This window comes from Capricornis sumatraensis, chromosome 12, assembly GCF_032405125.1.
Source record: "Capricornis sumatraensis isolate serow.1 chromosome 12, serow.2, whole genome shotgun sequence".
NCBI classification, from domain to species: Eukaryota; Metazoa; Chordata; class Mammalia; order Artiodactyla; family Bovidae; genus Capricornis; species Capricornis sumatraensis.
The window spans coordinates 94,869,047-95,008,396 of record NC_091080.1 but is presented as its reverse complement, the minus strand read 5'-3'; the positions used below and the strand labels follow the sequence as shown (position 1 = coordinate 95,008,396).

General features: G+C 59.0%; 3 protein-coding genes across 3 annotated transcripts; 1 reads left to right on the top strand and 2 right to left on the bottom strand.

Moving 5' to 3' along the window:
• The first annotated feature begins 50,977 nt into the window (after window positions 1-50,977).
• Window positions 50,978-82,516, top strand: GAS6 (growth arrest specific 6). The gene is made up of 15 exons (XM_068984385.1): window positions 50,978-51,050; window positions 51,227-51,393; window positions 65,019-65,043; window positions 66,269-66,331; window positions 68,378-68,500; window positions 69,192-69,314; window positions 72,887-73,009; window positions 74,153-74,274; window positions 74,357-74,475; window positions 74,719-74,908; window positions 76,616-76,780; window positions 77,838-78,006; window positions 80,109-80,281; window positions 81,203-81,431; window positions 82,144-82,516. Exons 1-15 carry the CDS (start codon window positions 50,978-50,980, stop codon window positions 82,293-82,295), a joined length of 2,016 nt encoding a protein of 671 aa, XP_068840486.1. The 3' UTR covers window positions 82,296-82,516.
• Window positions 82,517-89,964: 7,448 nt separating this feature from the next.
• On the bottom strand, window positions 89,965-112,021 carry TMEM255B (transmembrane protein 255B). The gene is made up of 10 exons (XM_068984383.1): window positions 111,967-112,021; window positions 110,847-110,849; window positions 105,595-105,734; window positions 102,612-102,674; window positions 96,626-96,715; window positions 96,175-96,255; window positions 94,966-95,051; window positions 94,377-94,536; window positions 92,772-92,915; window positions 89,965-90,246 (listed from the first exon to the last, which is right to left on the bottom strand). The coding sequence occupies exons 1-10, from the start codon at window positions 112,019-112,021 to the stop codon at window positions 89,965-89,967; spliced, it is 1,104 nt and encodes a 367-aa protein (XP_068840484.1).
• Window positions 112,022-121,021: 9,000 nt separating this feature from the next.
• On the bottom strand, window positions 121,022-133,362 carry GRK1 (G protein-coupled receptor kinase 1). The gene is made up of 7 exons (XM_068984731.1): window positions 132,673-133,362; window positions 128,645-128,772; window positions 127,199-127,356; window positions 126,444-126,527; window positions 124,001-124,125; window positions 122,394-122,595; window positions 121,022-121,320 (listed from the first exon to the last, which is right to left on the bottom strand). Exons 1-7 carry the CDS (start codon window positions 133,360-133,362, stop codon window positions 121,022-121,024), a joined length of 1,686 nt encoding a protein of 561 aa, XP_068840832.1.
• Between the last annotated feature and the right edge of the window lie 5,988 nt (window positions 133,363-139,350).

Below are 139,350 nucleotides of genomic sequence, written 5' to 3'. Positions count from 1 at the left end.
CAGTTACGTTATGCTCCTGAAATGACTAATTATCATGATGGAGGAGAAGCCCAGGGCTGGGGAGGAACGACATGAAGGAGTCCTCTGTGGGGATGTAAGTTTCACGTCCTGAACACGGCTTCAGGGTCCACACGTCGTGGGATCCCTGCACGAGACACCCCAAAGGAGCGCGCAACCCTGCCAAGGCCGGCGGCCCCGTGAGCCCCTTAGTCTCGCAGCTGTGCGGGCTGTGCTAGCCGGTCTGGTTAACGGTGCTGACTGTCCTAAATAGCCTAGTAACCGCGTTGACTAGTCTATTTAATGGTGTTGCCTCTGCTAACTAGTCCAGTTAACGGTGCTAACTGGTATAGTTACTGGTGTTACCTGTACTAACTAGTATAGTTAACAGTGTTAACTACATAAAGCTCCTGGTTTTGAACATTTACTCTTGTCAAGTAAGCTCCCACCACCTGCAGACACCCAGCAGCGGGTATGTGGGACCTCTCGGCACCACTGCGCAACTTCTTATGAAGTGGCAATTCATTCAAAAGACAAAACTAGACACATCAATACTTAGAAATAAATCTGACAAAAGGTATACACAAGACCCATAGGCTTAGAGTGTAAAAACATTGCTGAGAGAAATTAAATAAGACCCAAATAAATAAAGAAACATTGAGGGCATGGAGTGGAAGACTCTGTATTGTCAGAATCATCAGGAGGCCAGTCTCCCCAAGTCACCCTGCAGAGTCAGCGCAGTCCCAGTCAAACCCCTGAAATGTTTTAGTAGAAATGAGCATTCAAGCTAATTCTAAAGTCTGCATAGACATGCACAGGACTCACCCAGAGCAAGCATGAAAGCGACCAAGGATGGAGGATTTCTACGGCATGATTCCAAGATCGCTTCACGTAATGCTGATCAAGAGTGATATATCATGGCTATAACAGACCAACAGAGGAACTGGAAAGAGCAGATTCCATAAACAGACCTGCTCAGGTGCAGTCAGCTGGCTTGACAAAGGTGCTGATGCAATTCAGGGGGGACAAATACTCTCTCCAGAAATGACTCTGGGTCACCTGGATGTTCATCTGCGATAAAACAAAGAAAGTCCCTTAAAACTCTTGCCTCGTTCCAAAAAATTCAATACAAAAATTCACATGAAATTAACAAGTTTCCTAGAGGGGATGGCGGGGCGGAAGGGAGGCGGATGGGATGCGGACGGGGAGGCGGACGGCGGGGAGGACGGCGGGGAGGACGGCGGGGAGGACGAGACGTGGACGGGGAGGCGGACAGGGAGGCGGACAGGGAGGCGGACGGCGGGGAAGACGGCGGGGAGGACGGAACGTGGACGGGGAGGCGGACGGGGAGGCGGACGGCGGGGAGGACGGCGGGGAGGACGAGACGTGGACGGGGAGGCGGACAGGGAGGCGGACAGGGAGGCGGACGGGGAGGCGGACGGCGGGACGGCAGGGGGCGGACGGCAGGGAGGACGAGACGCGGACAGCGAGGTGGAGAAGCAGAAGGGCCTGCCTGCCCTCAGGAAGGAAAGCAGGTCTCCTCCGGGCACTCACGAAGTGACTCTTTAGGAGATGACATTCCTTTCCCAATCCTGTAAGGAGTTGCAACGACCCACCACTCGCCTTGCTGGACGATGTGAATCGTTAATACGTGACTTTGACGCAAGACCCTTTGTCTCACTTATCTAGCTGTACTTTGACCTCTGAGGGGCAGAATGTCCTCAGAGATTCTGAAAGACTGTCTGCTGAGTTATAGTCCTCAGGTTGGCTCAGATAAAATTTTCCACCTCTTTTTTAGATTGACCACTGATTAGGGGAGCAGGGCCTGCAGGCCAGGGCCCCAAGCATCTCTGCGGTCCGGGAGAACTGAACGTCTCTCTTGGCTGAGACGCTGCTGCTGGCCCTGCCTGCTGGAGCCCCTCCACCCAACTAGTGTGGCCAGGGCTTAGATTCTTCTGATCTTGGCCCAAACCCCAGCCTCCCAAGGTAGGGCTCTGGACGTCTCCCTAATCAAACACAGCCATCTCCTTGGCCTCGGGCCCTTTTCCTTCCTGGACAGAACAGTGGGGCACGGTGACCCAGGGGCGTGACAGTCAGCACCAGCACCAGAGGTCCCAGAGCAAAGTGGACCTGGGACCCTCGAGGGGCAGCTGGGCGTTGGGGCTCCCAAGGAAGGCAGGAGTGGAGCTCATAACCACATCCTGGGGTCATGACCCTTGGGGGTGCACAGGCCGCCTGTGTCCGTCACAGGCGAGGAGGCCCAGAGCCTGCCCGGTCCCCCTGGCCTCCGCCCCCTGGTCCCCCTCCTCCTGGGGACTCGGCTCCAGGCTCCGCCCTCAGCTCCAGCCTCTGTTCTCACTCAGCGGGACCCCCACCCCCAGATGGACGGCACCCTGGCCCAGGCCACTCCCCCTGCCTGATGACCCCCCCCCCCGGCTCAGTCCCTTGAACAAGCCCATGGAAGCCCCCCCACAGGTCAGGGATGTGACCTTCCTCCCTGCGGCCTGCCCGGGATGCCGTTCCATGAGGCCTTCCGGCTGGGAAGACGAGACACATGGTCAGCGAGTAAGAGGATACACAGAAATTCCACTTTTACTCCGACTGCTGGGCCACATTTGGAGCGAGGCTTTCACAATAGCTGGAGGAACGCAGTGCCTCCTGTTCCGGGGCCTCTAGGGTCTTGTGGGTTCTACCGCAGTCAGACATCCTTTTACCAGGAAGAGGGGGTCTGTGTGGACATGCCAGGGGCCGCCCAGGCCAGGGGTCAGTCTCCAGGATGCTCGCTGGGGACCCGGCCTGGGATGCTGACAAAGCTGGGCTTGGAAGTGGCCGCGTGTTGGGCGTGGAAGGCCGCTGCCCACCAGAAATGAGGACAGAGGGCCGAGGGCTGGTGCCCAGGTCTGCTTGGCTGGGGTCAGCATGTGGTGGTGAGCTTGGCCTCAGGGACTGGAAACTCTGGCAAACACAGACGTGACTGAATCTCCTTAGTCATCCCATGGTCGCTGCAGTCTCGCTGGAGCAGGGACAGCCACCGGGCAGGAGTGCTCCCCCAACGAGTGCTCCCCAATGAGTGCTCCCCAGTGAGTGCTCCCCAGTGAGTGCTCCCAGCATGAGTGCTCCCCAGTGAGTGCTCCCCAGCATGAGTGCTCCCTCCCAATGAGTGCTCCCCGGTACGAATGTGCCCCCAACAAGCGGGCGACCACCCTGCACAGGAGGGCCACCTGTGGCGGGATGGAGGGCTTCTTCCAAGCTGGATTGCTGGGGGTGGAGTAGGAGGGGGTCTGGGAGAGAATGCCCAGCCCTTGTCCTGGAGCTTAAGTCCAGATTCAAGAAACCCAACCCTGAGAAGGGAAGGGAAAGGAAGGGAAGGGTGCAGGCAGGTGGGGCGGAGGGACTGGGGTCTGGAGAAAGCTGGTGGTTTCCTGCCGAGCCTCTGGTCGGCCAGAGCCCTTGCCCCACCCTTCGGCCTGCATGGCAGGCTGCCCGTGATGCCTCTGAGGCCCACTCAAGGACTCAGGGCCCCCTTCTTGAGTGAAGCCCCGGGGACGGTTGCCCCACAGGTGCAGAGAGTGCAGCAGTCACCAGCCACGACGGCCAGGTGAAGCAGAGTGAGCTCTGACCTTGCTCTGACCGTGTCCCAGGAGGCCGGAGGCTCAGAGGCAACTCCTGGGGAGAATCCACGTGCTCTTCAGACTCGTAGGAGCAGATTCCACAGGCAGCGTCTGCAAGAGCCTCAGCCTCTGGGCCGATCTGGTCCCCAAAGACCCTGACATGGCAGCAAAACAAGAGCGAGGGCCAAACCGGATTTTATCTGTTAACTGAAAACCTCAGTAACTGCCACAGTGAGAGGATGGGCTTGCTCAGAAATACAACCCTTTCTTTTATGTGTATTTTACTGATGTAAAATGTACCTAGCACACAATTAACTACTTTAAAGTGTATCAGTTCAGTTCAGTTCAGTCGCTCAGTCGTGTCCGACTCTTTGCGACCCCATGAATCGCAGCACACCAGGCCTCCCTGTCCATCACCAACTCCCAGAGTTCACTCAGACTCATGTCCATCGAGTCAGTGATGCCACTCAGCCATCTCATCCTCTGTCATCCCCTTCTCCTCCTGCCCCAAATCCCTCCCAGCATCAAAGTCTTTCCCAATGAGTCAACTCTTCTTATGAGGTGGCCAGAGTATTGGAGTTTCAGCTTTACCATCAGTCCTTCCAGTGAACACCCAGGGCTGGTCTCCTCTAGGCTGGACTGGCTGGGCCTCCTTGCCATCAGTCCATAATCCAGTGACCACCCAGGGCTGGTCTCCTCTAGGCTGGACTGGCTGGGCCTCCTTGCCATCAGTCCATAATCCAGTGACCACCCAGGGCTGGTCTCCTCTGGGCTGGACTGGCTGGGCCTCCTTGCCTTCAGTCCATAATCCAGTGACCACCCAGGGCTGGTCTCCTCTGGGCTGGACTGGCTGGGCCTCCTTGCCTTCAGTCCATAATCCAGTGACCACCCAGGGCTGGTCTCCTCTAGGCTGGACTGGCTGGGCCTCCTTGCCTTCAGTCCATAATCCAGTGACCACCCAGGGCTGGTCTCCTCTAGGCTGGACTGGCTGGGCCTCCTTGCCATCAGTCCATAATCCAGTGACCACCCAGGGCTGGTCTCCTCTAGGCTGGACTGGCTGGGCCTCCTTGCCGTCAGTCCATAATCCAGTGACCACCCAGGGCTGGTCTCCTCTAGGCTGGACTGGCTGGGCCTCCTTGCCGTCAGTCCATAATCCAGTGACCACCCAGGGCTGGTCTCCTCTAGGCTGGACTGGCTGGGCCTCCTTGCCGTCAGTCCATAATCCAGTGACCACCCAGGGCTGGTCTCCTCTAGGCTGGACTGGCTGGGCCTCCTTGCCTTCAGTCCCTAATCCAGTGAACACCCAGGGCTGGTCTCCTCTAGGCTGGACTGGCTGGGCCTCCTTGCCGTCAGTCCATCATCCAGTGACCACCCAGGGCTGGTCTCCTCTAGGCTGGACTGGCTGGGCCTCCTTGCCATCAGTCCATCATCCAGTGAGCACCCAGGGCTGGTCTCCTCTAGGCTGGACTGGCTGGGCCTCCTTGCCATCAGTCCATCATCCAGTGAGCACCCAGGGCTGGTCTCCTCTAGGCTGGACTGGCTGGGCCTCCTTGCCGTCAGTCCATAATCCAGTGACCATCCAGGGCTGGTCTCCTCTAGGCTGGACTGGCTGGGCCTCCTTGCCGTCAGTCCATAATCCAGTGAACACCCAGGGCTGGTCTCCTCTAGGCTGGACTGGCTGGGCCTCCTTGCCATCAGTCCATAATCCAGTGAACCCCCAAGGCTGGTCTCCTCTAGGCTGGACTGGCTGGGCCTCCTTGCCGTCAGTCCATAATCCAGTGACCACCCAGGGCTGGTCTCCTCTAGGCTGGACTGGCTGGGCCTCCTTGCCGTCAGTCCATAATCCAGTGAACACCCAGGGCTGGTCTCCCCTAGGCTGGACTGGCTGGGCCTCCTTGCCATCAGTCCATAATCCAGTGACCACCCAGGGCTGGTCTCCTCTAGGCTGGACTGGCTGGGCCTCCTTGCCGTCCATAATCCAGTGAACACCCAGGGCTGGTCTCCTCTAGGCTGGACTGGCTGGGCCTCCTTGCCGTCAGTCCATAATCCAGTGACCACCCAGGGCTGGTCTCCTCTAGGCTGGACTGGCTGGGCCTCCTTGCCGTCAGTCCATAATCCAGTGAACACCCAGGGCTGGTCTCCTCTAGGCTGGACTGGCTGGGCCTCCTTGCCTTCAGTCCATAATCCAGTGAACACCCAGGGCTGGTCTCCTCTAGGCTGGACTGGCTGGGCCTCCTTGCCGTCAGTCCATAATCCAGTGAACACCCAGGGCTGGTCTCCTCTAGGCTGGACTGGCTGGGCCTCCTTGCCTTCAGTCCATAATCCAGTGAACACCCAGGGCTGGTCTCCTCTAGGCTGGACTGGCTGGGCCTCCTTGCCTTCAGTCCATAATCCAGTGGCATTTGGTGCATTTTCGATGTCTATAGCCATACTTCTCTCCACTTCTCTCTAGTTCTAAAAATTTTTCAAAATGTTCACCCCAGAAAAATATCCCCAAACCATTAAGTAACCCCTGCGCCTCCCACTTGCCAGCCCCAGGGACCACCTGGCTGCATCCATCTCTAAGGTCTTTCCGTCTCTGGACGTTTCATGTAAAAGGAAGCTTTCGCCTTGTGACATTCGTGTCTAAGTCCTCTCACTGAGCCTAATGTTCTCAGGGTTCACACAGCGGCACTGCTTGCATGTCCAGTGGAAACTGCTCTCTGAGTTTTGAGTCTGACCTTCTCTGGGCTGGCGATGGTGGGCTCTTGATGCTGGGCAGGGGCGGATGCCCCATTTCCCCGAGGTCACAAGGGCAAATGGCCCGCACACTTGCAGTCACCCTGTACAGACGGCCACTCTGATTTTCACTTTCAGTACAGTGTTCAATAAATCATGTGAACTCTTCAACACTTTGTCATGAAATAGACTTTAGTGTCCTGAGCACGTTTGAGGTGTATTAAATGCATTTTTGACTTGAATATTTTCATTCACGTAGGTTTACTGGGACACAGTCCCCACTGTACGTCAAGGAACAGCTGTCTAAACACACACGCGCTGCATTCCTTTATCCATCCATCTAATGAGAAGCATTTAAAAGGTTTTCATGTGTTGGGTGTTTTAAATATGTTTCAATGAACATGGGGTTTCTTTTGAAACAGTTTTACTTTTTCAGCGTAGGTGTTTGCAGCTAATGAATTTCCCTCTGAGCACTATCACTGCTGCGCCCCTTAAGCTCAGATATATTGTGTTTCCCTTTCCATTCTTGTCTAAGCATTTCCTTTCCAATACTTTGGCCACCTGATGCAAAAAGCTGACTCCTTGGAAAAGACCCTGATGCTGGGAAAGGTTGAGGGCAGGAGGAGAAGGGGATGACAGAGGATGAGATGGTTGAATAGCATCACTGACTCAGTGGACATGAGTTTGGGAAACTCCAGGAGATAACGAAGGACAGGGAAGCCTGGCATGCTGCAGTCCATGGGGTTGCAAACGGTCCGACATGACTGAGTGCCTGAGCAACAGGTATCTCCTCAGAGGGATTTCCAGTTTCCCTCATGGCTTCTTCTTCGATGCATTGACTGTTCATGTTATTTACTTTCTATGTGTTTGCAAATATTCCTGTTTCCTTCTATTGTTGATTTACAGTTTCATTCCATTGTGACCAGAGAAGGTAGTGTGTATGAGTTCAATGTTTTAAAATGTCCTGAGAATCGTCTTGGGGCTTGACAAGTGTCTCTCCTGGGGACCGTCTCACCTGCGGCCTGTGTCTCCTGGGGACCGTCTCACGTGCGGCCTGTGTCTCCTGGGGACCGTCTCACGTGCGGCCTGTGTCTCTCCTGGGGACCGTCTCACCTGCGGCCTGTGTCTCCTGGGGACTGTCTCACGTGCGGCCTGTGTCTCTCCTGGGGACCGTCTCACGTGCAGCCTGTGTCTCCTGGGGACCGTCTCACCTACGGCCTGTGTCTCCTGGGGACCGTCTCACGTGCGGCCTGTGTGTCTCCTGGGGACCGTCTCACCTGCGGCCTGTGTCTCCTGGGGACCGTCTCACCTGCGGCCTGTGTCTCCTGGGGACCGTCTCACCTGCGGCCTGTGTCTCTCCTGGGGACCGTCTCACCTGCGGCCTGTGTCTCCTGGGGACCGTCTCACCTGCGGCCTGTGTCTCTCCTGGGGACCGTCTCACCTGCGGCCTGTGTCTCCTGGGGACCGTCTCACCTGCGGCCTGTGTCTCCTGGGGACCGTCTCACGTGCGGCCTGTGTCTCTCCTGGGGACCGTCTCACGTACGGCCTGTGTCTCTCCTGGGGACCGTCTCACCTGCGGCCTGTGTCTCCTGGGGACCGTCTCACGTGCGGCCTGTGTCTCTCCTGGGGACCGTCTCACGTGCGGCCTGTGTGTCTCCTGGGGACCGTCTCTGGTGCGGCCTGTGTCTCTCCTGGGGACCGTCTCACCTGCGGCCTGTGTCTCCTGGGGACCGTCTCACCTGCGGCCTGTGTCTCCTGGGGACCGTCTAACGTGCAGCCTGTGTCTCCTGGGGACCGTCTCACGTGCGGCCTGTCTCTCCTGGTTCTCTGAGGGCGCCTGTGGTCTGGTCCAGCTGGTTGAAAGTGTGGTCAATGTCCTCTGTTTCTTTCTTGGCCCTCTTTCCAGTGTTCCTTCTATTATTGAAAGGGAATAATACTCTTCATCTCTTTAACAAATGTTTGTTCATCAAACAGTTATCAATTCAGTGAATGAATTCACAGTCAGTCCCATGTATGGTCAGTGCGACATTCAGAGAGCAACTATTGACTCATCTACGTGACAATGCCTGTTGTCCACAATATATTCCGCAGGAAACACAAAAACAGATGGCCTGCGGCTCAGGCCAGCCAGTAGAGATGACCTGCCTGCTGGCAGCCTTACCACAAGGCACAAGGTCCTAAGGGTTGTGAGATGCGCCGGTGACCAGCACTGCAAGTTTAAGGATCTTTCGAACCCAACAAGGGATCCCTATCGGGAGCAGATTCAGCTGAGAACTGGCCCTGAGCCGACGGCGGACAGTCTACACGGACGTCAAGGACGGGCCCACACTGGCGACGGAGGGCAGCTGTGCAGCTGAAGGGAAGCCCAGGGGACAGGGAGCTTTGCCGAGGCCTGCGGCTCCCCTCTGTTCCCGGGTTAGTCCCACCTCCCAGAGGAGAGGGCAAGAACACGCAGAAGGAGCCAGAAGCGCTGCCGCTTGCTCGGGGCTTGAGGCACCAGCGCCGCGGTCAGGCCGGTCCCTGCTGGCGGCGGCCTCTCCACCGACGCAGAGCCCGCCCCGCCTCTCCCTGGACAGCCGGCTGCTGCCTCCTCGGTTCCCGATCAGAGGCGCCGGGGCGGACCCGGGCCCACCTTGGTGCCCCCAGCCCGGCCCAGCTGCGGCAGGGCAGTGGCCCCAGCCTCCCGGCCCGGCGCCTCCGGCACAGCAGGCGGCGGCCCCGCGGATGGAGCCGCGCTCGGGGTGAAGGGCGGGTGTGACCACCGGGCCGCTCAGGGTCCGGGTGTGTGGCTCACGACAGCAGTGCAGCCACGGGAACAAAGGGCCCAGTGTCCCGAGGGAATTAGGAGGCCTAATCCTGCCACATCCACCTGAGAATTAGCCCTTCGTTGCTCACAGGGGTGGCCACACGGGGCCGTGAAAGAAGCCGCTTGTTCCCGCACGCTAGTAACTCGCCTCCGGAGAACCCAGCTACCAACCCTCAGAGCAAGTTTGATAAGATGTTCCGAACCTGACTGCATAACATAGGCTGAAATTACATAACTGTTTCCAGACAAATCTTAAGAAAAGCCTCCAAGCCCGTTTTAAGAGCTCTAGAAGGAAATTTGCTGGGCACAGCTCTGTGTATGAAGGCCACTCAGAGCAGCTCAAACACGAGCCCAGAGCAGTCTCCGCGGGTGCTGGGCACAGCACCCAGGCGCGGGACGGCGCCTGCCCTCGCTGACGTCCCGGGCCAGGGGCCGGCAGGACCAGCCGTGGGAAGTGACGCAGGGCCTCATCCAGAGGCGAGCGAGAGCAAGCGCGCAAGCAGCTCCGAGTGAGCTTCCCGGCCCTGCTGCGTTTTGCGCTGGGCGGTGCCGTGTGTACAAGACTATTCTAGCTAAAAACGTGATGAGATCGTTGCGCTTTCCTGGTGGCTCAAGCAGTGAAGTAGTGCCTGTCGCGTGAGAGACCCAGCTTTGATCCCTGGGTTGAGAAGATCCCCTGGAGAAGGAAATGGCAGCCCACTCCAGTGTTCTTGCCAGGAGAATCCCACGGACAGGGGAGCCCGGTGGGCTAGTCCATGGGGCCGCGAGGAGCCTGACACCAGTGAATAACTAATGCACTAATGAGATAGTGAGACTACAAAAGATGATGTGACACCTCCCCGTCCCCCGCCAGTGGCGTTCTCACCGAGAAGGTAGGTCTTGCTCCAGCCTGGCAAGCCTGCACTGAGGGGAGGGTGCTGGGTCATCCCTGATCACAAAGGGCTGACATGAAAAATTCCGGGGGCGCACACAGCAGCCTGTGCAGGGAGGACCAGGTCCTACAGAGGAAGCCCACGATGAGCTCGGGATTGTTGCCTGCGACCCTGGAAATGCACAAGAAGCGGGCACTGCTCTACTTCCGGTCAACGGTTTAAATCGAGGACTCGGGGCCAGTAACTGAGGGGCAGCGTGTGGCAGGAGACGCTGGGACAGTGGGCCTCCTTCCCACTCTGGGAAGGCAAGCCGGCAAGATGTGAGGAGGGATGTGGAAACTCAGCGCCTCTCGACACATCAAACCCCATAAGGGAGTGACAAGAGGGCAAACGATAGAGCTGCACGTTTGCAGACAGAGAACCACCCAGCGTCTAGCGACAGGTAGTTCAAGGCTCATTTTATGGCTCGTTATCACTGACGACTGGCAACATGTGCATCTGTAAAGGTATGTGCAAAACACCTTATCTGGAGAAAGTCGGAACACTAGTGTACGAGCAAGACTGAAATTGTGTAGATGTGCGTGCATATGTGGTTGTGCGAGAAACAAGGAGCTCCCAAAATAGGTGACTGCCAAGTCGCTTCAGGCATGTCCAACTCTGTGTGACCCCATAGACGGCAGCCCACCAGGCTCCCCTGTCCCCGAGATTCTCCAGGCTTCTAACCACAAGGCCTCCCTGCCCTGGCCTCTCTGCAGCAGAGTCACACCCAAAACAGGGGAGGGACAGGCGGGTGAACGAGGTGGACAGGTGAGTGGACAGAGTGGACAGGGGGCAGACAGGAGCGGACAGGTGAGTGGACAGAGTGGACAATCAGGTGGACAGGTGGGTGGTTGGTGGTGGACAGCTAGGTGGATGGCAGGGGCAAGGGTGGATGAGGTGGACAGCTGGGTGGACAGAGTGGACAGCTGGGTGGACAGAGTGGACAGGTGGGTGGACAGGAGTGGATGGGTAGTGGACGGGGTGGACAGGTGGGTGGACAGCTGGGTGGACAGAGTGGACAGCTGGGTGGACAGGAGTGGATGGGTAGTGGTCGGGGTGGACAGCTGGGTGGACAGCTGGGTGGACAGAGTGGACAGCTGGGTGGACAGAGTGGACAGCTGGGTGGACAGAGTGGACAGGTGGGTGGACAGGAGTGGATGGGTAGTGGACGGGGTGGACAGCTGGGTGGACAGCTGGGTGCACAGAGTGGACAGGTGGGTGGACAGGAGTGGATGGGTAGTGGACGGGGTGGACAGCTGGGTGGACAGCTGGGTGGACAGAGTGGACAGGTGGGTGGACAGGAGTGGATGGGTAGTGGACGGGGTGGACAGGTGGGTGGACAGCTGGGTGGACAGCTGGGTGGACAGAGTGGACAGCTGGGTGGACAGAGTGGACAGGTGGGTGGACAGGAGTGGATGGGTAGTGGACGGGGTGGACAGCTGGGTGCGCAGAGTGCTGCCTGCGGGCAGAGGCCCCTGCTCCTTCCTCCGTCTCCCTCGGATCCCGTGCCTGCATCAGCCCCATCTCCCCTGCAGGAGGGAGAAACCCAGCACCCTGCTACCATCGAGTGGTTGGTCAGTACGTAGCAGTGGGTGAAATTCCACACTCACTCAATAAAGACAGTGACAAAACGTCAAGTGAATTCGCCAGTCCAGGCTGATCCTCTCTTGGTGAACTCCATTTGCAGGCTGGCTGACCACTGGCCCCGAGAGGTGGTGGTCACACAAAAGCGGCCACCCAGGGACCTTAACAGACAGCGAGTGCGGAGCAGGCAGTCCCAGCCGGGCTGCGGAGGAGGCAGGGCCAGGCTCCTCCATGAGGCTTCCTGGAGGAGGTGGCTGAGAGAGTTGCGGGGAGACTCACATTGCATTTGGGGTATTTTTCCTTTAAAGCAGTAACAACTAAAGGAGAAAATCTCTCATGTCCTCCCTTTAAAGTTTAATCAGATGAAGCCTTTACTAAGCTGCGGCTGCACAGCTCCACTCTTTGGAGTGGGGCGGGGTGGGGGGGGGCGCAGCGACGAAGGGGAGCAAAGGAGAAGCAGGGGACAGGGGACCCTGTGGGGACGGGGCTGCCCCACAGTGAGCAAAAGTGCAGGCCTCCAGTCTGCTCACCTGGGGCCAGAGGGGGTGCAGGGCGAACGCAGTAACACCACTTCCAGGCGGGAGGGCACCGGCTCGGCCGCCGTCGGGCAGAGGGTCAGTCAGCTCAGTCGCTCGGTCGCGTAGGACTCTGCGACCCCGTGAACCGCAGCATGCCAGGCCTCCCTGTCCATCACCAACTCCCGGAGTTCACCCAAACTCATGTCCACTGAGTCGGTGATGCCATCCAGCCATCTCATCCTCTGCCATCCCCTTCTCCTCCTGCCCCTAATCCCTCCCAGCATCAGAGTCTTTTCCAGTGAGTCAGCTGTTCACGTCAGGAGGCCAGACTACTGGAGTTTCAGCCTCAGCATCAGTCCTTCCAATGAATACTCAGGACTGGTTTCCTGTAGGATGGCCTGGTTGGATCTCCTTGCTGCCCCAGGGACTCTCAGGAGTCTTCTGCAACAGGCACAGGGTCAGCCTCAGTCAAGGCCTGGACACAGACGCTTACCAGCTGTGCGGTTTCCGTCTGGTCGCCCACCCACTACTGAGGGCTGCTTGCAGCTTGGCCAGAGACCCCAGGCCTCCCCAGGACAGGTGGAAAGGGCTTCTCTGACTTATAGGGTCAGCTCCCAGGCCCAAGTTTAAACCAAGGCGGAGCCGAGATTGCTGCAGAGGCTCTAAGATGAACCAGATGCAGTTTCAAACACTCGGCCTCAGCAGCGCTAGAAATATTTGGGACGATCTCTGAAACTTATCAAGCACTTGCTGTGAGCCAGGAACTAAATAAACACATTCCACACGCTGCTCTGCTGGGCCACAACGCCCCTGCAGAGCTCAGGAGGCCAGGGTGCATCCTCTGCCTGCCTTCGTCATGAAAGGTGAGCTGACAAGGACCCTGCAGAGCTCAGGAGGTCCGGGCGCGTCCTCCAAGCCACGGCCAGAGTGGGTGCTGACCCGGGGGCCTTGGGGGCCACCGTCTCTCAGGGCTCAGAGATGACCCTCTAGGAGGAGAAGGAGCGAGCTCAGGGTGGCCCTCGAAGGTCCGTGCGAGGGTTAATGACAAGGCAGCCCAGCCTGAACCAGCAGCTGCCGGTGGGAGTGCCCATCCGCGTGACAGGCAGTGGGCCGGACCGCACACGCCTCTGAGCTACGCGCTGAGGCCCTGGGCAGCTGGGCCTCCAGGTCTGGGCAAAAGCCAGTCTGCTTCAGCCTGGGGCCAAGAACTTCCTTCCACACGCTTTCCTAGGACGGGCTTCTGCAGAGCTTCTGTCCTCAGGACACTCTGGGTGGAAGGTTCTCCCCGCTGTGATTTCGGGACCCTCCTGTGTTCAGAGCCCATTTCCTGCCTGAATCCGAGCTGTGTCGACTGGGCCCTCTCCCCGCCCTGCTGGGCCCCAGGGCCATGCCGGTGGTCACACTCCCAGTAACGGCCAAGGCGGCTTCCGCAGAGAAGGTCGGCAGCTGCTGCGCTGGCCTGAGCTGCTTCCTCGGGGAGAACCTCCTCGGGACCACCCACGGGTGACGCCCACACTCACTTGTCCCCCAGGTGGCGGGACGATGCCCACCAGCCCATGCTGCCCCTCCAATCTCGCATCTTGCTGGCTCCCTTTCCTTCTCCTCCTCTTTCACCCCACGTGCTGGGGCATCACGTCCACGTCGCCATCTGGTTCCTGGGGCAGCGGGGTGGGAGACGGAACCAGGGTCAGCCTTGGCCACCACGCCTCTAGAGGCAACAGATGGAGCGGCCGTGTCCCCTGCCCTCAAGTCGGAGCGCGGCAGCCTCTCGATCCCTGTCTCAGGAACAGCACGGCCCTCAGGCCATCGTGCTCACTCAGTGAGTGAGACTCCCCCGGGGCCTCAGCGGGCCAAGAGTCCTCCTGCGACGCAGCAGACACAGGTGACGGATCCCTGGGTCGGGAAGATCCCCCGGAGAAGGAAATGGCAGCCCACTCCAGTATTCTTACCTGGAGAATCCCAGGGACAGAGGAGCCTGGCAGGCTGCAGTCCGTGGGGTCGCAAGAGTCAGACACGATTGAGCGGCCACGCGCGGAGTGACGGTTGAGACGTTTTTTGGTGACTGCGTCCAGAGGAGGAGGAAGCAACCCCCGGATTCGGAACCTCCATCTGCACGGTCCGCCAGGCTCAGGCGGCCTCAGGCATGCCTGTCCTGAAGTCCTCCCCTGGGGACACAATCCTGCCGCCTGCCTGGCTCTGCCCTCCAGAGACGTTCCGAGCGTGACCGACGCGGCTGTGAGCTCTGCTGCGCAGTGTCCAGGTTTCACAAGCACTGTCTCTGCACCGTCAGGAGGGTGTTGAGAGAGCCGGCCGTGCGGCATCGCCACCCCTCCAGTACCTGCTTCGGAGCTCCAGGTGGAATGAACCTCAGCACACGCCCGAACCTTCCGGATGGTGGCCCCCCACCCACATCTACCCACCGACGGCCCCCACAGCCTTCCGTCTCGTGGGGTTTAACCTCCTAGGAAACCGCTGTCTATGATTTGGAACCACAACTGCAGAGGAAAGTCACAGAAACACAGCAGGATTCTCTAATTTGCTTGCCAAGAACACGCTTCTTCTAAGATCCTCTTGTAGTTCACGGGCCAAAATGTCAACATCCGTCCGAACAGCCTGAGAAGGACAGACTGGTGGGGACTTGCAGCCGTCGCTCTGCGCGGGCAGCTTTGTGGCACTCTGAACCGGGCAAGGACTGAGAGTGTGATTAGGGCACAGGACCCGCTCTGAGCCGAGATGCTCTGAGCTGTGCTTTCACGGGAGCGGGGCCTCTGATCACGGGAGGGCTCAGGCAGACGGCTCCCGAGATGCAGCCACAATGCGGACCTGACTTCTAATCAGCCAGGAAGTCCCTGCCCGCAGCGCACGCGCAGGCGCTCCAGACGCCGCTAGCACCGCTGGGCGCCGGGACCGAAGGCCAGCCCACTCGCGAGGGTCACGCGGGCGGCCGCCCCTGCCGCCCCTGCCGCCCCTGCCGCCTCCAGCCTTCCCTCCGGCTCCCTCAGCCACCGCAGGACATTCTTTCCAACTTCAGCGTCCGCTCGAGCCGAGCACGAGTCCTCCTTCCACTGAACACGCCCCGTGGAACCAGGCACAGGCACGTGAGAGGGATTAAGACATGCTGCGCTTACGCCGTGGGTCCGCAGGGGGCGCCTTTGGCCCTCTGTGCGCCAGGAGTCCCAGGCTGGCGGGAAGGAAGGCGGACCTGCTGTCTCACCCGCCCGCCGCCCGTGGCCACGTCCCTGCCGGGCAGAGCAGGGCCCGAGGCTTCTCGCCGCCTCCGCTGGCTGGGGCCACAGAGCGCAGCACTGAGGCCTGGGCCGGAGCAGCCTGGCCCCGCGGCTCCTGCGCCCAGCCCTCCTCAGGACACAAGCTCAGGTGAGGCCATCGTGGAAGTTTCCCCGTCTGTGCACGCGCCCCGAGGGGACACACGCGGGTCGTCGGGTGCCTGTCGCCTCCGCCACTGTGTGTGTCCTGGTCGTCCCAGGAACAGCCTGAGTCTGAGAAATGAAGCCACGTAGAGAGACTGCCTTCTGAACCTGAGCAGACATCAGGGGACCGACTGCCACCCCAGGGCTGGCTGGCAGCCTGTCTGCGTCCAGGGAAGCAGGGACAGTGTGCTGGGCGGGTAGCTGTGGTCCCGTGACGACCCAGTCCCCCCGAATGCCCGCCTGATCCTGGCGCCGGTGGCTGGGCCGGACTCAACCCGTCCTCCCGGCGTCTGACCATGCTCCCTGGGTCCTGAGACCTGCTCCCTGGGGCCCATTGAGACGGCTCCCAACTGGCATTCAGACTAGCTGGGCAGATGGCTCTCCTGGAAGGAGGGACTGAAATAAGAAAAACCCGAATGGACTGGCTCAGAAAAATGGAGGAGACAGAGGGAAGAATCAGTGACTGGAAAGCTGAGCCGATAAGAACCACCAAGTCTGAGCAACAGAGAGAAATCAGACCGAAAACCAAACCTCTCAGAATGCTAGGGACTGCAGGGCCACGGCTTCACCTCGCAGGGTCCTGGAGGAGACGGGCGTGAAGACAGAGCTGGAAGTGCTAAAGAAAACACACATAAGGACAGGGACAGCTGCGATTCTGCAAGAGGCCTTAAACCCACAGAATTAAGCTGGAAAAAAGAGCTCCAAGAAGGGGAAATCCACACCAAAAAAACAGCAAAGTCAAACTTCCGAAAGCTGGGGACAAAATGAAATGATGTTTTACACATTTAAATCAACAAGTTCAGAAAACCACTCACATTACAACATTGTCTCATGAGAAAGCAAGAAAGCCTAAAGGACAGAGCCTGGCATTTTCAGACGCTAAAGGAAGGGTCGGCCTCGAGGCCTGTATCCGCAACAACGGCTTCAGGTTGAGGGGAAGTCAGACCATCTCAGCTGAAGGGAAGCTAAGAAGACACGATGCAGAAATCCTTCATAAGCATTAGCAGAGTCCAGCAACACGCGGGACACATTACGCCAGGAATAACTGAAGTTCACTCTGGGGATGTGAAGCTGTTTCAGTGTTTTTAAATCACCCAGTGCAGTTCACTGTATTAACGGACCAAGGAAGAAAAACTACATGGTCCTATCGGCAGGGGACACACACAGAAAACCATCTGACAAAAATCGGCTCCTATTCATGCATGCTAAGACAAGCACCAGGAGAAACATCATGAATTGGGCAGGGTGGCATGAGTCAAGCCCAACATAAAAAAATCAACTGTCTTTATGTCTTACTAGAAATACACCCACAGGTATATGGCCAAGTCATTTCAACAAAGGTGCCAAGATAGCTCATTGAAGACAGGAATGCCTTTCAGCAACTGTTGCTACGACAGCTGGATATTCACGTGGAGAAAAACAAAATCAGCATTGACCCTTACCACACTGCACGCAAAAACTAACTCAAAATGGATCTTAGCCCCAAATGTTAAATGAAAACCTATGCAGGATTTCCAGGAGGAAAACGCGAAGTTTGGATTTTCACAAAGATCGCTTTGGACCCTAAATGCACGGGCCATGAGAGAAACTTGATAAACTGGGCTTCACCAAAACTCCAACACCTGCGCCTTTGGAAAAGCAACACTGAGGAAGTGAAAAGGAAGTAGATCAGAAAAGGAATGTTTGTTTTTTCCTCTACCCTGGGAAGGCATTGATGTGATTTAGCAGCACTATCTGATGAAAAAACGTTGACAACGGAAATAAAAGGAAACACCCTTAGCATGTTTTTGCCTTTTACTTCGGTGGGAAAGTCTCTTGAACATGTGCTACTTGCCAGGTTTATTCTCCTCTCTTGGCTGCACGTCTGAACTCATAAATCCTCTCCGCGAAGATAAGCCTGCCTCTACCTGGAAGCTGCCCAGATGTTTCTGCCCAACACATTTCAACATTTCTTTAGACTTAGAGATAAGCAAGGAGAAGGGGGTGGGGAGGAAAGTCTCACCGCGTCGTCGGGCTAACTGCCCAGGGCAAACCCTTCCGCTGGGGTGGGTGGGTGGAAGGAGGTGGGGAGAGGTGGAGACCCCCAGGCAGAGAGGGGTAACGTGCAGGGTGGACCCAGACAGGGGTCCCAGACCCTGAGCCCAGCTGGTCCTGGAGACCACTCTGGGCTTGTGCTGAGTGAGCTCACACTGAGGGGCTTACTACTGAACATCCAATCCACAGGGCACCGAGCCCAGGTCAGGCTCCCAGACTGTGGCGCGTGCGTACTAAAGCAGCTCAGATTTCAAGTCCAGGACAGGAGATGACTGTGGACTTGGAGGGGTTCCTGACGGGAGATGAAGCAGGGACAGAGCGGGATCTCCGGGTGAAGCACACTTTCCTGGTGCCATCAGGGCCCTGGCCGGAAGCCTCTCTGTGTCCACTGTGCTCAGCGGTCTAGAAGTCCCACCTGGTGCAGTAAGACCAAAACAGAAATAAATAAGAGCTGGGACACCAGAAGACGAAGGGAGGGGTGGAGAAAGGAAACAAAGCTGTCATCACTTCCATGTGGCTTCTCTAAGAATGTCTGATCACGGTTTCACACACACTGTCGGGGCCCTGGGAGGCGGGTCTGACCACTAACATTGTACAGACAAGGAGCCGAGGCTTTCAGGAGGTAATGAGCAGCGTTGGGAAAGCTGAACACCCACATGCAGAAGAATGAGGCTGGACCCCTGTCATAACACCAACGTTAACTCAAACTGGATAAAAACTGTAGAACTCCTAGAAAAAAACACAGAGGGACAGCTAGACGCCGGTCGTGGCAAAGGTCTGGGATTTGATACCTAAAGCGCAAGTGACAAAAGCGAAAGTAAATCAGGTTACATCAAAGTAAAAACTTCTACGCGGCAGAGGAGCCCACCAGCAGAACAGAAAGGCAGCCTACAGTGCAGGGGGAGTGCTTGCGAGTCACACATTTGGTAAGGGATATTGCCGTAAGGAACTCATACAACTCAACAGCAAGGCAAATAATTTGATTTAAAAATGGGCAAAGGACCTAAATATACATTGTCCAATGGTCAACAGGCCGTGGAAAGATGCTCAGCACCATTAATCACCAGTGAAACGCAAGTCAAAACCACAGAGAGATAGCTCCTCACACTGTCAGAGTGGTTATCGTGAAAAAGGCAAGTAGCAAGTGCTGGTGAGGGTGTGGAGAAAGGGAAGCCTCCTGCATTGTTGCTGGGAATGCCACTGACAAGACATGGAAACAGCTTAGGTATCTGCCGACAGGTGAGCATCACATCACGGCTGTGAGTGCTATACGCTGTAACGTACACACATACGCATGTTTATCACATACACCACATTTGATTCACCCATGATTATCGTAAGTACACACACGTGTATATTGGATGATTAGGCACGTGTGAACTGGATGATCATTCAGTCACATCCACATGGACAGCAGCCGTCCAGGCTCCTCTCTCCACGGAATTCTCCAGGCAAAAGCACTGGAGTGGGTTCCCATTCTCTCCTCCAGGGGATCTTCCCAACCCAGGGATTGGACCTGGGTCTCCATTGCAGGCAGACTGTTTATCATCTGAGGACGACTGATACTGAAGCTCCATTACTTTGGCCACCTGATGCGAAGAGCTGATTCATTGGAAAAGCCCCTGATGCTGGGAAGGATTGAGGGTGGGAGGACAAGGGGGTAACAGAGGATGAGACGGTTGGACGGCATCACTGACTCAATGGACATGAGTTTGAGCAAGCTCCGGGAGCTGGTGGTGGACAGGGAGGCCTGGCGTGCTGCCGTCCATGGGGTCGCAGAGAGTCGGATACGACAGTGCCTGAACAGCAAACTGGGTAACAGTTATGCAGCCGTGAAGAAGAAGCAAATTCTGCCATTTTCTACAGCATGGATAAAACCTGAGACCATGAGACCACTATGCCAAGTAAAATAAGTCAGAGAAGGGAAAACACAGTATGATCTCACCTGTATGTGCGGTTCTCAAGCATCCGGCTCGCAGAAACGGAGAGTGGAGCGGCTTCCCCACAGGGGCTGGGCTTTCAGGAGATGTTGGTCACGGGATACGAGCTTTCCGTTTTAAGATGGATACGTTCCGAGGGTCTGATGGGCAGCCCGCAGCAGCACCCGCAGTTAACAACACTGTGCTGAGTATGTGAAGTCTGCTGAGAGCAGATGGTAAATGTTCCTAGCACATCTGGAACGATGTGCTCGCTCTGTGCGGCGGCGCAGACCTCCCAGAGCTGACCTTCGTGGGGATCATTTTACGGCAGATGCACGCCTTGAATCACCAAGCTGTACACCTTAAACTTACACACTGCTGTTGATCTCGACAAAGCTCGGGGGCAAAAGGCCTGAGTCCAGCAAAGGGTGTGTTAGGAATGTAAACACAGGTCTGGCTGATTCCAGAATCAGAGCTTCAGGTCAAGAAACTTTCCCGAACACCCAAAGGAATGGGCTCACAATTAGCAAAACAAACATGAAGTGGCAAGGATGGGCGATAAAATGACTGTAAAACCCAACAGCCTTCCCAGACGCTAGACAGAACCAGTTAGCCAGGGATGGTGAGGGCAGAGGATCCATTTAAAATAGCAACACAGCCTATTAAACCTCAGGGTGAATTAGGTCCAGGAGCGTGACAAATCCTACGCTGAGGAAACAAGAGACTTGCCAGGGAGAGACTCGAGCGGCGAGAGATGCGGACGCAGTACCGGACGCGGGGCCGGAGACGGGGAACGGCAGGCCCCAGCGCCAAGAGAAAAGACGCCTGAGACCAGGAGCGCCCGCGGCGCGCACGTGTGCGGAGCGGGTGGAACGCGGGCTCCACCGCGGGGCGTGAGGCGGAGCGCGTCGGAGGGACGCCGCGTGCTCTCGGCGCCCTTTCGTTGGTCGAAATGTTCGGTCTGATAAGTGAAAAGCGTGGGGGAAGCGGGGAGCCGTGATGGTGCTAGCCCACCGCAAAGGCTCCGTTTTGGCCGAATGGGCACCGCAGCTCACGCGTGCCCGGGCTTCTGTGCCTGACGTGGAGCCTGCAGTGAACGGGTGCCCAGTTGTAGCTGCCCATGGTCTGGTACCAGCCAGACCGGTTCTCATTTCCACTTCGGAAATACCATGAAGCCTTTAGGATAATATTTCAGAGGCGTTTTTAGGAAACTTGAAAAGTGCTAACATTATTGCGAAGTAGAAAAAGCATGTGGCAGAATCAAGTGGATAGCCCAAACACTTTTTTTGCGAAATGTATATGTTCATATGGGGTTTCCTGGGTGGCTCAGTGGTAAAGAATCCCCCTGCCAATGCAGGAGACGCAGGTTTGAGTCCTGGATTGGGAAGATCCCCTCAATAGGAAATGGTAACCCACCTGTCTTCTTGCCTGGAAAATCCCACGGACAGAGGAGCCTAGCGGGCTGCAGTCCGTGGGGTCACGGAGTTGGACATGCCTGAGCGCGCACACAAGGGTCGGTGGGTGCATATGTTGGTGTGACACGCATAGTCAGGCATCTAAATATGTGTTAAGACACCAAGTATGCGTGAAAGCCTCAACAGTGGTGATCTCTCAATGATTTTATTCCCTTATTTGTATTTTTCTTGTGTTTTTCAAATGGTGTGCAGTGCTCATGAATTTGGATGGCATCACTGACTCAATGGACCTGAGTTTGAGCAAATTTTGGGAGACAGTGAAGGACAGGGAATCCAGCCGTGTTGGAGTCCATGCGGTCACAAAGATTCGGATACGACTTAGCGACTGAACAACATTCCCTGTATCAGATGTGCCCATCAGAACCCTATTACTGCAAACGCGTACTTGGGATAAGAGATTACCTACTAGAGCCAGCTTTCCTTCCCAAGATTTTCATTGGGACTTGCCTGTATTTTCCTGATCGATGATTTTCCCACCAAAATGAGGAGGATGACACCAGCGTGGCGGTACTGCAGCGGGGTTTCTGTCCGGGGGGCGGGGGCAGGGGCAGGGGATTTCCTCTGTGACTGCCCTCGGCCACGCACCCCGCTCTTCTCGTTCTGTCCTACCTCCCCTTTCCAGAGGAAGGCAGTGACCCGTCTCCTCCCGTCTCAGTGTGGAGGAAGTCTAGCGGGAGTTTGAGATGGTCTGTAGATGGATACGTTTTATTTTAAAAGTTGCTAATTATTTCAGTGTATCGTAGAAAAAACATGCAGCAAGTACCACGAAGCTGACTTTATAGATATATTTTCAGGTGGCACGGGATGTATTTAAAATTCTAATCTATTAAAGGTGCATGAAGTAAATACTGAAAGTATTATTATTTTTTAGATATGGCAGATACTCAGATATGGCAAAACTTTGGAATTAGCATGCAAAAGGCTGAAATCTGAGAAACACTTCTGTGCGAACTAACGCTTGGGCTCAGGCTATAAATACCGCTGTGCTGCATCCGCGTTTTCACTGCTCGTGAAGATCTTGAAACACCTTTGCACGCCGCCTTCTATGTTTGCGCCACTTGCCCTGAGACAGAATGAAACCCACCTCAGCAACATGAGTGGGTTCCAGGGAATCCAAACAGGCAGACCGTGGACTACGTTTCTGTGAGGTTGAATGACCAGGGCAAGCTGGGACAAGCCTCTGGCTACACCTGACCAGATGCCAGCTCCTGGTAATGGTCCATCTGGCTCTGGCTTCATATCTAAGTGGACGGCTCTTGTGGTTACTGGGACTTCTAGTCAGAAATTCCTTTTCCAAAGAGGTTGGGCTGGGAGGAGCTGGGCACCCGAGTGAGTGGAGCTCTGAGGGCAGAAGTGGGGAAGGTGAGGGCCCGGGAGGGTCTGACAGGGAGAAGCGAGAGCGATGCCCCAGACGTGTCCCTTTGAGGCTCCAGCCGGGGACATACAGCGGAGAGGGACCCGCGGCGGAGAGGGACCCACGGCGGAGAGGGACGCACTGGAAGTGCTTACTTGATATCCCCCAAGCATTTTCGATTCAGAAGTCTGGCGGGGGGGCGGTGAGGGCTCAGACAGCCCCTCTCATTTCCTCATGGGCGTTTCTATGATCCTTTCTCCTTTCTTCGAATATAAAATTTGACGAATAGGTGCCTGGGGTTGCAGATGGGGGTGGAGTCTTCCCTTCAACATTGCTTTTGGGCAAGGTTGGCTATAGTATCCTTGCCAAGGTTTACTTTCGGAAAGTTTCTGGAACTAGCTTCTGAGTCGGTTTCCACATTGCTGGTAAGGGCTTGAAAGTCATGTGTGGGCTGCCACGTGGATCTGACTGCTTATTAACTATCTGGTCTTGTGCAAGACACCCAGTTGCTGGATGCCTCCGTCTCCTTATTTGTACACTTGATACGAGACGCCTCTCCCGGAGGCTTGCTGTGGGCTTAAACAAGACAGCACGCGCATCACATCCTGTCAGTTCAGCTCAGTCGCATCCGACTCTCTGCAACCCCATGGACTGCAGCACACCAGGCTCCCTGTGCTTCACCAACTCCCGGAGCTCACCCAAACTCATGTCCATTGAGTCGGGGATGCCATCCAACCATCTCATCCTCTGTCATCCCCTTCTCCTCCTGCCCCCAATCCTTCCCGGCATCAGTGTCTTTTCCAGTGAGTCAGCTCTTCACATCAGGTGGCCAGAATATTGGAGTTTCAGCTTCAGCATCAGTCCTTCAGATGAACATCCGGGACTGATCTCCTTTAGAATGGACTGGTTGGATCTCCTTGCAGTCCAAGGGACTCTCAAGAGTCTTCTCCAACACCACAGTTCAAAAGCATCCGTTCTTCTGCGCTCAGGTTTCTTTATAGTCCCACTCTCACATCCATACACTGGAGAAACCATAGCCTTGACCAGATGGACCTTTGTCAGCAAAGTGACGTGACAGCACGTGACAGCACCCTGTAGACAGCAGCTGTTGCCGCGACCATTTTGTTATTCTGGCTCCTCCACCGCGACTGCCCTCAAATCTACGGGTGAAAACCTCCAGATTCTACCGGCTCCTTTGGGGACATCACCTTTCTGTACTTCTCAGTGCTTCTGGAGCACTAGCAACCCTGCATCTTCGCTTGCTCTCTTAAAACACCTATTGCAATTTTAAGCATGGTATTTGAACACCAGTGACCTGTCTCATGTTTATAAACCTTGATTTTTCTCTCCCTTTAAAATAGTGTGAGTTCATCACAGCTTGAGAGACAGCATGAGTTTGGAGGCCTGCTGCTCAGCACATGGTCTCCGTGAAGATTCTGTCCTTCCTTCCCCCAGGTTCCCCCACCTCAGCTCTTGGTAACTGGACAGGGACAGTGTTCTTCTGCAAATGCCTCGTTAGTTTTGGAGAGCCTCATGCTGGACTTTCACTGTTTTGTATTGGGGGCAGTATTATCGGGGCTTCCCTGGTGGCTCAGACGGTACAGCATCTGCCTGCAATGCTGGAGACCCGGGTTCCATCCCTGGGTCAGGAAGACCCCCTGGAGAAGGCAATGGCACCCCACTCCAGCACTCTTGCCTGGAGAATCCCATGGACAGAGGAGCCCGGTGGGCCACCGTCCATGAGGTCGCAAAGAGTCGGACACGACTGAGCGACTTCACTTATTTATTATTACTATTGGTGGTTTCATAGTTGGCTCAGTGGTAAAGAATCCATGCGCCAACACAGGAGACATGAGTTTGACCCCTGGGTCAGGAAGATCCCTGGAGGAGGAAATGGCACCCCACTCCAGTACTCTTGCCTGGAAAATCCCATGGACAGAGGAGCCTGGTGGGCTGCAGTCCACGGGGTGGCAAAGAGTCGGACCCGACTGACATGCGATGAGCGTGCCCGCACGCACGTGGGGCATTAATTATCCTGGCTCCACCTGAACGTTTCCGCAAGACCAGCTCTCCTGGCCATTTTTCCGGGTCTGCTTCAGAAAATGCTCCAATAAGGCACTGATAACCCAAGTCACCAACAAAGGTCCTCTGCCTTTGCCAGGAGGCTTATTTGGGGAAAGTGAGCACAAAGCCACGTGTGCACTTGCCCAGAGAGGCAGACACTCAGACACTCAGACAGACTGTCTTTGGAGACTCCCAGGCCCTGCGGCGGCAGGCTGCCGGGCCACCAGCGGCAACCTCACAGGGAAGGCATGCGGCGAGACAATGGAGCTGTGAGCGAATGATTCACGCCTCTTCCAGGAACACAGTAATTCCCCCGTGAAGGCTGCACTGGGAGGCCGCGACCTGCCAGCACTGCGTGCCTTCCCGCCTGTTTCCGAATCCGCCTGGGGGTGGGGGGGGGGCGGGGGGAGGCGGCCCGCCAGCAGGCCCCGCCCACTCCCCCCCAAGGTGCGAGTCAGCTCCAGGAACTTCCCGCAGGGCGGACAGCAGTCACGTGTACAGAGCAGAGAACACTCACTACCTGAAGCCATCGTAAAATGCTCCTCACAGGGAAAGCAGAAAAACAAATGAAGAAAGGAAGAAATTACCCGGGAAAACGGCGGTGAGCGTTTCTGCCCCATTTTCTTTGAGAGATTGTATTTCACGGCGTTGTTGTTTAGCTGCTAACTCGAGTGTGACTCTTTGCGACCCCATGGACTAAAGCCCACCAGGCTCCTCTGTCCATGGGATTCTCCAGGCAAGAATGAAGCAATGGGTTGCCATTTCCTCCTCCAGGGGATCTTCCCAATCCTTCCCAAGCACCAAACTGGTGCTTCCTGCATTGGCAGGTGGATTCTTTATTGCTGAGCCACCAAGGACGCCCATCACAGTTCAAGAAAAATACAGCTGTTCCCATACATCACAGGTACCACTTTACTGTGACACAGAACGCGTGACCGTCCCTCGCGCATGAACAGGCGGGTGCCAGTAACTCTGGGTCAGCACCAGGGTTCACTGCTTCACGTCGTCCATCCACAGGACCCACCAAGGGCCGACTAATAACCTCCCACCTGGACACTTGAGTTGTTTGTATTTTTCACAATCATCCACCATGCTGTCCTGTAATGAATATCTCGGGGCACAACGATAGAAACGTCTTTACGACTTTTGATGTCTCTTTCTTGATTGGCCTTACACCGAACTGGTGTTTTTAATTAAACAAAATCTATTCGGATATTGAAACACTGGCATTTTGTTGGAGAGTTTTGGAGAAAAGTTTATTTTTCTACCCTGAGGAGCTGTGCAAAACATGTTAAAGCATGCATTACCTAGAGTTTAAGACGAGTCCCCCAAGAGAGTTGCGGTTCTTCCCTGTTCATGCAGCACCTGCTGTTTCAGCCAGCATCCTGGGCGCTGGAAAATGTGCACAGGAAGCTTGGAGCCCTCAGTGAGCGCGAGTCCTGCCCGGGGCTGGGGACCCGTCCTGAGGAGCCCCTGCTGGGCGGGGCGCGGGGGCCTGCAGAGGTGAGGTCCCGGGGCGGGAAGAGCTCCCGCCGCATGGAGAACAGAGCACTCGCAGGACATGTGCCAGCATTCTCATCTCTTTCTTGGAAACTTGCCTCTAATTATTGACTTTTCATTGCTTCCCGTACAGCTTGGTATATTTTCTTCCTGAAACCACCCTGCAGGTTCCACAGGCAGGAAGAAAGAGAGGCCGCCACCAAGGGTGGGGTGCGAGGCTGTGGGGGCAGCCGGGCATCTGGTCACGAGACGCTGAGACCTTCAGGGCCAACTCGGCCGGAGGAGCGGCTCTGCCTGTGGCCCCTAAACTCAGAGCACTGCTTTCATCTTCCTTCAGCCTGTGGGTGGTTATGATAAATCTTATTTCTGCTTTGTTGGATCCTGAGGTCCAATTAGCAATGATGTATTCTTACTCCACACCCTATCAAGTTTGAAATAAGAACCTCAGGCCCACAGGAGCCAAAAGCCTCTGTTGTGTTGACAGTTCAGAGCATCTAAGCTCCTGCTTGCCGTAGGGGAAAGGGCGTCTCAGCGACAGGAATCTGCTTCTAGACCCGGCCAGGGGATTCGGAGCATCCTGCGGCTCTTTCTGGAGCTCGCGCCCGGGACCCCGGCCTGTCTGGTGACTCTGAGCCCTGGCCACCATCAGCCGTGGGGGGACCTCGTGAGCGAGCCTGAGGCTCCCCCGTGTCCCGTGTTCTCCGCATTCGCTGGGAACCACCTGCTGTCCCTTTGTGCGAGCGCTGCTGGGGTCCCCCCCACCCTAGCCCCTCCCCAGGGAACCGAGGACTCACCCACACGCAGCCCAATGACAGAAGCCCAGCGTCTCCACCCAGATGTCCTGAAAGGGGAGGCCGGTGGCTCGGCATCCCTTCCCTCCCGAGCCAGGACGACGAGGATGGCTCCAGAGGCGGGGCCACACTCAGCACGCGTCCACACTCGCCAGGTTCAAGAGCAGGCCCGTGCCTGCGAAGGAAGCAGCAGGACCCTTGCTCCCCAGTGGGCTGTGGGGAGTCACTGAAAGGGGTGAAGACGACATTGCTGCTGCGGCTCAGTCGCTAAGCGGTGTGGGGCTCTTTCGCAGCCCCGTGGACTGTAGCCCTCCAGGCTCCTCTGTCCATGGGATTTCCCAGGCAACAATGCTGGAGTGGGTTGCCATCTCTTTCTCCAGGGGATCTTCTCCACCCAGGGATTGAACCCTAGTCTCTTGCATTTACAGGTGGATTCTTTACCACTGAACCATCGGGTAAACCTGAAGGCTACATAGGATGATCAATTTATCCATGCTTGCTGCTGCTGCTGCTAAGTCGCTTCAGTCGTGTCCGACTCCTAGCAACCCCATGGTCTGCAGCCCACCAGGCTCCCCTGTCCCTGGGATTTTCCAGGCAAGAGCACCGGAGTGGGTGCCACCGCCTTCTCCGATCAATGCTTCATAATCCATGGTATGCAAGTCTTACCTCCCAATTCTCCACACCCATCAGGATGCACGGTCCAGGAGCAGTGTCCTGACTGGGCTTAACCAAACTGCCCAAGAGGACCTGGCTAAGGGCTTGGATTCTCTTCTCTGGTTGGCTCTCTCATCCAAAACCAGGTTCTGCTTAAAGTTCCAAATCAGAGTTATTCTTCGGGATGATCTCCCTCCACACAGCCTCTTCCTCATCCTCTTTGCTTTACTTCTGCCCCAACTCTTAATAGTTAAAATGCCTGATAACCTCGAAAATAACTTTTCCAGCCAAATAAATCTCTAAACCTTCAATCACTGCTGTTTGCATGTTTGAAGACTGTCACCGGCAAAGGCCCCGCAAGATGCAGCGGGGTGGAGTCTTTGACTTTGTCCCAGTGGACAGGCCCCACCAGCCTGGACCCCAGCTCCACTTAACCGACTGGCTCACCTCCCACACAGCAAAGAGCAGCTTGCATCATTTTTGCAGGTCCTTCACTGAGTGGACAGCAGCTGAGTCTGCATTCCCACGTCTACTGTGTTGGAATCCATGAGTGGGCTGGCGGCTGTCTGCTCCCGTGCAGCAGGTGGTGGTCCTGCATCTCCCAGTTAGCTGCATGCCTTGCGCTTGGGTCAGGCACCACAGCCAGCCAGCTGCCACAGACGGGGACCGGACTCATGCTGACCCTCTGGGGCGCCGGCGCTGTGAAGAGCAGCGCTCCCCCGGCTCCGCCCGTCGGCCAAGCCAACTGCTCTCTACCTCTCAGAAGAGCACCCTTCTCCCACCACAAAAGCGCAGGTAAAGGGAACGAGCGTCCTCGCTGCCAGCCACTCCTTTGCGCCTGTCTCTAAGGCAGGAGTCGTCCCACTTCTTCCAGCTTTTCCATCTGAATCCAATTGGTGCATCTCAGATGGTAATACATGATTCCGCAATCAATTCCAGTGTCTTGTCAGGGTGTCCTGAAGCCAAATCTGCTGAAGGATGACCTGCCTTAGGTCATCCAAGGACGCTCAGCTGTCTCAGGCCACAAGGACACTCCTGTGAGAACAATGCCTCCTGCAAGGCAGATCAGACCCGAAACCACAGGCGTCTGTGCTGCCGGCAGCCATTCTAAACCAGTCGCCCAGGAGATGGGGTCCAGAGCACCCGCGGAGCTCTGACATCAGACAGGGTTTTCAGCTAGAAGAGGGGACGAGGGTGACCTTGGAGCCTGCAAACCTGATTCGACTCTGGCTCCACAAAGTTTTTAGCCCTGAGACCTTGAATAACTTATTTAACTTGATCTCAGATACCTCATCTGTGAAACAGGTATAGCAACACTTAAAAGAAAAGGCTAGCACTGAGTCAAAATAAGATATTTAAGTGATAAATCATTCAATAAACTATCCATCTGGGGAAAGCAAAATTCCTGCACTTTATTCTGCACCCCACGTATTAGAATACATTTCAGGTGAAGCAAGGATTTACATCTGAAAGAAGAAAGGAAAGAAGGAAAGCAATAGATGGAAACATGATTTTTCTGCTGCCACATGTTTTTACAGCTTTACAGTCTTGAAGGAAAAAAGGCTGCTCTAAGGGAAACCTGGTCACCTCTCTGGATACAAAATCCAGAGAACTGGAGAAAAGGCTAATAAAATTAACAGCATCATTTTAAACTCTGTCAGATGATACGCTTGCAGCCGGGGGCTTCCCAGGTGGTGCTAGTTGTAAACAGCCTGCCTGCCAACGAAGGACACAGAAGAGACGCGGGTCCCAGCCCTGGGTTGGGAAGGTCCCTTGGGGAAGTGAACAGCAACCCTCACCAGCATCCTCACCTGGGAAATCCCAAGGAGAGAGGACCTCGGTGGGCTAGAGTCTGTGGGGACCCACAGAGTCAGACACGATTGAAGCAAGTTAGCGCACACACATGCATCCTTCAGCTCAGTTCAGTCACTCAGTCGTGTCCGACTCTGTGACCCTGTGAATCACAGCACGCCAGGCCTCCCTGTCCATCACCAACTCCCGGAGTTCACTCAGACTCACGTTCATCGAGTCCGTGATGCCATCCAGCCATCTCATCCTCGGTCGTCCCCTTCTCCTGCTGCCCCCAATCCCTCCCAGCACCAGGGTCTTTTCCAATGAGTCAACTCTTCTCATGAGGTGGCCAAAGTACTGGAGTTTCAGCTTTCGCATCATTCCTTCCAAAGAAATCCCAGGGCTGATCTTTAGAATGGACTGGTTGGATCTCCTTGCAGTCCAAGGGACTCTCAAGAGTCTTCTCCAACACCACAGTTCAAATGCATCCATTTTTCGGCGCTCAGCTTTCTTCACAGTCCAGCTCTCACATCCATACATGACCACTGGAAAAACCATAGCCTTGACTAGACGGACCTTAGTCGGCAAGGTAATGTCTCTGCTTTTCAACATGCTGTTTAGGTTGGTCATCACTTTCCTTCCAGGGAGTGAGCGTCTTTCAATTTCACGGCTGCAGTCACCATCTGCAGTGATTTTGGAACCCTTACAACCCAACAATAATAATTCACATTTGTTACACGTATGGACAGAGCCCTTTCACACACAAACAGCCTTTTGAAATAAACATAATAGAGAAAAACGGGGCAAGTTCTCTGTACACGTGACCAAAGCGCAGTCGTTTCCTTCGAGCATAAAAGGAACAGAGAACAGGCCCCACTTCACGGCAGCAGCTCCCCATGAACCCGTCTTCCCAGACATAACAAGTGTAAATTCCAGACACAACATAAAGCCAAGTGCTTGCAGGTACCGGAGCCTGACAGAAGGCAGGCGCCTGCTGGACCCTCGTGAAGACGGAGCTGTTCTCTGGCTCTGCCGCCCTGGGCGCCCCAGCCCCTGCTGGCCTCTGCCGCCCTCCGCGCCCCGGCTGCGACTCTGTCCACAGTGCTACTGCTGGAGGCGAATGCAGGAGAGGGCACAGCAGTCTCTCTGCTTTACTGTTTACAGCTGAGCCTGAATCTTCAATTACCTCAAAGATTAAAAATTTAATTAAAAATCAATTTCTGTTGTTTACAGTATTATAGAAAAAATTAATCCATACAGTCATTGAGATGTGTGGAGACACATATACAGAAAGCCTTTGACAAAATTTGACATTCGTGATTTTAAAAACCCAGCAAACTAGATAAACCCGCATTAGAAGAACACAGCGAAATAGAGGGTGATTGCTTCAGCTGATAAAGGGCATTTAAAGGACCTACACTTAATACACTGATTACGGTGAAACAGCAAACAGCTTTCTCTTCAGATGGGAAGCAAAGCAAGATGGCCGCTCCCTAGCTCCCCAGCACGCGGTGGAGGGGTAGCTGGTGCGATTCTCAAGAAAGATGGCAAGCATCTCAGCAAACGCCCAAGGTCAGCGGTCCACTCAGCTCAGCTCCTCAAGCTGACATACCGATTCTAGCTGTCCTCAAGTCCAAAGCAGAAAAAGGGCTGGGCTAGTGGGTGCTTGTCCGACGAGGCCCCTTCCCCTGAAACATGAAAGGGTTTGGTGAGCAGAGCTCCTGTGTGCCACACTGGCCCTCCAGTCAGTGAACCGGCTGGCAGCAAGCTTGTCGTGCTGACGACCCCTTCGTCCTCAGCCGAGGCCCTCGCCGTGACCGTGTGAATGGCGCGCCCACGGGCTGTGGCTGGGCTCCACTGCTCACGGGGTTAGCCAGTCAGACTCAGACTTGCCTCCGGGCAAGTCACCTTGGAGACGCCCGAGGTCTCCCCAGACCCCTGCCTCCAGCCCCGGCCTCAGTCCCCACTCAGGGTACGTGCCCCATGCATCCTCGCAGCTGGAGCCCCCCCCCCCCCCAGGCTCATCTCATCCCCCAGGCCCACCCCAGGTGGGAGGAAGCCACCTCCCCCAGAGCCACCTCTCACCCCACTGTCAGGACCCACACTCCAGGTGTGTCATCTGGACAATTTATTGGTTAAGATCTGCCCCATTAAAGAAGGTAAGTTCTTTGCAAAAAGCTCTATATTTAAATTTTTAATTGATTTCGTGCCTCTCGTCTCCACATCTCCATGGTTCCTGGAGGACGCTGATGTGAATCTGGTAAATAGTCGTCAACTCATGGATGCGAGAACCCTGGGAGAGGGTCCCAGTGAGGACGGGTGGGGCTGCAGGCCTCGGGGGCACAGCTGACGGGCCCGAGCCTCTCACACGTGATCCCCCAGGGAGAGGCGGCGGCAGCTGCACCATGACGCTGGCCCCGACGTCCCCGAGCCCAGCCCGCCCTGGAGCACGGGGGGGATCCAGGGCCCAGAATCCCATCGCTAGATGGCCACGGGTGCGGGGCCGCCCCAGCACAGGAATGTCTGTGTCTGAAAGGCCACTTCTCACAGGAACTACGGCTGCATGTCTTGTCAACAGCTGATGACACAACTGTTGATCAGGACGTCTCTTCAAACCATTCATGCTGGCCCAGAATCTCAGCAAAACTGCCTGATGGAGCCTGGGAGCCCCGGAGTCCGGGGGCACCCTGGGGAGGCATCTGCTTGCTTGGGGCAAAGCTGTTCGGGGTTTGTGTAGGTGGCGGTAACGCCCCCCCAACCCACCCCTGATCTGCCAGTGGGACTGTGGACGCGGAGGCTCTGAGACGGCGACGGTACCGATGGCCCCAGGGCGAGTGCAACCTCAGAGTCCTGACGAGCGAAGGAGGGAAGGAGCGAGGCCGGCAGGTCGGAGTCAGGGAGGCCTCAGGGCGGCAGGGAGCTGACCCTGACTGCAGACTCTACCGACGCCCGGAGACTGTGTGGTTCTAACCCCTCACACCCGGGACGAGGACGGTGAGCCTGGGGGTCGGGGACTCAGGGGCAGAATGGCGGTCACAGCCGCGCGCACGTTCAGAGCTGAGCTTCGGGACTTCCTGCCGACACAAGGCGCTCCCTCGGGGGGGCTGATGGGCGAGGGGGCTTGGGGGTCAGGGGTCACTGCAGAACCATGGGAAGAAAGGCTTCCGGGCAGCCAGCTCGCATGAACACTTCACGTGCTTGTAGCCTCGGTCAAGTTCATCCAGGGGAGCTGTCGTGGCCCCAGGGCGGGGTCCCAGCCCACCTCTCCATCCGGCCTCTGCACCCTCCACACACCAGCCTCCACTCTTGGGCACAGACACTCCCCTGGGCGGAGGGCAGCCAAGTTCCTGACGGTTTGGGCCCCATACTCTGGCTCCAGTGCACAGGAATGCCCCTCAAGGTGCCCTGGGCCACGCCTGACCCCTCCCCGGGCCCAGCCCAGAGCCTGGCCTGGCCTGGACCAGAAGATGGCAAAAGAGACGCTGAAACAGTGAGAAACTGCAGGAGAAACAGCCGGGGAAGCAGCCAGGGAAATCCGCACTCTGCTATCTGATGACCGGGAGGAATCACTGTCAACTTATTTTCATTGTAAAATACGACTTGTGGTTTCCTGGGGTGTTTTTAGTTCTTATCTAGCTTTTAGAAATACTTTCTGAAATATTTACAGATAAAATGCTATGACGTCTAGGACTGGCTTAAAATAATCCTATGAGGAAGTAGGTGGGGTGTAGACAAAACAAGGCCGGAGGCGGGCCGGATCCTTGCGGTGGGGGTGGGCTGGCTGTGCGCGGAGCCCCCTCCGCCACACGGACCGCTCCAAGGGGCGGGCTCTGCCCTCGGGAAGGGCGCACAGCCTCCACCTGGGTGGGTGAGGGGCCCTCGAGGCCGCTCACTCACAATAATCTGGGGGGAACACACCTGGGCTGCGCACACGCCGCCTCCTCCGCTGCCCTCCAGGCCCGCCTCCCGCCAGGCACCACGCTGCAGGCAGCTCCAAGTGGGAAGGCCAGCAGGTGAAGGGCCTCCCCTTGCCCAGCCCACCGTGTCCCTGACCCAGTGTCCTCATAGTCCAAGCCCCAAGCCGCCCGTCCCGTCCAGACCAGGGGCAGAGGGCCACCTCCTCCGACACCGGGCTTTCGCTACGGCCACTGCCTTGGCTGCTCACACCTCCCCGCCTTGTGTAACACAGGAAGTGGCCTGTTTTGATAAGACGGAGCAACAAGCTGGGAAATTAGATAAGCTGGGCTGCACAAAAGCGTTTCCTCTGCCGCATTCCAGCCCCAGAGACGAGTCTCGGGTCTTGCTTCGAAAGACCAGGGGCACGTCGGGGGCTGCATGGGTGGCCTGCCACCCCTCAGGGCTCTGTCACTACTAGGGGGGTGGTGGCGGCGCTGGGCTGGGCCACGTGCCAGACAGGCCGTGGGACCTGCAGCCGCTTCCCGCTTAAACACGCTGCAGCGCTTCCTTTCAGGTCCCTGATGTGTCAGCGAGGTCAAACAGTCTTTCAGCCACTCGCTGTTCGGCCTTTGGCCCAAATCTCAGAACCAGAAACAGGAAGTCAGGTGGAGACTTGGGTCAGGCAGAACCCCAGTTTCTGCAGCCCCAGCCAAACGGCAAGACATCAGGTAAACAGCAGCCCCCAGGGCCTCGGGGCCAAGGAGGCCGAGCCGTCAGGGAACAGGTTGCCTGAGTTGTGGCCGGACACTGGCACTTCTGGGGATGGAGGCCACGGGCCCCAGGGACAGCCTGTGGCTGCCGGGTGCCCAGGGCTGGAGTGCCAGGAGGGGGGCCGGGCTGTGCGGGCCAAGACCGCGTGAAAGCTGAGCCACAGGACAGAGGCGTGGGGCGAGCAGGCGCCCCCGAGGAGGGGCAAGACGGCACCGTGGTGACCATAGCCCACATCACCGCCAAGCCACTGGGGCCCAGCACCAAGCTCACACAGCCAAGCTGCCTGCAGGCGCTCCCTTCGGAATCAAGAAGATACCTGTGGGCCCTGGCAGCAACCAGTCTTTGATAATTACCATGGTGATGATGACGCTTTGCTTCCTCCCACCCCCGGTGCCCCCAGGACCAGACAGTGAGAGCCCGTAGGGACACATCGGGGCCTGAGACAGAAGCAAGAACAGGCACCTCTGGACGTGCGCATTTATGTGTGTGTTTAGCAGTTTTTCTGGAACAGGAGAAGTCTTTGAGAAAGATACTGAAAAATTGAAAAGCAAGTACATTGAAACACAATATTATAAGTTTAAATATTTCATTTATATCAAAAAAATTTATGTCATTTAACCATATTGAATTTAATGGAATGGAAATAAGGGCACTGATAATATTTTCAAAATGCACCTCTGAAACAATTAACCGTAGCTGAAAAATGACACAGCCGTGTTTATGGGAACACGTAGGAAGTACGAGGGACACAGCAAACACACCAACATTCACACCAGCATCACTCACAGCAGCCGAAGAGCAGACACACCCCAGGTGCCCCTCAGCTGGAGAAGATGCAAACAGGACGTAGGCCGCACGCTCGGGAAACGACTGCTTTCTAAAGGTGTCACACGGAGAACAGGTGACCTCAACACTGAGTGGACAACGTGGACCCGTCAGGAACAGGACACGCTCCCCAGCAGAGACACGGCGATGTCTCCCAACACGAGAGATGGCAGGAGCTCATCCACGCCCTCCCCCACGGCCCTGGGGTCACCGCGAGACGGGAGCGGCGCTGAACCGGACTCCCGCTCAGCCCAACCGCATCTGCCTCTGACACCAGGCGAGATGCTCACCCTCTCTGAGCCTCACACCCCCGTCTGCAAAACGGGAATGAAAGCAGAACAGTGTGATGAAAGTGCTCAAAATGCAACTCTCAAGAGGTGGCTGGGTCCCCCACCGCCCCTGGGAACACCGCGGCCCTCAGACCCCACAGACCTGGGATTTCCAGCACCGTCGCGACGCTCAGTGACTATGAAGTCCTCTCCAGTTTACAAAGATGACCTCGATCCGCACACAGGGCCCTGCAGCCCATCTGGGCTGTTCACCCGTGAAGCCCCTCTGCAGTGCCGTGGTCCCTGACCAGCAGGCAGCAGATGGGGGTGCCAGCCTCCCGTGGGGAGCCTGCCAGGCGGAGGGAGGGCAGCAGCCTGGAGAAGGGGGCAGCAGCTCGGGCCCACGTCCGCCTCTGCGTCCCCCCAACGTTGCGGCAGCGCCAGGCCGCCCACCTCACACTTGGAAACCACACATGCGTTGAGCACAAGGGCAGCCAGTCATCTGCTCTGTTAAATCCCTGGACGGCATGAGCTCATTCTCGGCACCAGAACACCGGCCTCCACGCCTCGGGGGCTGAGGGACGGAGGGCGTCCAGGCCGGGCTCGGCTCTGTCCTCCATGACGACAGAGCGTCTGGCGGCAGCAGCAGCCATAACTAATCGGTGGCTTGCCCTGCCTCTTTCGATAAAAAGCAGAAGGAGATGTGACTTCACGTGGAACACAACTCACACACGTCCCAGAGCCCAACACCCTGGCCGGGAGGAAGGCCCGCTCCATATTCTGGAGTGAGTGCCGCCCCCACTGAGCGCAGACCCTTGGTCCTCACTCACCCGGGACGGTCACCTGGAAGCCGGCTGTTTGGAGACCAGTTACCCCACCCTGCTCAGGTCCCGGGAAATGTCCTCATCAAGCAAACAGGCTGCTTGCAACCTTGGGCTTCACGAGTTGCAGCGGGGAAGGGTGGGGGGTCGGTGGCTAAGTAAGTACCAGGGTGTCACCCGGCACCCATGCCCGGGACAGAGGACAGACAGGCCTCCTCAGGGGACACAGCGCTACCTGTGAAGACGGGGGTGGCTGGCCTGTACCACGGAGTCACCCCCACGTCCAAGCCCCAAGACCCTCGTGACTTTCAGGGAGCGGAGCAGACACGAGGCTCCCCTCCTGCTCACAGACGGCCAGGACAGGTGTGGGGACCGTGTGCAGCCTCACGTCCCCGGCCAGCACCCACCTGCCCTGATTGGGAGGGCCCACCTCCAGGTCTGAGGGTCCCTGAGCACCAAACACCAGCAAATCCCACAGCACCCCACCAGGGATGGAGCGGCCAAGGTGAGCGCCACGGCCTGTGGGGTCTGAGAACGGGACCAGACTCACCACCTGGAATCCGCCTTACAGGTGCAATAGCCTACGGTCTATTCTTGGCTTCCAAACAGAAACTCCAACAGGAATCTTGCTCTCCACTAAGCATCAGATACAGAACTGTTCGGGAAGCAGGCCCACTCTGAGGATGGGTGGTCCTCAGGGGACACCTGCAGGCCCCCTCCGCCAGGTGTTCTGGGTGGGCACTGACCCCAGGGGGTTCATGAGGGGATCAGGCCCGTGAGCCAGCTTCCCTGTTACCTGGAGTCACGGCTCCAGTCACCAGCCAGAGCAGGCTAAACGCTACCTGAGGACACACCACGTTGTCTGATAGTACGGTGGCCTCCTCTCAGAGAGGATAGCACCTTCTGTGTTGAAAAAAATACCCCAGACTTGGAGATCTGGCCAGAGAGCATGAGGTGAGACCCCACCGTCAGCCTGTCCCTTTGCCCAGCCCCCCAGGCCTTCACCTGGGCCCAGCGCCCTGTGGGTCACAGAGTCGGGCTGCAGAGTCACTGCGGGCTCAGAGCTTTACTGGCAAAGGGACAAATAACTTCCTCCCACAAGACACCGAGGGACACACACCAGCTTGGTGTCCAGCCCTGCAGCCCTGCACACATACCCCTCAGCGGCTGTGGGCACCAGGTCCTTAAAAAGCTCTTGGAAAACGTAACTCTCTGATTCCCTCGTTAATGAGAGCATAAATATTTGACACTTGTTCATTCTGCATCTGCGTGAGAGTCAGGTTTTAAATTTTTTAAAACTACAGTATGTCACGCCCACAGAGAGACAAACTGCACCGGAGGCAGCCTGGGGTCGAGAGCCTGCAGAGATGGGCCTTCTGGCTCTGCTGACCTCAGGAAATGAGCCCAAGTCCACGTGCTGGTGTCTTGGCTGGGGACGGCCTCACAGGTCACTGCTCACCTGGCCTGTCCTTGAAGCTGAAACCAACGCCACAAGTGGTAAAGCCGCTGGTCAACCCCAGGGGCTCCCGCGGCTACTGGGAACGTTTTTGACCCTCCTCAGAGGAGGATTTCTAGGTGTCTTCAAGCTCTCACCAATCCAGGCTTTTTGCACTAACTAAAGCAAAGTTTACCAGTTTGTTTAAAGCTCAAGGCTCAGACCAGCTCATCTAGGAAACAATCCTTTGTTTACGCCTCACCTGTGTTCATAATCCCAGATTCAGTTTCTGTCAGCAGGTGGTGGGTTCAAAACTGAGGCTGCACACGACTCCAGGGTCCCCAGGCGGCCTCCCCCGTGGCGCTGTTAGACGAGCCTTGGAAGGCAGATCCGACCGAGACGCCCGAGCGTCGCCCTTCCCGCTTCCTACAGGTGCACACGTTCTGGCCACGAAGGACCGACCCGGGTCCCCACAGGGGGTGCCACTGGCGTGAGTCGGGAGGTGGCTCGGGCTGCAGCTCATCACACGGTCAGCAGGGAGGAGCCACCCGGAGCCCCGCCTGGCCCACCCGCCCGGGGACTGAGGGCACCCATCACCAAACAGGGGGACGAGCTCGGGGGATGCCACTGCTGTCTTGTCACGACCCCTCCTTTCCGTCAGCTGGATAATCAGTGACACAGCAGGCCTGGCACCTGACCAGGCACCCACCCCTGGCCTCAGCAGAGACCAGGTCGTTTGACTCTTCCAAGAGCCCGACGGCTGTTACAGACAGAACCACCCAGTGACTCGCCCAACAGACAGGCAGCCCTGAGCACCTCTGAGTCTGGGCGGCCCTGAGCACCTCTGAGGCTGGGCGGCCCTGAGCACCTCTGAGGCTGGGCGGCCCTGAGCACCTCTGAGGCTGGGCGGCCCTGAGCACCTCTGAGGCTGGGCGGCCCTGAGCACCTCTGAGGCTGGGCAGCTCTGAGCACCTCTGAGGCTGGACGCGGCTGGCTGGAGACACGGGCTCAGGCAGCACCACACGCTCAGCCTCCTCGACACCAGGGGAGGCGCCTCCTCCAAGCACGAAGCCTGGGAGGGTCTCACAGCCTGGCCTCTGCATCTACGGAGGCCCCTCGCTCTGCGCCTGGGCCTCCCCACCGGCAGGGGCTCCAACATTCGATACTCACGGGCTTGTTGCAGCAATAACTCGTGCTTGCTGCAAAAGACAGAACCGCTGCAGAGATGCAAGAACACAGTAAAAGGGCCCATCCCCTGCACCCTCCACAAGTGGCTGCTGTCAGCCACATGGCCCCAGGCACATGGCAGCCCTCAGGCCCATGGAGGCCGCATCCCCTCCCCAGCGGGCTCCGTGCCGCTGCAGCTGTGTGTGTGCATTCAGTGACCTGGGCAGCAAGCGGAGGTCAGGCCACCACGCGTCACTACACTCCAGGGAGGTGCCAGCTCCAAGCCCTGCTGCCCAGCGTGCTGCAAGCTGTGGGAACCCTGATGTTTCAGCAAATGGCAACTGATGGTCAGTCTTACACGGAGGCTTGGGGAGTCACAGAAGCAGAAGGTGGGAGGCTAACGGGGAGGGTCCTGGGCCCCGCAGAGCCCACGACTCAGCCCCGATGGAAAGGGCTCTGTGTCCACAGCTCAGCCCCCTTGGAGGGGGCCCTGTGCCCGATAGAGGGGGCTCTGTGTCCACAGCTCAGGCCTGATGGTCCTGGGCCCCGCAGAGCCCGCGACTCAGCCCCGATGGAGGGGGCTCTGTGTCCACAGCTCAGCCCCAGTGGAGGGGGCTCTGTGTCCACAGCTCAGCCCCAATGGAGGGGGCTCTGTGTCCACAGCTCAGCCCCTTGAAGGGGGCCCTGTGCCCGATGGAGGGGGCTCTGTGTCTACAGCTCAGCCCCCTTGGAGGGGGCCCTGTGCCCGATAGAGGGGGCTCTGTGTCCCCAGCTCAGCACTGATGGAGAGGGCTCTGTGTCCTTAGCTGACTCTCAGCGCCTCACGCCTGCGCCCACCTCCCTTGCCCCTTCCTACCCCGTCCAGGCCCTTCCTGGTGGCTGCTTCCCGCCGGAAGAAGCCACCACTAACCCTCCCAGGAACAGTCGCCTCATGGTTGCTCTGCCTCAACTTAAAATCAGCTTGCAGTGTGTTCAGACCTACTTGGATAAGAAAATCTGCTTGGAAGATGAGGAGATATGAAAAGGAGACTTCCATTCAGGCTTTGCAAAACCTGAGTCTTTGTCCCAGTGATAAGGTTCAAAGCCCGCCTGGAGCTTTGTGGGGTGGCGTGCAGGGGCTCTGCCCTGGCCCCCGAGCCCCACGGCCCTGCCAGTGCCAGTGCCTGAGAAGGAAGCCCCGTGAACTGTGACTTCACGAGGAGGCCGCTCCAGGAAAGGGAGGCTTCGCGTCTGGGTTTCAGATCTTTAGAATGCAGTCTAAGCCAGCTTACGTAGCTTTCTAACAAACACCATAACCCTAACCCGCAAATTCTAAAAATGTAAACCTTCCTGTTGTGGCGTGTTTATCTCCGCCTCCGGTAAAACGGCTCTTCTGTGAACGGACACAAGGGGTGTCTGTGGCATTCCGTCTGCCCAGCAACTTTTCAGGGGGCTCTGCGAGCCTGCGGGGCAGCTGAGCACACGGTGCCAGGGCCGCTCGGGCCACGCAGATGCAACCCTGGGGCTCCGGCCGGGCCCCTCAGAACCGCACGGCTCTTCGGGTCTCAGGACAGCACCGCCTCACTGCTCCTGGACAACACGTCACCGGCTGGCACCAGGGCATCCGGCACTGCCAGAGCGCAAGATCAGCACCAGCCGGACTTCTCAGTCGCCCAACCAATGGGCTCCACACGCAGCCACACTGGCCCTGGTGGACACGCCTCTGAATCCGGGAGTCCCGGCAGTTGGCCCAGGGGGCCGCCCCGGGCCCACGCTGCATCCCAAACAGGCGCAGAGCCTGTGCTCCAGCCCGCAAGGCCTGCGGGTCGGGGAGCTGCCTCCTGCCTGAGCACAGCAAGGTCACCGGCCCGGTTGTCCTCCGAGAGCCACGGCCTCCGCATACCCAGCCCCACGAGGTGCCTCTGGAGAGCGACCCCCCACGCGGCTCTCGGGCTAGAGCTGAGTGCGCGGACGCCCCGGGCTGAACCAGCGTCTGCTGAGCAGCAGCAGACCCTGCAGCCAGACACACCGGCAAGGCGACCGCAGCACCTTCTCTCCCACGCCCCTCACCTGTGCTGCGTCCCAGATAAGGAAACGGGTGGAGAAAGGTGACCACGGAGGCGGCCTGGGGGTGTGAACTGCATCTGGGCCCAGAGCCCCCCCACCCCTGTGTGCCCTCGCCAGGCCCAGCCTCAGGCCGAGGCACTAGTTTCAGACAAGCAGGGCTGACCAGGCTACTTCAGCAGCCTCACCTGGGGATGGCTGTTGTTTCCAGCAAGACCCCAGAGCATTCCACGAAACCGCACAGTGTTCGGCACAAGACCACTTGTAGGTCACAGGCTGCTGGGGAACCCCCAATGGGGCAGAGTGGGGGAGCGACCACCCTGGTCGGCCCGGGGGTCCTGGGACCCAGGGCCAAGCTGCGAGCAGCCGGGGAAACCCTGAAGGGCCTTCACAGCAGCACTTTCACCTCCGTGGGGCCGGACCACATCGACTCACGATGGTAAGCGGCATCTTTCAAACTTTTGGACCATAACCCACAGCAATAAATGCATTTTACATCAGGATCCAGCACGTACTCTGAGAAATACAGTGGAAATAAAAACTCACATCTGATAAGACTCTGCTACCCTCTACCCTCAGTTCAGTTCAGTTCAGTTCAGTTCAGTCACTCAGTCGTGTCTGACTCTCCGCGACCCCATGAATTGCAGCACGCCAGGCCTCCCTGTCCATCACCAACTCCCAGAGTTCACCTAAACTCATGTGCATCAAGTCGGTGATGCCATCTAACCATCTCATCCTCTGTCGTCCCCTTCTCCTGCTGCCCCCAATCCCTCCCAGCATCAGGGTCTTTTCCAATGAGTCAACTCTTCAAATGAGGTGGCCAAAGTATTGGAGTTTCAGCCTCAGCATCAGTCGTTCCAATGAACATCCAGGAGTGGTCTCCTTTAGGATGGACTGGTTGGATCTCCCCGCAGTCCAAGGGACTCTCAAGAGTCTTCTCCAACACCACAGTTCAAAAGCATCAATTCTTCGGTGCTCAGCTTTCTTCACAGTCCAACTCTCACATCCATACATGACCACAGGAAAAACCATAGCCCTGACTAGACAGACCTTAGTCAGCAAAGTAATGTCTCTGGTTTTGAATATACTATCTAGGTTGGTCATAACTTTTCTTCCAAGGAGTATGTGTCTTTCAATTTCATGGCTGCAGTCACCATCTGCAGTGATTTTGGAGCCCAAAACATAAAGTCTGACACTGTTTCCACTGTTTCCCCATCTATTTCCCATGAAGTGATGGGACCGGATGCCATGATCTTCGTTTTCTGAATGTTGAGCTTTAAGCCAACATTTTTACTCTCCTCTTTCACTCTCATCAAGAGGCTTTTTAGTTCCTCTTCACTTTCTGCCATAAGGGTGGTGTCATCTGCATATCTGAGGTTATTGATATTTTTCCCGGCAATCTTGATTCCAGCTTGTGTTTCTTCCAGTCCAGCATTTCTCATGATGTACTCTGCATATAAGTTAAATAAGCAGGGTGACAGTATACAGCCTTGACGTACTCCTTTTCTTATTTCTACCCTACATCGTTAAAAACTACAGGTTAACAAAACACTGAAGCTAGAGCCTGAACGCAGGTCTCCTGAGTTGCAGGCAGATTCTCTACCACCTGAGCCACCAGGGAAGCCCCAAGTACCTGCCAGTGGGTGGGAAACACGGTTTGGGAAAAAAAAAAAAAAACAACCTTCATTAAACTATGTCTGGAGGGTTCTGTTCTGGACAAGACAGTGTTACGTGGCCCAGACTCAACTTTCTGTCTGATTTACCAGGCAGAGTCTGAAACAACTGCAGAACCAGACAAATCTAGGAAATGACAGTATTCCAGACAACGCCATCAGGCAGTGAGAGTGAGCCTGCGGGACAGAACTCAGGTGAGGGGGGCCCAGATCTCTCCGGCTGCACGGAGGGGGCCCCAGCCACCCACTCCCTCCCAGAAGACCGCGGCCCAAAGACGGAGCTTCTGAGACCTCTGTGGCTGAATTGCTACAATCTCGGGAAGACTCCCAAGACTGGGAAAGAGCCACCAGAAATGATCAGAGGCGCCAACCCCGAGGTTCTCACAAGGCCTGGATGGTTCCAGTCCCTTCCGCCAGAGTGGGACTCTTCCGCTCACGGGCTTTGGAGTCCCTGGTCCAGGGGTCGCGCCGCGGGGCTGCAGCAGGAGGGCATCTAGGTCTGTTCCTGCCCGAAAAGGCTTCAGGTGAAGCTCCAGAAACAGAAACAAATGCCGGAGATGAAGAAGACCCTGCATGGAGGCATGGATATGATGCTGCAAAAGGAGAGACTGGGGGACTTGAGGGCCCAGCAATAGAAAGTAGCAAAATCATACAGAGAGAAATGTAAAACAGAGCATTTAGTAAGTTCTGGTGAAGGAGGAAACAGACAGAACAGGCTGCATCTTGAAAGCAGGACTCCATCTTGGGCCGGACTGTGGACTTGGAGCTCTATGCCCAGTATCTATGGAAACGACACACCAACTGGAAAACCAGACTCCCCACCCCTTCAACCATGGAAGAGCCCCAGGGCTCATACGTAGACTCACCATCGCCTAAAAGAATGCCCTAATTATCTGTGTAACCGAATAGAATCATAAATTCTATTATGCTTATTGGGGTATGACCACAGGCCTATTGATAACTGTCCACTGTTACCTACCTAGGCTTAAGGCATAGAATCACGGGTTAACTTTGATTGTATCTTTCTCTTCGTTTGTTCAGACTAGTTTCAGGGAATTGGGGAAGGTGGGTTTGGGCACGTGCACTTAGGGTATATAAAGTTTTCAGAAAAACTGGTCGGGGTCCTTGGCTGAGAGGAGACTGCCTCGGGCCCGACGGTGTAATGGACTGCACGCCGCTATCTGCACTGTCCTTCTGAGTGAGTTTGTTTCCCAGAATGCACGGCTACAACATTAGGTGCACGGGCCGGGAAACACCTCACTTTGAGGAGACAAGTCCCATTTGGGAATACTCCGAAGCCTTGAGGCTCAGATCTTCTAGAGGGGGGAAGGCGCCTTGCCCTTCTGGAAGGATTCTGCTTCTCAATGCCCGGAGCTTTCACGTTAGCAGGTAGTGGACGGCAGCAGGGGAACTGAGCGCTCAGGTGAGGAGGAACCCAGCCGGTAGGGTGGGAGAGGGGGCCTGATCACCCCCCTGGGAGGGATTAGGAGGGGCACAGACCCACAGGAGCCTGGATTAAGCAGGTGGCAACGATTGCTTGGTACACAGGTTGACAAGCATGTTAGCACTTAGGAAGGAAATTTGAGAAGGTCATTTAGGAGACGGTGTCCACGTCGTCTTGGGGAAAATTATTACCAAGCAATTGCCAGGGGATTTTTAGGAGAAGAAACTTGTTTTTTGTGTGCTCGTATTCTGCCCTCCCCCAGGAGGTGTCCCGTCTGCTGTGAAATTCTTGACCCCCTCGGAATTTTTAGGCTAAAGGAGGGGGATACATAGTTCAGTTCAGTTCAGTTCAGTCGCTCAGTCGTGTCCAACTCTTTGCGACCCCATGAATCGCAGCACACCAGGCCTCCCTGTCCATCACCAACTTCCGGAGTTCACTCAGACTCACTTCCATCGAGTCCATGATGCCATCCAGCCATCTCATCCTTGGTCGTCCCCTTCTCCTGCTGCCCCCAATCCCTCCCAGCATCAGAGTCTTTTCCAATGAGTCAACTCTTCGCATGAGGTGGCCAAAGCACTGGAGCTTCAGCTTTCTCATCATTCCTTCCAAAGAAATCCCAGGGCTGATCTCCTTTAGGATGGACTGGTTGGATCTCCTTGCAGTCCAAGGGACTCTCAAGAGTCTTCTCCAACACCACAGTTCAAAAGCATCAATTCTTCGGTGCTCAGCTTTCTTCACAGTCCAACTCTCACATCCATACATGACCACTGGAAAAATCATAGCCTTGACTAGACGGACCTTAGTCGGTAAAGTAATGTCTCTGCTTTTGAATATACTATCTAGGTTGGTCATAACTTTTCTTCCCAGGAGTAACCGTCTTTTAATTTCATGGCTGCAGTGATACATAAGTGAGTATGAATTGGCTTTCCTGGAGATGGCCTGGGACATAGGATGTTTAATCCATCTGTGTTTTCATCCACACCTGATCAAGCCCACCAAGGCAGATGGACTTTAAAAGTTAAGGGAGAAACAGTCTTGGACCACGTGGTGTTCTGGTTCAGCTGTGCTGACCGGCAGATGAAGGCACGCCGATCCCCCTTCTCCCTCTGGGATCTGGCAGGTAAGGCTCTTCTCACCCCAATTAGGAAGGAGGCAGAATGGCAATTTAAGTGTCACTGAGTGGAAATATCAGAAGTACAGAGGGTGCTGAGAACTTCGTAGACAGAACGAAAAGGAAAAGCAGAAGAAGGTCGGAGAAGGTCAGCAAGATGGGGGAAGTGAATCTAAGGCAACCGTATTGGAGCGCACGATTAAAATTTAAAGAAGGGATTTGGAGGAGACTATGGGGTGAAGGGCAGCGGGAGAGATATCCCTCATCCAAGGTAAGGAGCAGCGGCTGTGCTTTGCTGGAGCAGCCGTGAAGAGATACCCCACGCCCAAGGTAAGAGAAACCCAAGTAAGATGGTAGGTGTTGCAAGAGGGCATCAGAGGGCAGACACACTGAAACCATACTCACAGAAAACTAGTCAGTCTAATCACACTAGGACCACAGCCTTGTCTAACTCAATGAAATTAAGCCATGCCGTGTGGGACAACCCAAGATGGGCGGGTCATGGTGGAGAGGTCTGACAGAGTGTGGTCCACTGGAGAAGGGAATGGCAAACCACTTCAGTATTCTTGCCTTGAGAACCCCATGAACAGTATGAAAAGGCAAAATGATAGGGTACTGAAAGAGGAACTCCCCAGGTTGGTAGGTGCCCAACACGCTACTGGAGATCAGTGGAGAAATAACTTCAGAAAGAATGAAGGGATGGAGCTAAAGCAAAAACAATACCCAGCCATGGATGTGACTGGTGATAGAAGCAAGATCCGATGCTGTAAAGAGCAATATTGCATAGGAACCTGGAATGTCAGGTCCATGAATCAAGGCAGATTGGAAGTGGTCCAACAGGAGATGGCAAGGGTGACCATCGACATTCTGGAAATCAGCGAACTAAAATGGACTGGAATGGGTGAATTTAACTCAGATGACCATTATATCTACTACTGCGGGCAGGAATCCCTCAGAAGAAATGGAGTAGGCATGATGGTCAACAAAAGAGTCTGAAATGCAGTACTTGGATGCAATCTCAAAAACGACAGAATGATCTCTTCATTTCCAAGGCAAACCATTCAATATCACAGTTATCCAAGTCTATGCCCCAACCAGTAACACTGAAGAAGCTGAAGTTGAATGGTTCTATGAAGACCTACAAGACCTTGTGGAACTAACACCCCCAAAAGATGTCCTTTTCATTATAGGGGACTGGAATGCAAAAGTAGGAAGTCAAGAAACACCTGGAGTAACAGGCAAATTTGGCCTTGGAATGCGGAATGAAGCAGGGCAAAGACTAATAGAGTTTTGCCAAGAAAATGCGCTGGTCATAGCAAACACCCTCTTCCAACAACACAAGAGAAGACTCTACACATGGACATCACCAGATGGTCGACACCAAAATCAGATTGATTATATTCTTTGCAGCCAAAGATGGAGAAGCTCTATACAGTCAGCAAAAACAACACCAGGAGCTGACTGGCTCAGATCATGAACTCCTTATTGCCAAATTCAGACTCAAATTGAAGAAAGTAGGGAAAACCGCTGGACCATTCAGGTATGACCTAAATCAAATCCCTTATGATTATACAGTGGAAGTGAGAAATAGATTTAAGGGCCTAGATCTGATAGATAGAGTGCCTGATCAACTATGGAATGAGGTTCGTGACATTGTATAGGAGACAGTGATCAAGACCATCCCCATGGAAAAGAAATGCAAAAAAGCAAAATGGCTGTCTGGGGAGGCCTTACAAACAGCTGTAAAAAGAAGAGAAGTGAAAAGCAAAGGAGAAAAGGAAAGATATAAGCATCTGAATGCAGAGTTCCAGAGAACAGCAAGAAGAGATAAGAAAGCCTTCTTCAATGATCAATGCAAAGAAATAGAGGAAAAGAACAGAATGGGAAAGACTAGAGATCTCTTCAAGAAAATTAGAGATACCAAGGGAACATTTCATGCAAAGATGGGCTCGATAAAGGACAGAAATGGTATGGACCTAACAGAAGCAGAAGACATTAAGAAGAGGTGGCAAGAATACACAGAAGAACTGTACAAAAAAGATCTTCATGACCCAGATAATCACGATGGTGTGATCACTCACCTAGAGCCAGACATCCTGGAATGTGAAGTCAAGTGGGCCTTAGAAAGCTTCACTACGAACAAAGCTAGTGGAGGTGATGGAATTCCAGTGGAGCTGTTTCAAATCCTGAAAGATGATGCTGTGAAAGTGCTGCACTCAATATGCCAGCAAATCTGGAAAACTCAGCAGTGGCCACAGGACTGGAAAAGTCAGTTTTTATTCCAATCCCAAAGAAAGGCAATGCCAAAGAATGCTCAAACTACCGCACCATTGCACTCATCTCACATGCTAGTAAAGTAATGCTCAAAATTCTCCAAGGCAGGCTTCAGCAATACGTGAACCGTGAACTTCCTGATGTTCAAGCTGGTTTTAGAAAAGGCAGAGGAACCACAGATCAAATTGCCAGCATCCGCTGGATCATGGAAAAAGCAAGAGAGTTCCAGAAAAATATCTATTTCTGCTTTATTGACTATGCCAAAGCCTTTGACTGTGTGGATCACAATAAACTGTGGAAAATTCTGAAAGAGATGGGAATATCAGACCACCTGACCTGCCTCCTGAGAAATCTGTGTGCAGGCCAGGAAGCAACAGTTAGAACTGGACATGGAACAACAGACTGGTTCCAAATAGGAAAAGGAGTACGTCAAGGCTGTATATTGTCACCCTGCTTATTTAACTTCTATGCAGAGTACATTATGAGAAACGCTGGACTGGAAGAAACACAAGCTGGAATCAAGATTGCCGGGAAAAATATCAATAACCTCAGATATGCAGATGACACCACCCTTATGGCAGAAAGTGAAGAGGAACTAAAGAGCCTGTTGATGAAAGTGAAAGAGGAGAGTGAAAAAGTTGGCTTAAAGCTCAACATTCAGAAAATGAAGATCATGGCATCTGGTCCCATCACTTCATGGGAAATAGATGGGAAACAGTGGAAACAGTGTCAGGCTTTATTTTCTTGGGCTCCAAAATCACTGTAGATGGTGACTGCAGCCATGAAATTAAAAGACACACACTCCTTGGAAGAAAAGTTATGACCAATCTAGATAGTATATTCAAAAGCAGAGACATTACTTTGCTGACTAAGGTCCGTCTAGTCAAGGCTATGGTTTTTCCTGTGGTCATGTATGGATGTGAGAGTTGGACTGTGAAGAAGGCTGAGCGCTGAAGAATTGATGCTTTTGAACTGTGGTGTTGGAGAAGACTCTTGAGTGTCCCTTGGACTGCGGGGAGATCCAACCAGTCCATTCTGAAGGAGATCAGCTCTGGGATTTCTTTGGAAGGAATGATGCGAAAGCTGAAGCTCCAGTACTTTGGCCACTTCATGCAAAGAGTTGACTCATTGGAAAAGACTCTGATGCTGGGAGGGATTGGGGGCAATAGGAGAAGGGGACGACCCAGGATGGGATGGCTGGATGGCATCACGGACTCGATGGACGTGAGTCTGAGTGAGCTCCGGCAGTTGGTGATGGACAGGGAGGCCTGGCGTGCTGCAACTCATGGGGTCACAAAGAGTCGGACATGACTGAGCGACTGAACTGACCTGAACTGAACTGAACTGAAGCTTGTACAAGAAAGGGTGCCATTCCCCCTTGGGGAACAGATTCACGAGTTTGCGCCTGGGGTCAGGTGTGGTCGAGGGCCGGAAGCTCGCCTCCTGGCCCCACACTGCAAGGGCCCGCTTGCTGTTGCTCTCAGCAGCCCGACTGCAGCTGAGTCGCAGGAGTCACTGCCTGGGTCCACCACTCGAGGGTGAGGAGAGCATGCCAGCAGACCCGGAGGACGCCGGGCGGACTCCACCAAAGGACCCCACTGATCCCCGGAAAGCAAGGCCATCTTAAAGAAGAAGCAGAGGCGGAGCTCTGCGACCAGCTGCTGCTGCAAGGCCTTGCTGGTCTCATCTTGAGACGAGCCATAGCTTCAGGACCAAGACGGGCCTGTGCTATAATCAAAGTTGAACGCTGTGTGTATAGTCCTGATTCATCTCGCTGCATGTCAGCCACCCTAGGTGACAGGAAAGGTCAGGTAAAAGAACATCCGATGAAAAATCTTCCTTTTTGGACTTCGGTCCTATCTTGGGTGAAGGGTGATTGGTGGAAGACTATATTCGCCATTGTTACAGTTGCCCTGATAGTTCTGCTTTGTGGACCCTTATTTTACAATGTATTATGAACTTTGTCACCAACCCAAAGGTTGGTGTCGTTCTCCCAAACTGGAGGTCGGAGAGTCAGGGTGCAGTATATCCCTAAGAATGATGCTCATGCTATGAGTTAAGAGCATCAAGAGGGGGGAATGAAGGAGGAAACAGACAGAGCAGGCTGCATCTTGAAAGCAGGACTCCATCTAGGGCCAGACAGTGGACTTGAGCTCTATGCCCAGTATCTATGCAAACGACACACCAACTGGAAGACCAGGCCCCCTGGATGGAAGAGCCCCAGGGCGCATACCTAGACTCCCCATTGCCTAAAAGAATACCCTAATTATCTGTGTAACCGAATAGAATCATAAATTCTATTACGCTTATTGGGGTATGACCACAGGCCTATTGATAATTGTCCACTGTTACCTACCTAGGCTTAAGGCATATGAATCACGGGCTAACTTTGATTGTATCTTTCTTTTCTTTTGTTCAGACTAGTTTCAGGGAATTGGGGGAGGTGGGTTTGGGCACGTGCACTTAGGGTATATAAAGTTTTCAGAAAAACTGGTCGGGGTCCTTGGCTGAGAGGAGACTCTGCCTCGGGCCCACCGGTGTAATGGACTGCACGCCGCTATCTGCACTGTCCTTCTGAGTGAGTTTGTTTCCCGGAACGCGTGGCTGCAACACTGGGAAAATTTAAGTAGCCATACGTCCGTGCCACTAGAATTCCCAGGAGAGAGGAGAGGTTTGAGGGACACGAAACAGCATCTGAAAAATAATGGCAAAATATTTTTCCAAATTCGATGAAAACTGTAAGCTCACAGATCCAAGAAGCTCTGGGACCTCCAATAACAGAATGCCACCAACTGATTAAAGATCTGGTGTAAATCACGACTGAAGGATTTTCCGCCTCACCCAGATTTTTGACAGCAGCGCCTCTCCTCAGGACAAGCAGGAAGATTAACGTGGTCAATATTCTGTGTAAGCGCCTGCCAAGCCGGCTTTGAGCCACTGCTCCTGGAGTCCCGGCAGAGGTGGGAGGCTAGGGACAGAGTGCAGACGCAGAGGCCGACGTGCGGGCTATTCGAGTGTTAATTCTCTCTGTAGAGGTTGGAGGAGCGTCCCTTTCGCTGATACGTTCACTATGCCGCCTTCAGACCTTTGACCTCAAGACACCTGCCACCAGCGGCGCTCATGTCCCGCCAGGGAAGGTGGGGTGGTCGGGGTGGAGGTCGGTCGCGGGCGCGTGCTCGGGTCACGACCCCCGAGGCGGCGCCGGCCGGTTGCCCGCCCCGGTCCCCCGAGGGGGCTGCTCTGCTTCGGTTTTGCTTGTGTGTGTGTGTTTATTGTGACTTTGCGAAATATTCCAGGACGAGAGACAGAAAGTCTTGGTCTCCCAGAACGAGAGAACGCTGCTTTCGGTTTAAATAGCTACTGGGAGCCCCCGAGGTCGTCCAGCGTCATCGCCGTGAAAACAGAAAGTACGGAAGGACATCATCTAATCTCGCTCCCTGGACCCCAGTGGGGCTCGCTTTGACTTCAGTTTCTCTCTCCTTTGGTGGGTGCATAGTCTTGAGAGTACGTGCCCCGGAATGAAGTCTTCCGAAAGGACGCGGAGATCTGGGGCGCGGTTGGGGAACGGGGTGGGAAGAGGTCGGAAGCTGGTGAATGTCCGTCTGTACCTGACAGGCTGGACTCGCGTGACCTCCTCTCCGCGTCCGCACCGCCCGGTTACATAAACTTAACCCGCGACTGGGGCGAAGCTCCCGGGCGCGGGGGCGGGCGCGGGCGCGGGGGAAGTGGGGACTCCCCGCCTTCGTCCGGAAGACCCGCTGCCCCTCGGGGCTTTGATCTTCCCGAGGAAACCGGCTCGGCCCGGCGGAGAGGCCGGCGCGCCCCGCCCGCCCCGCGCGGCCCCGAGGCCGGTCCTGCCGCGCGCCCCGCCCCCGCCGCCGCCCTCGCCCAGCCCCGCGCGAGCGCCGCGGTGCCGCCGCCGGGATGTGACCTTCAGAGCCGCCCGCTCAGGATGCCCGGAGCCACGGCCCCTCGGCGCCCGAGCCTCGCCACGGCCCCCCGGGCGCTCTGACCGCGCGCGCCCGGCCCCCCGGCCCCGGTCTCAGTGCTGGCCCTCGGCCCCGGCCCCGGCGCGCCCCGCCCCGCCGCGCCATGCCGCCCGGACCCGCCGCCGCCCTGGGCACCGCGCTGCTGCTGCTCCTGCTGGCCTCCGAGTCGGCGCACAGTGAGTACCGCGCGGGGCCGGGGCGCGCCGGGCCGGGAGACCCCCAGCACCCGGCCCCCCCTCCCCCGAGGGCGAGGGGAGCCTCGGCGCCCGCACCCCGCGCGCCCCGGCCCCGGCGCCGCCGCGCTGACGGCGCGTCTCCGCTCTCTCCCCGCTCCTCCCGCCCGCCCGGGAAGCCGTGATGCTGCGGGCGCGCGAGGCGGCGCAGTTCCTGAGGCCCAGGCAGCGCCGCGCCTACCAGGTCTTCGAGGAGGCCAAGCAGGGCCACCTGGAGAGGGAGTGCGTGGAGGAGATGTGCAGCCGGGAGGAGGCCCGCGAGGTGTTCGAGAACGACCCCGAGACGGTGAGCGCGGGGCCGCGCGGGGCGGCGAGGAGTGCGCCCCGAGCCTTGGGGCCGCGAGCGGAGCGTCGGGGCAGGCGGGTCCCCTCGAGCCCCGCTCCCGCGGCACCACCCTTCAGGGGACCCCCGTCTGCGCGCGCACGGGCGGGAGCCGGGGGTCTGCGGCAAACCCTCCTGCGGGCACACCGACCCTTACGCAGGGAGGAGGGCAGCGGCGGCGGAAGGGCAGGGCGCTGTGTGCCGCCCCGGCCACCCTCAGGCCGCCTCCTTTCGAGCCCCTGTTCTCCCGGTGATGCCAGATGCCCCTCCGTGGAGGAGGGGCGGCCGATGCCCGCGGGGAGTCCTGTGGACGCCCGCAGCCACTTACCGCGGCATGCCTCGGAAGGCAGCCGCCTTGAGGGAAACTGCAACTCTGACAGCTCAGCCAGAAAGCAGTAGGGTCCGGCTTAACGTAAACGAAATAAACGGTTGGAGAGCCGGGACAGTTTCCTGCCTCCCTGCCCCCTTGGCCAGATTAGAGGAGGGGTGGGGCTGTCCACAGTTCCCTCTCTAGCTAGAGGCGGGAGCCTTAGCTTCGAAGACGGAGGGCTGGAGTGCCGGAAGGCAGCACGTCCCGGGCAGGGAGGACGGGGAGGGCGGAGCAGGGCTGGCACACGCGGGAGGGCGGGCCAGGCGGCGGCAAGGTGCGCCCTGGGAACCGCGGAGACTGCAGGAGCCTGAGGTGCTGGCTCAGGACAAGCTTCTATTAATAATGTCGTGAAGAACGTGGGGCGACAGGCAGCCGGCCTCGGGGAGTGGCCCTGGGTGCCCTGTGCCATCTTAGGTGGGGCAGAGGCTGGGGTGTGTGCCCGGGAGCCCCCCGCAGGGAAGTGGGGCTGATAGAGGGGTGGGCTTACCCTGCCGCACTTCACACCCTGAGGTCAGGATGATTTCAAGCTGTCTTTGGTTCTACTGGAATATTTCTTTGAAAGAATTCTTCTGGGGTGGAATAAGCATCTCAGGCTGCAGGCGTTCACGTTCCTGACTGGCTGGCTTGACCCACCCCGTGGTCCCCTCTGTGAAACAAGCTTGATGGCGATGGCCGAGCTGTGCCCTTCCTTGGCCTTGGCACAGCCCGCAGCTGCAGGGCTGAGCTGTGACCGGTGGCTCTCGGTCAGCAGTGGTGTGCGTCGGCCCGTTGTGAGCAGCAGTTCTGCCCCACCCCGTCTCTTCTGCCCGTCCTGCTGGCCCCGGGGAGCTTGCTCCGCGGAGCGTTTCTGAAGGTCCCATGCGGGCTGTGTGCTGGCTGCCTGGGTCGCTGCCTGGCTGCGGGGTGTGTGATAAGTGTGTTCCTGCCAGTCGCAGGCCCAGCCTGGAGTGCTGGCTCCTACAGAGCACGGGATGGGGCTTGCAGGTGACCGGGCTTGCAGCTGGCCAGGCTTGCAGGTGGCCGGGCTTGCAGGTGACCGGGCTTGCAGGTGGCCGGGCTTGCAGGTGGCCGGGCTTGCAGGTGACCGGGCGGTGAGGCTGCCTCCCCACCGGCGCTGGTCCTGCAGGACAGAGAGGCCTTGGGCTGGACACACTGCACGCTGGCCACCGCACCCTCCCCAGAGTCTGCCACGCCCCGCTGGAGCTGTTCTCAGGCTTGTTACAACCGTGTCTGTGCTTCATCGCTCAGTCTTGTCTGACTGCAGTCCCGTGGACTGCAGCCCCACAGGCTCCTCTGCCCATGGGGGATCTCCAGGCAAGAACACGGGAGTGGGTGGCCACGCTCTCCTCAGGAACCTCGTCTGCAGTGGGTGAAACGAGGGCAAGGACAGCGGTGCTCAGGGCAGCGGCTTTCACACAGGGCCTCGCGCTCCCCCGGCGTCCTGCCCTCCCTTCCCGGGGGAGCTGCCTCCCACACCCGCCCCATCCACCCCGTCAGGAACACGTGGACTCCTTGCACATCAAAGCCGCGTGTGATTGTTCAGAACCCTGTCCTGCTTCCTGACCCGTCCCCGAATCACAGCCACACCTTTCCCCTTATTACCAGCCTCCCCGGGCGGACCGGCTCCTTCTGCGTTCACTGAGGGGCGGTGGCTTCCGGAGGAGCCAGTTCGGGTTGGGGGTTGGGGCTGGTGCTTAGGGGACTTCCTCATGTCCAGTTCTGCTCTGGTCAACCAGATGCCCCTCCAGGCATCCACGCCATCTTTTCCCTCATGTTGAAGAAGTTCTGGATCCCAGGACAGGGAGAGACCCTGCAAACACAACTCACTGCTGATAAGCCTTTGGGAAAGCAGCGCGTCGAGTGAGGCAGCCCTGTGGCCTTGCCCATGGGCCCCGGCTCCTGAGAGTCTGGTCTCTCCTGAGGAGCATCGCTTCCTGGCCCTCAGACTCTAGGCTCTTTGTGATCGTGTGTGGGTGTGACCCCAACGAGGCCCTGGCCTTAGTTCAGGAAGTCGCGGGAGCCCCGTGCATCCTGACGTATGACAGGGAGGCCGCAGCCTCTGGGCTGAGAGCGCTGCCAGCTCAAGGGGCCACTGCCAGGACAGCCCGTCCTCTCCCGCCAGCTGCAGCAGGACGTCCTCCTCCGTCCCGAGTCTCCAGGGCTGCGGGCGGGGCAAAGGTGGGGGAGGGCACCCCGTGCCCGGGCTGGGTGCGGGCTCCGGCACCTGGAGTGGGCTCTCTGGGCCACGTGCCCGCCCTGGAATCCATGGAGGCGGTGCCCTCTGTGCTGGGTGTGTTCTGGGTGCTTCCTGCCCAGGCATATTGTTCCACCCTGGGCCGCCTTCCTCTCTGTGGACAGGCCCCTCCTCTGAGCAGGTAGCTGTGGGTACCTTCCTGATTCCAGGGGCTGTGGGGCCCTGGAGAGGGTGTTTGCTATGACCAGTGCATTTTCTTGGCAAAACTCTATTAGTCTTTGCCCTGCTTCATTCCGCATTCCAAGGCGAAATTTGCCTGTAACTCCAGGTGTTTCTTGACTTCCTACTTTTGCATTCCAGTCCCCTATAATGAGAAAGACATCTTTTTTGGGTGTTAGTTCTAAAAGATCTTGTAGGTCTTCAGAGAACCATTCAACTTCAGCTTCTTCAGCGTTACTGGTTGGGACATAGACTTGGTTTACCGTGATATTGAATGTTTGCCTTGGAAACGAACAGAGATCATTCTGTCATTTTTGAGATTGCATCCAAGTACTGCATTTCAGACTCTTCTGTTGACCATGATGGCTACTCCATTTCTTCTGAGGGATTCCTGCCCACAGTAGTAGATATAATGGTCATCTGAGTTAAATTCACCCATTCCAGTCCATTTTAGTTCGCTGATTTCCAGAATGTCGATGGTCACTCTTGCCATCTCTTGTTTGACCACTTCCAATTTGCCTTGATTCATGGACCTGACATTCCAGGTTCCTACGCAATATTGCTCTTTACAGCATCAGATCTTGCTTCTATCACCAGTCACATCCACGGCTGGGTATTGTTTTTGCTTTAGCTCCATCCCTTCATTCTTTCTGAAGTTATTTCTCCACTGATCTCCAGTAGCGTGTTGGGCACCTACCAACCTGGGGAGTTCCTCTTTCAGTATCCTATCATTTTGCCTTTTCATACTGTTCATGGGGTTCTCAAGGCAAGAATACTGAAGTGGTTTGCCATTCCCTTCTCCAGTGGACCACATTCTGTCAGACCTCTCCACCATGACCCGCCCATCTTGGGTTGTCCCACACGGCATGGCTTAGTTTCATTGAGTTAGACAAGGCTGTGGTCCTAGTGTGATTAGACTGACTAGTTTTCTGTGAGTATGGTTTCAGTGTGTCTGCCCTCTGATGCCCTCTTGCAACACCTACCATCTTACTTGGGTTTCTCTTACCTAGGGCGTGGGGTATCTCTTCACAGTTGCTCCAGCAAAGCACAGCCGCTGCTCCTTACCTTGGATGAGGGGCATCTCCTCACTGCCGCCCTTCCTGACCTTCAACGTGGGATAGCTCCTCTAAGCCCTCCTGGGCCCGCACAGCCAAAGATGGAGAAGTTTTATACAGTCAACAAAAACAAGACCAGGAGCTGACTGTGGCTCAGATCATGAACTCCTTATTGCCAAATTCAGACTCAGATTGAAGAAAGTAGGGAAAACCGCTGGACCATTCAGGTATGACCTAAATCAAATCCCTGAGGATTATACAGTGGAAGTGAGAAATAGATTTAAGGGCCTAGATCTGATAGACAGAGTGCCTGATCAACTATGGAATGAGGTTTGTGACATTGTACAGGAGACAGGAATCAAGACCATCCCCATGGAAAAGAAATGCAAAAAAGCAAAATGGCTGTCTGGGGAGGCCTTACAAATAGCTGTGAAAAGAAGAGAAGTGAAAAGCAAAGGAGAAAAGGAAAGATATAAGCATCTGAATGCAGAGTTCCAGAGAATAGCAAGAAGAGATAAAGCATTTTTCAGCGATCAGCGCAAAAAAATAGAGGACAAGAACAGAATGGGAAAGACTAGAGATCTCTTCAAGAAAATTAGAGATACCAAGGGAACATTTCATGCAAAGATGGGCTCGATAAAGGACAGAAATGGTATGGACCTAACAGAAGCAGAAGATATTAAGAAGAGGTGGCAAGAATACACAGAAGAACTGTACAAAAAAGATCTTCACGACCCAGATAATCAGGATGATGTGATCACTAATCTAGAGCCAGACATCTTGGAATGTGAAGTCAAGTGGGCCTTAGAAAGCTTCACTACGAACAAAGCTAGTGGAGGTGATGGAATTCCAGTTGAGCTGTTTCAAATCCTGAAAGATGATGCTGTGAAAGTGCTGCACTCAATATGCCAGCACATTTGGAAAACTCAGCAGTGGCCACAGGACTGGAAAAGGTCATTTTTCATTCCAATCCCAAAGAAAGGCAATGCCAAAGAATGCTCAAACTACCGCACCATTGCACTCATCTCACATGCTAGTAAAGTAATGCTCAAAATTCTCCAAGGCAGGCTTCAGCAATACGTGAACCGTGAACTTCCTGATGTTCAAGCTGGTTTTAGAAAAGGCAGAGGAACCACAGATCAAATTGCCAACATCCCCTGGATCATGGAAAAAGCAAGAGCGTTTCAGAAAAACATCTATTTCTGCTTTATTGACTATGCCAAAGCCTTTGACTGTGTGGATCACAATAAACTGTGGAAAATTCTGAAAGAGATGGGAATACCAGACCACCTGACCTGCCTCCTGAGAAATCTGTGTGCAGGCCAGGAAGCAACAGTTAGAACTGGACATTGAACAACAGACTGGTTCCAAATAGGAAAAGGAGTGCGTCAAGGCTATATATTGTCACCCTGCTTATTTAACTTCTATGCAGAGTACATCATGAGAAATGCTGGACTGGAAGAAGCACAAGCTGGAATCAAGATTGCTGGGAAAAATATCAATAACCTCAGATATGCAGATGACACCACCCTTATGGCAGAAAGTGAAGAGGAACTAAAAAGCCTGTTGATGAAAGTGAAAGAGGAGAGTGAAAAGTTGGCTTAAAGCTCAACATTCAGAAAACGAAGATCATGGCATCCAGTCCCATCACTTCATGGGAAATAGATGGGGACACAGTGGAAACAGTGTCAGACTTTATTTGGGGAGGCTCCAAAATCACTGCAGATGGTGACTGCAGCCAGGAAATTAAAAGACGCTTACTCTTTGAAAGAAAAGTTATGACCAACCTAGATAGCATATTCAAAAGCAGAGACATTACTTTGCTGACTAAGGTCCGTCTAGTCAAGGCTATGGTTTTTCCTGTGGTCATGTATGGATGTGAGAGTTGGACTGTGAAGAAGGCTGAGGCCGAATAATTGATGCTTTTGAACTGTGGTGTTGGAGAAGACTCTTGAGCGTCCCTTGGACTGCAAGGAGATCCAACCAGTCCATTCTGAAGGTCAGCCCTTGGAATTTTTTGGAGGGAATGATGCTAAAGCTGAAGCTCCAGTACTTTGGCCACCTCACGCAAAGAGTTGACTCATTGGAAAAGACTCTGATGCTGGGAGGGATTGGGGGCAGGAGGAGAAGGGGACGACCGAGGATGAGATGGCTGGATGGCATCACAGACTCGATGGTGAGTCTGAGTGAACTCCAGGAGTTGGTGATGGACAGGGAGGCCTGGTGTGCTGCGATTCATGGGGTCGCAGAGAGTCGGACTCGACTGAGCGACTGAGCTGAGCTGGCCTGCACTGCGCTGGAGCCCTGGAAAGGAAGGAGCCTGGGGCCTTCCTGATGCATCCAGTACTTCCCAGGCTTCCCTCCAGGGAGGAATAGTCTCCTCCACGTTCTTTCAGCCTCAGGAGTGTCCAGCCTGCCCTCCCCTGCAGCTCTGTTATAGACTCCCTTATCTTGTTTTCTTTTCTCTTTACTCTCTCTTCCCAGCACTGCCCTCCTCCTGGGGTCTTGTTCAGAGAACTCTGGGTGCTGGGCGCCCTGCTGGCCTCCCCGAGTTCTCCCGAAAGTCTCCAGCCCTGCACAGTCACCTTCCTATGTAGGTCCTTCAAGGCAAGAGGGCACCAGAGCCCGTACCATTGCCCTTGGCTTCAGGAAAGGATTCTGGATGAAAGACTCACCCAGCCTGACCTGTGGCCCAGGCCCGGTTCACCGCCTCCCAGCACAGGGGCCACCTGAGGCCTGCAGGTCAGAGGGGGCTCCAGGTCTTGGTCCTCCATCCCCTTGTTTGTTTGAGATGAAGACAGCGATGCTCACACGCCCGCAGACTCGGTGCTCACACGTCCGCAGGCAGCGATGCTCACACGTCCACAGGCTCGGTGCTCACACGTCCGCAGGCAGCGATGCTCACACGTCCGCAGACAGCGATGCTCACACGCCCGCAGACTCGGTGCTCACACGTCCGCAGGCAGCGATGCTCACACATCCACAGACAGCGATGCTCACACGCCCGCAGACTCGGGGCTCACACGTCCGCAGGCAGCGATGCTCACACGTCCACAGACAGCGATGCTCACACGTCCGCAGACTCGGTGCTCACACGCCCACAGGCTCGGTCCTCACACGTCCGCAGGCAGCGATGCTCACACGTCCGCAGGCAGCGATGCTCATACGTCCGCAGACTCAGCGCTCACACGCCCACAGGCTCGGTCCTCACACGTCCGCAGACAGTGATGCTGACACGTCCACAGACGCGGCGCTCACACGTCTGCAGACTCAGAGCTCACACATCCACAGACTAGGCGCTCACACGCCCACAGGCTCAGTCCTCACACGTCTGCAGACAGTGATTTTGACACGTCCATAGATGCGGCGCTCACATGTCCACAGACGCGGCGCTCACACGTCTGCAGACTCGGTGCTCTCACCTCCACAGACAGCGATGCTCACGCGTCTGCAGACTCAGCGCTCACACGCCCACAGGCTCGGTCCTCACATGTCCGCAGACAGTGATGCTGACACGTCCATAGACGCGGCACTCACATGTCCACAGACGCGGCGCTCACACGTCCGCAGACAGTGATGCTCGCGCGTCCGCAGACTCGGTGCTCACGCGTCCGCAGCTCGCCCAGGGTCACCCCCAGAGTCTGCCAGCATGTGGCGCGGCCAGAGCCGACTGCTGACCTCACGCCCCTCCGTCTCTCTGTCTCTCCGTCTCTCTGTCTCCGTCTGGCGGTGTCTGTCTCTGTCTCTCTCCACCCGCCTCCACCCCTGACTCCCCCTCAGATGTAGGGGCTCTGTGGTGGGGAAGTTCCCCACCAGGAGGGTTTTCTGGGTGCAGTGGGTTTCAGAGCCCTGCGAGCTGCTGGTCTTCTCTTGAGCTGTGTTGACTGTCCAAGGACACCTGTCTCCTATGATCCCAGCATCTTAGGGACAGCTTGGGGGGGACACCCCGAAGGAGGGGAAGACCCCTCCCTCAAGTCTTGCCTTGTTGCAGTGGCCTAAGGGGTCTCAGGGGCACAGAAATGGGGTCCCAGCAGGAGGGATGGGGGACCTTGTCACCCCCAGTGACCTCCAGGACACCCAAGGCCCACCTGCCCCCACGCCCCGCCCCACCGTGACAGCAGCTCCCTAACATTCACTCACTCAGATGCTGAGACACGCTCCCCTCTGCCCCCTGAGGGTCCATCAAGGATGGGACCAGGCCCCACTGGTGCAGACTCAGCCCCAGCTCCTGTCTGTCCAGGAAGCCCCCTGCTCACTGCGGCCAGGCGTCCCCCAGGGCCCAATCCCTCCCAGGCTTCCTCCACTGAAGCCAGCTGGGCAGCTTCTCTGAGTTGCCTGGCCCATTGCGTTTTCCCTGGAGCTGACTCCGCACGACCCAGAGGCCTGCAGACTGCTGGTTAGATGGGTGGCACATGGGCCCACACGCGGGCCAGCCTCTCCCCCGGTGGCCTTGGGGGAGGCACAGCTCTGTCTGGCCCCTGTTTGCTGCCCCTGAGCCCTCGTACACGCTACTCCCGGGGGGTCAGCCCAGTGTGGAGCTGGGCCCTGCTGCCTAATGACAGGGCAGGCCCCTAAGTGATGCGTCGTCCCGCCCAGGGGCTCAGCGTCTGTGGAAAACCTAAAGACAGTCTGAAGGACACTGGAGGTCTGCCTATGGGACTTAGAAAGAAAATGCCCTTTAAGAAGCTGATGCTCACAGCCTGGTTTCTGAGATTCCGAGCGGCTGGGCTGGGACGTCGTAAACCCAGCGAGGCTGTTGCTTTTCTCCAGCTCTGCCGGTGCGCGCGGGATGTGCTTGTGCTGTGTCCGCTGGCTCAGAGGTTGGAGCTGTTTGTGGGCTGCAGACCCCGCTGCGGTTTGAGGGTTAGTATAGATATTGGGGTCCCTGGCCCTGTGGTGGTGACTTCAGTCCAGCGATCTCACTGCCGTCCACGTGTTTACACCTGGAATTGTGACCCTGGGAGAGTGCAGATCGTTACGTTTTAAAGTAATTTTTAAGGAGGGGTTGGGTGTGGGATGACCCCCATGCCCTCACGCACTGTGCCCTCGCCCAGCTCCTGAGACCGCGAGGCCTCACCCCTGCGCAGCCGTCTCTGCTGGCTCCTGCCCTGCCCTTCTGCTCTGTGGGCTCCTGGTGGAGGCCCCCTGCTCACCAGGAACTAGTGGGCATGTCTCTGTTGGCAGCAGCTGGGCAGCATTCTCCCTGCCCCCGTCCCATGCTGTCCAAGCACCCCAAGGCCCGCCAGCATGTGTGGGCAGGGACAGCTCGGGGGGCAGGAGCGGCGCTCAGAGTTCCCTGTCGCTCTGTAAAGTGTCAGCTGGAGCTGCCCTTCTGGGGCCCAGGAGGTTCCACGCCTGCTTTTTTCCGCTCCTGCCAGCATATCCACAGCTTCCAGGAAGAGCACCTGGCCAACAGTGGGGTCACTCCCGTGCCACCAGAGGGTGTGGCGAGGCCCGGCCCCCAGGGAGGCTCAGGACGGCCCCCGGGGAGGCTCAGGACCCGGCTCCCAGGGAGGCTCAGGACGGCCCCTGGGGAGGCTCAGGACGGCCCCCGGGGAGGCTCAGGATGGCCCCCGGGCAGGCTCAGGACCTGGAGAAGCTTAGGACCCAGTGCAGCCCAGTGGCTTCCTGTCCTGCTGGTGGGCACCCCAGCCGCGCAGGTGAGCATCATAGCTGCATTTGGGCTTGAGAACAAAGGCCTCTCCAAGCAAAGCTGTGGATGATCAGCAGTGCCGTGCAGGGGATGTGCCCACAGCCCTGGGAGGCCTCTGCCAGGAGAGCACAGGAGAAGGAAAGAAAGCCCTTCGTGCTGCCCAGTTCCCAGAACATTCTCACTGACTCATGAAATCTTCGCTTTGCAGGCCATGACACACATTTTTGCACTCATTTTTCAAGTTCAGTTAGCCTGGTACTTTGGCCTCATCCAGTTCAGTTCAGTTCAATCACTCAGTCGTGTCTGACTCTTTGCGACCCCATGAATCGCAGCACACCAGGCCTCCCTGTCCATCACCATCTCCCGGAGTTCACTCAGACTCATATCCATCGAGTCCGTGATGCCATCCAGCCATCTCATCCTCGGTCGTCCCCTTCTCCTCCTGCCCCCAGTCCCTCCCAGCATCAGGGTCTTTTCCAATGAGTCAACTCTTCGCATGAGATGGCCAAAGTACTGGAGCTTCAGCTTCAGCATCAGTCCTTCCAGTGAACACCCAGGACTGATCTCCTTTAGGATGGACTGGTTGTCCTCATCAGAGTGGCTTAAACAAGACAGTGTGTTTCTCTCTCATGTGAAAGGTGGCGGGCAGGCTGCCCAGGGCTGCTCAGCGGTGGGGGCCCCGGGACTTACACCATCTCTTTGTGCCCTGCGGCACGAGTGCGTGGCCTTTGTCCCCCAGGCCTCCTCGCACAGTGGGCAAGATGCTGGAGAACCAGCCATCACATCTGCATTCCAGCAAGGAGGCCAGAGAACCAAGGTATCGCACTCTGCCTTTACCCTGTCTCACGCCCTGTGTGTCCCATTGGCCAAGACTTAGCCACACGGCCACGCCCAGTTGCAAGGGCGGCTGGGACGTGTAGTCCTGCGGCTGGCTGCACTCTTGCTCTAACTGAATCCAGAGTTCTGTTACTGGGGATGAAGGGAGAATTGGATGCTGGACAGCAGCTACAAATCTCTGCTGTGGGGGAGCAGTATTTGGAAACAAGCCTGTTTTATGAGGTCCATTTCCAAGAGTATTTTCGTGCCTGGCAGGAGACACAGTACTGAGCCGCGCCAGGAGGCTGTGCACAGCACGCCTCGCAGGCGGGCCTTCCTGCTGCACTCTCACAACCTGCGCTGGGAGGGACCAGCCCCCTCCGGTCCCTGGCTCGTGCCCCACCCTGGGCCTCGGGCCTCCCATCCGCTGGAGCCTGCAGCTGCCTCAGGGCCCCGCGGACGCCGGGCCTGCCAGCAGCTGGGACGCCGCAGGTCCCCGGGGCAGTGGGGACTCGTAGGGGGTGGTGCGAAGGGATGTGCCGGGGGCAGAAGGGGGCTGCGGGAGAGCTCTCAGTAGCGACAGGCGCTGGGACCTCCATGCCCCAGCAGTCACTGCCACCTGCCCCAGGCCCTGGGCATAGCATCCAGGCCAGCTCGTCCTGACACTGGTGTGACTGGGACCCAGAGAACCCTTCCCGGCCCCTGCCGCGTGGGGGCAGGCTGGGTAGGGGGGGGATGGCTGTGGGGGTGGAGGGGTGTTGCAGCCCCGGCTGTCTCACACACACACGCACGCACACGCATGTGCGGAGCTGCCGCGGGCCCCAGGCCACCTGTGCCTCTGGCTGGTGACGTCAGGGCTTAGTTCCAGGACCTCCCTGCAGCCTGTGCGTCAGTGTCTGAGGACGGAGGGGACGCAGTGCCCGCACTGGGTGCCTGGGGCCCCACCTGGGGTCCTCCGGGAGAGCAGGGCCTAGGGCATCCGGGAGGCCCGTGGCCTGAGAAGTAGCGTCCGCGTTTCCTTCCGTCTCATAGAGTCCTCCGCATCTAGTTGGGAGAATCTCAGGAGAGGAATTAGGGGAAGGAAGGGAAGAATGCTTTTGTCTGAACCCTGCCAGGAAGATGTGTGGAGCCCTGCGGGGTCAGCGGGCACGGAGGGAGTCTGAGCGCCTGCCTGCAGGAGGGGCTGTGCTGAGCTTCATGCTCTCGGGGCCCAGCGCCTGGGCAACAGCAGCCTCCAGACGAGACTAGGGTGCTGGCCTGGCCGGGCCCTGGCGGGCCCTCCCTCCCGGCTCCCGGGGAGAACACCTGTGTCCGCCCTGTCGATAAGCAAACTATTGTGACACCCAGCCTGCTTTCACAAAGAGTGGAGATCTTTGGAACTAAAACTGTGGACAGCTGCGGGTTAAAGGAAGCAATAAGCTCTCAGCTCACTGTTTGAGAAACAGCCGCATTTGCTGCAGTGTGGTGTGAGCGCCCTGCCACGTTGTGTGACCCAGGTAAAGGTCCCAGACACTCCGGACAAAAGCACTCAGGCACCACCGACACGCTGTGTCTGGAGGGCAGCGTCCGCAGAGCTCAGCGGAGCTGGGGGTGGGTGTCCCCAGCTCATCTGCGCTCAGGGTGGGGAGCATGCGTGGCTGCGTGGGGGCGGAGTCCCAGCCTCACCTGGGCCCCGCGGGGACGTGAACGGCTCTCCTCTCCCCTTCGGGCGATGGTTCATGAGGAGCAGAAGGAGAGGAGGGGCTCGAGTGTGCTATGCCGTGGAGCGTGACACGGCCAAAGCCCACGGCAGCCCCGCTGCAGACCTGGGCGGGCCCCGCTGCCTTGGGTCAGCTCCTTGAAGGGGCTTTGGCCACATGTTCCCGCGTTTACTCCTCCAGGAGAGGGCTTTTTCACAGCTGCAGGGTCAGTATTAAAACATGTTGCGTTACCATCAACTCGTTATGATTTGGGGAAGTGGAGTGCATCCTTCTGCAAAGCTGCAGCCTCGCGGCTGCCTGTGAGAGGCAGGCACCCGCCCTGCAGGCTCCCTCCTGCCCGGCCCTGGTCCGACCCCTGACTTCCTTGCCCTGAGCAGGCCCTGCCCACCCCCGCCCTGACTTCTCTTTCAGAACCAAACCCCTCCCTGCATAACAAAGCCCGGTGCCCTCTGCTCTCCTGCGAACCCCAGACAGATGCCACGACCCACAGATCCCGGGGGACACCGAGAGTGCTCACCACAGGGCCCCAAACACACCTGTCTATCTGCTCCCAGAGCCCACTGGTGCAGGACTGAAACTGGGAGGAGAAAACGCAGCCTGGTTTGTAGGGAGCAGGTCTGGGAGCCAAGGGGGGCAGGCCCCTCCCCCCGACCCTGCCCGGATCCCACCTTCTCCAGTGCTTCAGAAGCCCTGGACTTGGACTTGCTTTTAAGATAACATTTTTATAAGAAGCACCCCTACCAGAAGGTTATTTCTAAAAGCATGAGCTGACCGCATCTACCCAGGGCGCCCCCACCCAGCCCCCAGGCCCAGGGGCCCAGCCCAGTGATGGAGGTGACACGGAGTCATGGGGAAGCAGGGCTGCGGCTGGCCTGGAGTCTCAGCTTACTCATCTGTGATAATGGGCTCATGACAGCGACCTTCCTGGGAGGGTGGTCAGGAGGGTTAGACACCAGCAAGCTGTGGAGGTCCCTTGGTTTCCTTGGGGACGGGATTTAGGACCAAACGGCTCCACCTTCAGCCCTGAAGGGTGGCAGAGGCAGGGGCGGGCTGCTGTGACCCCGCCCCCTGGCAGCTGGAGACCAGCTCCAACCTTGCAATTCGCTGAAAGGACGTGCCCTTCACTCCCTCTGTCCTCTTCTGGCCTGGTTTACAAACACAGTAGCTGCTGGGAGTCCTCCCACCAGAGTCTGAGGCTGGGCTCTTTCCGGCATGTTTCTCATCCTCCTGAAGGACACTTTACCCACATGGGATAGCTGCTGTCGGTGGCACTGGGCTGCTAGTTATGCCCGGTCTGTCTCAGCACGCAAGCACCCTGCAGAAGCCCTGGGCCTCTTGGGCCTGCCCTCCCCCTGCCCTCCCCTCCCCTCGCCCTGCCTCTCCCCTCCCCTCCCCTCCCCTCCCCTCCCCCTCCCTGCCATCTTAGAGGCAGAAAGCAGCTCTCTGGACCATCCTTGCCCTCGTGCTCTGCAAGCACCTGCCTCCCGGGGGGAGGGGGAGGTTCCTAGCCCAGTGGCCATGGGGGTGCTCAGACGCCAGGCACTGCCAGTTAACCGCTGCCTTTCTTTTTCTCTTTCCACAGGAGTACTTTTATCCAAGGTACTTGGGTAAGTTGAAATCACGGCCTCCTTTAGTCGGGGAGACGTTACGTGTTGGAGGAGAGGTTGCTCAGACCTCACCACCGAGTCGTTCCTGCAGGGACAGAGCTCTGTGACGGTGAGGTGGGGCCTCCCAGGCTCCCAGAGCAAAGCCTGGGCTGCGTCCCTCCCACCGTGGTGACCGCTAGTGTTGCCGGCAGCCAACGTCGCTGTTGGCAAACCTCCGCTCCACTCTGACCCCCAGCCTAGCTGGTTAGCAGGGAATATGGTTGACTTAGTCTCAGGACTCCCCCCTGTGACGTTACCAAAGACCCTGTGGAGCTCTTGTCTGTGTGGGCTGTAGCTATTGACACCATAAGACTAAAGCTGAGAACATTAGAGATGATTTTGCTTAACTTGAACGACAAGATTGTGCAAGCAAGCCGCCTTAGCTGTCAAGCAGCGACGTCTCTATGAGTGTTGGGCGGAGGGGGGCTGGAAAGCCCCCTGGACTCTGGAGGGAGTGAGAGGAAGGCGGCCTGTCTCTCCAGGGTGATCCAGAAGTCCCCATGGAGCTGCTCCTCGGTCAGTGCTGTCCAGAGGGCTGCTGGGATATCTGTACTTATAGCGAGAGAGGCATTCGGGGCTCTCCCTTCCAATGGGTCAAGGGCATTTGGGTCACTTTTCCGCTGGCCTTGCAGCCTCGTAGAGCTCCTTCTCTGGGACACACGTCTGGTGGCAAGCAGGGTGGACCGTGCCCGGCCCTGAGCAGCCCAGCCCGTGCCCCGTGCGGCCTCGCTCCTGGGGGTGCGGGTTTGTTTCCTCAGGAGGGGTGACTGTGGTCCCCTGGACCACCTCATGCCCATGTCCTTCACATCTGCTTGGCCAGCAGCGACCTCCCAAGAGGCCAGTGAAGTGGCTCAGCACCCATTGTGCCCAGACGCATGTGGTCGCTCCCCAGCGCCGGCCCCGTGTGGAGGCCCAGTCGACTGTGTAGGAGGGAGGAGGAGCTTGGTCTCCAGCAAACCCAGGGTGCTGTTCCAAACAGGGTCAGGTTGAGATGGAGCTCAGGTCTCTGCCACGGTCAGAGAGCCTCCCGAGGGCCACCAGAGAGCCTTCTGTGCAATAGCAGGAGCCTCCTCCTCAAGGTTACAGGGGCCGGCGCCCCGTGGACAGAGCTCTGCCCGATGGAGGCGCCTGCGTGCGTCAGTGTGAGCACGTCTGTCCGGGGTGACGCCTTCTCCGTGTCTTGCAGAATGCATCAATGAGCATGGATCTCCGTACAAAAAGAACCCAGCTTTCGTCACCTGTGTGCAAAGTAAGTGTGCTCCTGCCTCACAGCCCAAGCCTGGGATCTTGGGGTCTCGCAGTCTTTCCCAGGGGCTCCGAGTGTCCCTGTGGCCTTCGGAGCCACAACCTGAGGTCAGCCCCCTCCGCACTGAGCCAAAGTGTGTGCGGCATGAAATGCATACCTCTGCGAGGTGGAGGGAGGGCCTGTCTGGGCCTGCCTCCTGGTCAGTCAGGTCCGGTTCACCGCGGCCCCTGGTTCTGAGAATGTTCCCAGCCCACTCGGTGGGCAGCATGCTTGGTAAGCAAGATGCACTGGCAGACTCGGGGGCTCTGTCCAGTCTTTTATTATAACAAACAAGCCAGGGTGGCCTCCTTGCCTCCCTGAGCACCTCTGCTGGGTAAGCTCCTAGGAGTGGAAGTACGAAGGGAAAGCTGTGTCCTTTCCCGGTTTTGACGCAGACCTGGCCGATTATCCCTACAGAAGGCAGGAGTGCCCCCCAATACTTGCACCAACCAAATGTACTTCTTTTTACTTATATCTCTTCCAGTAGAAAAGTGAGGAAATGACCCTCAATCCGTTCAGCTTAATTTTTCTTACTCATGAGTGAAGCCAAGCTTCGTGTATTTCTTTCTCTGCAAATGGCTTGTTCATATTCTTTGCCTACCTTTCTCAGTTTGTAGGAGTTGACGATAGATTTTGCAAGTTAGCCATTTGTAGTAAAGGTGCAAGATTCCCGCCACCCCCCCCCCCCGCCCCAGCTCACCACGCATCTTCATTATTACTATTACTTTAAATCATCAGATGATAACACTGACATTTCTGGTGTCTGGTCACATGGCTTTCAATCCACACATACACACGTCTCAGCTGAGCCTGACTCCAGGCCTGGCTCTGGCCTGAGTCCCATGGAGCAGACACGTTCTCTCTGCCCCCTCAGCCTCTGGTGCAGCCATCTGTGACCCCACTGTCCCCACAAAGGCAGTGTCTCAGTGCTTGCCCTTCTGAGCACGCCCTGCCCAGGACATAACTTGCCGTTGCCCTCACATTTCTGGAAGGAGGAGCGGAAGCCTCGAGACTGGCCTCCACTGACCGTGGCAGATGCCTAGCATTCCAGTGCACAGGGCGGCATCCCCCTGCACCCTCCCCCTGCACCCTCCCACCGCCGTCAGCGGGCAGATAACCACTCACCCCCCTCCTGTGGGGCCTGGATCAGGACTCAGCCCAGAGCCTGTCCGCGGGCTGCCTGCGCCCACCAAATTCTTCAGAAGCTTGGGACACCCGCAAGCACACTCCTCACCCTGCCCCAGAGATGAGCTTCCCAACGAGGCAGCAAAGGAAAGCGGGTGGAATTCTTCCTGCTGGGAGTTGCCCGCCCCCAGGAGAAGGCGGGGTTGCCCTCTTGGCCTGGGGACCCTGAGATTTGTAAAGGGGGGTGTTGGGCATTCTAGGCAAATTCCAGGCGAAGGTAATGAACTCGGGCTTGTCCTTCTGCAATAACTTAAGTCTAACTGAGTGTGTCGGGTGGGGACGCACCCTTGTCCAGCTGCCTCCCATGGGGCCCCTGACGTGCTGGGTGCTGTGGGGGGATGGTGGGACCGTCCGGGTCGGGAGCTGCCTGGCCCCGCGCACGTCCCCAGCTGCCCAGGGGTCCTGGGCATGCTCCAAGCGAGCTGGACGCGGGGCTGCTGAGCGCTCGGGGAGCAGGGGCCACTGCTCGAGTCTTGGGGAAAGCTGGACAGTGGGGTGGGGCCCTGTACCCACCTCCTGTGCCTACCGGGGCCCTGTGACCCGCTCCCTGGGAGGCCTGGCTCTGGGACCCTGCCTGGCCTGGCCTCTCCCCCACTTCCCCAGGGTGCAGCCCCAGCCTCTAGCTTGTTGGGTGGGTGGCCGCTCCCTCCAAGATGACCTGAGTTTCCTGGGATCAGTTGGGGCCTAGCCGGCCTGGTCTGTGAGCCCCTCTGGGGAAGGTGGGAATCGTATGGCCAGCCAGGGCCAGCAGGGCTACCTCAGTGCCCTGGACCTGCCTCCACGCTCTGCCAGCTCAGGGCCCCCTTCTCTTTGGTTTCCACTCAGAGCTGCCTGACCAGTGCTCTCCAGACCCCTGTGATAAGAAAGGGACCCAAGTCTGCCAGGACCTCATGGGCAACTTCTATTGCCAGTGCAGAGACGGCTGGGCAGGGCGACTTTGCAGCAGAGGTGAGGCTGCATCGCCTGGGGAGATGGGGCCACCCCTCGGGGCCGCCCAAGGGCCTGGGCTGGTTGGGGACACAGCCACACCAGCCTGTCTGGCTGCAACAGGAGTGAGGAGACTTTGGGGGGCTGCCAGCTCTGTGGGGGCACAGGACCCTCGCTGGTCGGCTCTCAAGGGGCAGATGGGTGGGCGGGACCCGCAGCCTCTCAAGCCTCCCGGGGGCCTGGACATCTGGGCAGCGGGCGTCCTGCCGCTGCCCCGGGCAGGGCTCCATCCAGCTTGAAAAGCCACCGTGCTGAGCCCCCAGCAGTGCCCGAGCCAGGCCAGCTCTTCCAGGGCGCCGGGGGGGTGGGGGGGGGGGGCACGCCTCCCTGAGGCAGGCTACCGCACCGTCTGGGCCCCCATCGATCGGAAGGGAGTCGAGAGCAGGTTCACCTCTGCCCTCCTTGAGTTCACAGTGTGCTGGGTCAGCAGAGAAGCTGCAGGAGACCCCTGGGACCTGGTTAGAACCCTCGGACACTCCTTTGCTGCAGAGGGAGCCCTGAGCCCCTCAGAGCCTGCCATCCAGCCACGGAACTGGGTCCCTGTGCCCCCCACCCAGGATCTGAGGGTGGATTCCACGGGGCTGGGGCTGCAGACGCTGCCGAGTGTTCCAGGCGGGTGTGGGTCACCTCTGGCTCCGTATCCTGTTCCCAGATGTCAATGAGTGCAGCCAGCAGAACGGGGGTTGCAGCCAAATATGCCACAACCAGCCGGGCAGCTTCCAGTGTGCCTGCCACGGGGGCTACACGCTCTCCCCAGACCGTCGGACCTGCCACGGTGAGCCTGAACCTGGACCCCCAGCCTCTGTGCGCACCCGTTCGCTTTTGCAGTTGCCAGAAGCCGGCAGGCTGAAGCCTCCATCGCTTGGCTCCTCTGCACGAGGCTGAGGCTGTGGCTGGCTCCTTGGCTCTGGAGGGAGGGCAGGAGGACGTCCCACAGACACAGCACATGCCCAGGCTTGTCCGTGGCCACGGGCCCCAGAGCCGGGACACAGGCTGATTCACGCAGACCTGTGGATGGAGCCAGCCCAGCTGGGGAGGCCTGCCTGCTCGGGGAGAGGGGGTGGGGTGGTCGCCAGGCCTCCTTCCCGGCCACAGAGCCTGCAGACGTTCCTGTGATGTCAGGGCACCGGATGCCTTGTGGGGAGGTGCGGGCAGGACGCCTGGGGTCCCACTGCTCACTGCTACAGGATCAGAGCTCACAAACGGTAGAAAGGGAAGGTGCCTTTAATCAGAGTGCTGGCAATCTGGGGAGATGGTGGGCTCAGCAGCCTCCAAAACCACCTCCGAAGCCTCAGCTTGGCCTTGAGCACTTTTAAAGGGATGCAGAAAGGAGTCTCATTAGCCACTGAGATGGGGTGTCAGCGTCCTGCTCCCCGCACAGCGTGCAGGCCCCTCAGCTCTCCTCACGGCCCCTCCAGGCGCGGTCTCACTCTTCGGTCACACAGTTTGTTCTTGAGGTTACTGAAGGGGAAGCTGGGGGAGTGATCTGGTCATCTGTTGTTTGTTTCTGGTTCTTTGGTCCGCAGAAAGAACCATGAAGTTAAGCAAGGTGCTGTGTGAAGGTGTACTTGGGCCAGAGATGGGCGAGCAGGGCGGGGCCTGGTTAAAAGCTGGTTACAACACAGCTTTGCTAAAGTGGCGAGAAAGGGGGCCTCCTGCTGAGGGCAGAGTCCTGCAAAGGGCTGCTCACAAGTCCGCACTTGACAGAACGTCACTGCATCTCTGAGGGGTTGAGCTGAAGGTCTGTCTTCTGTAACCTTCCTGCTGACACGGGCGCCACGGTCTCAGAGGGAACGATGTCTGTGTAGGCCTGGAGCATCTCTTTGCTGACGGTTTCAGTTGCCTCCTTACACATAGGGGCAGAACAAACGATTCCGATGCCCACAGAGACACAGGCTGTTGGGAGCGATAGGGTGAATCCCATCCTCTCAAGGCACAGGCTTAGCTCTGCTCAAGACGAGCCACTTCCGGCACCTGCAGCCCGCGCTCCGTGCAGTCTGCCTCTCGCCTCTGGCGGCAGTCACAGCCTCTGTAAGCCTCCTCAGAAATGCTCATCCGCCTCTGAGTGTGACCGTGGTCCTGAACAGAACTGCTCAGTTTCGCACTTGGGGGTGGGGGGTGCCTGCAGGGTCCTCGACGCCTCCAGGGTCCTACCTTGCCACTCCCGCCCCGCTGGCTTCCCAAGGCCCCGGTCACCAGCCTTCCTCTGAGAGAGGTCTGCTCTGGAGTGAAGCAGAAGGCAGCTACCCTGCCCCCCCCAACTTCTTCAGTCAGTCTGGGGCTCCCCACAGCCAGCATCCTGGGCACCCCAAGAAACCACTGCAAGCTGCCCGCTCCCCACAGGCACCCCCTCTCATCCCACTCTCCAGAGGCACCTCGCCTGCCTGCCTCCCTCTCTCTGTGAATTCCTATCTGTCACGGCATCACGAGGGGTCAGGGCCCGGGGTCTGGGAGCCCCAGAGGGGCCCCGAGCACAGACACGGGTTGGCTCTCTTATCTGGAGAAACCGCTTCCAGTCCATGCACGTCGGTGCCCCCAGGGCCTGACGAGACGCGGGAGGCCTCCACGTGTCCCGGTGGCGGTTCCCATCCCTGCCCTTCACAGCCGTCTGCCTCCCCCTGAGAACATGCTTCCAGGCAGGCCACGTCGCAGGGCGGTCACTGTGGGGCGTGCAGGGCAGTGCTCAGGAACCCAAGGGCTTCTCCCCCGCTTCTCCCGGAGCCCTTCTCTACTCTGGCTCAGCCTCTCCTGTGCCCGCAGCTTCCAGGGCAGTCCCGCGGGCCGGCCCAGACTGCAGGGCTCAGACTCTAGGGGAGCCCTGTGCTGTGCGTGTGGTGCCTCAGGCACTGGCGCCGCCCGGAGAAGGCGCCCTCTTCGGGAAACCCCGAGGGGTGGCTTTGAACCTCTGGTCGGCCTCGCAGACCACCCAGGGGTGAGGCAACCTCTGGCTCTGAGTGAACCCCAGCATCCCGCATCCCTGACTGCAGGGCAGCAGGGCAGGCCCTGCGCCTTGGCGTCACCGATTCCTTAGGATCCCTGCAGTGAGGCACCTTCTCATCATGTCCTCTGTGGTCAGCCCTGAGATGCTGAGCGCGAGGGGGTGGGGACCCTGTGCCTGCGGGCTGGGCTCCTGGGGTCTGCTCTGAAGTGCTGCCCAGCCCTTGCAGACGAGTCTCTGGGCACTTTCTCGGCTGCCGACGGGGCCACCCAGGGGCCATCGTCGCTCATCGTGGGCTTTCACGGAGCCAGTTCGGTCGAGCAAGACCGCTGGGTGGGCTGTAAGCTTCCCCTACGACTGTGGTGAAGTTTCGGCAGCTGACAGCCCGGTGTGGGGTACCCGCCCAGGGCCCCCAGTGTGAGCGTGGTGCCTGCCCGCCTGGGGGCTCCGCTTGGCACCTCCCGCCCCTGAATAGCTGGGGCTGGTCTGGACCTGGACCCACTGCCAGCCCTGCCCACGTGGGCTCGGCCCAGCCTGGCTCCTGCAGTGCCTGTGGGCTGGGCAGCTCAGTGCAGATCAGCCCTGACAGCGGGGGCCCCGCAGGTTCACAGGCTCCCTGCGGGGAGCACGTGCATCACTCCCGCTGTCTCTGGGAGGAACCTTAGTTTCCACGTCTGAAAGCCCATGTTTGCCGAGCTGCGCTTGTGACAGAGTCGGGAGCAGCTCTGAGTCTTCGCGGGCAGCTCTTATTTGAAGTACCAGCTGCACTTTCTAGAAATTCCCTCTGTCTCCTTAGGAACCAGCTCTTGGCTGCAGGCTTCTCCTGTTGATACTGGTTTGTCCACGTGGCAGAGGGGAAGGAGCCTCAGGACGACCCCGGACAGTCACTGACTGTGGCTGTGGTGCTGGTTTTCCTCGGGCAGACCTCAGTGTGAGGCCCATGCAGTCAGCCTGGTGGTCGGGGGAACTCTGGGGATGCGGGGTGGGGCTTCAGGTTAAAAGGCCCCGGAAGCACCTTTTTACCTTCCTGGCCTGCTGTCATTTGGATTCGGCAACAACTCTGTGCCACCGGCCCAGCCAGAGCTCTACAGCGACAGGAATCAGGCTTCTCAGCCAGGCCCCGATCAGAAACTCCCCACCCGCCCCCAGACCTGCTTCTGGGCTGGGGCTGAAAACCCAATGGTTAGAAGGAAGGGGAGAGACAGCGGGGGGGGGGGGGGGAGGGGATGGACGGTGGGAGGGGGAGGAGAGGGGGGGAGGAGGACGCGGCACTGACTCCGCCAGGCAAGGCTGGGCTCCTCCCACAGAGCTGGCCGCCCCTCCGCAGTTCCTGGCCAGCCGGCAGCAGCTCCTTCCAGGCCGGCCGCCAGTACGCCTGGTGGACCTGACGCAGCTGGTTTTTCCTGCAGACATAGACGAATGTGTGGACGCGGGCGCCTGCGGGGCGGCGCGGTGCCAGAATCTGCCGGGCTCCTACTCCTGCATCTGCGACGAGGGCTACGTGTTCAGCTCGCAGGAGAAGGGCTGCCGAGGTACCCACCTGAGGCCACTCGGGACACACAGGCACGCACAGGGTGCCACGCTCCAGGAAGCGCTGTGTGCTGCGTGCTCCCCAGAGGATCTGAGTACCTGCACGCATGTGACGTAGTCCCTGCCTCACCACACACACGACGTGGCCCCTGCCTCACCTGCACGCACGCGACGTGGCCCCTGCCTCACCTGCACGCACGCGACGTGGCCTCTGACTCACCTGCACGCACGCGACGTGGCCTCTGACTCACCTGCACGCACGCGACGTGGCCTCTGACTCACCTGCACGCACGCGACGTGGCCTCTGACTCACCTGCACGCACGCGACGTGGCCTCTGACTCACCTGCACGCACTCGACGTGGCCCCTGCCTCACCTGCACACCTGCGACGTGGCCCGACTCACCTGAACGCACTCGACGTGGCCCCTGCCTCACCACACACACGACGTGGCCCCTGCCTCACCACACACGCGACGTGGCCCCTGCCTCACCTGCACGCACGCGACGTGGCCCCTGCCTCACCACACACGCGACGTGGCCCCTGCCTCACCTGCACGCACGCGACATGGCCCCTGACTCACCTGCACACACGTGGCTCCCGTCTCACCATACATGCGCTGTGGCCCCTGCTGCACCTGCACGCGTGTGACGTGACGCCTGCCTCTTGTGCGACTGGCCCCTCCCCAGAGACACAGGGAGGCGGCAGGCGGGGCCCCGGCTCTTGGGCAGCTACCTTCTCTCCTGCTCCCCAGTGCAGCTGGCCCAGCCACGTCCAGGGGCCCAGACAGCCACGGTGCCTCCCACCACCTCCCTGCCTGGGGCCTGTGGCTGCCCCTCTACGAGGAAGGAGATGGGTGGTCCCAGCCTGCCTCCCCAACCCCCCAGGCCATCCCGGCTCCCCCACCCTGGCCACTGTCCTGGGCACAAACCCACGCCTGAACCGTGAGCCTGGTGGCCTGTGTGTGCCGACCTGGCCGTGCTGAGGGCTGCCATCCAAGCACACAGCTGTGTCCCCAGGAAGGAGCCGGGTGGGAGCCGTGCACCTGGGCCACACAGGGCTCCACGCTGGGCCTCGCATCCACTGAGGTGTCATGGGGGCAGGCTCTGGCAGCCCCGTGGGCTCAGGGGCTCCCTTGTGGTCGCAGACATGGACGAGTGCGCGGAGCAGCGCTGTGAGCAGGCCTGCGTCAACTCCCCCGGGAGCTACACCTGCCACTGCGACGGGCGCGGGGGCCTGAAGCTGTCCCGGGACATGAGCACGTGCGAGGTAGCCCTGCGTGGCGGGCGGGGCGGCAGGGCCCTGGGGTTTCGGCGCCCCCACCTGACAGCCGCGACCCCCGCCCCGACAGGACATCCTGCCCTGCGTCCCCTTCAACGTGGCCAAGAGCGTGAACTCCCTGCACCTGGGCCGCATGTTCAGCGCAATGCCCGTGATCAAACTGCTCTTCAAACGGCTGCAGCCCACGAGGTGAGAGGGTGGGAGGGCATCCGGCCCCGAGGGGACATGGGCACGAGGCTGCCCGGTCGGGGCACCTGCCGCCCAGCACAGCCACGTGGGTCTCAAGGCTGGTGTCGGCCTTCCCTGCCCAGCGACTCACTGCCAGCATCAGCGTGCCGACGGCTCCCAGCCTGCCCACCTGGCGCTTCCTGAGGCCGGGCAGGGACACAGGCCACAGCTTACGGTGACCCTTTTGCTCCCGCTGGCCCGCAGACTGGTGGCTGAGTTCGACTTCAGGACCTTCGACCCCGAGGGCATCCTGTTCTTCGCTGGAGGCCACCAGGACAGCACCTGGATCATGCTGGGCCTGCGGGCTGGCCGGCTGGAGCTGCAGCTCCGCTACCAGGGCGTGGGCCGCGTCACCAGCAGCGGGCCCGTCATCAACCATGGCTCATGGCAGACGGTGAGTGGGGCCCCCGCAGCCCTGCCCAGGACCCCGCGATGCTCACGTACACTCCCTCAATGGTCAGCAGGCACGGCTCCAGCAGGGCGGCTCCGGCAGGAAGCCTGCACCGTGACGGGCGTTATCTCATCGCAGAAGCTGAGCTGCGCTTCCACTGCCGGGACCACAGTCCTCAGTGGACCAGCTCCACTGGGGCCACCTGGCTCTGTCTGGAGACGCTTCTGTTTGTCACAACGATGGGTGGGGGCTCCAGGCCGCTGGATTGAGGCCAGGAGGGCCACTGGGCCCCTGCAGCACACAGGGCTCCCGTCCCCAAGGACCCTCCAGTTCAGACCATCAGCTGCCCCAAGGCTGAGAACGGGCCGAGGTCTGGGTGCCTGCCTCGCCGCCTCATGCTGTCAGTGGGGGTCAGGGTCGGCCGTGACTCACAACACCATCCCGGGCTCTGCCTCCGGGCCCGCTCCCATCCTGCTGACCTCCAGGGCTCACACTCGGCTGCCCCTCGATGGAGGCGCCCTGATCGCCCAGGGCCTGGCCTTCGGCCGTCGGCTCTGTCGGTACCACGATGCCTGGAGCAAAGTGGCCTGTGACACGCGGGCTTCCTCCCAAACTGTTAGCACTGGGCTTTTAGAAGTAAGTGCTTGAAAGAGAAATGAGAAAAGCATTCTTTTCTCCTTTCTAAGCAAAGATAAAATGGAAAAAGTTGCCCTGGCCTCCACGAATAAAAGCACTGTGGACGTTTGCTAGTGTTTCCATCCCATCAGTGGGTCCAGCTCCTCCACTCCTAGACTCTTAAACCCCAAGCATCGTCACGACAGCAGGAGGCGGCCTTCTGCAAAGGGCCAGATGAGACAGTCGCTCTGCCGGGAAGCTGTCCCCGGGGTTGAGGATGCTCCACACATGGGGGCCCGCTGCTCCGAGCTCGAGGTGCACAAGGAGGCTGAGAGCTGCCGGGACTCTGCCGGGCAGTGGGGCTGGGGGAGGCACAGCCAGCGGGTGCGTGGCCCTAGCACCCCGCCCACCTCAAGACACACCCGGCTCCACGACGACCTGCCTGCTCTCTGGCGCCCGCCAGACCCCCCGCCCCCGACTTTGCCTCCTCAGCAAACTCAGACCCCGCACCTGGATGTTTCTCCACTGGAGCCGAAAAGGAAGCCAGGGGCTACTGGGGCTGAGGAAGACGCACCGAACACAGAGTGACCGGCTTTAAACTCTCCTACAAGGAGAGCAGGGGAGAGGGGGGAGTTTTACAGAGAATTCATGTGCTCACTCAGCATCCGGTCTGCGCCAGGCACTGCCCCACTGCAGGAAATGCCCGGGTAGAAGCTGTGCTCCCGCCTAAACATGCGCAGCTGAGGGCAGAGAGGTGAAGGACCAGGGCGGAGCAGAGAACCCCGGGCTGATGCGCAGGGGCGGTGACCCCAGGCTCCTGAAGCAGCTCCCTGGCTCAGGCTTGAGATGGCTAAGGGCCAGAGATGGGGAGGGGAGGCTCCCTCGCAGGGAGGGGGACGAGGGGGTGGAGCGGCCCCCTGGGGGAGTTGGCGGGGCCTGAGCCACACCGTGGATGCCAGGGAGGTGGTGTAGGTGGTGAACCTGGACCCCCGAGGCTGGGGGTCTCCTGGCCCATGTGGTGATGGGAGCTGGTACGCCAGCTTGGGCCCCCCTTCAGGAGCTGCACGCCCGCCTCATGGCGCCTGTGCTCCTCAGATCTCTGTTGAGGAGCTCGAGCGGAACCTGGTAATCAAGGTGAACAAGGACGATGTGATGAAGATCGCTGTGGCCGGGGACCTGTTCCAGCTGGACAGAGGACTGTACCATCTGAACCTGACCGTGGGGGGCATCCCCTTCCAGGAGAAAGACCTCGTGCATTCTGTAAGCACTCCCCTTCATCCCTGGGGTCTGAGCCCAGGGGGCTGCGGAGGACAGAGACCACATCCTCAGTCCCCAGGGTCTGAGCCCTGGGTGGGGGAGGAGGACAGTTAACACGCTGACCAGGTCTGGCAAAGGATCTGGGAAAAGGCGGACATCTCTAGAATATAATTAGCCACCGGTGCAGCTATCTCACCTACCTTGCTGTCTCTTTCTACGAGACTCATTTGCGGTTTCGTCTGAATCAATAATGGAAATGTCTACTTTGGAGAGGAGATAAATCACAATATTATCCTCTCACAGAAAGAACAATGAACTTATTTTTTAACACTTTTTGTGGGCAGTCCCCAAGAACATTTTGGGTTGTTGACGCTGTTGGGGTTCCCGTAGGGGAAGTAAGACCTGATGAGAGATCAGTGTTGGTCGTTTCTCAGAGTCCTGTCCCTTTTCACCCGCAGTGAGCCCCTGGCTCCGAGTTGGGTTTCCACAGCGGGCAGGAGACAAGAGTCCACACGCTGAGGCTCCGAGTGGGGGCAGTGTCACAGCACGTCCCCCCACCCCGAGGGCTGAGGGCTATCCACACCCCGGAGGCTCTCCTGGTTTTCCAGACGAGGCTGGGCTGGCCCGACCTGCTCAGAGCTGTGGCAGGTGCGGCTGAGCTGGAGCCGTGCTCCGGGGGCCTGGCGTGAGCACAGGCGTGAGCACGTCCCCGTGCCTGCCAGCCGAGGGGGGACCGGGCGCCCCGCGCCTGCCAGCCGAGGGGGGACCGGGCGCCCCGCGCCTGCCAGCCGAGCGGGGACCGGGTGCCCCGCGCCTGCCAGCCGAGGGGGGACCGGGTGCCCCGTGCCTGCCAGCCGAGGGGGGACTGGGTGCCCCGTGCCTGCCAGCTGAGGGGGACCGGGCGCAGGCGGGGGTGGGGACGGCCCTGAATGGGTCCAGGGCAGAACGACTGCCCTCAGCAGAGTCCATTCCCGCGGGCGGTGGATTGCCACGTGCGTGACCAGCAGGGCGCCGTAGGACGGGCGGCACCAGGGAGCTGCTGGGGTCTCTGTCTCACCAGATGAACCCACGTCTGGACGGCTGCCTGAGGAGCTGGCACTGGCTGGACGGCGAGGACACCGCCGTCCAGGACACGGTCAGGGCGAACACCAAGATGCAGTGCTTCTCCGTGGCCGAGAGGGGGTCCTTCTTCCCCGGGAGCGGGTTTGCCTTCTTCCACCTGGATTACGGTGAGTCTCCGCTCCTGCCAGGGGATGGCTGTGCTCAGCCTTCTGGCCCAGATTCCCCGGAACAGCAGCAGCGCCCAGTGCCCCCCAGGCAAGCACCTGAGGGATGGCCAGCCCGGGCGCTGGGTTGCGGGGAGAATGAGACGGCGGAGGGCCTGTGCCTGAGGCAGGGGACGCTGGGCTTGAGGCGGGAGCTTCCAGGAAGGTTCTGGAGCGCATCTGCGGCCACAGCGCTGTGGGCCGAGGGGCTGAACCACCAGGAATCCAGTACTCCAGCCTCAGCAGGAAGAGATGGGGAGAGGCCCCTGGCGGAAAGGCCCGAGGCCCCAGCTGCAACTGTGCCTCAGAGAACTGAGGCTTTTCCAGCAGCTGCAGAAGCTATAGAGGAGCTTTTCTGTGACCCCAGTAAGAGGGGGGCAGGCAGGGCGGGCAGCCAGGGGTCAGGGTGGCTGCAGGGGATGGCGGTTTGCCCAGAGTCCCTCCCGCTTCTGTAAAGCAGGGCCTTTAATTCCTACGACCTCTTCCTCTTTAGTATTAAGAAACAGTTTAAATCAGTCATCCTTGCACGCTGACGAGTGGGCACCTAGACGTCAGCTTTACGTGAAATGAGTGAATGTTCCAGTTTGGAACTGTGGCCGCGTCTGCCCTGAGGGGTTGGCCTGCACGGTGTGGACCGTGGGGGTGGGGGGCACAGCAGTTCTGTTTGAGTCTGGCCTCAGGATTTCCCCAGATTTCCTCCAGCAGGGCCAGAGCTAACCTCTGCCCCCAGGAGGCACTGCTGTGCCCGGGCTCGTGGCCTTGGTGGCCTTTGACGTGAGGATGTTGGGCGGCTGTGTGTCACGGCCTGGGAGACACGGCACACGGACCCGTGAGCCTCTTTCCTCGGGGCGGCAAGGTGTGCCTCACCCCCCGCCCGGCATGCCCCAGCGCCTCTGCTTCCAGACTCCGAGCCTGTCACGGTTAAAGGTGCACACGCAACCCTCACCGCCCTGCGTGGCCCAAGTGTGGGGACGGTCTGTCCAGGGCAGAGATGGGACCTGCTCCCCCCTTCCCATCTCTTCTTGGCTTTACCTGTCACGAGCGCCACCAGGTTGCCCAAGGAGAACCCTTCACTCCTGACTGCAGCTCGTTTGGAGCACACACCGCCCCTTCAGCCCTTGCTTCTGTGCGCGCAGACCGGGGGCATCCTCGTGGCGGTTAGTGTCAGGCGCAACACACTTGCGGCACAGCCCCACTGCCTGTGTGCCCGCTTGGCTGCAGGGCTCAGATCTGCAGGTTATGAGAGCCGCACGGCGGTCGGGGTGGGCCGTCCTGTCCTCCTTACGACACACAAGGGACGTGTCAGGAGTTACAGGCACCGTTCTCGGCGGCAGGCCGAAGATCTGGACTCAGCGGGTCTTAAAGCCCCAGAAGCCACTGGGCAAGGGGCACGCGGGTAACCCCCTGGCACCCGAGGAAACCTCCCAGGAGAGCTGAGGCGCTGGCCCCTCAAACTCGCCTCTGGCAGCCAGGCCCCTCCCCCCACCTCCGCCGGGGACCCCGCAGAGATCGCGACGTGGTGTTCGCGTCTGAGCCCCGGACCCAGCACGGCTACCAAGGCTGCTCTGGATGACATACATGACCCGCGCAGGCGGCTTGTCGCCCACACATGCCTACCGTGACCTGTAACGCGTGTCGTGTAGGTGGCGCCGGGCCCGCGGAGCGTCGATTAGAGCGGAAAGGCGTGGCTCGGGGAGGAAGACTGGACGCGGTGTCCAGCCGTCTTCACTGCCTTCCCAGCCCTTCCCGGTCCTTCCGTTTGTGGGGCTGAGCCTGTGCGGAGGGTGGGCGGGCTGAGCCCCGCCCCATTCCTGTCCTGGGGGCGGGGAGTCAGGCGCCCAGGGGGTGGGCCCGGCCGGACTGGGTGGGGCGGCCGGTGGCCGCTCAAACGGGTTCTTGGGGAGTGGCCAGGTGGCCATTCTCGGCGGGCTGGGGCCTCAGGAGTCCGGCGCCGGGCCCCCTGTCAGTTCCTGACGGCCGGGCCACTGGGCCCCGACCTACCGGCTTCCCGCCGCCCCTCCGCCGCGCCATCTGGACCGCCTGGTGATGCGCAGCCTTCCTTGCAGCGCGGACGTCCCCGGCCAGCGGGATGAAGACCACTTGGGCAGTGGAGGCCGTGGCTCGGGTCCGCCCCGCCGCGGACACCGGGGTGCTGTTCGCGCTGGTGGGCGACCGCCAGGCCGTGGCCCTCTCCGTGGCGCTGGTCGACTACCACTCCACCAAGAAGCTCAAGAAGCAGGTACCGCAGGCTGCTGCCTGCTCCCCCCCACCCCCCTTGCTCTGAGGCGGAGCCGCCGCGAAGCTCAGCACCACCTCTCGCCCTCGAGCTTCCAGCGCCCACCTCTCAGCAGTGTCTCAATGGCCTCTGGTGGCTCAGGGACGGTGCTTGAGTCCCGCAGGCTGGCTGTGCAGTGGGGAGACCGTCCTGCCCCCCCAGCGGTGTAATCTGAATTAACCGCTTGTATTTAAGCCGAATGATTTTGCTCACAAATGACGTGTGTGAGTGTGCAAACAGGCCCACACCCTCACCGGCCGCCCCTGGAGGCAGGCAGTGCTCTGAGTATCCGCCCCTGGCCAGGCCGCCGTCACCTCCATAGAGTCCCCACCCCACCCCCGACTGTCACTCGTCCCCGTGCCGGCTGCCTTCTTAGAGAACAGGCAAGAGCAGTGGAAATGGGTTTATTCTCCTGCCTCTGTCCCATGAGGGGTGTGTTCCCCACGTCAGCCCACCTGCAGGAGCCATCAGCTCCCCTCTTTACTGTGGCTGCGAGCTGATGGGCACGGACCCAGGCTTGGCCCCTCTCTGCTGCTTCTGTGGCAGCGCCATGTGCAAGGGGCAGCTCTGCCCTGAGTCCCGGTCGCAGACACAGTGGGAGCCCCGGTCACCTCTGCCCAGGCCGATGCATGTGTGGCCCTGTGGCCGGAGCGTGTTTCCTCCACGTCCCACCCGGGGACACGCAGCTCTGTATGTTGGTCCTCAATCACGTTGGAGGGGGTCCAGCTCCCCGTCATTCACACGTGTAGAAACCGTGTTCTTGTCACGCTCTGGCCATAAGTGACCCTACCCACGGGAGACCCATGGGCCTCGTCAGGACAGGAGGGCCCACGGGCACGTGGCCACCAGCCCGTCCGCCCCAGTCAGCTGTGTCTCTCCCCACAGCTGGTCGTCCTGGCCGTGGAGGGCGTCACCTTGGTCCTGATGGAGATCAAGGTCTGCGACGGCCAGGAGCACGTGGTGACCATCTCTGTGAATAAGGACAGAGCCATGCTGGAGGTGGACGGTACCCAGGGCCAGGGTGAAGTGAGCCCAGCCGGGCTGCAGGAGCGGCTGGCCGTCCTCGGGAGACACCTGGAGGGCTCCGTGCGCACCTTCATCGGGGGGCTGCCAGGTAGGGGCCCCGACTCGCTCCCCCAGGCAGGGCCGGGCGCTGTGTAGGGAAGGGAGGCGGGCGGAGCCAGCCTGTAGCAGCATCGCCTGCGCACATCGGCCCTGGCCCAGCTGCTCTGGGGTCAGGCTGACAGCACACTCAGGGGGACAAACATCGGCCTGAAGCTGTCCCCCACCCCACACCTTCCAGGAACACCCCCCATGGGAATCAGATGGTGGGTCTGGCCAAGGCTGGCGGAGAGGGCCAGCCCATGGCCACACGGGGAGCCAGGTTGCTCCAGTGCCTGCCCCCGAGGCCTGGTGTCCAGCTGCCCGGGCAGCAGGCCGGGTGAGCCTGCCCCCGCCGCATCCGGAGGTGGCATCCCAGCAGCGCAGGGGAGGTGGGAGAGGCTGGGCCTTCCTCCGCTCCGGCGGGCCTCCACGTGTCTCGGCCGCCAGACTCCAACCGCATTTAGTTTTAGTAAACAGCTCTGAAGAGGATAAGAGAGCCTGGAAGCCCTAGGCATGGCTCATTCGGGACGAGGAGATAATATTTAATGGATGCGACTATGTGTGCCCTCCTGTGGGGTCGGGGTGCCGTGGTGCCGTGCCAAGCCTGGTGGCAGGCGTCTGCTGCCCCCCGGGGCTCGACGCTTTGCCGGAGACGCGGCGGGGCGCCCAGACTCCGGGCGGCTCACCCGCTAAGACGCGCTTGCTCTTTCCCCGCGGCCCAGATGTGCCCGTGACCTCGGCTCCGGTCACGGCCTTCTACCGCGGCTGCATGACGCTGGAGGTCAACCGGAAGGCGCTGGACCTGGACGAGGCCGCCTACAAGCACAGCGACATCACGTCCCACTCCTGCCCTCCCGTCGAGCCCGCCGCCTAGGCTTCCGGGCCGCAGACGCCCCGCCCCACGCACGCCGCAGCCTCCGCTAGGCCGCGAAGCGCGGCGCCCGCGCCCGCGCCGGAGACACTGAACCCTCCGCCGAGCCCCTCGGGGCCTCCCTCCCCGCCTGTAACATACGTGTACATAGAGGACTAGCCTCAGCGCCGCCTGAGCCGACCCGGGAAAAGAACTCTGTTATTTTTATCACCGGCTGCTGCTTTCTGACTTAAAACTATGGAAAAATAAAATATTTACAGAACCTTTCTAGCTCTGTGTTGGCGGTGTCCGCTCCTTGCTGCTTCGCAGCGGGCCGTCACCCCGCTGCTGCTGCCCGAGGTCGCGCTGGTGGGGACAAGCCGCTTCACTGGAAGAGGCCGCGCCAGCGCCCGCCGGCGGGGCTGGAAGTACGGCAGGTCAGCCCCGCGGCTCCCGGACACGCCCCCCCAGCCTCGGCTCCCCGGTTAAGCCGGGAGCCTGTTTCCTCATTTTGAGGGGCCGGGCAGTGAGCCGGGTCTGCAGGAGGTGAAGTGGGTGGGGCCTCGCGCTCGGGCTCCAGGAGTAGGGGGCGGGGTGGGGGGGGCGGCCATGGGGAACGCGTGGGACCCACGGGAGACCGAGCGGGCGGCTTGTAGCCGCAGCAGGACACGCCCAGGACTGTGGGCACCATCACAGCATGGGCTGCAGGGGGCATCTCCAGCACCTGCTGGCTTGACTCCATCCCCAAAGTGGATTCTGCTTTTATAATAGACAGACTTTTTTCTCAAAAGTAAGATTGTTTATTTTTTCAGACACCAAAGCCCAAAGTGTGTCCTGAAGCTGGTAGGCAGGCAGCCAAGTGTCGGGGTGCCATCTGCTCAGGTCTTGCCCGCCACCCACAGCCTCCTGGAGCTGGCCAGCATGGCTCTGAGAAATAGGGGGCAAGCACAGTCCTGCCCATGCTCCACAGGGGACCCCCTGTTGCTCACCATCTGACCACGGGCCACCTCGGGAGCCCAAAGCCACTCGGGCTGAGCCACCTCTCAGCCCTGGCACCGCAGCATTCCCGCCGAGCGCTCTGGTTTTCATCTACTCTGGAGACGGCTCTGGAATGTTCTTCTGGAATATTCCCCCAGTCAGCTAGGAGCCTGCACCTGGCCGCCCCCTCTCTCACAGAGGCCAGGACGGCCAGAGAGCAGACAGGACACACGCTGAGCTCCGGGACGAGACGCCACAGACACAGGTGGGGGCCAGCTCTCGGAGCCGTCTGACCACCGCGGGTTCATCTTCCCTCCAGGGAGAGCGAGGCCCAATCTGTTTCCTAACGTGGTTTACACAGACTTCCACTGGGCGCCAAGGGTTGTTCTAACTACGGCCAAGAAAAAGCTTACGGCCAGCTCAGAGCCACAGGCTGCAAGACACCTCCCAGCTGTGGTCTGAGTGGAGCTCAGTGTTTTTGTTTTTTAAATAGAAGATCTGTAATATTTGTTTGCGTTTCTTGTTTTTCGGATAGTACGGATTAATTGATAATGGTTGTTGTGTGAAGCGCTGCTCTTAGGGCATGTGGTGGTATTGGAACCTCGGCCCTTGCTGCCTGCTGTCCCCCCGACACAGACCCACACACTGAGACGGCAGAAGCGTCTCTTACACTGGAGCACATCCCCTGGGGCAGTCACCCCTGTGCCATCTCTGCACTACAGAGGTGGGGAATCTGACTCCAGCTCACACAGCACATGCTCTTAGCTCCAACAGAGCCCATGTCTGAATCTAAAGGTGATCTATAAAGCATTTGGAAGATAAGGCAACACTCTAGGCAGTGGGCCCACTGTGATGTGCCTCTGCTTTTGTCAATAAAGCTTTATTGGCACACATTTCTGCCCACTAACTTCCAATTCTCTACAGCTTCTCTGCTGCTCTAGCCAGGACTCAGCGGTGGATTCTCAGCTACGGGCCCTCCAAACCTGTCCCTTTACAGAGGAACTGTGCTGACCCCTTTGATAGGAGAGTGTTTTCATGAACTAGGATTTTTAAAACGTATTTCTTTAAAATATATAATAAAACAAAATACTCTCATGATAAAGAAAAATATGCAAAAATTGGGCTGTGTTAAAATCAAGAACTTGAAGAAAGGAAAGCTGCAGGAAGCTAGCCAGCTTCAAGACTGTGAAGCTGCGGCAGTCATATGGCCTGGTGTTGCCAAAAAAGTGAGTGATGGATCACTGGACAGACAGAGAGCCCGGAAACGGACCCCCAGAAAGAGTCGCCTGGTCTTCGACAGAGAAGTGCAGGTGGTGCAGCGGATGCGGCTGCACCGCGGAGGCCTCTGCACCTTCCTGGCGATTCTGCTGCGATCCCAAAACTGCTCTAGATAATAAAGTCCACTTCAAACAAACCAGCCAACCATCAAGAACATCTGTTCGTCAGGGCACCATAAGGAGCGGAACAAGACCAGCTGAGAAGAGGAAACATCGGGAACCACGGTGACCCGTTAACGTGGGGTAACCGTGTCAGCCAAGAAAGGGTAGAGCTCCTCCTGCAAATCAGCGAGAGTGATGACCCGACAGAAGGCCGGACGGCGCTGGACAGGACAGGAAGTGCCAGTGGCCAAGGTGTCTGTCCAGGGGCCAGCTTCATCGATAAGGGGAAAATGCGGGCGTGGGCAGCTCAGGAAGGAACCCCTGCGCCCACAGCTGTGAAGGGTTCTCGCGCCGAGTAGGACCCAGTCTTGGCAGCCTGGAGCTGAGACTGGTCTGGGCTGACCCAAGGGCCGGGGCTGGGTGTTTTCCAGCAAAGTCCAAGTCTCCCATGCATCCTAAATCCACACCAGGAGCGCCGCATACACACAGGAAGCCCAAGACCAGCCAAGGCCACCCACAGCCAAAGGGGCAGTCACGGGTCCCCGTCTCGGGGCGGAGCCCCACGGTCTGTCGCAGGTGTGCAGCTCAGCAGAGGACAAGTCACGCACAGCAGAACCGCAGGCGGGTGGACCCAGGATGGGGGGGCAGCCCCGGCCTCGGTGACGGCCCTGCTCTGCGTAGCTGCCGCTCACACCGGGGTTCTCAGCGCGCTTTCTGTTCAATTTATAGTAGTCATTCGGTTTTGTGATTGAAGAGTTTGAGCAAAGAGGAAAGGGAAAGAGGCAGGTGCCACCCACGAGCTGCTGAGGAGTGAGGCCCTGCCCGCTCCTCTCGGAGCACCGGAAGGTCATGCTTGCTCCCACCAGCTCAGTGGGCCCTCCCCACGCCCAGAGCAGGGGGAAGGACTGTCAGAACAGGAGGGCAGGGCTAGGGGGCGCTGGTGACTGCAGGCTCCCAGTGCTGCTGCTAAGGGGTGTCTTGCTAACTGAGCACGCTCTGTCCCCTGACCACACGCAAAGAGCGTGTCCTCTGTGATCCAGCTCGCACACCGGAATGACCACTCGCCAGCAGTGTGCAACCCAGCAGGTTTCACACCTTCACAGGGCTGTGCAGCCAGCACTTGGGTCCAGTTCTAGAACATTCCATCGTGGCAGCAGGGAACCCTGTTCCCATCAACAGCCTCCCTGGCCATCCCACGCCCAGCCTCCAGCCCGCCTCCTCATCTGTGACCGAGGATGAGGCGGGTCACTCAGCAGAGGGAGGCCCCACCGGGACCCGCCCCGTGGTGGTGCCCGGAGGCACAGCAGTCACACCCCACGGGCATCAGGCCCAGGGAGAACCTTCTGGGCTGGGGAGGCCTTGGCGGAAATGGTCCCCGGGAGGGGCCCCTGGAGCACGCTGAGGCCAGGTCGGGGCAGGTGCTGTGTGCCAGGCGGGGGAGCTGCCCTGCAGCCTGGAGGGCAGGAGGGGGCACACGGGGTGTGCAAGGGAGGGAGTCCCGGGGGCCGGGGAGAGGGCCCCAGCAGGCTGGGGCTGAATCGTTCACATGCTTTATGGCTAGGCTGCTGGATAGAGACGTTGTTGTGGCAAGAGCAAAATTGCTGGCTTTGGCGTTTGATACTTTGTATCAGCTCCAGGCGAGATGGAAATACCTGGCAGGGCAGACGCAGGTGTGGACAGCCTGGGGAAATGCTGAGCCCGCTGACCCCACCAGGGGTCGTGTCCGAGGTCAAAGGTCAGCCCACGACCTGGGGCGCAGGTTTGCTGCAGGGCTACAACTGCCCTGCTGCTTGCGCCGGCGGCTGCGCCTTCGCCCCCGGCAGCCCCAGACCAAGGTCTTCCCTGTCCAGCCGCGTGTGCGTCCAGGGACCACTGCGGGGACCGCAGACCCCTGGCTGCGCTGAACACTTCGGTTCTTAAACTCTGGGTGGATGAGGCTCTTGCTGTGGGGCCCCGGATGGGTCAGCGGGGCCGGTGGACATCCTGACCTCGGGCAGCGCGAGGGGTGAGCCCTGGTCAGACCCCAGCGGAGGCCCGCGCTGAGCTCTGCCATTACCCGCTGAGGAAGCCAGAGGCCTGGGAGTCAGCCGTGGGATTTCTGGCTCCAGGACGCCCCTGGCTCGGGGCTCATATCTGAGTGCAGAAACTGAGGGGGCGGGACAGGGCACCAAAGGCAGAGAGGAAAGAGAACTCCTTCCAGGTCTCGAGCACCGCCCAGCCCGTGGACACGGGGTTTCTGCTCAGGTGTGGCGCCCCTTCCTCTGCAAGCGCTGGGCCGACCCCTCACAAGAGCAGCTCTGGGGCTCAGCCCTGACGTCCTGTCTCCTCTCCTCTCCTGCTCTTGCCTGGCACGGTGAGCACCAGGTCAGATGCCCCCAAAGGGCAGGATGCCGGTGCCCCGCAGGGGAGCAGCTGCGCTGGCGCCAACGCCAGGGCTCCAGGGAGGCAGGCCCTCCCCCCAGCGGCTCTAGCCTCGTGGCCACGGAAGCTCCTGGGATCAGGCAGCATCCCCACCGCGACCGACACTTCCAGGAGCAATGACAATGGACACGTAAGGGTGCTTTCACACCGCACCACGGAGCCCAAGACGGCTGTAGGCAGAGCAGGAAGCCCTCGTGCTGACCCACAGCCCTCTGCCCAGAATTCACGTTCAAGCAACACGGCTGCAGGCGTTTAAACATCACTTGTTTCTGCACTTTGCACCCAAAACACCGAGTACATGAAATTAAGGATCCCCCGGACAGGAAGGACTCCTCCTGGAGCCCGTCCGACCCAGACAGACAGTCTCTCTGGCTCCAAGGAGCGCTTGTCCATCCAGGACTGTGAGGTGTGGTCTGTGTCGTTCTTTGATGCGTTCAGGGCGGCGAGCGGGGAGGGCAACTGGATGGGCACGCCCTGATCCTGAGCAGGCCCCTGGGCACCACACACGCAGAGCCCTAAGTGCCTGCAAGGTCCACCAGGTGTCCCCAGTAAGTGGGGACAGATGCCACAAGGGAAGGTGGGATGACAGGACCTCGCCTGACATGAAGCGAAGTGAGCAGACACACGTGACGGGGCTGGGGAGGGGGCTCCTGGCCGCTTCCCCTGGACAGCAGGAAGCCAGGCATGCCTGCAGTGGGGAGGGAGGAGCTGGGCCCTGGTCCTCAGCCCGCTGGGGTCACTCGATGACTCCTGACTTGAGACCAACACCCTGACATACTCCTCAACATAAATAAATGTCTCAGTGACTATGAAACTCTTTATGAAAAGCCCCTAAATTTATACGTGTAACTTTTGCAAAGTCAGGAGTTTGCCTCCTTGCCTTTGTGATGAGGATGGCTCACGTTAGGGAGAGGACGGCAGTTCGTCCCGGGATGCGGTCCGGACGCCCCCTTCCTTCCCTGCCCAGCGCCCAGGCCGCAGGGGCACCTGCTGGGCTGGAGCAGAGCTGGGGACCCGAAGGGGCTGTTGAGTGTCGTGCGTAGTAAGACGACCTTCCTCACCCTAAACAAGGCCCGTTTGGTCCCTGTGAGCCTCAGAAACAGAGCAGTCTCCGTGTTCTCTGCAGTCTAGGCAGGGAAGCACAGCCCTGTGAAGTCTCCTCTCATACGCCATTGTGTCACGTGATGTTCAAACCAGGTTTCTTTGGTGGAAAATGACCTGCCCAAGTCTCAGGGCTGGGCCAGACTCATCCTGCAAGAGCCTGCCTTGGGCACAGGGGCACCTGCCCTGGGGCTCGGGGCGTACACTCAGCCTCTCCAGGCCCCAAACGCCTGCCATTGTGACATGACGCCCCCAGAAGGGAGAGCTCTGCAGAGAGGCTAAGTCCTCAGCCAGCCAGCCAGCCAAGTGAAGGACATTTCAAAGCCTCCACACTGCTTCTCAGCGGCCACAGGGTCCATCGCAGCCGATGGAATTACTCTGCCTAAACTTCGCTGGGTTTGTTTTTTAACAATATGCCCAAAGCGAGTCAAAGAATTAACAGGATTGGCCACGATGACTTTGAGCTAAAATTCCAAATTGATGAGGAGTGGCCTTGCTGGGTTTGTAACCTTTGGAGCTGAAATTCCAGGACAGTCTGGGGTGGGGCCGCGTCCTGCCCACAGAGGCCACAAAGCCAGCGCCGGGCTGGGCCCACCCGCAACACGGGGCTCGCGAGCCCACATCTGACAAAACACCGGCGTGTTCGCTTGACCACGGTTTGCACACACTGCCCTTTATGTTGCTGTTACAGACTGAAGGTTTGCGGCCACCCTGAGCCTGCTGCACACTTTCCCAGCAGCGTTTGCTGACTTCGTGTCTCCGTGTCCCATTTCAGTAATTCCTGTGATGTCTCAAACTCTTTATTATCATAGTTGTATAGTGACTCCTGATCAGTGGGCTTTGATGTTACTATTGTGGTTGTTTAGGTATTTTCAGCAAGAAAATGTTTTCAATGAAGCGATGTACTTCTTTCCGGTAAACAGCACTGCTGACGGCGGACGGGGGGGACGGGGCCAGGGAGTCCGTGCCCACCCGCCCTGCCCACTCACCCCGGGGCCAGACACTGCACGGGTCCCTCCTGCTGCAGGGACGCATCCAGGCTCGGAAGAGGGAGACGCGTGTGAACGTAAGGACCGTCCTGAACGTGGGGCTGGACCGGGTCTGCAGGACGGAACTGCGTCTCCGCCGGTAGGGGGCGCCGGAGACCGCGTCTTGCTGACCCGGCCGCCTCCCCTCCCCCCAGCCCGCCCCCGCTCCTCCCGCGCCCTTTCCTCGGGCTCTAAGTGGGGACTCGGGCCTGCAGCAGCTCCAGGCCTGCGCCCACCTGCTTCCTCAGGCCTGTCTGGCCGCGGGCACGGCTGCTCCCAGGCGGCCCCTGCAGGGGTTTCTCAGCAGAGAGCCGGCATCTCAGGGGCGCCTGCGCTGCAGCTGGGGGCCCATGTGGGGTGCCCCCGCCGAGAAGCAGACCCGGCCCTGCTGGACACCCCAGGGGCTGACAGTCGGACAGACGCAGCCCCAGGAGCTCGCCGCCCCCCAACCCCAGGACACCACTGGAGCAGAGCCCACGCGGAACCCCGGGCCTGCACAGGCCGTGGACGGAGCTTATACTCGAGCCGGGAGGACTTCCCCTGGGCAGACGCGCACCAGGAGGGCCGCGCTGAGGGTGGCCACCCTGCCCTCCCTGGGAACAGCACGTCTGCTGGGAAGCGGCCCTCGCCGCGCGCAGCCGCACTCCCTTCGGTATGGTGCGTGACGCCGGGTGAGGAGCACGGAAGAGAAACAGAACTGCTCTGTAAGCGGCGAGGCCCGGCCGCTCCCGCGGGAGTTTTAGCTCAGCTGGGGGTGTGGTCTCACGGGGGGCGGGCGGAGTGGCCTCACCCCTGGGGCCCTCCGCACGGTCCTGGCCTCTCCTGCACAGATGAGCCAGGGAGGGCCTGCAGGAGGCGGCCACCGCGCGGAGGGGCTGCTTTGAAAGACCAGGCTACTGCTCTCCATCTGCGCCCCCTGCATCGCGGTGTGTAGGGAGGGGGCTTCTCCCCAGGGAGGAGGTGCGTGGGGACGCTGATGGGGTGTCGGCAGCTGGAGCCGGACTGGGGCTGCGAGTCCTCGGGCAGAGGGAGGTCGGAGCCGGGTGAGGCCGCGAAGCCGCCGGGCAGCTGCAATCAAACAGAAAAGCGTCCTCAGCCCGCGGGAGCCCCTCAGAGCCCACCTGGGCTCAGCCCCCAGGCCCAGGCCCGTAGGCGGTGACTGCTTCCTGATGAGGCTGCGTTCCCAGGGGCCACAGGAGGCCCTGATTCAGCCCCGGGGGCCCCACTGCGCCTGCGGGACACTGGTCTCAATACCCAGAAGGGTGGCCGTCTCCCACCTGCCACTGGACACACAGACACGTGAACCCTGCCCCAGGGAAAGGCTGCCCAGCTCGTCTGGGGCCCCGGGCTCACTCAAGCTCCATATGTTAAGGGAAACCAGGGACATCAATGTTCTCCGTCGTGTGTGATGGCTAATTTCATGCACCAACTTGGCTAGACTGCGGGCAGTGCCCAGGCGCCACACTGCCGTCTAGATGTCATCCTCAGGGTGTTCTGTAGCTGTGGACCAGCAGATCACACTCTCTGTTGCAGCTGGGCCTCATCCGATCAGTTGAAGAGGAATGCCTGAGGTCCCCGCGCAGAGGGAATTCCGCCTCCAGATACCTTCAGACGCAAACTGCAAAACCCATTCTTCCCCGGGCTCCAGCCTGTGGCCTGCCCTAGAGATTTCGGACTCTTTTCCTCTAGCTCTCGTTTCTCTCCCTGTGAGTCTGTCCGTGTGCCGCCTCCATCTATAAATACATCTTTCTGTGTGTCTCCTCTGTGCAGACACGCCACTGGCTCTGCGTCTCAGGACCACCCACACTATCACACCTAGATGCCAAGTGATCCTGCAAAGAGAACGCTGGGGCACGGCACAGCTTTTAAACAAATAAAACTTCCAGGTTTTTTCCACCAGCCAACAAACCTCTTAAATTTCTCTTTTTTTCTTAACTTCTAAGGGTTAGAAATGCCTGATTAAAACCAACATTAAGTAAGTAAAGCAAGCAACCCCTTCTGTGACGGGACAAAGTGAGCGCATGCAGGCTCTGGCCTGCAGTGGGGCTGCGTGGGTCCTTGCACGCCACCCATCAGGAGCCCAGGGCCAGGGGTCACCCGCCTGCCTGCCCCTCCTCCTGGAGACCCTCTAAGGGGGCTGTAGGATCCAAGGGCCCTGGGCCCCCGGCCACCTCTGTTGCTCTCTCTCTCTCAAATTCACACTTCTTTCTGACCTCGGATGACAGAGGAAATCTCTAGAGAACATCCTCTCAGGTCTGTGGGGACCCCAGCTCCCACTGTGCGCGTGTGTGCTCTGGTCTTCACTGGAAATGAGCCGCTGAGAGAAGCAGGGAGCAAACCACACCAACCACAGAATAAACCGTCGGGAACCGCGGAGGAGACCGCCGGGAACCAGGGAGGAAGCCGCCACAGCACAGAGGCAAACCAGGCTTGCTCACACAGGTGATGCCATCAGGAGGGCAGACAAAGAGTCCTTTAGTAAAGGATGCGAGACCCTTACTTACTGGATGTAAGGCCCTTAGTGACAGCGTGCAAGGTCCTACATTACAGGATGTGAGTTGATTATCAGTGGGTCCTTATTCCTGCATTTCCTGATCAGGCAGCCCAGGGAGTCAGGAAGGTGAGTTCCCTTTTGTGAGTTTTCTTTTGACTAACTGCTCAAAACAGCTCCCAACAGCGGCTCGCTCCCTCTGTCATGCAGGAGTGTTTTCCACTGCCAGTGACTGCACGGACACTTGCAGAGTGCCTTTCCTCCTGCGCTGGGAGCAGAGCTGGGAGCAGCCATCTGTCCTCCTCCTCCTGACGCGGCACACACGGCATCTCCTTGGAGTCTGATTACTGCTGTGCATGGAACTGTGCCCCTACACGTGCTGCTGGTAAAAGCTATCAGGCCCTCGTCATCATCGATACAGCCCAGAGGATGTGCCAAGACCACCCCCTCAAAACGGAGGCCCTCTGCCCCTCAAGGCCACAGGACAACAGTCGAGGGCACTTGGGCCGTCACGCTGGGGGTGCGCTGGTGGCTGGTGGGTGGTCTGGCGATGCTGCTCTATGAGCAAGGCTTCACCCCACACGCCTCCTCCCACAGCACCCCAAGGCCTCCAGAGGTGTGTGAGAGTGAAGCCTGCGTGGTAGCCGCTGTTGAGGGTGAGGAAAGGCTGGAGGCTGGAAACCCGCAGGCGCCACCTGGGGACTCTGGCACGTCACGGGGGCCAGGCAGCTGGCCCACCCGGTCAGTCTGGCCAGGAAACTGCAGCCAACTTCCAGGGGACCCGGATGGGGATTAGGAAAGCTGAGGCCCTGAAGGGTCAGCTGGCTGGGTCTCCAGGGCCACAAGGAGCAAAGGACACCCGAAACGCATCCCCGGGGCCGTCGAACGTCCTGCGAGGGGCCTGGGGACGCCCCCCATGTCATCCTGTCCCCTTGCTGGTCTACACCAGCTGCACCTCCCCCACCTAATCAGGAGGGGGCGCCACAGACCCCTGCACTCCTTCAGCCCAAGCCCCCCACCCCCGGGTCCCACCTGGGCAGCACGTCCCAGGTGGCGGCTGCTCGTGAGGTGAGACCCGCCCCAGCCAGGGCGCTCGGCCTACCTGGAGAGGCAGCGGGTAGGACGAGCAGGTTGGGACCGCTGGGGGCCCGGGGCGGACGCCTGAGCAGGCTAGGATCTGCTGGGCAGGGTCATAGAGGACCCGAGGCGCTGTGGACGGGCCGTAGGCCAGCTGGGCCAGCGGGACCTGCCGCAGAGGATGGAGACGTGTCGGCCGAGCCTGGCTCTGGAGAGCCCCGTCCAGCGGTCATGCAGGAGACAGCCATCATCCTGTGGAGTCCCCAGGTGACAGTCCACGGCCTCCCGTGGGCGTCCCTCTGATGGAATCAAAGCTCACCTGGGACCTGCCTCCAGGGCCCTGGCAGCGGAGACCTTCAGGTGGCGAGTAAAGTGTCTCCATTTAATGTGATTCTTCAATCATAAGGTGCACCACGCTTACAAGAGCATCCACTCATAGGTGTAAATTCTAAGGGGCCACTGCCTGCTTCTCCCAACACCCCGGAGCTCTAGGTCTGCGAGAGGAAGCTGTCCAGCACACAGCTCACACACAGGCGCCTCCTGTGTGACGAGCGGCCTTTCGGGGTTGGGGGGTGGGGGCGGGTTGCCGTATTCCCCAGGGAAGCTACAGAGGTTCTGTCAGAAGCTCAGTGAGCACAGGACCCCTTCTGGGAAGCCCACCGGGCTGACCACCATCCCTGGGGACAGACCAGCTGCCTCCACCAGGCTCGCAGGGCCCGGAACCAGACACTGAGCACCTATCGAGGCTAACCTCCCTGTCCTGGGAGATTCTGCCAGGGGAACACTCTGACCTGCAAGAGAAGCCCCCTTAGAAGGCCCCACAGACCCTGGCCATCCCAGGGGCAAGAGGACTGGCTGGTTGCCGAGCCTTGTGACCAAGCAGAAGCCGGGCCTGGGGTCTGCAGGATCCAGGGTGGGAGCCAGGGAGAAGGGAGGTTACGGGGGCACCAGGGTCTCCCATGGTCTCCCAGGACTCGCCTGGGGTCAGGAAACCTTCCAGAAACATGTCACAGCTCTTGAGAGGCTCCAGGCTAAGCTGAGAGATGCGGGCAATGGCCAGTCTCCGGGTCAGTGGTAACAAGCCGCCCATCAGCTGTTTGAGCTGGGGAGGCGCTGGGGTCTGTGCCACGGGGGGCCATTTGGAGGTGCGTCCACACTGCCTTTTCTGTAAAGCTGGGTGATGGGAGCGTGCCTGCTGATGCAGGTGGTCGTGGGCGCTCCCGGGTACGGGGGGCCTCACGAGCGGCACCTCCGGGGATGGAGGCGGTTGTGGGAGGTGCCCTGTGGGCTCCGCTTGAAAATATGGCCTGGAAAAGCCAGTCCTCAGGGGAGGATGCCAGCCATGGGGAGAGCCGCCCAGACACTCAGGCAGGCTCTTGGGGACGCACACGGAGTCACCTGTGCCTGGGGAAGTGTAGGCCCAAGCCCCGGACCCATGGGGCGGAGGCGCTGGAATTCCGCAGGCCTCAGGCCAGGGAGACATGGCAAGGCCATCGGGGACCAGGCTCCGCGTCCCGCTCTGTCCCTGAGCGGGCTCAGGCCGCTCACGCCTCAAGGACGCTCCCACCTCAGGGAGGACAGGCTGAAGGGCCGAGGCTTCGGCCAGCCCGGCAGGGGCAGGCGCACTCACCGCATCCTTGAAGGCCCCCAGGATGGCAGCAGTGACGACCCCTAGCAGCAGCCCCAGGACGTTGAGCACGGCCGAGGCCCAGAGCAGCCAGTAGAGATAGAGCGCGTCCCGGCAGGCGCCGACGCCCACGAACTCGTGATACACGGTGGGGCTCCGGGCACTGCATGGCGAGGGGCACACACCACCTGGAGCCGCAGAGGCGCTGCCCGGGCGGGCAGGCGGGGCGGGGCGGGGGCCTGGGGCCCTCAGCAGGGAGACGCAGCAGGCAGCGGACCCCGAGGCCGTTTTCACCCGGGAATGCCCCAGGCCTCTGAGCAGAGCAGGACATACTGCCCCACTGGTCCCGCATGGGCCCAAAACTCCAGGGTCCTAGGCTTCGGGGGGCGATCTCCACAGAGCTGAGATTTGCCTCTAGGGGCTGGACCAATCCCTGGAACAACCCCTCCAGCCTCGGGCGGGGGGTAGGGCACGCGGCTTTGAAACACCCCAGAGTCCTGCGCCTGCCGCCAGCCCCTCCCCAGAGAACCGCACCAACACGCCTGCCCAGGCCTCGGGCCCGTGCCCCCTGCCCTGCCCCGCAGCCTCTCACCCCTGGCAGTCATAGAGGTCGCAGCAGTAGCAAGTGTTACTCTTCACCTTCAGCAGACACCCACCGCTCGGGGAGTGACAGGTCACCTGCAAGCAGAGAGGCAGCGAGGTGCCCACACCTGCCCAGCCCCGCCCTCGCCCTCACCCAGCACTGCCCCCAGCCGGGCAGCTGCACCTCCCGAGTGCATGCTTCCTGACCCGCCTGGTCTTCTGCCAGGTCAGGTGCAGAGGCTGGTGGGCGACGCAGCCTCCCTGCAGGGGGAGGCAACAGACCAAGCTGACCAGCGCCTGCTGCTGGACGAGGCCAGGGAGAGGGCCTCGGCCCCGTGCCTCCAGGGAGGGACCTCTCCGGGTGGGAGAGGGCCTCGGCCCCGTGCCTCCAGGGAGGGACCTCTCCGGGTGGGAGACCCTTCCGGACCTCCCAGCAGCTCGGTGTGACCAAAGCCAGTCCCCACATTGTAGAGGCCTCCCCTCTTTCCTCGGCACTTTGTGACCAGTGTCACGAGCCAGCCACCCCCATGTGGGCGGTAAGTGGGGCAGAGACCACCCAGCTGTGGAGGGAGGCTGGGGACCCTAGGGAGGACTTGAGGGGAAGAACGTGCGTGAATGAGGACAGGGACTCGGGCAATGGCCCCCACTGACCAGAACGAGGCCCCAAAGCTCCCTCCAGGAGTGCAGGCTAGGCCCTCAGAGAAGGGGTGTCCCACGTGGGCGGGCAGCAGCGGGCAGTGTCCCCAGAAGCCACGAGGCCTCAACCACGCCCCTGCTCCCATCTTCTCCCCACCACCCACCCTGCGCCCCTCCTTCCTGACCTCTGCACACAGCGTCAGAGGCTGTGTTTAACCAAACTGACCAGTCTCCATAGACTAGACAATGAGATGAGAGATGGCTGGACGGTGGGGGCCACGTGGCCACCACACCCCCGTCGCTCCCAGAACAGACGTGAAAGCTCTGTGTCCTCAGCCCGGGACGGCCGGCGAGCTGGGGCCCACGTGAGCACGAATTAGTCAATAAAAGGCTCATCTCAAAAGCCGCACAGACTGGACAAGTGGATGCGGGGCTACTGTGAGTCCAGGGTGAAGGTGACGGCGGACGCCCCGCTCCTCGCTGGATATGTGGTAAGACGCAGCAGAGACACTGGGGCCAGGACAGGGCCGTGGCCCCGGGACACAGGCCGTGGGTCAGAGAGAGAATGAGCTCCGGCCCTCACCTCCAGCTGGTGGACGTCGTGTAGGTAGCCAGCTCCGCTGGAGTGGAACTGGCACCTGCCCGCCATGAGGGGCCTGGGCTCCTGCAGGGAAGCGGAAAGGGTGGCCTCAGCGCAGATCGGCAGCCACCCGCGGTGAGTTCAGACCTGTCACCACAGGCTCCGAGCCCGAAGGGGCGAGGCTGTGGCCAGCGAGAGCCCCTGGGGGACGGGCAGGAACATCGCGGCTCACCCCAGGGCTGCGGAGAAGGTGGGGAACTCGGGTCTAACGGTGACTGGCTACGGTGGGGCAACAAGGGGAAAGGAAGGGTTCAGCCCAGCAACTGGACAACACGAGGGCATGCAGACAGTGAGGGTCGCCGAGCTGGGTCCCCAAGAGGAAACTGGACTTTTGATGATCTCTTAAACGCACACAGCACCTGAGACCTGAACCAGGACTGGGGGGAGGACTCACAATGTGCCGAGCGGCGAACACGCCGTCCACGACGGCGCAGCAGAAGGCCGCCACCACGCCAAAGCTGATGAACACGATGGCCGCCGCCAGCTGGAAGCAGAGATGGGAGCGGCTCGGGCGTGGCAGAACCTTCCAGCGCCCACCCGGCTCAGGTCCTGAGTCCCTCCAGAGCCCCGCGGCACCTCCCTGGGTCCTCGCCTGGAACCCCACGGCACCTCCCCTGGGTCCTTGCCTGGAACCCCACGGGGCTCTCGCCCAGAACCCTGCAGCAGCTCCGCGGGGTCCTCACCTGGAGCCCCGCGGCACCTCCCGGGGTCCTCGCCTGGAGCCCCCTGGGGCTCTCGCCCAGAGCCCTGCGGCAGCTCCCTGGGGTCCTCGCCTGGAGCCCCACGGGGTCCTCACCTGGAGCCCCGCGGCACCTCCCGGGGTCCTCGCCTGGAACCCCACGGGGCTCTCGCCCAGAACCCTGCGGCACCTCCCTGGGTCCTCGCCTGGAGCCCCGCGGCACCTCCCGGGGTCCTCACCTGGAACCCCACGGGGCTCTCGCCCAGAACCCTGCGGCAGCTCCGCGGGGTCCTCGCCTAGAGCCCCGCGGCACCTCCCGGGGTCCTCGCCTGGAACCCCACGGGGCTCTCGCCCAGAACCCCGCAGCACCTCCCGGGGTCCTCGCCTGGAACCCCACGGGCCTCTCGCCCGGAGCCCTGCGGCAGCTCCGCGGGGTCCTCACCTCCCACCATGGCTGCTGGAGGCCCGCCACGCTGGCCGGGGTGCCCCACCTCAGCAAGGCCTACCCGGCCACTCGCTTGTTTCACGGGGCACAGGGGTGCAGGCACACAGGAGCTGTCGCCCCACCGCACAGCCTCGTGGATGAGTCAGGGCCCCCCGGAGCCCGGCCGTTCCTGGCTGTAGCAAACTGCACCCAAGACCCTAATCGCGCTCCACAGAAAAGCCTGGGCCCAGACGCAAGCGTTTCTGCAGGACAGGGGCCACAGGTGCCAAGGGACACAGCGGGCATCTCTGCATGCCAGAACCCAGGGAACGAGTGGGCCCTCCCCCTCACAGCCTGACGCGCGCCCCTGGTGTCCCCAAGGACGCTGCTGCCGGCTTCCGCCACGCGCCTCCTCCGACCTGACAGCGGACAAGCCTCACTGTCGCTCCCCACGTTTCTGTCGTTCGCGAGGCTGAGAACCTGTCTTCATGTCTCAGATCAGCCACCCCTTTAACATTTTTTTCGATATTTCTTGTGAAACGATTTCAGGTTTGTGAAAACAAACAGCAACAGTGGAGAATTCCTGTGTGCCCTCCTGTCAGAGTCGCTGGTGTCAGCCCTGCACCAGGGCCCCTCCCAGAGCCCCGCAGAGTCCACAACACGAGGGTAGGTTCTCCATCCTGGGAAGTGTGTAAGTGACCGGAACTCTCACCCGAACTTCTGTAAAACAAGCTGCCAAGGAGAGTACGGCACTCGTTCACAGGGCAGCTCATCTTCAGCTTCGAGAACGTGGCCAGAGTGGCCTGCTCAGCCCTGGGGCTGTCCCAGGGGGCAGGGGGCCCACGGGGCTGTCCCAGGGGGCAGGGGGCCGGGCGCCTTCCTCATGGCCCTTCCTCGCTGTGCAGGTACTGGGTCTGCCCAACACCTGGCCAGCAAGCCTGCTCCAGCAGACAGGCACACAGCCTCCTGGGGGGCGCCGCCACCCCTTGCCTCCCCCCAGGGCCCTGCGGCGTCCCCAAGCAGCAGAGCTGTCCCTGGAGGTGGCTCTGCTGGGCCAGCGGGTCTGCGTGCAGCCATCCCTGGGCCCTCTTGGGAGTGGGTGTCTGCTCAGCCCGTGTGCCCGAGCTGAGTGTCAGCCACGGGCCAGGGGCCCTGCCGGTCTCGCCATGAGCGGGTGGGTGAGCAGAGCCATCATCAGGCCCGCTGCCCCGGTGAGGCCTTCGGGTACCACCTGACGACCTCACAGACCCGCGCTCCTCGTCCTGACTGACAGCTAGCTCCGACCTGCAGTCTCGGCCGAAAGACCTTCACACCACACCTCCACCCAACTGCCTCCAGGCTTCACAGAAAGCACACGAGTTCCAAAGTACCCTGGCACACAGGGCTGCCTGCCTGCCCCAGATGTGTAAACATGGTCTGACTCAGTTTGCACAAGTCCCCACGACCTGAACGTCCTCATCAACCTTCAGGAAACGTTAGAAGTCAGTGCTAGCAGGATCACAAGTCTGATAAACGGCTCGGGGACAACTGCACGCATGGACTTGCCCGAGAACCCAGGGTCCAGGCGCCGGTGCTGGGAAAGACACTGGAAGTCCTCTCCTCCAAGCCCTTGACTGGAAATAGGAAACCAGTCAGGACAAGCGTTAGGAGAGTGTCCTCTTAGCTGAGACCTGCGTGTCCTGGGCTCGGTCCCAGCGCCTCGTCCTTCCCAGGCCTCGTGGCCCCCTCCAGCTGCTAGTGGTTTAATGTTAGCAGAAGGCCCGCTCACCCCCCAGCAGGTTTCTCTCCTGTGTGAGGGCGGCCAGACCCCCCAGATGTTACAGAGAGGATGTGTCTGTTGCCCTGGCAACCACAGGATGCTCTGGGTTATGTTGCGAACACACCTCCCTGTCCGGGGCGGGGGGCGGGGGGGGGCTCTTCTCCTAGGAGAGGGACAGCTGTTACTCAGTAGCTAGAAGGTCATCTTCGAATCTCTGCTGGGCCCACCGTCTACATTTCAACAAGGGCAGGTGATTTTAAAATGCAAATACCAAGCAGATAAGGTTGTGATATGAAGAGGGCTGCCCAGAGCTGGGTGGAGACGGGTGCTTCGCCCCAACAACAGGGTCCAGGTGAGAGGGGACGCAGCCCAGCCAGGACCCGGGAGAGCGAGGGCTGTGAATGCACACCCTGAAAAGGAGAATGGCCACAGGCCTCAGGCAAAAGCTGGAGCGTGGGCCCGTCCCATGCTGTACACAAGATCCGCTCTCAGTGGTAGAGAGTCTGCCTGCAAGGCAGGAGACGTAAGTGGGGCAGGTTTGACTCCTGGATGGGGAAGACCCCCTGGAGGAGGGTATGGCAACCCACTCCAGTATTCTTACCTGGAGAATGCCATAGACAGAGGAGCCTTGTGGGCTACAGTCCATGGGGTCACACAGAGTCAGACGCGCCTGAAGCGACTACGCAGACATGCTCACACCAGACTTAAACGTAAGTGATAAAACTCCTAGACCTCGGGTAACCCTAATGCCCTTGGAAGTGGCACGTGGTTCTTAGAAATGCCACCAAAGCACAAGCAACAAAGGAAAAGTAGGTTGGATGGAGCGGGGCCAGGGAAGGCCAGTTCACTCCAGTCCCAAAAAAGGTGATGCCAAAGAATCCTCAAACTACCGCACCATTGCACTCGTCTCACATGCTAGTAAAGTAATGCTCAGAATTCTCCAAACCAGGCTTCAGCAATGCATAAACCATGAAATTCCAGATGTTCAAGCTGGATTTAGAAAAGGCAGAGGAACCAGAGATCAAATTGCCAACATCCGCTGGATCATTGAAAAAGCAAGAGAGTTCCAGAAAAACATCTATTTCTGCTTTATTGACTATGCCAAAGCCTTTGACTGTGTGGATCACAATAAACTGTGGAACATTCTGAAAGAGATGGGAATACCAGACCACCTGGCCTGCCTCTTGAGAAACCTGTATGCAGGTCAGGAAGCAACGGTTAGAACTGGACATGGAACAACAGACCAGTTCCAAATAGGAAAAGGAGTACGTCAAGGCTGTATATTGTCACCCTGCTTATTTAACTTCTATGCAGAGTACATCATGAGAAATGCTGGGCTGGAAGAAGCACAAGCTGGAATCAAGATTGCCGGGAGAAATATCAATAACCTCAGATATGCAGATGATACCACCCTTATGGCAGAAAGTGAAGAGGAGCTAAAAAGCCTCTTGATGAAAGTTAAAGAGGAGAGTGAAAAAGTTGGCTTAAAGCTCAACATTCAGAAAACGAAGATCATAGCATCTGGTCCCATCACTTCATGGGAAATAGATGGGGAAACAGTGGAAACAGTGTCAGACTTTATTTTGGGGGGCTCCAAAATCACTGCAGATCGTGACTGCAGCCATGAAATTAAAAGACGCTTACTCCTTGGAAGGAAAGTTATGACCAACCTAGACAGCATATTGAAAAGCAGACACATTACTTTGCTGACTAAAGTCTGTCTAGTCAAGGCTATGGTTTTTCCTGTGGTCATGGATGGATGTCAGAGTTGGACTGTGAAGAAAGCTGAGAGCCAAAGAATTGATGCTTTTGAACTGTGGTGTTGGAGAAGACTCTTGAGAGTCCCTTGGACTGCAAGGAGATCCAACCAGTCCATTCTAGAGGAGATCAACCCTGGGATTTCTTTGGAAGGAATGATGCTAAAGCTGAAACTCCAGTACTTTGGCCACCTCGTGCAAAGAATTGACTCATTGGAAAAGACCTTGATGTTGGGAGGGATTGGGGGCAGGAGGAGAAGGGGAGGACAGAGGATGAGATGGCTGGATGGCATCACCAACTCGATGGTTTGAGTGAACTCTGAGAGTTAGTGATGGACAGGGAGGCCTGGCATGCTGCGATTCATGTGGTTGCAAAGAGTCGGACACGACTAAGCGACTGAACTGGAACTGGAATACTGAAAACTTTTATGCCTCAAAGGACACCGTCAAGTAGGTGAGAAGACACCCCACAGGATGGGTGGATCCCCCGAAGGTCATCTACCGGATAAGGGACTTGTGTCTGGAAAGGACTTGAATAAACATTTCCCAAAAAATGATGTGCAAAAACCAATCAGAACATGAAAAGCAGCTCAACACCACTCATCAGGGAAAGGCAAGTCCACGACGGGCCCCCGGCACACCCGCCAGAGCGGCCAGCATAGAGACCACAGCACACGCCCTGCTCTGCCCTGACCCTCTGAGGAGCTGCCAGGCTGCTTCCCAGAGAGGCGTCACCTTCCCCGCATCCTCACACACTGCAGATGCCCAGGGCAGCCCCTGCGGCACTGGTGGCGCCGCAGGAAGACGGAAGCGCTGTAGAGGCGGAAACACCGTCTGATGTGAGACGAGGCCGAAACGGCACACCCCTCCTGAACCTCACAGAGCCCTGCCACACTGAACCGGCAAATTAACTAGCATTCTCACAGCCGCTTCCCTAAGGGGCACATCAGCAACACAGATTCCAAACGGAAAGTCAATAAAAATCAGGTTTCTAGCACCGATCAAGGCTGGCGCGCACAGCCCACAGACAGACAGCTGTGGACGTGTCCTCTGCAAAGCCCTCTGAACCACAGTCCTCCTGGCTCTGCACTGACCCTCTCTCCCCAGTCTGGGAGAGCCTACGCGCTCTCATACCCCAGGGGCAGGAGAACACTCAAGCGCTCCTGACTCAAGGACAAGCGCTCATACGTGCATGGTTTTGCCTCAGTTTTAAACACAGTGACTTAAACTAATGACCAACCCTACGCTTTTCTTCCTGTGCCCAATCTTAGCTGCTAAGACACCACATGAAGCTGTGGAACATAACTCGCAATCCCAGGGGTGGGGCTCACTTAGACGAGGAGGTGAACAGCAGCTACTCAGGCCTGAGTCTCTGTTTACAGTGCAAAGCTAGGGGCTGATCCTGGGGTGCTGGGTTGGGGCAGGGCTTTCCTAGGGACACTTACAGCCAGAGCTGTGAGGGGGACATGCCCGCCCACATCCCACCCAGCCCAGCCCCCACACATCCCACCCACACCCCACCCAGCCCAGCCCCCACACTCCCCACCCCTGTAGCCCCACACACTCCCTCCAACACTCCCCCCACACACCCCACTGCCCACACGCTGCCCCACACTCCCCACCCCCACACCCCCCAACACTCCGCCAAACACTCCCCCCCACTCCCACTGCCCACACGACCCCCACACTCCCCACCCCCACACCCCCAACATGCCCCCCACGCGCCTCACTGCCCATATTTGAAACAACACACATTCTCACCATTTGTTTTCTGTTCTCCACCAGGTTGATGCCAATGATTCCTAAGAAAGATCCAAAGCCCAGCTGACGCCAAAGGGAAACAAGGGAGAGAGCACTCAGGTTACAGGCCTGACAGCCTAAAGTGGACAGCGAGCAGTGGCCACCCACCTCAGGACACCCGTCAGAGAGCAGGCTGGCCACCCCACCCCCGGCTGCAACCACGAGTGGCGGGGACGGGGGTGGGCCTCTCCGTCAGAGCCGGGGATCACAGTGAAGCTGCTGGGCTCTTGTCTCTCTTCTCAACCGTGTTCTCATCTTATGTTCAAATACCTGAATGCCTTCAGTGACAAACTTTATTTTCTTGGGCTCCAAAATCACTGCAGACAGTGACAGCGACAGCAGGCATGAAATTAAAACACACTTCCTCTTTGGAAGAAAAGCTATCAGCCACCTAGACAGCGAATTAAAAAGCAGAGACATCACTTTGCCGACAAAGGTCCATCTATGGTTTTCCCAGTGGTCGTGTATGGATGTGAGAGCTGGACCATAAAGAAAGCTGAGCGCCGAAGAATTGATGCTTCTGAACTGTGGTGTTGGAGAAGACTCTTGAGAGTCCCTTCGACTGCAAGGAGATCCAACCAGTCCATCCTAAAGGAGATCAGTCCTGGGTGTTCATTGGAAGGACTGATGCTGAAGCTGAAACTTTGGCCACCTCATTTGAAGAGTTGACTCATTGGAAAAGACCCTGATGCTGGGAGCGACTGGGGGCAGGAGGAGAAGGGGACGACAGAGAAAAAGATGGTTGGAGGACATCACTGACTCAGTGGACATCAGTTTGAGCAAACTCTGAGAGATAGTGAAAGACAGGGATGCCTGACGTGCTGCAGTCCACGGGGTTGTAAAGAGTCAGACACGCCTGAGCTGAACGTATCACTGAGCTGAACACTGAATGATGTGAACAACACATCAGTTGAACTGATTCTGGGAAAAGAGCGTCACGGGCCCCCATCCCAACATGGAGAACATCTTCACGGGGACCCGCCCTCTGCGCCAGGGGGTCAGAGAGAGGCCCGTCCCAGGGTTTCTCCTGGGCCATTGGCTGACCCACTGGGGAGGATCAGGAAGCCGGAACCAAGGCTGTTCCAGACAGACAGGCTGACACCCGTCACTCAGCTGAGCAGGCGGACAGGTAACTCCTGGGACCGTCCGCTTGGCCCCCGGCCTTGGCTCTTCACCCGGGACGGGTGACGCTGGTGCAGCGGGGAAACCCCTGGGCTGTGCACGTCTTGGCGCCCAGGGGTGCAGACAGCCTCATCCCACCATGCCCACCCCAGAGGGAACGTCTCAGTTTCTGAAGAGTGGAGTTCCAGCAACGCCGGGGGTGCTGCTCAGCGCAGGGGGAGACAAGCCCCTCGCAGACACACAGGCCGGCCTGAGCCCCGGCTCTGGAGCCCGCTGGATGGTGCCCGTGGCTCTGCCCACCTGCTGGCTTCCGAGTGACCGTGAGGAGCCGGCAGGGGTGGCCAGCAGGGCTGGGGCGTCTCTAAGGCCATGGCACCAAATTTAATGCATAAACGTCAGACCTGCCTGCGTCCATGAATGTCTTCTCTGTGAGGACATCCATGAGACAGAAGGGAACGCACAGATGCAGTTTTCAGCAGTAATTTAAAAATTCTCAAGGAGTAAGGAAAGACGAGCATTTTCTTCCAAATATTGCAGTCCCACTCCACCATCCGAGAGAGCAAAATCCCCTCCAGTATAAATGAATTAAAATATGTCTATTGTTGCCTTAAGGTCCATGTTTTCGGATTTGAAAAAAAAATCCTCTTTCCAAAATGTTGAGGTGTTTGCACCCTCTCGCCCAATTTCTGCTTGAGACACACCCTTCACTACAGGGTTGGAGCCGTGTGTCCCCAGAAGTGACTTTCATCCTCATTTGCCTTGAGCAAAGCTCATCTGTCGTGTCCACGTTTGCTTTCAAAACATCCAGCTGAAGCCAATTCTGCCCTGGTCGTTGCCCAGGAGGCAGGTTCTCTGCAGAGCGAGGCTCTGAACACACCCGGGACGTTCTGAAGGTGACCTCAAGGTGAGATCCCGAGCCACTGAAGCTTGGAAAAGGCCGATCTGACGTTCTGCAGGTCACCTGGAGGGCACATCCTCACAGCCGCCAGCCCCAGCCACACCCCGCCCCGTCCAGGACACATGCCGGGAAGCCAGATTCTCGAGGGGTTTCGCCGAGAACGCCATCCGCACAGGCACAGACACTGCCCGTGGGGGGTCACTCATAAAGGGCACACAGGGAACGCAGATTCATACCGCAGACAGTACAGAAAGAAGACAAAGATGAAACGAAGGTGCTGCAAAACCTTTTCATCCTGGCTAAAATGTCATCGGCCTCATTACGCATCTGGACAACACTTTTGGTGAGAAATTAAAGAAGCTCCATTTTTACGATCTCTGTTCATCACTGTGTGAGACTCCACCCCGGGCGTCGTGTCTGATAAAGGGCAAGGTCACGGCGCTCCCTGAGCGCCAGCGCCGGGAGCAAACTTTACTGCCAACAGCGGACACGACCTCACAGTTCAGAGCCTTGAAGATCTCGGATTTGGGGGCTGCTGTTGCCAGGTCTGGCTAGGCTGTGACTTTGCCGCGGGGGGTCACGACCCAGACCCAGAGATGCGGACTGCATCAGCTCGTTTTCCTGGGGCTCCCATGCGGCCGTGTTAGCGTACCTCCATCCAGGCTTCGTGGCCTCTTTTAAAGTCCAAGTCCAATGTCCGAGAGGGCTGGCTCCCTCTGGGGACCCTGGGGAGGGCCTGTCACACGCCTTGCCTCCGGCTTCTTTCCCGCCCCGCTTCTCAGGACCCTACACCCCACGGGGCCATCTGACGATGCAGGCAACCACCTAAACTTCCACCTCTGCGGGGCTGCGGTGGCGCGTGTCAGCACCACACGGAACTCTATCTGGGCCCCCAGACCCGCCCCCCAGGGACCCGACACTCACGATGATGCCGGGATAGTAGCCGCCCACGGTCACGTTCTCAGTCCTCGTGGTCGCGGCCAGGCCGACGGTCAGGATGGAGGCGGACACCACCAGCAGAGCCCCCACAAACCACAGGGCCGTCTTCTTTCTTCTCACAAACCCTGCCGGGGGAGGACACAGGAGCCGGGGGGTAAGGTGCTGGGCTCGGGGAGGGTCCCGGCACCTCGCAGGCGTCCCAGCAGCCGCGGCTCCTGCCAGCAGCCCTGTGCTCACGGGCAGGGCCTGGGACGCGCTCCCCGGGGACCGCGGGTGTCTGCCTCCACCCTCCCCGCCCCAGTTCTGAGAGCGGGACGGCTCGCCGGCCCCTCCTGTGCCCAGCCTGAGGTCTCGCCCGCTTCCTCTCTGTCACCTGGTGAACGGCACAGACCCCACTGGTCCTCCTGCACAGCCACCCTCCCCCGGGCCTCCGTCCGACCACCTGCAGTGAGAAGGGGAGCCCGGCCACCCTCCCCCGAGGCCCCCGCTGCACCCAGAGTGTCTCAAGCCACGGCCACCATCCACGCGTTCTGTGTCCACTTCCCTGATGCTGTCCCCCAGACCATGGGCCCCCGAGGGTGGGGGGCTCTGCCTTGCTCCCTGACAGCCCCCTCTTGCCTAGGACGGCGCCTGCACACAGCGAGTTCTCAGTAAACATCAGGCTGGCTGAGCCCTCCCCAGGTCTCAAGTCCCCCAGCCCTCCACCCCGGCCCCAGCCCACGGCAACAGCCAGGCAGCCACTCGAGCAGGGGCCTGGTGCTCCCCAGGCCTGGACCCCAGCCCAGCTCCAAGGCTGGTGGGAAGACCTGTGCACCCCGCCTGGACCAGGCCATGCAGGCTGGGCACAGCGAGGGTGCCCGCCCCTCTGGGCCGCCCATGAATCCACGCTGCTCTGTGAGGGCACCCTGGTCCCGGGCTCCGCCCCGAGCCAGTCTCTCTCGCTGGCCCACCTCTAGGTCTTGGCTCAGCGCCAAACTCGCAAGACATCGAATGGGAGGCGCAGAAAGGATAAAAGCGTGCGGAGCTCGCCACCACCCACCCGCCTCCCTCTCCCCTTGTCAGCGGGGCCCATTGCCGGGCGTGGAAACGGGCCAGCTGAGAGGTGGCGCTTCCCAGCCCCTGCTGCTGGGTGATTACATCCTCAGCAAACAGTCTCCATCTCAACAAGGGTGTCAGCTGGAACCTACGGGAAATCTCTTAAAGGAACCATTGCCTCGGCCTTTCCCCCTTCATCCTTCCCACAGCATGGGGTGTGAGCACAGAGACGGGGCCCCTGCAGCCATTCTGCTCTGTGAGGAAACCTCGGCAAGGGACGTCGCGCCCAGAGAGAGGCAGGGCAGAAAGACAGGCCTGGCTCACCCACCTCCGAACTCTGCTTAGGCAACAGAATCACATCTCCAGGCTGCAAGGCACTGCTGTGGATGCCCTGGCATCTGCAGTCACAGAGCTCTAGAGAGCAAGCAAGGAGCCCTGCCATCACTGGCACCTCCCTCCCCCAAGCCTGGACTCCCGGGTATAGTGTGGAACCACCTTCCCCACACGCGTCTCAGGGAAGGCAAGAAGTCTTGTTTCCAATAACCATAATTGTAATACTAATAATTATTACCGTAATCAAATCTCAGTTACTCCCATCCCTACGTGGTCATCAACAACCACACGACAGAGGAAAAGACAGCCCGGCAGAGGCCCGGTGAGAGACCCACACGGAACCCAGTTTGTTGCAGAGTTAGCTGTCTTGATCCCTGTGACTCCAGAACAAACTGGGATGAAAGAAAAGCATGGTGCTTCTTCCCACACCAAGCTTTTCAAAATTGATGTGGGTTTGTGCGTGTGTTCGCTGGGGAAGCAGCTGTGCACGCGACCACAACCACCATCTCAGATCTGGACCATCCCACAGACAGAGAGGCCTAGCGGGCTACAGTCCCTGGGGTCACACAGAGGTGGACATGACTGGCATACATATACACCATCTCAGATGACCCCGGTCCCCGCCAGCAGCACTCACCCGCCTCTGCCGCTCTGGACTGTGCACCTGAAGATTTACATGCTGTCTGCAGTCCCATCAGCAAAGCTGAACAGCAGGCCAAGGCCATGCCATCCAAAATCAGATTGTCACGCACTCAGATATAAATTACCCAAAACCCTGAGTCAATGTGCTGACTCCGAATCGCTTGGTCAGCCTGGGAACGCTGCTCTACCCACTGGCCTGGCTGGGGCGAAGCTCTCTGGAAGGTCACTTCATCCCAGAGGCCCTCCACCCTTCTCCTGCTCTTTCACTGCTATTTTCTGATAGTCTTTATTGCAAATATATAAGACCTGTTGAGGGTGAACCAATGAGAGGAGAGCCCGCAGGCTGCACAGCCCAGGTGTGAGCGGACGATTCACACCTTCGGGACCCAGCGGGCCTGGGGGTCCCCGCGGAGGGCTTTTCCCTCATTCGCTGCTATTCCTGAATCTTCCTGGTAGAGTCACAAGCATGCGGAAGCAATCACTTATTTTTCCTTGCACATTTAAAGCCTGAAACCAAGGATTCAACTACAAGCTGGTTTCCCCCGGAGACCGGAAGGTCAGTGGTTGCGACTGATCCGGGGTGTCTTGTGAGGGGAAGAGATCGTGGAAAGGCAAGACCACTCTGACAGTGTGTGAGCGAGGGAGAGAAAGCCCGCCCCACAGGCGCCATCCTGTCCTGGGCGATCGACTTTAGCATGGCAGGTACACCGAAAGGAAGGAAGCAAAAGCTGGAAACACATCTTCTACGGTTTGGAAAATTAATGAAGCTGTTGCCTTGGACATTGACGCAGCTATCACACTAGCAACACGGGCCGTCCAGCAGCCGGAGGGGCCCTCTAGCCTCCGCCCTGCCCACCTGGCCCGGGGCTCCCCTCTCCTACGCACCGGCCACTCTGCCCAGCCCCAAGCCCCACGGGGGAGCCCACGGCCGAGCTGTGTCCTGGGCAATGCTCGCCCTCGACCCCTCTTCCCGAGGGCCCAGACCAATCTCAGTTGTAAGGCATGTTTTTAGAGCAGGAAGATGCCGGAAGTGAAATTTTATGGGACTAGGTGTTTGACGAAATTATCAAAAGCCCTCCTCCTCAGAGGGCTTTGCTATTTTTACTGTTTTAATGCATTATACGTTCATTATGCTCAAAATAACTACCTGACACCTCAGCCTGCTTCACACCGCCAGTCCGACTGTCGGACCTGGGCTCTTAGCCCCGTGAGCCCGTCTGGCTGACCCCCTTGCCTCCCTGCGACGACACTCTGGTTCCAAAGGCTCTCAGCTCCGCTTTGACTGGCCCCTTTCGGAAGCTGCATGAGTGGGGACTGGAGGGCAGCCACCAGGTGAATGGTTCTTCTGGGGCCTCGTCAAGTCCGTGAGTGATGTCCTGACAGGCTTCGTCAAAGGCGTCTCCTTCGGGACCATGTGAAGCTTCCTGGAGCCATCTTCAATCTAACTGCACCGTTTCACCGCATTTTCCCAAGTCTGACTTTCCCTGTGAAACCACCGCATGCTAAACAGCACAGGCAGAGCAGCCCTTTTGCTGGGATTGTATTGTAGCTTCTGAGGGAACATGAGGTCTGGGAAGACAGCAGACGGGGAAGGGATGGTGCTGAGCGGCCTTGTTTCAGTGACACGGGCACAAGAGAGGCACCACGGCAGGGTCCCAGACTGCACGCGGCGCCACACACGTGGGACTTCACGTGAACGTCAGTCAACAGGAAACAAGCTCAAGAAAGGAAGGGGGGCCATGCTCCTGACCACCGTCACACACGCGCACTTTTAGGGCAGGCTTTGGAGAGGAGGGGCGGTCTGTGCTGGAGGAAAACACCAGACTCCCTGACTTGTTCCTTCAACCTTGCTGTCCCGTCAGCAGGAGTCTCCCGTGTGCACTGTTATAACTGAAGCACCGTAAGGCTGTGCCCTGACTGTCAGCTAAAATCTCGACTATTAGGCTTAGAGCTGTGCTGGCAATTTCCACGAACTGTTGCGGGGCTGCCAGACACGCTGAGTGATTGCACGTGCCCCCACCCCTCCGACCCTGCAGAAGGAAGACGCTGACAGCAGGAGCCATGGGGCTCTTGCCTGACATGGGGTTCCCACACCTGAACCCCCTCATGCTGAAAGGGTGAATGATCTATAAGTGCGGCGAGCCACAGCGCCCTGCTCGCCTGCCCTTCACCACTACAGGGAGCGGTGAGAGCGCGCAAATGAGGATTCTAGACGCGATTTGATGCGCGTGATAGCTAGAGGGTCACGGTTGGTGCTAACAGTAAGACTGCTCAGCCCAGTGCTTCTCCCCTCCCAGCCTCCTTCCAGCCTCCCCTCCCAGCCTCCCCTCCCGGCGTCCTCCCAGCCTCCCCACAGCCTCCCCTCCCAGCCTCCTCCCAGCCTCCCCTCCCAACCTCCCCTCCTGGCGTCCTCCCAGCCTCCCCTCTCAGCCTCCCCCCAGCCTCTCCCCCCAGCCTCCCCTCCCAACCTCCCCTCCTGGCGTCCTCCCAGCCTCCCCACAGCCTCCCCTCCCAGCCTCCTCCCAGCCTCCCCTCCCAACCTCCCCTCCTGGCGTCCTCCCAGCCTCCCCACAGCCTCCCCTCCCAGCCTCCTCCCAGCCTCCCCTCCCAACCTCCCCTCCTGGCGTCCTCCCAGCCTCCCCTCTCAGCCTCCTCCCAGCCTCCCCTCCCAGCCTCCTCCCAGCCTCCCCTCCCAACCTCCCCTCCTGGCATCCTCCCAGCCTCCCCTCTCAGCCTCCCCCCAGCCTCTCCCCCCAGCCTCCCCTCTCAGCCTCCTCCCAGCCTCCCCTCCCAGCCTCCCCCCAGCCTCCCCTCCCAGCCTCCCCTCCCAGCCTCCCCTCCCGGCGTCCTCCCAGCCTCCCCACAGCCTCCCCTCCCAGCCTCCTCCCAGCCTCCCCTCCCAGCCTCCCCTCCCAGCCTCTCCTTCCAGCCTCCCCTCCCAGCCTCTCCTCCCGGCCTCCTCCCAGCCACCCCTCCCAGCCTCCTCCCAGCCTCTCCCCCCAGCCTCCCCTCTCAGCCTCCTCCCAGCCTCCCCTCCCAACCTCCCCTCCTGGCATCCTCCCAGCCTCCCCTCTCAGCCTCCCCCCAGCCTCTCCCCCCAGCCTCCCCTCTCAGCCTCCCCCCAGCCTCCCCTCCCAGCCTCCTCCCAGCCTCCCTTCCCAGCCTCAGTGGCTCAGCGACCAGGCGCAAGGACAGAGTGGAGCCAGTCACTGTCTCGCCCTCCGCACCTTCTTCCCTGAGTGGAGCTGGGAGGGTGCATCACAAAGGTGGGGGGCGCACAGACACCTAGCCACCCCCTCCCAGCGGGCAGGGCCCAGGCCGCCCAGAAAGAAGGAGCTTGTTTAATCATCTACTCTTAACAGCGGCCGTGGGGACAAAGCAGCTGTTCCAGGGAAATGGACCAGGACACAGGGACATGCCCTCAGCCAACAATTTCCCTTTTATTCCACTTTTATACAAAACACATCCCCAAGGGTGTGAACGCAGAAACATAAGGAAGAAAACACCCACAATCCCATCCCAGCCACGCTAATATTTAGTATTTTTAAGTAAAAAACGAACTCTTAGCATTTTTTAAAGTTCCTCCTCAGAAGAAAAAATCTAAAATGCTATTTTTAAATCAAGTCATTGTAATATAATAATGGCAATAACCATAAATAGTTAATGACTATAATAACAACTATCAGTTATAATCAGTAGCTGTTTGCATTTGGTTTTAGAGAGTGTTGGTCACAGAACTGTTTCTTTTAGAAAGACTCCTGATTCCTCGGTTATCATTTAAAAATCAAGTGACATCACTAACATGGTTTTTAAAAAGACTTTCCAGGGCTGGGAGTTTAAACCTGCATTTCCTACTGGATGGTCCGTGAAGCCCTTCAGGACCCAGGCATCTCTGCGCCCGTCCCAGGGCGTCTTCTCTTTGGAAGTCTCCCCGCCTCCGTCTAGAAAACAGCCCCCTCCTGGCGGCCTCCGGCAGAGAATACAGGCGCCGGCCTCCTGTGTCCCAGCCCGGCTTGGCTGCATCAGGCTGGGAGGGAAATCCTTGAAATTATGGAATCGTCTGGAGAGGGCGCGGGGAGCCCAGCCGCCCCAGGGAAGCCCAAGGAGAAAGAAGCTACCCGGCCCCAGGAATGACCTTTTCCTAGAAAACGCTGGAGACTGAAGCTGGGTGGAAGAATGAACGCAGAGTCCGGCTTGAGCGGGTCGTGGTTGACTGTCTGCAGTAGAAGACGGTGGAGCAGAGACGGCAGAGGCCCGCGCAGTCGGGACCCTCAGGAAAGAGCTGGGAGGGGGCCCGTGGGAGCTCGGGCACCGGAGAAACGGAGCCCGGCTCACCTGCGCGCTCACCTGTCGTGTCCAGCAGGGCCAGGGGCCCGGGCACCGGCGGCGGGAGCGGGTGCATCCCGGGCTGCTCTCCCGCTGCCGCGACAGCGACCGTGGGGCACGGGGCCGCGAGGACCAGCCGCGAGCGCGGGCGCTTAGGTCCGCTCCGAGCGGCCGCCGCGCCCCGCCCCGCCGCGCCCCTCACTTTCGCCCCGCCCCTCACCTTCGCCCCGCCCGCCCCTCACCTTCGGCCCGCCCCTCTCCCACCCCTGCCCTCGCCCCGCCCCGCCCCTCACCTTCGCCCCGCCCGCCCCTCACCTTCGCCCCGCCCGCCCCTCACCTTCGCCCCGCCCCTCACCTTCGTCCCGCCCCGCCCCTCACCTTCGCCCCGCCCCTCTCCCATCCCTGCCCTCGCCCCGCCCCTCACCTTCGCCCCGCCCCTCTCCCTCCCCTGCCCTCGCCCCGCCCCTCACCTTCGCCCCGCCCCTCTCCCACCCCTGCCCTCGCCCCGCCCCTCACCCTCGCCGCGCCCCGCCCTCGCCCCGCCTCCACCCCACCCCCGCAACCCCCGGCCTGGTCATGGGCAGACCCTTAGAGGTGGGACGGTAGGTAACGCTGAGAATCTGCGGGAAGGGAGCTCCCTGGCGTGGCCACAGTGACACCGCTGTTTGGAAAGGAAGGTGGGTCCCTGTCCGCTCTGCTGCGCTGCGCTCAGTCGCTGAGTCACGCCCAACCCTTCTGAGACCCCATGGACTGCAGCCTGCCAGGCTCCTCTGTCCATGGGAGTCTCCAGGCAATAAAACTGGAGGGGGCTGCCATTTCCTCCTCCAGGGGTCTTCCTGACCCGGGGATTGAACCTGCGACTCCTTTCTGAGTTTTTTGCGTGGGCAGGCAGATTCTTTAGAAGCCAGCAATTCCTGCTTATGGACGTGACCAAGACCTGTGGTTCTAAGCCCAGAGAATCATCTAAAGATCTTTTTAAAAAGATTTACTGCTGCCCTGAGCTCAACCCAGACCCATCGACTCAGAATATCTGTCAATGAAGTCGCTGTGAGGAAGCCCAGTAGTTCTGAAGGGGCTCCATTGTGAGAGAAAGCCCTGGCACCTGGGGTCTGCACACAAGACGGCTCTGTGTGTAACAGCGACCAGGTCCAGGGTCCCTGCGTGATAGGGCTGCACACACCAGCAAGAAAAACTCGAACGCAGCTTACAGCGAACGTGTGAGTGCATGGTGTTGAAGCGAGTGGGACACACCTGTGCACAGACTGTAAGTGTGAGAAGCAGCGCTGTTCACCCGCAGGTGCCCTGCATGCTCTGCACGGGCAGCCGCTCTGCAGCCTAGATACCGTCCCCTTCACCCAGGAAAGACCGATGGACGAGGGGACAGAGGTCCTTGTACAGCAAAGGGTCCTCGTACAGCAACGGGCCCTCGGCGGAGAAGGGGCAACAGAGAGGGAATACGGTACCCAAGGGCGAGGGCGGCCTGAGCGGCCACACTGGCCACCAGAGGGGGGACAGTGTGAGGCTGAGAGGAGGCTCGGGTCCCCACCAGAGCAACGTCCCACCCACCCCGAGGGCGTGACATGGGGCCAGGCAGCCGTCTGGGAAAGAAGCCCTGGGCAGACCAGGAGGGTGGCCAGGCACACGGGAGGAGGCCTACGGGAGTGTCCAGGCAAGCCCGCTTCAGAAGGGTCACTGAGAGGGCACTTGCAGGGCAGCAGGTGGCCCAGGAGGCCTGCGAGGATGTTCAGGTCCAGGGAAGGTGGCCGTGGTGCAGACCAGGACGGGGTGCAGGTGGTGAGACAGCCGTGCGGGCCTCATTCTGTGCCTGTTGTTCCAAAGATCTGCTGAAACCATTCTTAAAGAATGTGCTCGTGTTGCCAGAAATGATACTTTCTCCAATAGACACATTTCCTGCCGGAGGTTTTCGATGCCACTGCAGCTTGGCAGGTCTTTGGAAACTGTCTCTGAGCCCCCTGAGCAGGGGATCCTGAGGAGCACAGCAGGGTCCAGGTACCCACAAGGCACCCCATCGGGGGTCCCCCACCCCACCCCCACCCAAGTGAGGAAACCGAGGTCCAGGAGGCAGATGGATGTGACCAGGGCAGACTCTGCACGCCCACCTGGGGCGGACGTCGTTAGAATCCACCCCCAGACTCGCCCACAAGAGCCCAGACTACACGACTGCACGCGCACCGGCTCTGAGGCTGATGACGCTGGCCAACCCTGGTGCCCCCGCTGCGGCCTCAGGACGCCTGTGTCCAGTCCAGCTCTGCAGGGAGCCATAGTCTGGGATCAGGGTATTTTTGAAACATAATCTAATTTAGCTCTCACAAAGGCAATTATGAGAAGATGAGGAAAATCTGTCTTCTACTGGTCTGAGGACAGTCAGAGTCTGGACCAATTATTACTGACATCAAGAAGATAATTGAGTAGAACGGCCATGATCCCCAGCACCAGACTCCTTCCTGCTGTGCGAAATGTTTGAAAACTCTAAGGTTCCCTACATCCACTGCCCTCACCTGAACTCAGGTCCCCACTCCCTCAGAGGGTCTCACCCAGAGGCCCTGAGCCGACCTGGACTCACCTCTCAGGTGGGATGGGACGAGGGTGATGTTAGGTGGACACGTCTCAGACGCTTCACCCTGCTCGCATCTGCCTTCATTAATTTGTACAATATTCTACCCATTTCACAGATGAGGAAACCGAGGCACTAAGAGTTTGAATAACTTTTCTGAAGTCAAGAAGCTGGTTGGTGGCAGAAACAAGATATGAACCAGGCCAGTCCCATTTCAAGGTGTGGTTACGTCCTGCAAATATGAAAGTGTGTGTTTACCTGACTACAGACATTTAATCTTTTGTTCATGCAATCAACAAATATTGACTGAATTTCCTCTATGTTCAAGATACTAAGAGAACCGTGAAAATGAGTCCTACAGACCTGCCCTTTAAGAGCTTTGAAGGTGAATAGTAGGAGAAAAAAAACGTGCTGTTGTGTTATGGAGCAGATGATGACGATAGCACTCGCCAGAGCCGTCCTGAGAAGAGAGATGGGAGTCCCCAGGGGTGTGGCCCGGCCCCAGGGCAGACCGAGGCTTCCTAATGACCAGCATGGCGCCCTCGTCTCGCACCGGAAACCCCTGGGGGCCATTATAATCCCAGCACCCGGAACTCAAACCAGAGCCCCTGGAGGGAGAAGTCTGAGGGCCCCAGGGGGTCCGCGAGCAGCTGGACTGGGAACCAGGCTTTCCCGGCCAAGAGGATGCTGACAGGGCAGGGGGTGCAGGGTTCGGGGGGCCATGTCGCGTCCAGCCTGTCGGGGGCCACTTTCCAGGGGCCCTGTGAGCAGGGCTGTTGGGAGGATGAGAAATCACCATCAAGTCCAAGGATCCCAGATGGTGAGGTCTTCCTGCATCTGCCCCATGCCTAGGTGGCGGTGGGGGGAATCTTCCCAGCCCCTGGAGACGGAAAGAAGCATGATGAGCTGGTGGGGGGCCGGCTCAGCCCCCGACAGCAGGAAGCGGAGCTGATCTTCCCAGGGCCCGGCCTGTCCTCATGGCCCCCACAGCAGAGGCCCACACCCGTCTGGCTGGCCCCTGCTCCCGTCTAGGCGCTGCTCCGTCACAGCAGTGCTCAGCCCGCACCGCCCGCCCTCCCCAGCGAGCCCAGGTGGCTGGTGTTGCTGCTGCTTCCCCGCCTGGAGAGAGGGTGGACGTCCAGGCCACAGGAGGGGCCACCTGGAGCTGCCGGGCCGAGGCTGCCCAGGTGCTGGCCGACCCCCGCTCGCCTTGCAGCCATTGCCCCTCAGTTACCTGGGCTTCGGCTTTGGAGAAACCAAACCAGGAAGAGTCCAGGGGCTCCCGCCCGTCCACCCTGCCCCAGGCTTCCCTCCTCGGAGGGTAGATTTCACAGGCTCCAGCTAGAACAGGGCAGAGGAAGAAGATTCTAGAACTTCGCTTCTTAAATTACAATCAAGGAGACTTAAAAGTGCATGACCGGCCACCCGAGAAGGGAGGATGAGCCGTCGACACTGCCGGTGGGGGTGGTGGGCAGGAGAGCCCAGCGTCCACTCAGTCCTGTTAGGAAACCGGGTTCACTGAGGCCTTGCTTAGAACCGCAACCGGCTCACGACAGGCGCCCGGTAACACCATGTGCGCAGAGAGTGAGTAAGAGCAGCCCCACCCTCTCGACACCGGCTCCCACCCAGGCGGATGCCCCTGCTGGACGCACCCCTCTCCGCGGGGTCCTCCTGGCCCTGTTCCAAGAGGATCCGTCACCTCCATCTGCCTGAGCAGAGAGGGGTCAGCAGGCTCTGAAACCAGGGCCAGCCCTGAAAAGAGAGGGATTAGAAGACCCCCATGAATCAGCCGGGAAGCCCCTTTGGCAGCCGCAGGCCTGGTGGGGTCCAGATGCTGGGTCCTCAGCCCCGTGCCGGCGGGACCCTCATCACTGAGGGAGTGTGTGTGGGAGCCTGGCCCAGAGTCCAGGCGCTGGCGTGGGGCAGTCTGCAGAGCACGCCTGTAACCGATCACCCTGCAGGAGCTGGGGATGAATAATGCAGGCGGGAGGCTAGGAGACACAGGCCCCACCTGCCCGCGCCCGTTGACGCAGTGAGGGATGAGCCAGACGGGAGATGCTCTCGGGGACACGGATGGATTAAGTTACGAACACCCTGGGCTTCGCAAGAAAGCCTGTAATGGTGATCTCCCAGCCCCTAAGGAGCCTGAGCAGGGGGCTCACCTTTCAGGCACTCAGTCGCCACGGGAAGCCCACCCCCGACTTCCCAGAGGGAGGGTGCCTTGCTGGCCTTGGATCCGCTGTCCCCTTGGACGTGCAGGACAATGCCTGTGTGGGCGGAGCTGTGCCCCTCGCAGGCCTGGCCTCCCACCCGCGGCCCTTATCAAACTCTGCCGTGCCAGGGAAAGGCGGCCACCCCCGGTGATCTGGACCCGCAGGGCCTGGCGAGGAGCTGGGACAGGGAGCCCCCAGGGCGACCGCCCCCATCATCTCAGGCCCTGGACCTTAATAAGCTTTCTCCCCGCACCCCTGCATCTTGGACAAAATCCTTGTTCTCTCTCATTGAGAGAGTGAGGTTTGGTTTCTCCAAAATCAAATCAAGCCTATTTAATCTTCATTTGAAATTGTCTACATGAAGCCTGAGAGCCTAGCTAATATTTATTTTAATCCTATGCTTTCAAATTGAGGTTTTCCTTTCAAATTATTCTTCTCTTGGCTGGCAGAAGGCCTGTAAGGTAGACGCTAGGTTTTCGGTCAGGCCCAACCTGTGCGTCCAGACACTTGCGGAGGGGCTGGTCCTATCGTGGAGTAAGAGGAGGTGACCCCAGCCTTCGCTGACCTCAGCCTTCGCTGACCTCAGGTTGCATGATTCTCAGCAGTTCTGTTTAGTTAGTTATTGTGTTTATCAGAATCAGCTCGTATCACCTGCATAGCCCCAGAATCTCCATGGAGATGCCCTGGTGGGGGGCCCTCCTTCAAGGTGTCTCTGCCTCTCCTGGGCCTCAGCTCCACTCAGACAAGCGTGGGACGCAGCTTCAGAAGAAAAGGGGGCTTACGCGCACATGCAGCGGGGCCTGGTGGGCTCCCAGAACCTGCCCAGACGGGGAGAGAGCAGAGTGTGCAGACATGGGGGCTGTGGGGCTGCGCCAGCAACTCTGAGTCTAGAGAGAGATGGAGACAAAGTGTGCGTGTGTGTGTGCGTGTGTGAGCATGTGTCTGTATACATGTGTGCACGAGTGTTCGTGAGTGTGCATGGGTGTATGCAGGTGCAAGTGTGCACACGTGTGAGTGCAGGTGTGTGTGTGCACGAGTGTATACATGTGCACATGTATGCATGTGAGTGCATGAGTGTGTGCATGTGTGTGTCATATAAATGTGCGTGTTTATTGTACACTTGTGTATACACGTGTGTGGGGTGTGCATGTTTGTGCACATGTCTGTACACGTGTTCACATATATGTCTGTGTATGTGTGTGTCTATGCGTGTTTATTGTACACTTGTGTATACACGTGTGTGTGGGTGTGCATGTTTGTGCACGTCTGTACACGTGTTCACATGTATGTGTGTATGCATGTTTAGTGTACACTTGTGTATACACGTGTGTGCATGTTTGTGCACGTGTCTGTACATGTGTTCACATGTATTTCTGTGTATGTGTGTGTCTATGCGTGTTTATTGTACACTTGTGTATACACGTGTGTGTGGGTGTGCATGTTTGTGCACGTCTGTACACGTGTTCACATGTATGTCTGTGTGTATGCGTGTTTAGTGTACACTTGTGTGTACACGTGTGTGCATGTTTGTGCACGTGTCTGTACATGTGTTCACATGTATTTCTGTGTATGTGTGTGTGTCCGTACACATCTGCACGTGCATCTTTGTGATTTTTGAAGGAGAGTGTGCACCAGGACCATAGCACAATCTAGAGAGTGCATCTCTATTTTTAAACTATTTTTACGCATTTCTACTTGGACAGAAATTGCATTTTTTGTCTTTTATTAATACAAAGAAAAGTTTCAATGAAGTCATTTTCAGCTTCTCCAGGTCAATAAGGAAATATGCTCAGTGGGGGTGGGGGGCAGTGGGGCACCTTCTGACACAGGTCTCGTCAGAGCGCACCGCAGGGTGGAAGAGTGGCGTCTCCTCGGGCTCCTGGCATGGGGATGCCCACAGGGCCCCAGTGCCCACCCTGCTCCCTGCAGGGGTCCTGAGGGGAGCGCAGAGGGCCAAGGGAGCCAGGGACGAGGGCTTCTCCTGGGGGAGCGGTCACCCGCCCGGGGCAGATGGGTGAGCTGCTGCTGCTGCGTCTAGGGGCTGGGCTGGATAGCCTGTCCCCTGCCCAGCGCTGCGGGGGTCAGCTGGAGTGACAGCAAGGCCCCTCCAGGCGTGCCTGGTCAGGGGGTCTGCACCAAGACAGGCCCCCGCAGGGTCCCGAAGACACACAAAGCATCACCGTGAGCACCGACCAGGAGCCACCCTGTGCACCTCCCCCCGCGGCCTCAGCCCAGCCTGGAGGTTTCGATTGGCCAGGAGTGGGAGGCCATCCCTGCAGCTCCGCTGGGAAAGACCGTGCCAAGGGATCAGAGTCCCAGCCTCAAGATGGGGCATTTAAGTTCGTGCCTTGGGCGCTGCTTGTGGTGTCTACAGAGTGGCGGCAGGGATGGAGGGGGGTGGGGGGCGAGGCGGGGGGGCAGAGCAGGGGGGGGTGGGGGCACCGGCCGGGGCAGGTGGGAGCTTCAAGGTGGGGAGGGGGCCCTCGAGGCGGGGAGGGGTGGCGGGGCGGGGTGCCGGTGGGCACGGCTCCTTGCTCCTGAGGAGGAGCCTGCTATCAGTGTGGGCCTTGGTGAGTCACTGTTTTCTATGTGATAGGTAAAGTTTTAAAGCTTCTTAAAATAAGAGTGGGGTGGCTAGAGGACTTTTGCTGCCTGTGCCTACATGGGGCTGGCTGTCACTTTATCGGGGTGGGGGGCCCCGAGCAGGCCACGAGAGAGCCAGCCCAGGTCCCGTGTGAGGCTTCTGTGGCTGCGTCCACACACACCCACTGGCTCCTGGAATAACTGCTGACCCATAGATCCAGTGTACCCCCCGCTACAGCTGGGCCGGGTTAAAATGCCACAAGTGTTGGATAAGGTTTTAGTGTGTGTCCCATGCGATATTTGGGACACACGTAAAGAAGTTGTTTGCTGTTTATGTGAAGTTCAGCTGTACCCCAGTTATCTGGCCGTCCAAGCGCAAGAGGAAGGCGGGCGGGGGGGCCCACTGCGGGTGCTGACTCCCCGACAGACCGCTCCCGGACCCTGAGGGTTGAACCACTCTGTTCAGGCCACAGGGGCCTGGAGCAGATGAAATGGGTTGAGAAAGGCCAGAAGTGGCGTTTCCTGCCCCCGCTGCAGGCGACTGGGGTCTACAGCCACCCGATGACAATGTCCTGTCCTAGGACACAAAGCCGGCGTCACTGTCTGGGTACAGTTCCAGGTCACAGACCAGGAGCGCAGACCTGGACGGCTCTGCCGGGCCCTTTCAGGACGTTCTGTGACCAGCGCACAGGAGAGAGACCCATCCTGCAGGTTTATTCATCACGAAAGGGCTTTAATGTCCTCGGTGCATGAGGGGCCAAAGACACACTTGAAGCATGGACAGCCATCTGCCCACACGCACCGGGGAAGCGGCTCCAGACCGGCAGGGCCAAGGGTTCCCAGTGGCTGAGCCGAGGCCTCAAAGTTCCTGCTTCTCAGGATCACGCTGTCCCGAGGCCGTGGGGCCGCAGGAGGCGGGTGCGCTGGCTGCACTGACATGGTCTGAGGGAGGGGGTGCTCAAGACGAGCAGGGGCCTGCCCTGGCCATCAGGCAGCCAGCCGCACAAAGCTAGACTGGCCCGGCGCTGGCCAGGCTCTGCAGACCCAGAGGCAGTGAGGGGGCGGGAACAGGCCTGCAGGGAGACAGCTCTGCCCCCAGCTGCCCGGCTGAGCGGGTCCGCACACAGGTGAGGTTGGCTGGAGACGGTCTCAGAAGGAAGGGAAGCCGGAGGGTGGCTGGTGGCCCGTCTCACCCCGGGGCCCTGTGCCCTTCCCTCCTCTTGGATGCCTGGGACTCAGCGTCCCCGGTGTGCAGGAGGGGCCAGCCTGGCCCCACCGTGACTGGTGGCTGTGGCGGGCCCAGCAGCTGGGCACGGAGGGAGATGGGCCAGGCCCCCAGTCTGGCCTCTCCAGGGGGGCCCACGAGCCCCGAGGCCAGGGTTTGCCATCTCTGCACCAGCCCTGAGAAGCCAGGGCCTGGCCAGCTGCAGTGAAGGGGCCAGGAACCCCAGCCCAGCCCCTCTCCCGCTGCCCAAACCGCTGCCAGCTTGCTTGTCTGTGCCAGCGCCCTGGAGAGCCATGCGTCAGGGTGGACTCCATCTGGAAACCAACGCTGGACACTTTCTGAGCGAAATGGTGCCAAAAAGTGGGCCGTTTCCCACTGGCGCTCCTACCCGGGGCGGGAGGTCTAGGTGGACCGGCCTCCTCCTCCCGTGCTGAGTGGCTGGTGGGAGGGCTCGCCGACCCACCGGGGGCCGCGGCCGGCCTAGGAAAGCAGACACATGCCTGACTTGGATGAGGGGGCTGCCTCCTGCCTGGAGCCACCCTTCATGTCGTCTGGCATCTGCCCGTCGGGCCGCCACACATTCAGGTCCCCGAAGACGCCCGTCTCGATCATCTCCTCCTGCCAGGGGATGGGGCAGGTGCCCGAGGCGAACTCCTGAAAGAATTCCGTGTCCGCTTTGTCAAAGGCCACGCCCTTGACCGTGGAGAAGGCACCCACATCTTGGATGTTCTTTGCATAGACGGTCCTGGAGTCCGGGACGAAGGGCGGGGTCAGCATCCCTGCAGGGGGACAGGAGACCCCGATCCTGAGCCGACAGCCGGGGCCAGGGGGCCGCTTGCTGAGAGCCCCGTGTGTGTCCCCTCCCACACGCTGCCCTGGCGGAGACGAGCCATGAGACCCACCCCCCCCCCAGGGTGCCAAGCAAGGCTGGACACTCAGTCCAATTAGGACTCCTGTCATCAGAACCCAGCCCACAACTGCCACCCCCTCCGCCCTCCCAGGAAGCCCACCACGAGGGTGGGCACTGTCCCAGCCCCACCACCCCCAGCCTGCTGTGCCCCTGGCCCCACGCTGGGCTCTGGCCTGCAGGTGGACCCGGACACTCAGGATAATCGCCTGCCCTCTCGCCCCACGCTCGTCCACGTGGGCCCCGGGCCGAGTCAGCCCAGCTGGGTGTGGCCTCAGGATGGAAGTCCAGCTCCAGCTTCCAGGGTGCTGACTGCTCAGGCTGCCGGTCGCCCTGCACACCACCAACCCCACCCAGGGCTGGTCTGGGTGGCTCCCCGGGCGCCGGCACCTCCAGTTTAGCTGGGGCTGCCTCCACCCAACCCTTCCCTCAAGGGCGACTCCTACGAGAGTGTTGGGCCGTGAGGTCACAGGCTCGAGCTCCTGGGAGGTGGCTCGGGGGGTGTGGTGGGCCCCATGTGTCTCCCCCTCAGACACACGTGCACACGCCCACGCTCTCCTGCACCTGCTCACAAAAGACCCGGCAGCAAGCTCGGGCTGGATGCCGACTGGAGAAGTCCTGCTCGACTCGGCCCGTGGGCTCCTGAAAGGGAGCGCCCAGCCACGAGTTTGGGTGATTAGCACAAGGGTGGGTCAGGGTGCCTTCAACAAGACCTGTCCAACCCTTGCCACCTCCGAGGGTGCCCGAGAGGCCCGACCCAAGAAGGTCCGGTCCAGGGCTTGTTGTGACGAGCAGGGACGGGGCCTGTGGCACCGTCGGGCAGAGGATTCTGCGGGGGTTTTGCCCCGGCCGCCCGACCCACCAGCTTCACACTGAGTTTCTGGATGCCCACAGAACGGGGCGGTCTCAGGGTTCACACAGCCCCAGCCCCCCCATGGGCAGTACCGGTCTCCAGCTGCCGCCAGCTGACGTCTCTGAAGAGGGGGTGCGTGCGGAGCCCGTCGCAGGAGCCGCCCCGGAACCCCAGGCGCTTCTCGGGGTCCTTCTGCAGCAGCGCCTCGCAGAAGTCCTTACTGGCCGGGCTGAACTTGTCGGGGTAGGTGACCGCCTGCTCTAGGACCCTCTGCTTCAGCTCCTTGTTCTCCACCTGCACGGCGGGTGCAGCACCGTCCGCCCAGTCACTCTGCGGGTCCCTCCCGCCACCTGGCCCCCTGCAGCTGCAGCCCAGGCAGCCTGGCCTCAGGAGGGGCGCACACCACCCTCCCACGGACCGGCTCAGCCTCGCCGTCAGGGCACGAAAGCCTGAAGGCAGAGACTTGCACCCTCACCACCTTCCCCTCTAGCTGCTAAGGGGCAGGCGTCCACAGGGTCCATGGGGCCACAGTTCAAGCCAGCTCCCCAGAGCATAGTGGCCACTTCCAGCGGCTCCATCAGCAGGAACCTCCCTGACAATCGCCCCAGAATTCTCTACCCTACCTCAGACAGATGCTGACTGGGCCTCTCCCTGATGGTCAGATCTACCCTTCCTGAAACTCCTGAAACTTCAGGGGGGTGGAACCATCTAGAGTCACTCCTCCGGGTCCACATTCTCACATTCACCGTGGCAGGTTTGAGACCCGTCCGTGTCGAGGGTGTGTCCAGGGGCCCTCGCCACTGAAGAGACCAAGGGTGGGCCACAGAGCGTTCGGAGGGACCGCGATGGACCGGAGAGCGGGTAGGCCATGATAGCTCAGTCTCATAAAAGCTCCTCATGTGGGTTTTCACCAGAACACAGGGACCCTGGCAGGCCGTGGGGTCAGCACAGGCCCTGGGGGGCTTCGGTCCCGAGGCCAGCGTGGACCCCATCCTGCCGCTCTTCTGAGCCGCAGTTGGGGAGACTCGCTGGTTCAAGGCAGAGGCTCAGACCCAGAACAGCCTGCACGTTTGTCGAGGGGAGGCCCTTGCTCTTGGGGGACCCGGTTTGATCTCTCAACTGTCTCGGGAGAGGCGCGGGGACTGGATAGGGTGCCCCTGGGTGGCCTAGCAGAAGAGGCGAACAGCTGAGACCTCCAGGCAGGCCGAGGGGCCACGGGCACAGCAGACGAGCCTCGTCTGAAGTGCCGTCCACACTGGGCCCCCTCATCCCAGCTCCGAGCTGGGCGGCGTGGCACCCACGAGACAGGCTGCTTTACTCTTCTTGTTCTGGACACGGATGGGGCCTCCAGAAGGCCTCTGCTCACAGCCCTGCTGGGCAGGGCAGAGCGCCCCAGGCAGGAGTGGGCCTCCCCGGCCCAGAGCCCCTCAGTGCCCACTGCCCCAGGACACCCAGGGACGCTGCTGTGCCTGGAGCAAGGCCTGCGGTCAGCACCAGGGAGGAGAGCCCCCAGGCCGAGCTGCTCCTGGAGCCGGGCTGGTGTCTGGAGACCGGGGATGACGTCACCGTGTCCCCCTCCTGCCCAGGGCGGACCTGCCCCTGAGAACCCAGTGCTTCGCCACAGAGGGCCACCGCCAGGTCAGCGGGGGACAGTGCCCCATGACCCCCCCCACACACACAGGCCTGCCGGCACTCCTACCTTCTCTCCGCGGGCTCGGAAGGGCCCTCGGGCCGCAATCATCTCATACAGCGTGACGCCCAGCGCGAAGTAATCCACGGAAAAGCCGTACTCCTCCCCCTGCAGGAGCTCGGGGGCCATGAACCCTGGGCAGGAGGAGCGGGACTCAGCGGCCACCAGGAGGGGCAGACACCCCGTCTCCCTGGAGCCAGCAGCATCCTTGTACCGTGACACATGCGCAGACCCCTGCCCCCTGGGAGGTGCACCCCTGTCCTGAGTGTCCCCTAGGCACGGCCGCTCCTAGCAGTGACCCCCCCATCCAGGGTGGGTCTCGCCCCACTTTGTTGCCCACGGCAGATGGATTGGGCATCTGAGGCTCACGAGGGGCCTGCAGGGTTGCGAGGCTGTGGTCAGAGGCAGGAGCTTGGTTACCGCCCGAAAGGGCACAAGAGGAGAGGCCAGAGCTCCAGTGTCCAAAGAGCGGGCTGGACGCTGGTGGCCTGTGCACTCCACCTCTGGGGAGCTGAAGGGGACACCCTGGAGCCTGCCCCAGCCTCCAGCCCTGGATGCCTGGTGCGGAGGCCAGCCTGGCATGTGGAGAGGTGGACAGGCAGCATCTGGGGCCCGTGGGGCACTCCTGGGGCAGAGGGGTACTCAGGAAGTCAGGGGCTTCTGTGCTCCGATGACTGGATGCCCCCCCAAACCAAAGCTGAACGTGTGTCTGTTTCCAGCCTCTCTGAGCCCTGCAGGGTCTGCCCGTATTTGTGGCGAGTTCCGAAGGGGGACGTGACCACAGGACATTCTCCCAGGGGCTGCAGGTCAAGTTCAGAAGAATCACTGGCCCCGAACACAGCCTCCCATTAGGAAATTACGCTGCCGTCCAGGTGCCGCAGACTCAAGAAAGACACATTCACCAACCACCGTTCTCCACGGAAACGCCCAGGAGGAGGCCCCGAGGAGACACCGCGTCTCGGCGGCAGACAGCCCGCGGGCCCCTGCCCTCCACGCGCCCGCTCAGAACCATAGACGCGGTCTTCAGTGGCGACGGTGGAAGTCGCCCCGTGAAGGAAAGATCGAGCGGGGGACGAGGAGTGAACAGGGAGGGTGTCAGCTCCTCCGGGGGGGAGCCTCCCGTCTCCCCCTCCCCACGCGCGGCCACGCAAGTCCCCGCTTGGGTGCACCGCGGCTGACCCGGGCTGGAGGAAGCGGGGCCGGGGGAGAAGGTTCGGAGGGCTCCGTGAGGCCTCACTGGACACCCCTGGCCCCAGGCCCTGCGGGGCTGCTCGCGGCCGCACCCGCCGCCTGACCTCAAAGGCTCGGCTCCCCGCAGCCCGAGGACGGCGCCCGGCCTGCGAGGCCTGCGCCCCCTGGCGGCCGGCAGGGCCCCCTGCAAGCGGGGCGGGCCACACCGGCGGTCCAGCGGCCCGCGTCCTGGCCCCAGGGAGGGGCCCCTGCGGCGTTCTCCTAAGGACGCGGTTCCCAGGAAGAGGTGAGAGGCGTCTGCCTCACACGCTCACGCCCAGGGAGGAACCTCAGAGATCCGGCCCAAGGTCCAGAATATTCAAAACAGAACCTTTTCCTGAGTAAAGCCCTAGATGAGAAAGCCCTACCGTGGGGACAGACAGCCCCCAAAGGAGCTGAGAGCCCAGGATGGGACAGAATGAAACCCAGAGGCCGCAGTCCCAGGCCCCTTCTTTCTCCCCAGGGCTGAACAAACGGGAGGGGCAGAGCTGCCGGGAAAGCCTGCGGAAACCCAGGGCCGTCAGGAGCGTGGAGGGCACGGCAGTCTGAATGTGAGCCTGGGTGCCCGGCGGCCCCCAGGGGCCTCGGTGGTGAGACCCCCACCCCGTCCCCCACTGTGAAGCCTCTGTTCCCACCCGCTGGGGGTGAGAGGGGATGGGGGCAGGACCCCCCGGGCACGTTCACGTGAACACACACACACGCTCTGGACAAGAGCAGCCCCCACTGCACAGCCTCCCCGTGGCCAGGCGGTGTGGGGAAGGGTGGACCGGGGGCCCCCCGAGGCCATCTCCCCGTCTGCCCCCTGGGATGCCCACAGCTGAGCCCCTGCCCGGCCCCCGCCCAGTGGCCCCTCCCTCTGCCCTGCTGCCCTCAGCGCGGACCCCAGACTCTGTCCACCAAGGTGCTGGGGAGCTTCCGTCCCCAAGGGTGGGCATGGGTGCCATTTCCACACAGCTGTGCAGGCCCCCGGCTGTTTCCCTGCCCCCTCTGTGGATGAGGGAGCAGTTTTCCGACACTGCAGTGTTCACCATGCCCCCGCCCCGGGCCCCGGGACCCCAGGACCTGGGACTCCAGGATGCGCCGTGCCCCTTGCCCCCTCTGCAGATGGCAGAGCAGTTTTCCAACACCCCAGCATTCACCACGCTCCTGCCCTGGGCCACGAGACCCCAGGACAGGCCCTGCCCCTGCCCCCAGAGAGGCTGCACCCTCAGAGAGCTCTCACCTGGGGTCCCTGCATAGCCCTTGGTCTTGGTCTGCCCTTCCTTCAGCTCCACGGCCAGCCCAAGGTCAGAAATGCGGACATTGCCTGGGGAACAAACACAGCTCAGGTCACCTGCAGCCCCATGAACAGAGGCCCTGGTCTTCCTGGAGCTACGGGAGCCCCGGCCAGCCTCTGCACGCACACACGTGCATACCAGGCACGCACGTGTGCACAAGCGCAGCACAGACACACAGGAGACCCCACTCCTTGCTGTGGACAAACAGGGGTGTCCAGCCGCGCCTGCAGCTGGGGTCCAGGTCACCGGCCCCCAGCCAGCCTCCTTCGAGAGCTCTGCAGCCTCGGCCCGTGGGGACGTCGGGTGTCCGTCTCGCCTCTGACGGGGAGGGGGCCCTAAGTCACTTACAGGGGGCCTCAGCCTCTGGAGTAGCTTTCTGATAAGAAGCCCAATTTGACTTCTCACAGAGGCAGCAAGGAAAGTGATGAGCGGGGACTTGGCCGCAGCCCTAACTGTTTACTAACAGCTCCACACACTCCCGATGCCTGGACCAACTCCCTGCAGCCCTGGACGCGCAGTTGTGCTCCAGATTTCCCTTGGGGATAATCACTGAACGAACAATAAACAGACGTCAGCTGGGTCTTTGTGCTGCGGAACTATAACCAGCGTTTATCAAAGCTGGTCCCTCCCCCGCTGATGACCTGTCAGGCTGAAGAGGGGAGTCAGGAGGGGAGGCAGGAGGGCAGGGAGCCTGCCGCACCGTCGTCGTCCAGCAACACGTTCTCGGGCTTGAGGTCTCGGTAGACGATGTTCCGCTGGTGCAGGTGCTCCAGGCCGCTGATGATCTGGGCCGTGTAGAAGACGGCGCGAGGCTCCTGGAAGCCAGGGTTCTCCTCGTCCACGTTGTAGATGTGGTACCTGGGGGCGGACCGCGTGGAGCCCGTGCGTCTCTGGCACAGCCACAAGCCACGGGCCCGCAATTCTGATGGGAAGTAAAATCTTGGGGAAACGGTGAGGGCTGAGGCCACCAGGCCTGAGGAGCCCGCGGCAGAGCCGGGCCCCCGGCCCTGGTGCCCTCGTCCTCTTCAAGCCTCTCCAGAGCCACTACCAGCAGAAGCAGGCGGTTCTCCCAGCCGCCCCGCCCCGCCCCCACCCCCGCCCCGGCCTCAGGGCTGGGAAACGGGCCCCAAAGCCACCAGCAGAGAAGCCAGGCGAAGGGAGGTGCAGGCGGGCTGCCACCAGCCCGAGGCCCGCTCGACACGGGCGGGTGACGGAGCCGAGGAGCCTGCTCCAGCGCGGGCTGCAGCCGGGTGTAACGGAGCGTGGTGCGGAATAACATACTATGCCGCAGTATAACAACGCCGCGCCGTGCACGGGCGTGTGGCGCAGCAGAGGCTGCGGTGGGGCAGGGTGGCGCCGGCAGCCTCGCCTGGTGCGGCTAGGCGCGGCGTGCAGCGCAGCGCAGGGCCGTGCGCACGCCACGTCGCACCGCGTTCCCGGCACCCTGCAGGGCGCGGTGGGCAGGTGGCGGCAGGCGAGCGCCAAGGTCGTTCTCTTGTTTGCACGCTCCAGACCCCTTGCTCCTCCTCCACGAACACGCACAGGTGACTCGGCCAGAGCCTCAGCCCCTCACCTGGAAGGGCGGCCAACAACTCGCCCGGCCGAGTTGCAGTGCAGGAGCGCCCAGACGGGGGCCGGGGCCCAGCGACAGCCCTGCACGCTCGGGAGGGGCGTGTGAGTCCCTGAGGGTCTCAGAGGCCCGAGCTGACTCTCCGCAGCAGCCACGGGGCACCAGTGCTTATCCTTATCCCCGTCGCACAGACCAGCGCTGGCCAAGCGTGGCTGAGCTGCCCAGCTGACCAGCAAGTCCTTTCCCCCCGAGAGCCCAGGGTCGGGCCCCTGGGTCCCCCACAAATCCAGACCCCGGGTCCTCTCCGCAGGCCGATGGCCAAGCTGCGGTTCCAACGTCCCCACACCGTGCTTCCAGCTCTGCCATCACCCCCAGGGCCCCCACATCTCACTGAGACCACGGACGCCTCAAGGACCAGCAACCGGAAGACAGAGAAGAAGGCTGGATGAGGACAGGACTTCTCCTCCTCGCCACTCATTCTCAGCACGTGGGAAGCAGCCCCTCTGGCCCCAGAGACCCTGCACAGTCAGCCAAGCCCTTCGAGCCCTGCTCCCATGAGGCTGAGGGGAGCCTTACCGAATGTCACCTCCGTTCATGATGGTCATCACTAGGCAGAGGTCCGTCTTGGTCTCGAAGGCGTAGGCCAGAGACACGATGAACCTGCTGTGCACTTTGGCGAGGACCTTCTTCTCCACCATCGCACCCTGCAGAGCGGGGCAAGCCCCCAGGTTCAGGCAGGAAAGAAAAACCACCCCAAGCAGCCAGGTTCCACCAACCGGAAAATGTCCCAGTAAAACACGGAGTTGCAGATATATTTTTTCAGTTCAGTTCAGTTCAGTCCCTCAGTCATGTCTGACTCTTTGTGACCCCATGAATCGCAGCATGCCAGGCCTCTCTGTCCATCACCAACTCCCGGAGTTCACTCAAACTCATGTCCATCGAGTCGGTGATGCTATCCAGCCATCTCATCCTCTGTCGTCCCCTTCTGCTCCTGCCCCCAATCCCTCCCAGCATCAGAGTCTTTTCCAATGAGTCAACTCTGCATGAGGTGGCCAAAGTATTGGAGTTTCAGCTTTAGCCTCAGTCCTTCCAATGAACACCCAGGACTGATCTCCTTTAGGATGGACTGGTTGGATCTCCTTGCAGTCCAAGGGACTCTCAAGAGTCTTCTCCAACACCACAGTTCAAAAGCATCAATCCTTCGGTGCTCAGCTTTCTTCACAGTCCAACTCTCACATCCATTCATGACCACAGGAAAAACCATAGCCTTGACTAGACGGACCTTTGTTGGCAAAGTAATGTGTCGGCTTTTCAATATGCTATCTAGGTTAGTCACCTTCCAAGGAGTAAGTGTCTTAATTTTATGGCTGCAATCACCATCTACAGTGATTTTGGAGCCTCAAAAAATAAAGTCTGACATTGTTTCCATTGTTTCCTCATCTATTTCCCATGAAGTGATGGGACCGGATGCCATGATCTTTGTTTTCTGAATGTTGAGCTTTAAGCCAACTTTTTCACTCTCCTCTTTCACTTTCATCAAGAGGCTTTTTAGCTCCTCTTCACTTTCTGCCATAAGGGTGGTGTCATCTGCATATCTGAGGTGATTGATATTTCTCCCGGCAATCTTGATTCCAGCTTGTGCTTCTTCCAGCCCAGCATTTCTCATGATGTACTCTGCATAGAAGTTAAATAAGCAGGGTGACAGTATACAGCCTTGACGTACTCCTTTTCCTATTTGGAACCAGTCTGTTGTTCCATGTCCAGTTCTAACTGTTGCTTCCTGACCTGCATACAGATTTCTCAAGAGGCAGGCCAGGTGGTCTGGTATTCCCATCTCTTTCAGAATTTTCCACAGTTGATTGTGATCCACACAGTCAAAGGCTTTGGCATAGTCAATAAAGCAGAAATAGATGTTTTTCTGGAACTCTCTTGCTTTTTCCATGATCCAGCAGATGTTGGCAATTTGATCTCTAGAGGTTGTAAAAAGCAGAGACATTACTTTGCCAACAAAGGTCCATCTAGTCAAGGCTATGGTTTTTCCAGGGGTCATGTATGGATGTGAGAGTTGGACTATAAAGAAAGCTGAGCACCGAAGAATTGATGCTTTTGAACTGTGGTGTTGGAGAAGACTCTTGAGAGTCCCTTGGACTGCAAGGAGATCCAACCAGTCCATCCTAAAGGAGATCAGTCCTGGGTGTTCATTGGAAGGACTGAGGCTAAAGCTGAAACTCCAATACTTTGGCCACCTCATGCAAAGAGTTGACTCATCGGAAAAGACCCTGATGCTGGGAGGGATTGAGGGCAGGAGCAGAAGGGGATGACAGAGGATGAGATGGTTGGATGGCATCATCAACAGAATGGATGTGGTCTCGGTGGGCTCTGGGAGTTGGTGATGGACAGAGGGGCCTGGCGTGCTGCGATTCATGGGGTCACAAAGAGTTGGACACGACTGAGCAACTGAACTGAACTGAACAAAGCGATTGGTTCAAAATTGGGAAAGAAGTACCACGAGGCTGTATGTTATCACCCAGTTTATATAAATTATATGCAGAAAATACATCACATGAAATGCCAGGCTGGATGAAGCACAAGCTGGAATCAGGATCGCCAGGAGAAATATCCACAACCTCAGACATGCAGATGACACCACTCTAATGGTGGAAAGTGAAGAGGAACTAAAGAGCCTCCTGAAGAAGGTGAAAGAGACAGTGAAAAAGCTGGCTTAAAACTCAACATTCAGAACCCTATGATCATAGCATCTGGTCTCACCGCTTCGTGACAAGTAAAAGGAGGAAAGTGGAAGCTATGGTGGACTTTCTTGGGCTCCAACATCGCTGCAACGGTGACTGCAGCCATGAAATTAAAGGACACTTGCTCCTTGGAAGAAAAGCTATGACCGACCTAGACAGCATATTGAAGAGCAGAGACATCACTTTCCTGGCAAAGGTCCATCTAGTCATAGCTATGATATTCTCCAGTAGCCGTGTATGGATGTGAGATTTGGAAAATAAGCAGGCTGAGTGCCAAAGAATTGATGCTTTTAAACTGTGGTGTTGGAGAGGACTCTTGAGAGTCCCTTGGACTGCAAGGAGATCCAACCAGTCCATCCTAAAGGAGATCAGTCCTGAATATTCGTTGGAAGGACTGATGCTGAAGCTCCAACACTTTGGCCACCTGATGAGAAGAGCTGACTCACTGGAAAAGACCCTGATGCTGGGAAAGATTGAGGGCAGGAGGAGAAGGGGACGACAGAGGATGAGATGGCTGGATGGCATCACCAGCTCGATGGACATGAGTGTGAGCAAGCTCCGGGAGCTGGTGAAGGACAGGGAGGCCTGGTGTGCTGCGGTCAGCGGGGTCGCAGAGTCGGACACGACCGAGCGGCTGACCAGCAACAGCAGTGCAGTCAGAAGGACTGAGTGACGCGCCCCACAGGCCCCGCCTCGCGGGGACAGGACACAGCCTGGGGACCGCCACGTGCAGGGACTTCAGGGCTCCTGGGGCCTCGAGCGAGGGGGCTCCAACCACCAGCCTTGCAAATGCCCCTGACGCCACGCGGGCCCCTGGGCATCTGTGAGCACCGGCCTTCCCTCCAGCTCCGCCTCTGCAGACCCGCCTCTCCTCCTGTCTAGGCCTCTGGACAGTGGAGGTCAGTCGGGCCCACTAGCCAGCACCCTCCCAAGCCACCCTGCACCGCTAGCCTCTTTCTATACTCATCTTAAAACCCTATGAAGTCCGTTTAAAGTGCTTCTAAAAGTTGTGCTGGGTAAGGAGAAGAGCCCTTCTTGATTTGGGAAGCCCTTTCTCTCCACTGCAGGGGAAGATCTTAGGCAGATTTTACTGTAAAAGTTCAGTGAGTTTCCTGAACTCGGGAGAGAAGCAGCTTAGTTCCCTAACAGCTGGGTTAAGATTGCAGGTAGATGGCCCGAGGGTGACCGCTGCCCCAGAGTCCATTGGGCGGAGCGCCCTCAGGGGCCCTGGGTGGAGTGCTGCGGGGGGGCTGCCATTCGCCCCAGCACGGGAACGCTGGCGCTAGACGGAGCACGGCCGGAGATGAGTATCCGAGACACTAAGCCACTTTGATCCCGCCTGAACGGAGCCTGATGCCAGAGGCAGAGCTGGGGGCCTCTGACCCCTCTGTATCCCTGTCCCCCCCCCCCAGGACCCGGGCAGCGCTGAGCTGGGCGCCCCGGCCTCCCCGCACTGGCCCTGGGGACGCCCTGGGCAGCCTCCTCACTGCGCAACCAGGGTGTCCCGGGAAGCCAGAGGGAGGGGTCCGGGGAACCGATCCAGCCTCCCCGGCACTGGCTGCTGTGTCTCTTGGGGGCGCCAGCAGACCGAGGAGGATGAGGAAGCTGGCACACCACCCTCGCCAGCTACGCCCAGGCCGCGCTTCGAGGAGGACGGCCACCTGGCCCGTCCCAGGCGCAGGGCTAGAGGCTTAGAGCAGCTGGCCGAGCCGAGCCGCAGGCCCAGTGTGGAGCCTCACCCACGCCCGTGGCCCTGGCCAGGCGCTCGGCCGCTGTGCAGACAGGCGGGTATGACCAGGGGGTGCAGGGGACCGACCCCCACCCAGGGCCGCCCCCCGGAGCAGCACAGCCCACCTGGTATCCCTTCCGCTTCTTCAGCCGCTTCTTGTTCAGCTTCTTGCATGCGTACAGCTTGCCGGTGGCCTTCATCTGGCAGGCGAACACCTCCCCGAAGCCGCCCCGCCCCAGCACCCTGAAGTCTAGGAACCAGTCCTCGCCCATGGGCTGGGCCTCCAGCCACTTCCACTGCAAGAAGCGCAGGAAGTAGAGACTGCCCAGGAACTCCTGGAAAGGGGCCTGGCCTAGGTGTGCCAGGACGGCCCACAGCAGGGGCTGGAAAAGCCCATCCCCAGCCCCCTCCCGGGCCCGCGCCGCTGTCTCCGCATCCAGGAAACTGCAGAAGAGCTGGGCCTGGGGGTCCAGGTATGCGGCCCGGATGGCCTGGGCCTTCTGCGGCCGGAGGGCATCGTCGGCCGTGTCATAGTCCTCGATGTCCCTCCAGACCTGCAGGGCCGGCCCGTGCTGCTCGTGGGCCTGCAGAAACTGCTGGAAGAGCCGCTTGCCGATGGGCTGCTCCAGGCACATGCCCTCGAAGCCCAGGTCCAGGCTCTCCCGGAGCGCCTCGCACTTGGACAGCGGGGGCAGCTTGAGCCTGGCCAGGTACTTCCTGTCCCGGGCGGCCGGGCCGCTGCTCGCGTCGAAGCTGCCCCGGGCGGCGATGAAGGCCGAATTGGCCACCACCGTCTCCAGGGACCCGAAATCCATCCCAGCGCCGGGCCCTGTCCACGTCTGGCTCCCGCGTCCCCAGCCGGCCTGACCTGCTGCCCTTGGCCTGTGGCCTGTGCCCACCCTCGGGATGGGAGGCTGGCCGGGCGACGGGAGCCCCAGGAAGCCCGCTGGCGCAGCTCGGGCTAAATCCCGGCCAGAGTGGAGGACGTGCAGGGCAGCAAGCAGGTGCCAGAAAAAGACAATCCCTAAGCTGCTCGCAGACGGATTAGCCGGGCTGCGCTGCCCACTGCTTCCTGCGAGGAAGGGCACGCGGGGCCCAGGCCCACCTCGCAGGCCCGGAGCCCCTGCCTCACAGGAGCTGCCCCGTCCAGCCCGCAGGCCCGAGCAGACGGGCCGGAGCCTCATCTGCTCCCTGGTGGGGACACGGGGCCCAGGAGGAGCCTCGGTTCACGAACATGGCTGGTTTTCCTCACCGTGTGCCATCTTTGTCTTTAGAAAAGCAATCAGCGAGGAGACCAGCGGATGCTGGTTTATGAGTAGACTTCCCGTGTGCCCAGGGGACACCCTGGCCAGGGCACCGGTCAGTATGTGAGCCCGGACACTCGTGCCGACCTGGCCCTGAAAACAGCGTGTCAGGCTGGTGGCGTCCTCGCCTGGGGCCCTGGCTCCTGCCGAGGAGTCAGCTCCCCATCAGCCCCTGCCCTCACCGGTGTGGCTGGTGGAGCAGAAATGCCAAGAGAAGCGTCCAGGTGGAAACAGAACGGCATGCGGGACACACCGACTGCACCTGGGGCTGAGGCCCCACGGAGAGAGGCAGGAAAGAGGATGGAGAGGCCAGGGACACGCCCGGGGCTCTCCCGAGACAGGCCCGGGGCTCCCCCGAGACACACCTGGGACACACTTGGACACACCGGGACACGCCTAGAACATGCCTGGGACACACTTGGACACAGCTGGGGCGCACTCACGGGGCACCTGGGCTCACCTCGGCACAGCCTTGCCGGTCTTGCTCTAGTGGGCAGCGGGTGCTCGGTACCTACAGTAAGGGAAAAAATGACGAGGAAGTGGTGGGGGTTGGTGACAGTTAAAGAAGGGAGGGCTGAAGGGCCACAGAAATGCAGAATGCCCCAGCCAGAAGGGGCCAGGGAGCCGGCCTCCACGGCGGGAGGGGAGGGCTCCAGAGGGCAGGGAGGCTCTCCAGGGGCGGGAGGACGGCGGACTCTGCAGCAGCTGGGGAGGCAGAGGAGAGGGCCTGCCACTGAGAGGGCGGGTTGGCGCGTCCAGCGGCACTTCCTAGCAGGTGACCTTGGGCCGGTCGCTGCAACCCCTTCCTGCCTTTTCTTTACCCGCCAGGGCTGGAGTCCCCTCCGTAGTGTTCCTGACTCTGTGTCCTGACCCAGTGCCTCCCAGTGGCACCAGGCACTCGAGTCACCTGGAGAAATAAAGGTCTGCTTCGGTGGGCCTGGCACGGGGCTGGGACTGAGGTCAGGACGCAGCCCGAGAGGCAGGGTCTGAGGACAGCGAAGCCCGCTGGATGAACTCTGAGCTCCCTCCGGGGGAAGCACAGGGTAAGCAACCTTAGACATGTTTATCACGGGGCTTACAGGCTGAAGAGCAAGCCCGGCGAGAGGAGTCAAGTACACAGAGCTCCCTAAACACATCGGGTCCTTTTCCAAAATTAAAGTTTTACTGAGAGTAACTGTAGACTCACGTGCAGTTATAAGAAGGAATGCAGAGACCCCCGCGCCCTGGCCCCGTCCCCCAGTGACAGCATCTCCCCCACTCAGCCCAGGATCGAAGCACGCAAACCGACATGGACACAGCCAGCACTCAGGACCCCCGACACCACGTGGTCCCCTTTTATAGACAGCCACCCCTTCCCACCCTGACACTGTCCTGAACCTTGATAGCCACTCAGCTGTTCTCCATTTCCATAAAGCTGTCATTTCAAGAATGCTATATGTTGCAGTCCATGGGGTCACAAAGGGTCAGACACAACTTAGCAGCTGAAAAACAACTCCACCTAAGTTCAGTTCAGTTCAGTTCAGTCCCTCAGTCGTGTCTGACTCTTTGCGACCCCATGAATCGCAGCACCCCTGGCCTCCCTGTCCATCACCAACTCCCGGAGTTCACTCAAACTCACGTCCATCGTGGAGTCGCACATTATATAACTTCGGGGACTGGCTCTTCACTCAGGGTGACTCCCTGGAGGCAAGCAGGTGGCTTGCCTACCCACACCTGAGTAGTATTCCACGGTGCGGGTGGACCATGGCTGGTTTAATCATTCACTTGTTGAAGGACATCTAGGTTGATTCCAGTCTGGGCTATCGTAAATGAAGCTGCTATAAACATACAGACATCCAGACAGATATAAAATTTAGTTTCTCTGGGATTAATGCCTGAGAGCATTGCTGGGTCATGCACTTGCGATATTTGCATGTTTGATTTTTTAAGAAACTGGCAAACTTTTCCCCAGATGGTGCAGGATGAGATGGTTGGATAACATCACCAACACAATGGACATAAGTTTGAGTAAACTCTGAGAGATAGTGAAGGACAGGAAAGCCTGGTGTGCTGAAGTCCAGAGGGTCACAGAGAGTCAGACACGACTTAGCGACTGAACCCCAACTACTATTTTCCATTCCCGCCAGCAACATTTGAGCGACCCAGTTTCTCAGCATCCTCACCAGCATTTGGAGTTGTCGCTATTTTTTATTTCAGCTCTTGTGATAGGTGGTACCCCACTGTGGTTTTAATTTGCATTTCCTCACTGGCCAGTTATGTTGGACATTTATGCAAGTGTTTATTTCCCATCTACGAATCCTCTTTGGTGAAATATCTCTTCACGTCTTTTGACCACATTCTAACTGGACTGCTTGCTTTTCTGATGTTGTATTTGAAGTCCAATTTTTCAGGTTTTTTCTTATTTTGGTGTCAAGTCTTAAAACTCGCTGTCTTAACCCTGGTTCTTAAAGATTTTCTCACATTTTTTTTTCTAAAAGTTTTATACTTTCACGTGTAAATCCATGACCACTTTCAGTTAATTTTTTTGCAAGCTGTGAGCTAGGTCAGGGTTATTGGACGTTCAGTTGCTCAAGCTCCATGTGTTAAAAAGGTCGTCTTTGCTTCGGTGAACTTCTTTGGCACTGCTGTCAAAGCCCATGGGCGCCTGGGCGTGAATCTGCTTCTGAGTTTTCTATTGTGTTCATCGATCTCTGCCCCTCACTGTCTTGACGATGTGTTTCTGTCTGTCCTTGCAGCCTTGAAGTTATGCAGACCACGTCTTCCTACCTTATTTTTCATTTTTAAAATATTTTCTAAAAAAGTAAATATTTCAAATAAAGAATAAAATATTTAACTTTTCTAGTTCCTTGGCCTTTCTAAATAAATTTTAGAATAGCCCTATCCCTAGACACACAAAAAAGATCTTAGCTGGATGTTGATAGAAACTGTGTTAAGACAGTATATCAGTTTGGGGAGTACAGACATCTGTGTAGAGTCTTGCAACCTGTGAGCACATTATGTGTCTGCATTTACGTAGATCTCTGTCTCATGGTCACTTTGTGGTCTTCAGTACAAAAGCCCTGTACACGTTCTGCTAGATTAACACCTGATCAGCCCTGGGACTTCTTTGGAAGCAATGATGCTAAAGCTGAAACTCCAGTACTTTGGCCACCTCATGCGAAGAGTTGACTCATTGGAAAAGACGCTGATGCTGGGAGAGATTGAGGGCAGGAGGAGAAGGGGATGACAGAGGATGAGATGACTGGATGGCATCACAGACTCGATGGACGTGAGTCTGAGTGAACTCCGGGAGATGGTGATGGACAGGGAGGCCTGGCGTGCTGTGATTCATGGGGTCGCAAAGAGTCAGACACGACTGAGCGACTGAACTGAACTGAACTGGACTGAAGTCCTTTTCGTTTTGAGCAGTTGCTCTCTAGAGTTGCTTGTGTGTGTCTTTGAAATCCAGAAGTTCGATTGCCATGTGGCAGGGGTGGGGTGCCTTGCTAGCAGTTCTCTCCGCTTCTTGGATCTGAAGGCTCACTCCTCACCCCGCTTTATTCTGCCCTTGCAGGACCCCAGTGACTCGGGCGTCAGTCTTTACCAAACCTGGGCACCGAGCTCGGCACAATTTTTTCTGGCTCTAGTTTCTATTTGTTCAAACCTGGAAACTTCTATTTTTTTTTCTTCCAAGTCACTGATTCTTTCCCCTCTCCCCTCCCCTCTGCTGAGGAATACATTCTTTGAGCTTTTTAGTCTGGCTTCTGTATTTTTTTAATCTAAAATTTCCATTTGGTTCTTCTATGTATCTTTGGTTTCTTTCCTTAAACTCCCTACTTCTGTTTTCCCATTTGTTCAAGCATGTTCACAGATGCTCAATGAAGCATTTTCACTGCGGCAGCTTGACAACCTGCCGATGATGCCAGCCTTTGTCACCCCAGTCTTGACACCTATTGACGCTCCTGTTTCGATTCCTTTTGAAGTCTTCCCAGGTCTTGCTCTGATCAGTGGTCATCCACTGGGCATCTTCCTCCCATCTAGCGCTTCAGTTTCTGCTGACTCCTCGGGCCCCCGAGCAGCAGCGGAGGGGTGGATCCTGCTCCTTACGGCCCCTAGGTGGGACCTGGGGTGAGCCCCCACGGTCTGGGGCGCACCCTTTTCGGAGGTCATCTGCTCAAGTGGTCCCGCAGGCATGCTGGGCAGGAAGCTGCCCTCTCCCAGTGCCCACCCCCAACCATGGACACATGTCCCGAGAAGGTCGTTGAGACAGCACGTCTGCAGCTCAGCACACACGTCCATGCTTGTGGGAATTCAGAGCCTGAGCGTGAGGGTTCAGCCCCAGACTAAGCCCCGGGCGTCTGCACTGTGCCGGCCAGGGCTGCAGTCTGTGTCTGGCAGTTGCTGCCCTGCGCCTCGAGCCTGCTCGCCTGGGGTCCCAGCTCCATGGGCGTGGACAGTGAGACCAAAGCCCGAGGCCACACTCTGCATTTCTACTGCCCTGAAGTTCCAAAGCCATGACCAGGAACAGTGTGCTGGAGAGCGCCTAGGATCCGCCCATTAAGAAACCCAAGAAATTGTGAGTCCAAGCTAAAATGCTACAATTTATCATTTTGAAGGATAAATGAATTTTTATCATTTTGCTGACAAACTCTAAATCACCCTGAAGAAAACGGCATAATGCCTGGAGGGTTTTTCATAGTTCTCACCCTGGAAGAAACCTTCCTATCGTGGGTCCCTCAGAGGGAGCAGGACAGTGGGCGGCTGCACAGCTAGAGCTGCAGGCGATCCCCGCCAACCCAGCCGGTTCTGACGGGTCTGCAAAGGAGCCTGTGCTCCGCCACCCCTGCCTGCTGTGGCCTCATCGTAGAGGAGGGCGTCACATCCCTGGGCGGTGTCCACTCCCCGGGGAGCCAAGGTCACGGCCCCGGCTACGTAGCAGCCAAGGCTCCTTGGTTCTGACCACACACCACAGGGGTCTGGGGTCGGGGGGTGGTCCAGACACTCAGGCCACCCGCAGGTCAGCCCCCTCAGAAACTCAGGGCTGAGACCAGTGTCAGAGGCCGCCAAGGCTCCCCAGGCCACTCGGATGTGGCTCCAGGCAGCGTGTCCACTGCCCAGATATGGCTGTGGTCCTGCAGCCGCAGTCGAGGCCCCCGGGAGCCCCCGGCCCACTGGGCCCATCCGGGTCAGAACCTGCCTTTGAACGGCACGCCCGGGGCCCGGCGTCGCTGAGTGAAAAGCATGTCTCGCTGTAGGGCGGTGGGCCCCTGTGTGGCTTTCAGGGCAGCATGTGAGCTGTCACCCAAGCTGCGCTCGAGTGTCAGGACCCCCGAGCCCCCAGGCCACCTCCCGGGGCGCCGGTGAGCTTGGCTCTCCAGCAGCAGCAGTGACAGAGACAGGAGCCCCCAGCTCCCGCCCCTCCGGGACCCCCGCCGGCAACCTCAGGCTCCTGCCCCTTCAGCTCGAGCCTCTCGGCCACGGCTGGGCGCCGGGTACAGGCCCGGCCTCGCGACCTGCTTT

Excerpts from the sequence above, each read along its gene's own strand:
- GAS6 (XM_068984385.1), top strand. The coding sequence starts at position 50,978 with ATGCCGCCCGGACCCGCCGCCGCCCTGGGCACCGCGCTGCTGCTGCTC. Across the intron at positions 68,501-69,191 it reads AGGGCGACTTTGCAGCAGAG|ATGTCAATGAGTGCAGCCAG; the intron begins GTGAGGCTGCAT and ends TCCTGTTCCCAG. Across the intron at positions 78,007-80,108 it reads CTTCTTCCACCTGGATTACG|CGCGGACGTCCCCGGCCAGC; the intron begins GTGAGTCTCCGC and ends CCTTCCTTGCAG.
- TMEM255B (XM_068984383.1), bottom strand. The coding sequence starts at position 112,021 with ATGCACCCGCTCCCGCCGCCGGTGCCCGGGCCCCTGGCCCTGCTGGAC. Across the intron at positions 102,675-105,594 it reads GCTACTATCCCGGCATCATC|CTGGGCTTTGGATCTTTCTT; the intron begins GTGAGTGTCGGG and ends CTTTGGCGTCAG. Across the intron at positions 96,716-102,611 it reads TGGAGAACAGAAAACAAATG|CTGGCGGCGGCCATCGTGTT; the intron begins GTGAGAATGTGT and ends CTCTGCTTCCAG.
- GRK1 (XM_068984731.1), bottom strand. The coding sequence starts at position 133,362 with ATGGATTTCGGGTCCCTGGAGACGGTGGTGGCCAATTCGGCCTTCATC. Across the intron at positions 128,773-132,672 it reads AGAAGCGGAAGGGATACCAG|GGTGCGATGGTGGAGAAGAA; the intron begins GTGGGCTGTGCT and ends CCCGCTCTGCAG. Across the intron at positions 126,528-127,198 it reads CGTGTTGCTGGACGACGACG|GCAATGTCCGCATTTCTGAC; the intron begins GTGCGGCAGGCT and ends TTTGTTCCCCAG.